Source organism: Chiloscyllium punctatum, chromosome 33 (genome assembly GCF_047496795.1).
Source record: "Chiloscyllium punctatum isolate Juve2018m chromosome 33, sChiPun1.3, whole genome shotgun sequence".
Lineage (NCBI taxonomy): Eukaryota > Metazoa > Chordata > Chondrichthyes > Orectolobiformes > Hemiscylliidae > Chiloscyllium > Chiloscyllium punctatum.
Window position 1 is genome coordinate 20125143 of NC_092771.1, and position 144179 is coordinate 20269321.

The 144179-nt window shown below is 43.5% G+C and overlaps 1 protein-coding gene across 1 annotated transcript; it reads right to left on the minus strand.

Annotated features, from left to right (window-relative positions):
• Positions 1 to 3353: 3353 nt before the first annotated feature.
• On the minus strand, positions 3354 to 116101 carry LOC140458471 (RNA-binding protein with multiple splicing 2). Its single transcript, XM_072553098.1, has 8 exons — positions 115434 to 116101; positions 79067 to 79144; positions 65866 to 65904; positions 49916 to 49978; positions 43449 to 43599; positions 36918 to 37066; positions 7519 to 7588; positions 3354 to 4395 (listed from the first exon to the last, which is right to left on the minus strand). Exons 1-7 carry the CDS (start codon positions 115473 to 115475, stop codon positions 7526 to 7528), a joined length of 585 nt encoding a protein of 194 aa, XP_072409199.1. The 5' UTR covers positions 115476 to 116101; the 3' UTR covers positions 3354 to 4395; positions 7519 to 7525.
• Positions 116102 to 144179: the final 28078 nt, after the last annotated feature.

Genomic DNA, 144179 nt, shown 5'->3' on the forward strand with positions numbered 1-144179 from the left:
AGGGCCTGTTTCCACACTGTGGAGAATCTTAAAAAAAAACCCATCTCATTGGCCTCTTTAAATCACTTGCTGTTCACCTAGATCCCTCTACACCTCCATTCTGTAACTGCATAGTCTGCCTTTTAATTCTACCCAAAAATCTCACATTTACCCACAGCTCAGCCAAGAGTCAGGCAGTGCCACTTTTTAACAAATTAAATTGATGACAAATGTTTTATTTAAAGTGAAAAATGGTGATAATTCTTTGTAGCTTTCTCACTCCTGTGACGGAGACATTAAGCTTAAGGCAACTTGATTATTCCAGCTTTGGGAATGATCACAAGTTTAGTACACTACAAGATCATCAGCCAAAAAAGCTTCATATCCTCCACAGCCTTATAGGACTAAACCTGCTCAATACACTTGGCTTTAAACCTGAAGACTCTACTGTAACCCACATTAATGGGACAGAAGGCAAAAGTTTGCCCAGTGACACCTTTGGCTACTTTAGATCGGTCTTGGCTCTTGCATCCAAACGTCGATGGAGCCAGGTTTGCAATGTGATAGCTTGTCATTGGTAATTTGCAAAAAGTGTCAGAGAAAGAATGATTAAAAGGTGCCCAACTGTTGAAGCAAATCCCACTGCTTACCATCTTGGCATTGGCATGTAGAGATGTCATTCACGGTAATGAATGTCATCAGCCTGATATGTATTCACAACCTGATCTGAGAGACCAAGTCCATCGGAGAGTCTCTTCACAAAGCTCAAAGTGTGATGGAGTAATCTGCAGATACCACTCGCAGAGTCTACAGCTGACAGATTATACTTTGTCACTCATGAAGGTGTTTAAGTACCACAGATGGTCCAAGTTCACTTTCCATCGCATCCCAGAAGCCTATTATGTCAGTGCTGTTAGATACTAACTGCATCAAGCAGATGGACTATACTGCCCAAAAAAAGGGCAAACCAGAATATGATCAGCAGTAAACAAAGAAAAATGCAGATGTTGGAAATCTGAAACAAGAACAAATTGCTGGAGAAACTCAGGTCAGGAAGTTTCAGGAGAAGCTCTCCACACGTTCTGCTAAACTCAGTTTTTCCAGCAATTTCTGTTGTTCTTGGATAAACAGCAAAAGTTAGTTGCACTCATTAGAGATCAACCTTCACCAATAACTCACTAATTATGCAGGGATTGGAGATGTGCTAAAGCTACTGAATAAAAATGGACAACTGCACAACAAAAGGTGTGTTTGGCACATTAGCTGCAGTCCTGATGTATTTTGACCCACATGTGGAAATGCCCATCACAGTATATGTTCAGGAAATACAAATGCATTGAAAGCAAAATACCCAATCGCTTGGATGTCACACTAAGTCTTCTGAACTGGAACACTTGCGGTCCCCATGAGAAGAGACTAGATTACATCAGCACTTATCAGCTGATGAAGCACATGTGCCTGCATCATTGCAAATGGTGCTGAACTTTGTGCATTGAACACCTATGCTTCTGACTTCGTAACTGAAGGTCATTGATGATCAGGCAATGCCATGCAACAGTGGACCGTTCTCCTCAGTGTAAAGGGAGGATTTCATTTCTTCAATGACTTTGCGGTGGTCAGCCCAACTGACCAACAGATACATCCAAACAGGATCAATTTTGAACAAAATCTGCCAAATGGAGACTGGCCATGAGGAACATTGGCAACAGCAGGAATGCATTAACCACATCTGCAAATCACATGGCTCAATATATCCTCCACTCTACTATTACTGTCAGACCAGGAGATCAACCCTGGTTCAAAAGAATGCAACAGAAACTGCTAGTAGCAGCACCCAGCATGCTCAGAACAAGGCATCAGTCTGGTGAGGTACACAGGAATACATGAATGAATAGGCAAAGGCCTAAATAGATCTAATTGGATGCTGCAATGGGATGACACTTGTATAAATAAAGGGGCAACTTTCTCAGTGGATGGCACGTGCCAGAGGAAGTGGCAGAGGCCAGCACAATACAACATTTAAAAGTCATTGGATGGGTACACATAAATAGGAAGGGTTAACAGGGATATGGGCCAAGTGCTGGCAAATGGGACTAGATTAGGTTCAGGTATCTGGTCAGCATGGACGAGTTGGACTGAAGGGTCTGTTTCTGTTCTCTACCTCTCTATGACTAACACTAAATAACAGACTAAATGCTCAACTTTATTAGTGAGAATTAGCTACCTACTAATAATGGATGGAGGCAAAATATAAGTCCAAGTCCATACTCTTCCACCACCACCCAGGTGTAAAACTACAGCCTCTCCACACTTTGAAAGACTACAATATAAATTTGCAAACGTGTAGTTTTCATTTGTCCCAACACAGATTATTGTAAAAATGCTTAATGTCTTTGCATTTATTGGTCTCATCTGGTAGTATTATGCTCCATCTAAAAAGTCAGCAATTTAATTCCCCGAAGTTGTTAACAGGAAATGTACATTTAGCTTCTTGCAATATCGAAATGACAACTTAGCCCAGAAACCAAGAATATAGTGTTTAGACAAATTTAAACAGTTCATATCAACTTCGAAATAATGTCCCAACAGTTGTATTAAATATTGCATTAGAAAGCATCAGCTTTCATCACTGACAGTTGAATTACCGCGCATTTAACAGGTTTTAAAAAGGACAATGCACGGTACACTAAGCATTTCAAATCCTTCACATCAACTCGAAGCCCATCGTCCTGCCCAGAATCGGTCATTACATATCAGCAAGAAAGGGGTTTGTGCATAATGCACAACTGAAGGGGAGTGTGGATGGGTAGCAGAATTCTAGGGTCTGGACACATGTACACACAGTCAGAATCACCTCACAGCAAGTCAGAGCAAGACAGGAATGAATAGGAACCTTTGAAAATGAAAAGCAATGAGGAAAATTAACACTAAACATTACAGGTCCACGTTCTTGCTTTGGAGTATAAATTTATGGCATTTACAAAACCCAAAAGATACAAGTGCATAGTTCTTGCACCATCTTAGACTTGGAATTATAATGAGCAATGAACCCAGTGAATCAATTGCATTCATTCACTTCCTCTGGAGAGAGGAAATGTTACACAGCTGAGTGGATTATCAGAGGATCCCATACAAGTTTAAAATATTGCACAAATGTTTGCAACTGACTCATCCACAGGCATCAATGGACATGGTCCATTCTACCACACCAAAAAGTTACAGTAGCGTCACCAGTCAGTTTCCGTATTTAAAGTAGTTGATGATCACACCACAGGAACAGCATGAGGATCGCAAAAATCAGGCTCTAAAATTTGTACAAGAAATCTGCAGCTTCACGGAACCTTGGAGAATCATACACAACTGCAAAAGCAAGCTATTGAACATTCTGTCTTTTATAATCCAGTTTCACATTCTAGAAGGATCAGCAACTTACATCTCAAATCTTGCAGTCCTTGTACAAGCAAAAACAACCACACTCTTAATACTTTAAGTACTTAACACCAAGCAAAGTAAGCAAAAAAAAAATACAATTGCACCTTTTCTTAAACTACCATATGGGCTTATAATCAGCATTTCCAAAACACAACTGAACTAACATTAAGTTATAATACAGATTACAATTTTAATTGCACAAAAATCCTTGATGCATAAATATTCTTCATTACACCAGTACAAAAATACTTGTACTCAATATCGTTCAAAATACTTTTAACAGGAACAGCTGATATTTGGCAAGACTGGTTTTCTCCAGAAGAGACAAGTTAACAAGCCAAGGGCACTAAACAAAACCAAAAAAAAAGGCTGTGGCAACTTCAAAAGTAAACTGGTGGACATCCTGAAACGGTCAGCTGGAAAATCCCTCCAAATGGCAAGAGGCTCTGGATGATGATAGCTTCCCCTCAAAACAGCACTGCCAGCTGGGAACTGTTAAGTTTACTTTGCCGGACCATCCTCACAAAATAGGCAACCCAGGTCTATAGAGGGGAAAGAAAAGGGGGAACGGGGCAAAACAAAAAGGTCAAATACAAAGACCCGATGTGTGCATTCACAAAATAAGATGTACAAAAAGAAAATACATTAGATGTGGTGTGCCATTGCCAATGTACTTCACAATTCCAATGTCAACCTTTAACCTTGCAGCTTCACAGCAGGGGTGCCATTTTCTTGTTGGTCCTTGCATCAGATGGATCTGACTGCCAGGTTATAGGTCCTCCCATGTGGGGGGAAAAAAAAAGTGTTCACCAGTAAAGTTCTTAAATCCACAGTCCTTAGTGATCACGCCACCCCCTCCAAGTTGAGTGGAAATGAGCCAATTATCCAAAATACCCTTCAGTAAACTCCAACCTGAAAACAAAAATCCAGTCTGTTCTTGCGCATCACTCCATGGAGAAATCTGAATTGTTGGAGAAGGGCAGTCTGGAAAGAGGAAGACAAACCCATTTTAAAAATCACTTGGCAACATGCTCAGCTCTGCAAAACATTTCCAAGCTAAATATTTGCCCCACAGTTGTTGCACATGTTTCTGGGGTCTACAACATCCCCCACAAGAATCAAAGAGTTGCAAATATGTAGTCACTTCCATCTCAGGTCTTTGGTGGGAGGGGGGGGGGGAAAGATGGGGAAAGAGGGGAGAAGCAAATTGTCTTCAGAGGGCATCACAGGTTTTTGCAATCCAAAAGGCTCAGGCTGATGTTCTGGACACCCAAGTTCAAGTCCAACCATGGCTGATGGTGGAACTTACACCAGTAAAACAAAAAACAATCTGGAGTCAAAAGCTAGCCTAAAATGGTGTAAAGACCCATCTGGTTTACTAATGTTCTTTAGCAAATTAAAAGCTGGTTTGGCCTATATGTAACTCCAGACCCATAACAGTGTGTTGACTCCACCCTCTAGGCAATTAGGGGTGGACAGTAGTGTTGGCCTAGCCTGCAACACCCACAACCTGTGAACAGAAAATAAAAAATACTGGGTCAAAATCCTGCAAGAGCCTATCTAACTGAGTGGACACCTTTAATCACTAGAGTCCAAATGGCTCAAAAACAACACAGCTCAACACCACCTTCTCAACTAAACACGGGCAATAAGTGGCAATGCCCACACCTTCACAACACCTCTAGATGGGGACGTGAACAGGGAGGGTTTAAGAGGCCAAATGCTGGCAAACTGGACTGGATTAATTTAGGATATCTGGTTGGCATGGACGAGTTGGGCAGAAGACTCATTCCATGCTGTATGAGTCACAATTAGAGTGATGCTGGAAAAGCACACCTCATTCCTGATGAAGGGCTTTTGCCCGAAATGTTGATTTTCCTGCTCCTCAGATACTGCCTGACCTGCTGTGCTTTTCCAGCACCACTCTAATCTAGACTAATCTCCAGCATCCGCAGTACCCACTTCCACCGCCATGCTGGAGGACTCTAAATAGCAAGAAATAAAATCCTATTAAGCTACTGGCAAGGAGGAGGAGAAAGTGAGGACTGCAGATCAGAATCAAGATCAAAGCACAGCCGAGGTCAGGCAGCATCGGAGAAACAGGAGAATCAGTGCTTCTGGCATAGTCCCTTCACCAGGAAACAGAGGAATGTCAATGCTCCTGCTCCTCTGATGCTGTCCAACCTGCTGTGCTTTTCCATCACCGCACAGCCAACTCTAAATTACCAGCAAGCTAAGTTACTGGCAACAGTATGACGAACTGAGGCACCACACTTTAGGAATTTAAAAAAAAAGTGGTGCAGTGGAGATTTATTGGGATAGCTCAAGAAATAAGAAACTTGGGATTCCTGGAACTATAATGTACCATTCCTCTACTGTCACCACTCAAACACCCTTCTGAACACCACAATGTATCTACACAACAGACTGCTGGGGCTCAAAAAAAGGTAGCTGCTCATCTCTACCTTCCCCAGGGCAAGGATGAACAGCCAGTCAATACTGGGCCTAGCCAGCAACACCCACATCCTGTGGATAGATAAATATTTATGTCGCGAGATCGGAGAAGCTGGGGCATGTCCTCCTCAGAGGAGTGAGATTTTCAGATATGCCAAAGCAATTTGCTAGAGTAGATAAGAAATTTCATGCTAGGAAGGTCAGTAACCATGGATTTAAAGTAACTGGCAGAACAACAGAAGTGAAAGCTGGATTTTTTTTAAAAAAAGTAAAAACAAATGTTGGTGGTTACAATTCATTGCCTGTCAGGGTTCTTGAAGCAGATGCAGTCAACTTTCAAACAATTTGTTGGGGGGGGGGGGGGGGAAAAGAGAAGAAAAGGGAGGAGAGAAAAGAGGGACTGGATAGAGACAAATTTACAGGACAGTTAGGAAAGGGACTAAAAATTGAGCGAGAGCGAGAGCATGTCTAGACGGCCTACTATTAGTACAGCTTGAAATTAATTCCAGAGTACATAACATTACACAAAACATGACTTGGACAAATTTCAGGAGGACTTTGTTGAGAATTATTTCCGGAACCTTTTTGTACACAACTTTTTTGTAATGTTGGAGGAATATTCTAATTCCCAAATCAGAGGCCAAATTTCCTTAGTGTTTTCTTTACAAAAACCTATTGTTCTTCGGAGGTAGGTGTGACTAACAAGGTTAGCATTTATGCCCTTCCTTAATTGCGCTTGAACATTAGGGCTTTCTAGGTCACTCCAGGAGGGTCAGTAAGAGCCAAAGTAACGCAAGCAACACTGAAGTGAAGGGGGGTGCCGGGGGTGGGGTGGTGGGAGGTGGTGGTCAGGACAAAGGATATTGGTTAGGCCACTATTGGAATACTGCATTCAAGTCTGGTCTCCCTGCTTTAGGAAACATGTTGCAAAACTTGAAAAGATGCAGACAAGATTTACAATGATGTTGGCTAGGGTTAGAGGGTTTGTGCTAGGGGGAAAAGAGGCTGAATAGGCTGGGGCTGTTTTCCCTGGATCATCAGAGGCTGAGGGGTGACCTTGCCCATAACATCATGAGGGGCATGGATAGGGTAAATAGCCAAGCTCTCCCCTCCCTCCCTCCCTCCCCCCAGGATAGGGGAATCCAAAACCAGAGGTCATGGGTTGAAGATGAGGGAAAAGATTTAAAAAAGGGACCCAAGGGGCAACTTTTCTAACCCCACAGTGTGGTGTATGGAATGAGCTGCCAGAGGAAGTAGTGGAGGCTGGTACAAATACAACATGTAAAAAGGCATCTGGATGGGTATATGATTAAGGGGGGTGGGGGGGTTTAAAAGGGATATGGGCCAAGTGCTGGCAAAATGGACTAGATTAATACAGGATATCCAGTTGATATGGACGAGGTGGACAGAAGGATCCGTTTGTGCTGTATAACTATCACCCAATAAATGGACTTGATAAATTCAACTACAATTAAGGACCAAGAATGCAATGTGGAGTTTGAACTAGGATTGTCAATACCAAACAGGGAATTAAGACATTTCTACACAAACTTTGAAGTAAATTTTAATAATGAACAGAAAGAGAAAGACAAATAAAAAGGGGAAGGCAATATCAGCCCGAGCAATGCTGATTACCATCCAAAAGGTACTTACTAAATACTTAACAAAACTGACGAGATTTCCATCCTTGTGGAGATGCTTCAGATGGAGGATACCAGCGCATCTGGAGGTGAAGGACAAAAAAAAATTCATTGTAATTACAAAGTCAAATTTGGAGTAGATGACAACTCCAGGAGGAAAGTTCTCCTTTCAATGCACAAATTAAAAGGCATTCTGTATTTCTGATCACAGCAATTCACGGCCATCCGAAGTCACCATTTTAACTTAAGGTTGAATCAAAGCATTGCTCAGATTTGGAATAGCAAGTCAGTTGTGGGTACCATAGGGTTATTCAAAGTCTACTGTATGCTGGTGCTAAAGTCAGCAAGACAGACACTTTATCTGCAGAACGTCAAGAGCCATCCTGGTGTGGGAAAAAAACAAGTTCGCTGGTTTGGCAACCAAGGCTCAGTTTAGTTTGCTTTTTTGACATCGTGGAAAACTTTAAATAACAAAACCACCAAGCCTCCAGTGGTAATGTTAAATAAACGGAGAGAACAAAGTTTGGGGGAAGATTTGTAGCTCGGGTGCTCGTTGTTGTAGTTCTGTTTGCTGAGCTGGGAATGTGTGTTGTAGACGTTTTGTCCCCTGCCTAGGTGACATCCTCAGTGCTTGGGAGCCTCCTGTGAAGCTTGTGATGTTTCCTCCGGCATTTATAGTGGTTTGAATCTGCTGCTTTCGGTTGTCAGTTCCAGCTGTCTGCTGCAGTGGCTGGTATATTGGGTCCAGGTCGATGTGCTTATTGATTGAATTCATGGATGAGTGCCATGCCTCTAGGAATTTCCTGGCTGTTCGGTTTGGCTTGTCCTATAATAGTAGTGTTGTCCTGTAATAGCGAACACTGGCTGCTAACATCGCACACCTTAAAAGCTATTGCTAGATCCAGGTAACTGCTGCTGATTCAGATCTTGGAGGCATTGGAAAATCACTGGTTAACTTTAAAAAAGTCCCACAATACATCAAACTACAAGCATGTAGCTTGCTTTGGAAACAAGCTGATCAACGCATACTAGACCAGTGCCTATATAGCTTCCGCTGAAACTGTTGACATTTTATCCATCCCTATTACATTTGATCCACATTCAAAATTAACCAGCAATCTCTAGATTAGCACATAAATCATTGAACAGAATGGTTTAGATGTTGCAGCCAACTTGGCACTCAAGTTTTTAAACAAAAATGCTAAAAAGGGAGACCGGAGTGGGACTAATGCCTCAATGTGAGGGTGTTCCCACAATTGCTCCTCTTGAATTCAAGTCAACTCAAAAAAACTATAAAGCCACCCGCCTATACTGGAGGGCCAAGATCTGGTTTGCTACAGTCTCTACAATAAATTATGGGTTTTTTTTAAGCTTTTAAAAACCAAAAGGGACAACAAATTCCTGTCCCTGGGACAAGTTGAAAGCAGCATGGGCTCTCAGTACACCAAAGTTGGATAAATATTTGAAACAAGTTGGACTCCAGCTGCCCACAAGTATGCAAGAGTGAGAGAAAACAGTCACATTTAATGTAATCCAAACTCCACAGTTATGTATATTATACCACAAAACCTTCACATTAACAACAAACAGGATGCTCAACACTTAAGACAACCTCAAAAGTTAGAGGGGGACAATCCAAAAGAACCAGGCTTTGGAAATTTGCTTTAGACGCCCAAAGTAACAAGCTGGAGTTCGTGCTGCAGGAGCTTTCTAGTTTGAACTTAGTCAAGAACATTCACTCAGCAGGAGGTTAGGTCTCCTGCTCCATACCAGCCCTCCAATCATGTGACCTGACATGTGATCATGATGCAAACTCCTGACGCCAATCCCGTTACCCTACACCCAATACTGTACACCAGGTTCTATATTGGGCCACATTGGGTCATGTCAGTAACAGTGATAGATTCAGCATTAACTGCTATGGAGTAGCAGGGCTCAAACCATCAGTGATCAATCTAATGCTGCAGTGCTCAAGAACCCTACTGCTTCAAGTTCTGGGGAGAATATGGGATAATTTCTCACTAATTCCCAAATTAAAAAAATTTCAGAAGTACACAGAGGCCTCTGCATTATTATTCATGAATAATAATGCATGACCATTTTGTCTTTAAAAGTTAAAAATTGATTATTTTAACATGAAATCTCAATCTTTCAAAAAAATCTGACTTTAAAATGCATGATATAGACCACTATTTCTAATTGAAATTGTACTTAATTTTTATAACCTTTCCTGGTTTGAGGCATACCAACTGGCAGCCCCGCCAATGGAATTTCCACTGCTTTTGCCCAATTTATGCCCTTGCCATAGGGAAACCACCCACAGGGCAGCATGGTGGCTCAGTGGTTAGCACTGCTGCCTCAGCATCAGGGTCCCAGGTTCAATTCCAGCCTCCAGCGACTGTCTATGTGGAGTTTGCACATTCTCAGTGTCTGCATGGGTTTCCTCTGGGTGCTCTGGTATCCTGCACCAGCTCAGACATGTACAGGTCAGGTGAATTGGCCATGCTAGGCGAATTAATTAGGGGTAAATACAGGTTAGGAGAATGGGTGTGGGTGGGTTACTCTTTAGACAGCTGGTGTGGACTTGTTGGGCCAAAAAGGGCCCGTTTCCATACTGTAGGGAATCTAAATCTAACAACCTTGGCCATCAGAATCGAGACAGGTTAGCCCACAGATCTGCCTGAAGTCAATGATGCTTGCTTTGTCCAGTATACTGTCACATTACAGTATATTAGACAATCAAGGGCAGCAAGCAGAAAACATGGATTTGAAGCTGAAAATCAGCCACAATTTCAATGGAAAGGCAGAGTGGGGTCAAGGGGCCTTATAAATTACGACAGCTTTTTTCTTCCTGATGTTTCATGAAACAACAGGGAAGGTAATCAGACTAAAATCTTTCCCCTCAACTTGGTGGAGCATCAATGTGTTGAAATGCCGCAGGGATGCAAAACTGGACAACACAGACATTGGCAAACCATTGATATGAAAAGTATTGATGTTCATAAGGTTAAAATATTCCAAGCTGATGGAAAAGTTGCCTTAAGGTAAACTAGCTTCAAACAAACATCCATGTTTTTCATTTTGATGTGGTAAAATCAGAACTCAAATGTATGAGGTCAGAGGATAGATGAGACACCACAATACTCTAGGTAATCCCGAAAATCAACTTGTTCAGAGATGTCATTATACATCTGTAGAGCACGTGAGATGTGAATATTGATCTCCTGGCTCAGAGTTAAGGACACTACCACTGCACTGCAGACCAGGATGTGGATACAGTTAACCAGATAGCATGCCCACCTGTGCAGCAGGCAGGCAGTGAACACTGACCACCTAGCTCAAAGAGAAGGACACTACCATTTCATCACAACACCCCTCCATCCACTGAGATAGTGAGCTGCACTTAATGAGGATCATATGAAAAACGATCAAATTCCAGACCAGAAGAGCTCTGATGGCTATGGGAAATACAGGAATGTCACCAATTTGTCCAGACACCAACCCAAAATCCTGAATGTAAAAGGATATGGTGGGGCTGGAGTGGGAGAAATGTTTTGATGAATGGAAAATTCAAAATAAGTCAAATGTGGAAATCACTTCTCCAAAATTCATTGCACCCATTTCAGGCTATTAGTTGCGAAAGGTGTGTTATTCTACAAAGTGACCTTAAGTGATCACATGGGAGGCTTAATTACTTTCCAAAATGACCAATGGGTTTAGCAACACAAATGAAAGAGACAGGTGTTGGGGGGGTGGGGGAGAAGAGGGCGCAGCTTTGATTCAAAGCAATCAAATTTCAATATGTGCGACAGGCATCATCTGCATTTTGGCCATAAAGAAGCAGGGATGTTAAACAAATTTTTAACATGTGTCAAGCTTTGATGACTGAACCTTTACTGGATATTCCTATATTGATTGCAGTGCCGTCACCCAGGCACTCACTCCACAATGTTGGCTGCTCCCAAATTAACATGGTGGGAAGCTGGTGAAGTGATTGCTGGGCCCCTTGCTGAAATATTTCTATCACTGATAGTCACAGGTGAGGTGCCAGAAGACTGGAGGGTGGCAAACGTAGTGCCACTGTTTAAGAAAGGCGGTAGATACAAGCCAGGGAACTATAGACTGGTAAGCCTGATATCAGTGATGGGCAAGTTGTTGGAGAGAGTCCCGAGGGACAGGATGTACACTTATTTGGAAAGGCAAGGACTGATTAGGGATAGTCAGCACAGCTTAGTGAGACATTTCCCATGCACAAACTTGATTGAGTTTTTTTTTTAAAAAGTAACAAAGGAGTGATGAGGGCAGAGCAATGGATGTGATCTATATGGACTTCAGTAAGGCATTCAACAAGGTTCCCCATGGGAGACTGATTAGCAAGGTTTGATCTCATGGAAGACAGAGAAATAGCCATTTGGATACAGAACTGGCTCAAAATGTAGAAGACAGAGGGTGTTGGTGGTGGAGGGTCATTTTTCAGACTGGAGGCCTGTGACCAGCGGTGTGTCACAAGGATCGGTGCTGGGCCCTCTACTTTTCGTCATTTATATAAAACAATTTGGATGTGAACACAGGAGGTATAGATAGCGAGTTTGCTGATGACACCAAAATTGGAGGTGTAGTGGACAGCAAAGGAGGTTACCTCTGATAACAACGGGATCTTCATCAGATGGGCCAATAGGCTGAGTGGTGGCAGATGGAGTTTAATTCAGATAAATGAGAGGTGCTGCATTTTGGGAAAGCAAATCTTAGCAGGACTCGTACACTTAAATGGTAAGGTCCTAGGGAGTGTTGCTGAACAAAGACCTTGGAGTGCAGGTTCATAGTTCCTTGAAAGTAGAGTCACAGGTAGATAGGATAGTGAAGGAGTTTGGTATGCTTTCCTTTATTGGTCAGAATATGGAGTACAGGAGTTGGGAGGTTATGTTGGGCTGTATAGGACACTGATTAGGCCACTGTTGGAATATTGCATGCAATTCTGGTCTCATTCCTATCGGAAGGACGTTGTTAAACTTGAAAAGGTTCAGAAAAGATTTACAAGGATGTTGCCAGGGTTGGAGGATTTGAGCCATAGGGAGAGGTTGAACAGGCTGGGGCTGTTTTCCCTGGAGTGTCGGAGGCTGAGGGGTGACCTTATAGAGATTTATAAAATCATGAGGGGAATGGATAGGCTAAATAGAGGAAGTCTTCTCCCTAGGGTAGGGGAGTCCAGAACTAGAGGTTTAAGGCGAGAGGGAAAAGATGTAAAAAGGGACTTACAGGGCAACTTTTTCACTCGGAGGGTGGTGAGTGTATGGAATGAGCTGCCAGACGAAGTGGTGGAGGCTCGTACAATTATGGCATTCAAAAAAGGCATCTGGATGGGTATATGAATTGGAAGGCTTGAGGGATATGGGTCAAGCACTGGCAAATGGGACTAGATGAGGTTACGACATGTGGTCTGCATGGACGAGTTGGATCAAAGGGTCTGTTTCCGTGCTGTACATCTCTATGATGAAACATTAAACATCTCCAGAGGGGAGATGCAAACTCTATTTAAAAATCTAGATGTCTGAAACTAGAGGGCATAGTTTAAGATGGAGGTAAAGATTCGAAAGGGACCGGAGGGGCAACATTTTCATACAGAGTGGTGCATGTACGGAACAAGCTGCCTGAGAAATAGGAGGCTGATACAGTTACATCATTCAGAAGACATTTAGGTATGTACATGGATAGGAAAGTTTAGAGATATGGCCAAACACAGGAAAATGGGAGTAGTTCACTTTAGGAAACCTGGTCAGCATGGAAATGTTGGGCTGAAGGGCTACAGGACTCCATAACACTGCCTGAAAACGTGGAGGAAAGAATTAATAACTTTCTGAATGGCTCTGGATCTATTAAAAAAAATAGACTATTCATAAAAGGCCAGGGGAACAGCCAGAGTATGGGTCTAATGAGTAGCTTACACGGCAGAGAGTTGATGGGCCAAACTCTCTCATTTCAGTGCTTCATGACTTAAATTTGGGAAGGTTGCATATCTGAAAAAAAACTGAACAAATGAAGGCAGTCACATTCCAAATTGAGAAGTATTGTGGCTTCTGACATCTGAAAACAGTCAAAGAATAAAACTATTTAGCCAAATCATTTTGACAAGTTGTTTCAAGTGACAAGAACTGTATGTTCTGAGGCAGTTTTCCTTGGAAGCAAGGAAAGAGAATGAAAACATGGACGGACGGAGACAATGAAGCGCTGCACTGGAATCTGACTGCAGCTTTGGAAGGGAATTGTATCAGGGAGGAACCACTGATTTCACCCAAAAACCAGAGGAAACACTGCCCCTGGAGGAATTTCAGGAAGTCTGCTACTAGACGCATGTAGATGGAGGCAAAAGACAATTGAGATACTAATTGAACAACTTGGCAAACCTTCAAAATGGTTTCCATCGTAAACAATGAGGGTTCAATAGTTTTGAACGGGGAGAGGATAGATCAGAGTACTTTCTAAATGGTGGAAACAAATTCAGATCCAAAGCAGCTCCATTTGCATACATTAAATAATAATGGACAGGTCCAGAGAAAGGGGGAAGCTAATGCAAAGTTGGCACTCATGTCTAGAGGACTAGAATTCTAGATATAGGAGTCATTCTTCCTCAGGGCAAAGTCCTCATCAGGCCATATTTTGACGAGAGGGTTTAGTTCTGGTTATGGAACAGACCCTGGAGATAGCCTAGACCCTAACGATTACCTTATTTAAAAGACAAGTGTAAAAGGTGCTGTGTTCCCTTAGGTGATTCAATTGGACTAACTACTAGGCTTTAACCAAAACACTACCTAACCCACAGTTTAAAAAATATTGGCACAACTTTAACTCCATTAAAATACCTCATTATTTAACTACTATTCATCAACTGCTCCAATATAGCAGTCCATAAACACCCTTGGCAAATACAGCAAAAATTTAAAAAAAAAGGATTTTCCTCACTTGCTACCTTTTCCACCCCAGGAGAAAGGAAAAGCCAAAAGCATGGATCTCCCAGTGGAGAAAGAACCCCAACTTCAACTGAAAGCCAAACTACCCCCTCCCCTACAGAAGTCAGAGAGACTGACTCCAGCCACTCTTGCTTGTTTTGTCAAAACTTTTAAAACACTCAAAAGCTATTTATTGTGCTTTCACTGGGACAGGCATCTCAGCACCAGATTGAGATCAGTTTTCAAGCAGGACAGAACCAATCCCTCTTCAAAAGGCACACCTCACTCCACCTTGGACACCCCCACATCTGAGAGAGAATGCCCTGGGAGTTGGATAAAGTGCTGCATAGACTTAGCAGAACCAGAGGTGGTTCTCCAGTAAAACAGGGAGGTTTACTTAAACTAGTCTTTGCAGGAAGTTATGGAGTGAGTTGATAAAGATATTTTTTTAAAAAAAGAGAGAATTAATGCAATGCCAAGCAGCAAAATACTTCAGACAATTTTACAGTCTACAACTAGGAGACAACCTTAATATAACCAGCACAACCTTCAGGAATGAATTTTGGAGATACACCATACCATGACTATTACAGAATCGGAGTCAGACCATGGGAAACAGGTCCTTTGACCCAACTCTCCCATGCCAAAACAGATTTCTTGAACTGAATTAATCCCATTTGCCTGCATTTGGCCCATATCCCTTTAAACTTTTCCTATCCATCAGCCTGTCCAAACATCTTCTAAATATTGCAATTGTACCCACCTCTACTACTTTCTCTGGAAGCTTGTTCCGTACATATACCACCCTCTGCGCAAAAAAAAGGTACTCCTTAGGTTCTTTTTCAATCTTTCCCCTCTCACCTTAAACCTATACCCTCTAGTTTTGGGCTCTATCCTGGGGAACAGGAAAAGGGACTTTGGCTATTCACCTTATCTATGCCCCTCACGATTTTATCAAACTCTAAAGGTCACTCCTCAGCCTCTTACTCTCCAGGGGGGAAAAAAAAAGTCCCAGCTTATACAGCTTACAACTCAAACCTTCCTGTTCCAGTTACACCCTCAAATCTTTTTTGCGCCCTCTCCAGTTTAACAACATCCTTCCAATAGCAGAGCAGCCAGAATTGTAAGCAGGGCTCCAAACTGGTTTTACCAGTGTCTTGTACAACTGTAACATGTCGTTCCCAAATCCTGTAACTTTTTAAAATTAGATTCCCTACGGCATGGAACAGACCCACCCACCCTCCAAAGCGCCACCCACTCAGACTCATTCCCCGATCTTATATTTACCGCTGACTAATGCGCCTAACATTATGGGCAAGTTAGCATGGCCAATTCACCTGACCTGCACATCTTTGGATTGTGGGAGGAAACCCACACAGACACTGGGAAAATGTGCAAACTCCACACAGACGGTTGCCAGAGGCAGGAATCAAACCCGGGTCCCTGGCGGTGAGGGAGCAGTGCTAACCATTGAGCCACCGTGCCACCCCAACTTAATGCTTTGACCAATGAAGGCAAGTGTGCCAAATGCATTCCTGCCTACCTGTGACACCACTTTCAAGGAACTATGTACTCTCATCCAGAGGGGTGTCTCTTCTGAGAACACTCCCCATGGCCCTACCATTACTGTGCAAGTCCTGCCTTGTCTTGTTTTAACAAGATGCAACACCTCACATTTATCTGCATTAAACTCCATCTGCCATTCCTCAGCCCACTGGCAAAGTTAATCAAGATCCCATTATACTGTTGGATAACAGTAGTTTATCCACTATACCACCAATTTTGGTGCCATCTGCAAACTTATACACCATGCCTCCTACATTCTCATTCAAATGAGTTTAAAGTGGACCCAGCTTTGTGGCGCACTGCTGGTCACAGGCCTGTAGCCTGAAAAACAACTCTCCACCACAATTGAAGATGTTCATTCTAAACCGAAGGGATGGGTGGCATGTGATTGGAATTTGAGTCGATGGATCAGGCTGTAATGGTACAGGCTTAAACAGACTAAATGACCTGTTCATCTCCAGGTAAAGCAGTCTACTGCATTTCTACATGCATGATATTTCAATGCAACAGAAAATGAAATGGAACGGAAAGGTTGGTGCTGAAAAGATTAAAGATTATAATTAACTGGATAGCTTGAACAAGGATATAATCTCTCGACAGGAACACGAGACACAGTGGAAACGATCAACAGTAGATCATACTGGCAACAGTGTAGAAATCAGATGTTCCATGTCCTTGTACCTTTCATATTTGATTTGTGAATCAAAATGAACAAGAGAAATGTGTTGTGGCATCACATCTGGTTTTGTACCTTGACTCTTCCAACTAGTTTCCACTGGCCACAGAAACTGCCTCATTCCTGTTCCAAAAAGGGGGAGGTTCTTTAGCAGTTTCAGTCATGGGAGGCCCATCGAAGATAGATGTTCTAGATTCAGGTTCCCCCTAGAGCACAGTATAAAAGAAAGCTAACACTGGGTAGGGGGACTGCTGCACTGAGAGGTGCCATCTCACCAATGTGGCATTAAACACATTCACCACCTGCCCCCTCTGAGTATAAAGGATCCCATGGCACCATTTTTATTACTGAGGGACAGGATGTTATCCAGTTATTGCCATATCCTCTAATAAAAGTCTGAGATTGGTTCACTGATGGCTGCAGCATTTACTATTACTTAGTCCAATAATGAAGACCTCCTTCCCATGTATGGCAAGGACAAGACAACATTCAGGCTTGGGCCGATAGTCAGCACCAGCCACTTCTCTCCAAGAAAAGTATTGTTCCCACAGGCAGGGTCCTCACTAGGCCAAATTCTGAATAAAGATCAAACCGTCTCCCTTTAACATTCACCACCCCCTATGAAAATCCTGGGAGTAACCACTGATCAGAAACTGAATTGGACCAGCCATATAAATACTGCGGTGACAAGTGTAGGTCAGAAGCTGGGAAGTCCGAGGAGTGTAACTGGGTCATCAAAACTTGTGCAACACCTACAAGGCTCACGTCAGGCATGTGATAGATTACACCTTACTTATCTGGAAAGTGGCAACGCCAACAGTTCTAAAGAGGCTCAACACCATCCAGGACAAGGACAAGGTACAGAAGCCTGAACACGCACCAGCCAGTTTTGTAACAGTTTCTACCCTACTGTGGTTAGAATACTGAATGCACGCACAAACTCTTAACATTCGCCTGTACATGCATTTTTGATTTTGTTGTTTACCTATTATTTACTAGCTGTGTTATTTAACTCTGATCTGCCTGTATTGCTCGTAAGACAAAGCTTTTCACTGTGCCTTGGTACACATGACAATAAATTCAATTCAGTTGACACCACAAGCACCACTTTTAGCTTTCACTTCCCTTCACCACTACAGGGGCAGCAATGTGTGCACTTACAACAGGATTCACTGCAACAACTTTCTTCAACAGCACCTTCAAAATCTACTGCAACTACCATCCAGACAAGGAGAAAGAGACAGTGGGAAAACAGTACCAGCTGATTGTCGCCCATTCAACAATCCTAAAGTTCTTGCCAACAGCACAGTGAGTCTAACTACACCACATCAGCTGCAGGAGACACAAAACAGCTGACCACCAGCAATTACAGATGCTGGTTTTGCCAGTGACCCTCAGCCAAAGGGCCAAAAGCATTTCTGCTTGAGAGCGCTTGCTACAAAACCAATGGGGCTGCTGCTTTCTACATTACAGGTGACCACGTCAGCAATGGCTGCGCAGTACATTGGACACTGCAGTAGTCACCAAAAGTACTACACAAATACAAATCCTTTCTAGGTTTTACACAGTGACGTGACATCTCTGGCATGACCTCCATGTTTGAGCTGTTAGAACAAAATTCCAATTAGTGATATGCTCAGGCAACCCCAAAAAAAACAAAACCAGGAAGTGCTGGTCTTTAGCAGAGGCATTAGAATTGATTTAAGGAAGTTTAGAGCTGGAGGGGTTCACAATAAGTTGTCTGAAGTAGGTAGAATCGAACAGCTGAGGGGGTAATGCTGCTCGAGACTGCATATACTTTAGAAAGGATCTACTGACCCGCAAGGCAAAGTGCAATACAAGTTCATAAAATTAAAATTGGGATGCCAAACAGAAACTACACAAAACTAGCAGAGCATGCCCTGGAATTTAGGAGGGTGATTTTGTCTTGAAGTTTAGGATGACAAAGAAGAGTTGAAATGCTCTCTCTCCAGGACTAGGATTTCAGTAAGGAAATTGGTTAAGAAAAGTGGAAATTCAGGAGCAGATTAGAAATAGCCCCAGGCCATTTCAGGATTGAAATTATGGGACAGTTTTACACAAACAGACGGGAGAAATTGAGAACCCCTCTGATGGTGGTAAGGACCCACTGCCATTTAGACAATGCAGTTTAAACATCTCATAGCAATAACACCAGTTATCATCTGCAGCTGTAGATGTGCATTTACCAAGGTACATAGAATAATACAGCACAGTACAGGCCCCTCGGCCCTCAATGCTGCACTGACCTGTGAACCAATCTAAGCCCATCCCCCCTACACTGCCCCATCATTATCCAAAGATTGTTTAAATCTCCCTAGTGTGGCTGAGTTAACTATATTGGCAGACACTGCATTCCACATCCTTACCACTATGAGTAAAGAACCTGCCTCTGACATCCGTCTCAAATCTATCACCCCTCAATTTGTAGTTATGCCCCCTTGTACAAGCTGACATCATCCTGGAAAAAAAAGACTCACTATCCACCCTACCTAATCATTGATCATTTTGTATGTCTCTATTAAATCCTCTCAGCTTTCTCTCCAAGGAGAGCTGACCCAAGTTGCTCAGCCGTTCCCGAGACCTATGCTCCATACCAGGCAACACCCTGGTAAATCTCCTTTTCCAATGCTTCCACGTCCTTCTTGTAACAGGGCGACCAGCACTGTACACAATATTCCAAGTGAGGCCGCACTAGCATTTTGTATAGTTGCAGCATGACACTACTGATCCGGAACTCAATCCCTCTACCAATGAAACCTAACACACCGTATGCCTTCTTAATAGCACTATTAACCTGGTGGCAACTTTCAGGGATCTGTGCGCACAGACACACTCTGCACATCCACACTGCCAACAAGTTTTCCATTGACCCAGTATTCTGCCTTCCTGTTAGTCGCCCCAAAGTGAATCACTTCATTTATCTGCATTGAGTTCATTTGCCACCTTTCAGCCCAATTCTGCAGTTTATCCAAGTCTCCCTCCAACATTCTTCCACACTGTCCCCACCACTCCGACTTTAGTATCATCTGCAAACTTACTAACCCATCCACCTGTGCCTGCGTCCAAGTAGTTTATAAAAATGACAAACAATAGTGGTCCCAAAACTGCTCCTTGTGGCACACCACTAGCAAGGTGACTCCAGGCTGAATATTTTCCATCAACCACCACTCGTCGCCTTCTGACAGAAAGCCAGTTCCTAATCCAAACTACCAAATCACCTTCAATCCCATGCCTCTGCCTTTTCTCCAATAACCTACCTTGTGGAACCTTAAAGGCCTTACTGAAGTCCTTGTACACCACATTAACTGCCTTACCCTCATCCACAGGTTTCTTCAAACCAAGCAGCTCATTGCTTAGTTGGCAGGGATAAAGGAACAATTAGCAAGCAGGATGTGGAGATGAGAATAATGGGCCATTTTCAGGTTGGCAACCCATAGACAACCACAAGGACATTTCCTACACCCTCAACTTACCGCTATACTTGAAGGGGCAGGATATATGGTTGCCACGTTAGCCGATGACAGAGGTGGAGGTGGAGGAAAACAATTTAGATCCTGTTGCAGAATCCTTTAAGGGGAGTGGGCAAAAAAACGAGGCAGTTACAGCTTAATGCAGGAAAGCATGAAATAATCCAATTTGGCAAAACTTAAATAAAGGCAGAATGTTAAAGAGATTGCAAAATGCTGCAGAGGGATCTGGGTATCCTAACAAGTGAATCAAAGTCAGAATGCAAATGTGGAAAGTGCTTAAGACCACAAATTGAATTTTGGTATTTGTTAGGGAAAGTATAAAGATTGCAACAGACATTCAGGACCTTCAGTGAGACCACAGCTGAAGTACTGTATACAACACTGTCTCCTTAATTTCATTAGCAGTGCAGGGCCACCTTGACTATTTAAATGACACAGCCAGGGAGTATTACGTCAGGTAACGGAGGTGGCTCTGCATACAAAATGTTCACTCAACTAACCCCTGGATTGAAGGGGTTAGGCCGTGGAAAGAGTTTAGACTACACATCATGCAATGAATACAAGTAGTGATCAAGGTGAAACCAACATTACAAGGACTTGGCAGGGTGCATACGGAGAGAAGGCTACCCTGTGTATTGGTTGGGCAGAGGGATTGAGTTCAGAACATGGGGACAGAATTTAAAAACTGAGTTACCTTTAAAAGATGGAGTGGAGGAGAATTTGGTGGGTCAGTCTGTGGAATTTTCTTTTCCCAGAACAGCAGTGGAGATCAGGTCATTTAATCAATTCAAGGTCACGTGAGACAGATTTTAGATCAACAGGGGGAGTCAAACAAGAGGAGGAAGAGTTGGATTACAGCCAGATCAGCCATGATCAGATCAAATGTCAGAACCCAAAGGGAATAAATTGCTCCCGATTCTAATGTTCTTGAAGTCCTTTACTTCCATCAAAATGCAAAAATCTCACTCTGGCCTTTTGATGTTCGGGGAAATCTGGAACACACACTCTCAGAATAAGGGCACACTTCATTTGGCCCAGTGGAGAATTGCGTCACTTGACAGGTTGTGAATTTTTGAGATTCTCTACTCCTGAGGATTGTGGAGGATTCAGCGTTTATTATGTCTACAGTCTCAGGGAATTGAGGAACATGGGGATCAGATGGGAATTGTGAAGCTGATGGCCAAGATCAGATCAACCATGATCATAGTCAATATCAAAGCAGATTTAACCAGAGTTGGAGACGGAATACAAGCACACAAACCAACCATTCAGCCCATTGAATAGTAGAGCAAGCTCAACATGATCATGGTTGATTCTCCAACTCTGCACCCAAGAACACTATCTCCTTCTGAAAACAAATGTTTTTGTTTCATCTGTGATAGAGAATTTCACAGGCTCACCACACATTGGTTTGGGGGTGGGGGAGGGATATTTTCAGTCCTAAAATGGCCTACCCCTTACCTTAGTTCTGGGTTCAGTCATTGGGAACAGCTTTTCTTGCATTTAGCCTATCTAGCCCTGTTAGAATTGTATAGATTGGAGTTTCCCTCCTCTATTCCACTGAACCTGTGAATATTGTCCAACTCCATCTAGTTTCTCTTCATACATCAGCCCCACCGTTCCAGGATCACCAGAATCATATGCAGGGCTCCACATGTGGCTTTACCAAAGTCTTGTACAGCTGTAATGAGATCCCAACTCCAGCACTCAATCCTCTGACCAAAAAAAGGTAAATGTGCCAAATGCCTTCTTCACCACTCTACCCATGACATCACTTTCAAAGAACTGCATACCAGCGCCCTTAGGTCTCTACAATATTCGCCATGGCCCGAACATTACCTGTGCAAGTCCTGCCCTGGTTTGTCTTAGCAAAATGCAACACCTTACGTTTATCTACATTGAAGTCTATCTGCCATTCCTCGACCCAGTTTTGCTCTTAGATAACCTTAATTATCCACGAGACCACTTATTTTGTTGTCATCTGCCAACTTGCGAACCTTGCCTCCTTTATTCTCATCCAAATTGTTCATATGACAGATAGTTAGCTTCCACTTCTTGTACCTCTGGCAAACCTGGCTATTGTCACATTTGCAATAAAGTTTCTCATTTGCTTCATGAAGAGCAACTCCTGAATTTTAAAATCTCAATTAACCCTTCTCTTCACTACCTTTATTCATAAAAAGGAGACAGCTGCAAACTTCTCTCAGCTTATTCTAGGAAAGTTGCACGCAGCCCTGAAACCCTGATACTCTTTCTCCAAAAAAAAGTGTGGTCCCCTCTAGAGGCCGCTCATGTAAATATCCTCGCTTCTGCGATCTTATGCTTTTTTTTGTAAAGCCAGGGTTCCAGTCTGCATTTTTTTCCCCTCTTAGGAAGGCTTCAACTTTGTCCAATACCTTCAGAGTTTTGTGTAGATACAGAGGTTTCAATTCTTTGGCCCTTGACAATTTGGAACTATATGGAGATGTTTTACCCCAACTTGAGTCATAGATATGCAAAACATGGAAACGGACCCTTCGGTCCAACCCATCCACACCGACCAGATATCCCAACCCAATCTAGTCTCACCTGCCAGCACCCGGCCCATATCCCTCCAAACCCTTCCTATTCCTATACCCATCCAAATGCCTCTTCAATGTTGCAATTGTACCAGCCTCCACCACTTCCTCTGGCAGCTCATTCCATACACTTACCACCCTCTGCATGAAAAAGTTGCCCCTTAGGTCTCTTTTATATCTTTCCCCTCACCCTAAACTTATGCTCTTTAGTTCTGGACTCCCTGACCCCAGGGAAAAGACTTTGCCGATTTATCCTATCCATGCCCCTCAATTTTGTAAAGTTCTATAAGGTCACCCCTCAGCATCTGATGCTCCAGGGAAAACAGCCTCAGCCTGTTCAGCCTCTCCCTATAGCTCAAATACTCCAAACCTGGCAATATCCTTGTAAATCTTTTCTGAACCCTTTCATGTTTCACAACACCCTTCCGATAGGAAGGAGACTAGAATTGCACACAATATTCCAACAATGGCCTAACCAATGCCCTGCACAGCCGCAACATGACCTCCCAACTCCTGTACTCCATATTCTGACCAATAAAGGAAAGCATACCAAATGCCTTCTTCACTATCCGATCTACCTGCGACTCCACTTTCAAGGAGCTATGAACCTGCACCCCAAGGTCTCTTTGTTCAGCAACACTCCCTAGCACCTTACCATTAAGTGTATAAGTCTTGCTAAGATTTGCTTTCCCAAAATGCAGCACCGCGCATTTATTTGAATTAAACTCCATCTGCCATTTCTCAGCCCATTGGCCCATCTGATTAAGATCCTGTTGTAATCGGAGGTAAACCTCTTCACTGTCCACTACACCTCCAATTTTGGTGTCATCTGCAAACTTACTAACTTGTACCTCTTATGCTCACATCCAAATAATTATGTTAATGTCAAAAAGTAGTGGACCTAGCACCAATCCTTGTGGCACTCCTCTGGTCACAGGCCTCCAGTCTGAAAAACAACCCCACCACCAACACCCTCTGTCTTCTAACTTTGAGCCAGTTCTGTATCTAAATGGCTAGTTCTCCGTGTATTCCATGAGATCTAACCTTGCTAATCAGTCTACCATGGGAAACCTTGTCAAACGCATTACTGAAGTCCATATAGATGACATCTACTGCTCTGCCCTCAATCTTCTTTGTTACTACTTCAAAAAAACTCAAGTTTGAGACATGATTTCCCACGCACAAAATCACGTTGACTATCCAAAATCAGTCCTTGCCTTTGCAAACATGTACATCCCTCAGGATTCCCTCCAACAACTTGCCCACCGACATCAGGCTCACTGGTCTATCGTTCCCTGCCTTGTCCTTAGTGCCCTTCTTAAACAGTGGCACCATGTTAGCCAACCTCCAGTCTTCTGGCACCTCACCTGTGACTATCGATGATACAAATATCTCAGCAAGAGGCCCAGCAATCACTTTTGTCCAGTTTCTCAGAGTTCTCTGGTACACCTGATCAGGTCCTGGGGATTTATCCACCTTTATCCGTTTCAAGACATCCAGCACTTACTCCTCATAATCTGGACATTTTGCAAGATGTCACCATCTATTTCCCTACAGCCTATATCTTCCATATCCTTTTCCACAGTAAATACTGATGCAAAATACTTTAGTATCTCCCCCATTTTCTGTAGGTCCACACAAAGGCCACCTTGCTGATCTTTGAGGGGCCCTATTCTCTCCCTAGTTACTCTTTTGTCCTTAATGTATTTATAAAAACCCTTTGGATTCTCCTTAATTGTATTTGCCAAAGCTATCTCATGCCCCTTTTTGCCCTCAAGTATACTCCTACTTTCTTTATACTCTAAGGATTCACTATCTATCCTGTCTGTACCTGACATATGCTTCCTTTTTTTTCTTAACCAAACCCTCAATGTCTTTAGTCATCCAGCATTCCCTGTACCTACCAGCCTTCCCTTTCACACCAAACAGGAATATACTCCGAATTCTCATTATCTCTTTTCTGAAGGCTTCCCATTTTCCAGCCGTCCCTTTACCTGCAAACATCTGCCCCCAATCAGCTTTCAAACGTTCTTGCCGAATACCGTCAAAATTGGTCTTTCTCCAATTTAGAACTTCAACTTTTAGATCTGGTCTATCCTTTTCAGCCACTATTTTAAAACAAATAGAATTATGGTCGCTGGCCCCAAAGTGCTCCCCCACTGACACCTCAGTCACCTGCCCTGCCTTATTTCCCAAGAGGTCGTCATGTTTTGCATCTTCTCTAGCAGGTACATCCACATACTGAATCAGAACATTGTCTTGTACACCCTTAAATTCCTCTCCATCTAAACCCTTAACACTATGGCAGTCCCAGTCGATGTTTAGAAAGTTAAAAATCCCCTACCATAACTACCCTATTATTCTTACAGATAGCGGTGATCTCCTTACAAGTTTCTCAATTTCCCTCTGACTATTAGGGGGTCTATAATACAATCCCAATAAGGTGATCACCCCTTCCTTATTTCTCAGTTCCACCCAAATAACTTCCCTGGATGTATTCCCTCAGCCAGCTGTAATTCCATCCCTTATCAAAAAGGCCACTTCCCCTCCTCTCTCGTCTCCCTTTCTATCCTTCCTGTAGGATTTGTATCCTGGAACATTAAGCTGCCAGTCCTGCCCATCCCTGAGCCATGTTTCCGTAATTGGTATGATATCCCAGTCCATGTTCCTAACCACGCCCTGAATTCATCTGCCTTCCCAGTTAGGCCCCTTGCATTGAAATAACTGCAGTTTAGTTGATTAGTCCTACCTTGTCCCTGCCTGTTTGACTCGTTTCTGTTCTCAACTGTACCAGTCTCAAGATTGATCTCTTTCCTCACTACTTTTGCCAATCGCAGTGAAACCTCCAAAAGCATTAGTTTATCAGCTTTCACAGTCTCTTAATGAAGGGATCAAAAAAAACCAGATCAAAAAAGTGCTGTCATTATTGCCTGAAACCTTGAAACACTATCCTTTGGTCTGCTGCTTTTAATTACCATGACAACTGGTTTCAAATTTGTTTTGGAGTCTTACAGAAGTACACCTTACTTTTTAAAAAAAAGCTTAGGGATCACCTTGAAAGGACTTGGGCCTCTGGAAAGGGTCAAGATTTGAGATTATTTTTAGACCAAAAAAAAAGGTCTGAAGAAAAAAGGATACCACAAATTCATTTTCAGTGATGTCAGTGTGAGGAGGAGCTAGAGAGCTTTACAAATTTTACTCTAGCAAAACGCTCACACAAAATATTCTATTGAATTTGAGGTGTGCACTTTAATCCAGCAGGATTTTGGATCAGGCCATTCCTTCTGCTGGTGTAGGTAAATCTTCAACAGATTTTATTTCATGAGCTTCTGACATCGCTGGAAATTTAGCAGGTAGTGCAATATTGGGTTTCACGTATATTAGAGCCTAACAAAATTTAATAGTTCAAGAGTCACTTTAACCCTGGAGGTTGCTCATGTGTCTAAACAAAGCCGAACCAAATTAGGGAATTGTATCTGGGAACATCGGCTCCAGAATTCACCAGGAGTTTATCCAACCACACTCCCAGCCAAGTAGGTCCTCAGCTAAAAAGACAGAGTCTGGATCATTTCTATAGTGCTTCGAGCCAAACTGTGCCTTGAGCCACACAAGATTTATTCCAGACCATCAGGCATAGGGCAGTTAAATGGAAGTATATTGTGGTTATTTACTAACAGAGTCTGACTTCAGGGTGGAAAGTTGTTGGAAATGATTCTGAAAGATGGATTTGTATGCCTTTCAGATTCCCTGTGTGGGGAAACAGGCCATTTGGCCCAAAAAGCCCACACTGACCCTCAGAGCACCACACCACCCGGACCCATTCCCATCCACATTACCCTACATTTCGCCTGATTAATGCGCCTAACCTACACATCCCTGAACACTATGGGCAACTTAGCATGGCTAATTCACCTAACCTGCACATTTCTGGACTGTGAGAGGAAACCAGAGCATCCGGAAGAAATCCACACAGACACTGAGAATGTCTGTGGTGGAGCTTGCAGTCTCCAGAGGCTGGAATTGAACCTGGGTTCCTGGTGCTGTGAGGAAAGGGATAATTAGAGAGTCAGCAGGATTTTGTGCAAGGGAAACAATGTCTCTCAAATTGGCATTGTATTTTGAGGAAGTAAGCATGATGATTGATGAGGGCAGAGCGATAGACAGTTTACTTGGACTTTACTAAAGCTTTTGACAAGGTTCCACACGGTAGCCTAATTAGTAAAGTTAGATCACATGGGTTTCAGGATGAACCAACCAATTGGATACAAAATTGGCTTAAAAACAAGGAGGCAGCGATAGTAGAGGATTGTTTTTCAGACTGGAGACCAGTGACCAACAGCATTCTGTAGGGATCAGTGCTGGGTCCCCGTTTGTCATTTACATAAATGGTTGAGAGAATATAGAAAACATGGTTAGTAAGTTTGCGAATGACACCAAGCTTGGTGGTATAGTGGACAGTGAAGGTTATTCAAGATTAAAAAGACCTGATCAATTGGGTCAATGGACTGAGAAGTGGCAGATGGAGTTTAATTTGGCTAAACACAAGGTATTACATTTTGTTAAAACAAATGAGGGCAAGACTTGTACAATTAAAAGTAAAGCCTTTGATAGTGTTGTAAAACAGACCTAGGGGTTCAATTATTAATTCTTTAAAAGTTTGCATCACATATAGATCAGATGGTTAAGGTGGTGTTTAGCACACTTGCCTTCATTGCTCAGGTTGGAGTAGAGGAGTTGGGATGCTACACTGAGGTTGCACAGGACTTTGGTGAGGCCTCTGCTGGAACACTGTATCCAGTTCCAGTCATCCTGTTGTAGCAAAGATATTAATCCTCATCTAAATCCCATCCAGCTTTATCAGGATATTGCCAGGAATGGAGGGTTTGCAGCTTGGACTTTTTCACTTCAGCGTAGGTTTAGGGGATGTCCTCAGATTTGTATCCCTCACGTTTTTTTATTAAAATGAGGTGAATGATAGTTGTCTTTTCCCTAGTGTGAGGGATTTCAAGACTAGGGGACATATTTTAAGGTAGAGGAGAGATTTTAAAAAAAAAAAGGAGACACGAGCAATTTTTTAAAAAAAGGTGGTTTGTGTGTGGAATGAACTTCTAGAGGAAATGGTGGATGAGGGTATAATCACAGTTAAAAAGACATCTAGATACATTCATGAATAAAAAGTGTTTGGAGGGATATCGGCCAAGCACGGGCAGGTGAGACCAGTATAAATTCTGGGTCTTATGATTCTGCTCCACAAACACCTGATGAGGGAGCAGCACTTTGAAAGCTGGTGCTTCCAAATAAACCTGTTGGACTATAACTTGGTGTTGAGACTCTTAACTTTGTCCACCCCAGTTCAAATTGAGACTAGTTTAGTTTGGAATAATGGACTGGTTGGACCGACGGGTCTGTTTCCATGCTGTATGACTATTATTAATCCATTAATACAGGAATGGATCACAGCATCAACTCAAAAATTCTCAAGGGGAAAAAGAAAAATCAGCTTCAGATTTGTAATTCAGGCTACACATTTTAATTTCTAAAGTTGGCAAAGTGCTCTGCACCAGCATAAGGAGGTAATTGGTTTTCAAAAGCATACCTTCTTGTTACCCATGGAGAAACACAAAGGCAATTCTTACTTCTATCCAACTCAAAGCACCCTTCTCAAAACAAAAATCTCCAAAACAGCTCATCACAAAAACCATGGTGGTCTGACAATTCTAACCAGCAACTTCAAGCAGATTTCTCCAACTCCACAGAGATTCTCATCGTAAAAAAAATCTCAACAGTGAAAGCTTTCAAATGACAGGGAACATTCCCAACAAACCCTTCAATCGAACAGTTACTCAATCCAAACGTATCTAGGAGTGCAAGCTGAAGTCATTGAGATGAACTTCAGATAGTCACAGAAAACGAGCTATTTAACTCTGATCAGATGCAGATCCAAAACTAATTAGCTTCCAAAAGACAGCACAGATTGAGGCGAAGAAAGAAACAGTTTAAAACAGAGAATATCTTTTTAGGGGTGGGGAGAGGAGAAATGGTCCACTTCTTACTGCTACTGGAACTCTATCCCTCCTGGTTTTCTTTAGAGAACTCAAATGTTCACCAGACTGATTCTCCGGATAGTAGAAAGACAGACTGGTTTGTACAATCTGAGGGGTTGGGGGGGGGGGGGGGGGGCGGGCGGTGCAGCAGGGAGATCTGACAAAATCTGGACTGGAGAGGCTAGATGCAGGAAGTATGTTGGGGAAGTCCAGAACTAAGGGGGGGGCACAGTCTAAGGATAAGGGGTAAGGCAGTAATTTGAGGACTGAGATGAGGAAGAAGATTTTCACTCGAAGTTCTGAACCTATGGAATTCTCTCCCACAGGAAGCTGTCGGGGCCAGTTCATTACATAGGTTCAAGAGGGAGCTGGACATGGTCCTTGGGGCTAAAGGGATCATGGGTATGGAGAGAAAGCAGGAGTGGGATATTGAGATTGCATGATCAGCCATGACATTGAATGATGGTCCAGGCTCAAAGGAGCCTACTCTTGCACTAATTTTCTATGTTTCTATCCCCAATCTGTGTTGTGTTCTTAACTGCAGTAAAATAGACATGCTACCCAAGCATTTCAAAAGTTTGAAAAAACATTTTAAGAAAGTATTTTAAAAAATACAGCAAGGAGATTTAACAGGCAAGGATTATGAAGTGCCTAGAAAGAAAGCGAGGGGTAAAAGGGCAAATTTGAGCCTAGCACTTAGATAGCTGGAGGTAAAGCTGCCAATAGATTAAATTCAGGAACATGTAGGTGGTTAGAATCAGGAGTTTAAAAATGTGTTGCTGGAAAAGCGCAGCAGGTCAGGCAGCAAAGGAACAGGAGAATCGATGTTGCTTATGCCCAAAATGTCGATTCTCTTGTTCCTTTGATGCTGCCTGACCTGCTGCGCTTTTCCAGCAACGCATTTTTAAGCTCTGATCTGCAGTCCTCACTTTCTCCTAGTTAGAATCGGGAGTACAATTCTGGAGTGTTGGAGGGCTGGAGGAAATAATATTGACGGAGATTGGTTACTTGGGAGGGTTTTGGAAAAAAATGTACAGAGGAATCCCCCCGTTTATCTGAACGAGTATTTCATTCGGATAATTGAACGTCAGATAACAGTTTAGCCAAGCATCAGGACTTTGCGATCAAATGCCATTGAGGATCCTCCATATTCAAACTGAGGTGTTGTGAATTGGCAGTTAACAGAGACTCAACAGCAACAAGGTGAAGGCGACCTGGGTGAGCTATTACAGGGACACCAAAATTTAGAAGGTGTTTGAAAGTAAGAGGTGGACTCAGGCAGTGCAGCTTCTGAAGAGCAAAATCCAGGTGTTGCAGACAAAACTTTCATTTCTCATAACAGCTGGATAAAAATCAGTGAAAGAACTAGCGGTTGAAACAGAGTTACCTCAAGCAACCCCGAGCAGAAAATATTTTCCACAAATGAGCTGAGCTCAGGGTTAGTGAACAGGACAGGTAAACATGGCCAGTATGAAGGTGGACTGCAAAAGCTCAAAACAAGCCAGGGAATAATTTACAAGTTGCTCTACTCTACATCCCAATTCGGATATGCAAGTTTCTGAGGAAAGGTTATATTCACAGAAGCATTAGTGCAGAAGGAGTCCACTCAAACCATTGTTCCAGCACCACTTCTAATACATACCATATATACTAGAGTAATTGCTGAATGTTTTTGACTACTTTTTAAAAGGTTAAATTTATGGGGTCGACTATTGTATGGTTGCTATTTAAGGGGTTGACACTCATGCTATCAATTCATACCATACCAACTGATTTCTAAACAAATAAAGAGGGAAAAAATGAATTATGGTAATTCTGAAAACCCAGAGTGGAACGCAACAGCCAGCAGACTGAACGGAGCAGAACAACCGACAGACTGGAAATCTGGAGTGGGATGTGACGGCCAGCACACTGACTCAAATGTTAATCAGTTACCTGTAAAGAACAAGGGTCACCTTTTACATGAGATGTATGGAAAATTCCTGGTTATTTGGCCAAAAATAGGGGGCCGACTTTTCCATAAGATCAATTATTACGGAGTATATACAGTAGTTCCAATCTTTGCCCCACTAGATGCTATCTTTGCACAACATGTCTATTCAAACTGGGAGTTTGAATACTCACTGTTCCTCTCTCCAGTCAAAAATAATTTTAAAATGTTCAAATTTCCAGAATCAAAAACTATTTTGCTTGAATCAAGCATTCAAGTATTGCCATGAGCTACACAGACTCAAATCACTGTCATATTGCCATAGTCTTTGTTTAAAAACTGAGGGATACCTTGGTTAGCATTTATTGCCCAGAGGGCACTTAAGAGTCAACCACATTGCTGAGAGCCTGTAGTCACATGTACGCCAGACCAGATAAGTATGGCAGTTTCCTTCCCCTAAAAAGGGACATTAGTGAACCAGATTTTGTTTTTATTTCCACTGACAATCCACAATGGATGCACAGGCACCTTAGACTCAATTCCAAATTTGATTTCTTTTGAATTGAGTTTCTACCATGGTAAGATTCAAACCCAGGCCCCCAGAACAGCATAGGGCTGCTCTCTCTCATGGTAACCTCAGCCAGTGCAGGAAGTGAACCCATGCTATTGGCATCACACTGCTTTCATAAACCAACTGTCTAGCCAACTGCAATATGCCAAGCATAATGCCAACTCCTAGCATTCTCTGCAGCTGTGCGCAGGTCTATTTTAGATAGACATTCAAGAGGAGCTTCAGTTGGGGCAAGTCAAAACAGCAATAAAACCTACTCATTTGTGAATATTTAGAAATAGATTTTTCTCTATTCTTGGATGAGTAAAAATATCAGCAGCCAGCATGCTCCCACCTCCATCCACCTATTCCCACCCCTCTCCCATTTATCTCTCCACCCCAAAGTTCCCAGCCTCATTCCTGAAGGGCTTGAGCCTGAAACGGCGATTCTCCTGCTCCTCGGATACTGGCTGACCTGCTGTGCTTTTCCAGCACCACACTCTACACTAACCTCCAGCATCTGCAGTCCTCATTACCCTGGAGTGATTTTAGAATCCAAAGTAAATGAGGCTGAATTTGGATTCTAATTTTCCACAAGAGAAAAAGCACTTTCAAAGCAAAATACTGTTGGTCAACCACCAAGTAAACTGAACGTCAATAGCCATCTCACCTCACATCTAGATTAGTCAATAAGGTGCACCTCTCAAAATCAGCACAAAAGACAAGGGGGTAGCAGGCATCTGAAGCACATTTGGAATAACCCAGCAAATGGTAAACCATAAAACAATTTCGCAACTTTAAGTTTCATCAGCATCAACTTTAGTTCATAGTGCAGCCACATTTAACACGTTTCAGCCAAACTGCGATCCATCTGACAACAGCAGCAGTTTGAGAGTGAACAAAGAAACCCATCAAACCTGAAAAGCATTACAGTCCTCACTTTCTCCTAAATGTAGAGAGTGATAGGTTCAGGGAGTGGGCCTGGTTGGGGCACACGGAGGGTCAGTGTGGACTTGATGGGCCAAAGGGCCCATTTCCACATTGTGGGTATTCGATAATAAACAACTGACAGGAAGCTGGACTACAGTCAGGCTCAAAATACACAAATCATAAGAAGCTGCTGTCTCTCCCCTCCACAGTCACCAACTGCATCAAATCAGAAGTACCAAATTGGAACTCAAGTTACACACCGCTTGGCTTTAAAGCCAAAAATCCAAGAAAAATTGTCATGGTTAAAATAGAATGTCAGGTCATGAAGCAAGTTATGGAAGTCGGAAAGTCTAGCTCAATTCTTCCCACTTGCTTACAGCATCGTGGTCAGACATTAATAAAATCTAGTTGCAGCAGCAAATACTTTTATGTTGCTGCCTTTTCAAAGACAAAAGGAAAGAGGCTCAAACATGGAATGAAGGACCATCACAGAATCATAGAACCCCTGCAGTGTGGAAGCAGGCCAATTGACCCTAGTCTCCAAAGAGCAGCCTGGCCAAACTGAACCCCATACTGTATTCCTGCAACCCTACATTTCCCATGGCTAACTCAGCTAGTCTGCACATGCCTGGACAATTTAGCATGGCCAATTCACCTAGCCTGCATACCTTAGGTCTGAGAAAGGAAACCAGAAGACCAGGAGGAAACCCACGCAGACACAGGGAGAACATGCCAACGCCATACAGTCGGAGGGTGCAATTGGATCTCGGTCCAGAGACCAGTGTGGTGCTGGAAAAGCACAGCCGTTCAGGCAGGAGAGTCTACGTTTCGAACATAAAGCTCTTCATCAGGAACGAAGAGCTTTGTGTTCTAAATGTAGATGGCCCTGTTCCTCTGCTGCCTGAACAGCTAAGCTTTCCCAGCTAGCATCATTCGTCTTTCAAATGGAGATTCATACGCTCAGGGATTTGAACCTTTGCTGGGCTAGCCCTAGGCTTGTTTTCAGATTGTTGTGTGCAGACCAAAAATGAATGGCAGTGCAGTGGAATAATTCTCAAGTGGCTGAAATTTAACATTCCATAGGACAGCAAGTGTTTCCTGAAGGGCTCATGCCAGAAACGTCGATTCTCCTGCTCCTTGGATGCTGCCTGACCTGCTGCGCTTTTCCAGCAACACATTTTCAGCTCATTCCATAGGACATGCAGGTCCAGCAGACTTAACAGCAGTTTTGGTGTCTAAGATTGCAGTGAATTCATTCCAATTTGACCAGTCGTCCAAACCATTGCGCTAAACTGCATCAACATTTCTACTTGAGGTATCTCTATCTTGGAGCTAAATCAGAGAAGTTTTACAAAAGTAAAGCTGTAAAATAAGAATGGTTTGTAACAAAACTGAATATAGTTTTGCTTTTCCAAAGCAGGTGGGAAATTAGGGGTGGCACGGTGGCTCAATGGTTAGCACTGCAGCCTTACAGCACCAGGATCCCAGCCTAGGGAGACGATCTGTGTGGAGTTCGCACAGTCTCCCAGTGTCTGTGTGGGTTTCTTCCAGGTGCTCTGGTTTCGTCCCATAGTCAAAGATGTGCAGGTCAGGTGGATTGGCCATGCTAAATTGCCCATAGTGTTAGGTGCATTAGTCAGAGGGAAATAGGTCTGGGTGGGGCACTCTTCGGAGGATTGGTGTGGACTTGTTGGGCTGAAGGGCCTGTTTCCACACTGTAGAGAATCTAATCTAAAAAATGCAACTTGGAAATACTCTTTCCCTCCTCTTATTCCTTAAGAGGAAAGGTATTGAGTTTTAACTGCAGTTCAACAAACCAGGACATTTCATCTGTTAGTTAACAAAACCTACTTCATCTTCCGTGCATCCAAACAGAGCAATTATTTGCCAGCATAAAGTAGAAAATGGGAATAATGTTTCTATTCTTACTGCTCAGAGATAGATGACTATGTCTAGGTACAATATACAATCTGTAGAAAGTTCAAATTGGTGAATTTTTGCCATAAGCGAGCCATTTTTCATTAGGCTTTAATGAATAGGAAAGAAAAAGAGTCTAAAATTAGCTCGCCCCCCTAGCCCATTTAAGAAACACCATCTTCAAGACAGCTCCCATTAAAGCAATGCACCACTGCACATAAAAGCAAACAAACAATTAAATACAATGCATTAGTGTTTAAAGAAAATCTCGGTTTTACTTACTGAATTCGTCTAATAATCCATTCTTGCTTGAAGTTATCCTGCACAACCACAAGCCTTTGACCCCTGAAAACAAGGTGTGTCTAATTCATTCTAGACTAGTTACAGCACCATTTACTGCCCCCTAGATCCAAAATGAAAGTAGTGTGTGATCCATGCAAAAAAATCTGTCTCAAGGCAGTAAGGATTGGCGATGCGGCAGTCGATTGGATGAGGGCCTGTGTATTAGTAAGAAAACTGTGGCTGATCAGGTACAAAAACAAAAAAAGGGAGAAAGGGAGAAAGGGAGAAAGGGAGAAAGGGAGAAAGGGAGAAAGGGAGAAAGGGAGAAAGGGAGAAAGGGAGAAAGGGAGAAAGGGAGAAAGGGAGAAAGGGAGAAAGGGAGAAAGGGAGAAAGGGAGAAAGGGAGAAAGGGAGAAAGGGAGAAAGGGAGAAAGGGAGAAAGGGAGAAAGGGAGAAAGGGAGAAAGGGAGAAAGGGAGAAAGGGAGAAAGGGAGAAAGGGAGAAAGGGAGAAAGGGAGAAAGGGAGAAAGGGAGAAAGGGAGAAAGGGAGAAAGGGAGAAAGGGAGAAAGGGAGAAAGGGAGAAAGGGAGAAAGGGAGAAAGGGAGAAAGGGAGAAAGGGAGAAAGGGAGAAAGGGAGAAAGGGAGAAAGGGAGAAAGGGAGAAAGGGAGAAAGGGAGAAAGGGAGAAAGGGAGAAAGGGAGAAAGGGAGAAAGGGAGAAAGGGAGAAAGGGAGAAAGGGAGAAAGGGAGAAAGGGAGAAAGGGAGAAAGGGAGAAAGGGAGAAAGGGAGAAAGGGAGAAAGGGAGAAAGGGAGAAAGGGAGAAAGGGAGAAAGGGAGAAAGGGAGAAAGGGAGAAAGGGAGAAAGGGAGAAAGGGAGAAAGGGAGAAAGGGAGAAAGGGAGAAAGGGAGAAAGGGAGAAAGGGAGAAAGGGAGAAAGGGAGAAAGGGAGAAAGGGAGAAAGGGAGAAAGGGAGAAAGGGAGAAAGGGAGAAAGGGAGAAAGGGAGAAAGGGAGAAAGGGAGAAAGGGAGAAAGGGAGAAAGGGAGAAAGGGAGAAAGGGAGAAAGGGAGAAAGGGAGAAAGGGAGAAAGGGAGAAAGGGAGAAAGGGAGAAAGGGAGAAAGGGAGAAAGGGAGAAAGGGAGAAAGGGAGAAAGGGAGAAAGGGAGAAAGGGAGAAAGGGAGAAAGGGAGAAAGGGAGAAAGGGAGAAAGGGAGAAAGGGAGAAAGGGAGAAAGGGAGAAAGGGAGAAAGGGAGAAAGGGAGAAAGGGAGAAAGGGAGAAAGGGAGAAAGGGAGAAAGGGAGAAAGGGAGAAAGGAGAAAGGGAGAAAGGGAGAAAGGGAGAAAGGGAGAAAGGGAGAAAGGGAGAAAGGGAGAAAGGGAGAAAGGGAGAAAGGGAGAAAGGGAGAAAGGGAGAAAGGGAGAAAGGGAGAAAGGGAGAAAGGGAGAAAGGGAGAAAGGGAGAAAGGGAGAAAGGGAGAAAGGGAGAAAGGGAGAAAGGGAGAAAGGGAGAAAGGGAGAAAGGGAGAAAGGGAGAAAGGGAGAAAGGGAGAAAGGGAGAAAGGGAGAAAGGGAGAAAGGGAGAAAGGGAGAAAGGGAGAAAGGGAGAAAGGGAGAAAGGGAGAAAGGGAGAAAGGGAGAAAGGGAGAAAGGGAGAAAGGGAGAAAGGGAGAAAGGGAGAAAGGGAGAAAGGGAGAAAGGGAGAAAGGGAGAAAGGGAGAAAGGGAGAAAGGGAGAAAGGGAGAAAGGGAGAAAGGGAGAAAGGGAGAAAGGGAGAAAGGGAGAAAGGGAGAAAGGGAGAAAGGGAGAAAGGGAGAAAGGGAGAAAGGGAGAAAGGGAGAAAGGGAGAAAGGGAGAAAGGGAGAAAGGGAGAAGGAGAGAAGGAGAGAAAGAGAGAAGGAGAGAAGGAGAGAAGGAGAGAAGGAGAGAAGGAGAGAGAAAGAAAGAGAGAAAGAGAGAAAGAGAGAAAGAGAGAAAGAGAAAGAGAGAAAGAGAGAAAGAGAGAAAGAGAGAGAGAGAGAGAGAGAAAGAGAGAAAGAGAGAAAGAGAGAAAGAGAGAAAGAGAGAGAGAGAGAGAGAAAGAGAGAAAGAGAGAAAGAGAGAGAGGGAAAGAAAGAGAGAGAGAAAGAGAAGAGAGAAGAGAGAAGAGAGAGAAAGAGAGAAAGAGAGAGAGAGAAAGAGAGAGAAAGAGAGAGAAAGAAAGAGAGAAAGAGAGGAAGAGAGAAAGAGGGAAGGAGAGAAAGAGGGAAGGAGAGAAAGAGGGAAGGAGAGAAAGAGGGAAGGAGAGAAAGAGGGAAGGAGAGAAAGAGAGAGAGAGAGAGAGAGAAAGAGAGAAAGGGAGAAAGGGAGAAAGAGAGAGAGAGAAAGGGAGAAAGGGAGAAAGAGAGAGAGAGAGAAAGAAAGAAAAAGTGGTCTTGTGAGGCAGAACAGAACAAAATTTAAAAAATCAGACTCCAAGGAAGAAATCAGGACCTGTGCAGAGAGGTGCTGGGAGTGCTCGGTTGCTGACACAGCTACCGTTAGTTACCTGAGCGTGAAGTGCGGCAGCTGCAGCTGCAGCAGCAGGGTAGGTGAACGCAGTATGTGGAATGGCAGGGGTCAGCTCTGTTGTGTACAGTGGATAGGGAGCCCAGGCCTCTGGAGATGCAGGGATCAGTGCTGTTCCTGCAAGGTCGTCTGAAACACAAGAACAGAGTCGCGGGTTTAGTCCAGTCGACCTCGGAAGGGAAGAAGGCCACAAACGTCAGCAGTACATCGAGACTCCAGAGAGATGTAACACAGGGTACAAGTCCAAACAGGTAACTAGACTTGGTCAGAGATTCACACAGAGGGTGGCCCTTGAGTCAGTCACAAAACCACCACCATCTAACTCTTCTAATCCCATTTTGGGCCAGTGGTGGAGCCTTGGCATTAATACATTTTTTTTTAAAAAGTAGTTCATTCATGGGACAAGGGTGTCTCTGGCTGGACTAGCATTTAGTACCCATCCCCAACAGTCCTCTGGGCAATTAGGGATGGGCAATAAACGCATAGAAGAAATCCAAAGAATTCCTCTGTTGAGATTTGAGACCTCTACCATCCTTACAGGCAGCGAGTTCCAGATTTCCACGACCCTCAACATTCGAAAAACATTTTGCTCTTGCATCCCCTCTTAACCTTTGCTTTTTACTTGATAAAGTGTGGATTTATTCATTGACGTGTGAAAGTTCATAGGAAAACACTAAAGAAAGGTGACAAGAGCACAACCTGTGCACACAAGTCAATGGAAACCAGGATTCAGGACATTTGTAGACAAGTCTCTCCTCCCTAGAATATACCAAAAGATATAAACTGTGTTGCGACATGAGGAAAAAACCCCAACTGAAACCAGCAAATGATTTAACCCGTGCTCCAATGTTAAAATTTGAGGACAAGAACTATCCCAAAGGTCACTAAAGTAAAAATATTAGACGTTTTTTAAAAAAAAGTTAATAACCAACCACAATTTACAACTCCTTTCTGTAACCTCTTACTGAGCCTTCTATAATACTTGTCCAATAAAAATGCCCGATTAAAGATTTACTAAAAAATTCAAATTTCAAAACTGGCCAGCTGTCGAATCTTCTTTATACCTTCCTCTGTCGGCTTGTCTTCTTAGGGTTTCTGTTTTACAGGTCGTTGATAGATAAAGGTACCTTTGAGAGCTATTTTGTGGGCAGTCTGCATGTGGTGACGGCTTGGCAGTTCTCCTCCAACTGTTCAATTTGTTTAATTTTATACCCCAAAGCATCAGATCATTCCACTGAATTTGGTATTTGGACCATATTAAAGCCAAACTTGATTGGAGTTTAGTATCTTGGGGCATAATTTAAACTGATTGGCCAGATTTGAATGTGGTCTCATAGCAATCCAAGTACTGCTAGCTGCTCAACCAAATGATACATTGTAAATTCTCCAGAACTATGTTTGCAAAGTCATTCAACTCAAAGGTACAGTACACCTCCATTACTGTCTCAGCCTAAAGCCAACCAATAGTTTGAGTTTCCACCAGATGGGACGGTCTGAACTCAGTGGCTTCCAGTATTTTGATGTCTGATGTTTCGTAACTAAACACGTGGAGACGATTATCTACAAGGGACAGCAAAAGCTTCAATACATCCAGCCATTTTTTTGTTGCTAGATGTTCAAGCTAATGCTCACAAGTGATTGGACCATTGAAAAATGTAGGTTGATTCTGGTTTTCTTCAAAGTTCATCTTACTAATAACCATTCATAGAGATGTACAGCACGGAGACAAACCCTTCAGTCCAACTCGTCCATGCCAACCAGATATCCTAAATTAGTCTACTCCTTTTGCCAGCACTTAGCCCATATCCCTCTAAACCCTTCCTATTCATATACCCATCAGATGTCTATGAAATGCTGCAATTGTACCAGCCTCCACCACTTCCTCTGGCAGCTCATTCCATAACACCACTGTGCGCGAAAAGTTGCAGCTTACGTTCCTTTTTTAATCTTTCCCCCCCTCAATTCTTTAGCTCTGGACTCCCCCCACCCCAGGGCAGAGACCTGTCTATTCACCCTATTCATGCCCCTCATTACTTTATGAACTTCTAAGGTCACCCCTCAATCTCAGATGCTCCAGGGAAAAACAGCCCCAGCCTATTCTGCCTCTCCCTTTTACTCAAATCCTCCAAGCCTGGCAACATCCTATATTCAGAGGCCACTGTAGCCTCAAAAACCAAAAGGCAGCCTGGACAAGAACTTTCTTCCTGTTCAACATTTGGTTCGTAGTTAACCCCACATTCAAAGCAAAAGCATGTGTGTGTCATTGCCAAGCTGATTAAAACAATAGATGAATTTGGAGTTCCATCGGATCACCAGACTCAAAAATATTAACTTTCCCTCTCCACTGCTGCTGTCAAACCTGCTGAGTTTTCACAGCAATCTTTTGTTTTCACAGATCATTCATTTTTCTGTTCATGTTAGAAAAACTTCTGGAAAATTTATGAACATTTCCTATTCCAGATTGGAAACATTTAAAATTACCAGCTCATCTGCGTAACGTTACTCAAAACTGGCTTAATACTGTGGGGATTTTGCAGATTAAAAAGACAGCAGATAAATTTGTGCTCAATAACTAAGTCAGCATCAATTCAGAGTTTAAGCAGCACAATCTTGGTGTCAGTTGCCTTCATTAACTGCAACAGGTGGGGGAGACAGGAATATCAGGTTTGAACATAGTGCTAACCAGCTGTTAGTGTGCCAGTTTAATAAGGAGTTCCTTGGTTTGCAATTTCCTACATGCCCATAGCTCACCTAAAATGTCAGGAATTGTCATCTAGCATGTGCAACCAAAAATACAAGCGGTTTTTGTTCAGGAGTCAGGACCTGGACTGTGTGATGCATGTCGAGATCAGAGTCATCGAATCACAGATGATTCTTACAGTGCAAAAAGAGGCCATTTGACTCAAAGTCTGCACTGACCCCTCAAAGAGCTCCCCAACCCAACACAGCCTGTGACTCAACCCTTGTAACCCTGTATTTTCTCATGGCTAGCCCACCTAACCTGCATATCCCTGGACACTACGGGCAATTTAACATTGAGAATCCACCTAATCTGCATTTATTTGGATTATGGAAAGAAACCAGAGCACCCAAAGGAAACCTATGCACAGGAAGAATGTCTGTGTGGAGTTTGCACAGTCAGCAGAGGGTGGAATTGAACCCAGGTCCCTGGCACCGAGAGGCTGCAGTGCTAGCCACGGTGCTGCCAAAGTCTGGGGCCTGATACAATTTTGATGAACAAGCCAAATTAGGGACTGGTTTCTATGCAGAAAAGCAATAGGCTCCCCATCACAAAACGGTTGAGGGTGCCAGTCTCAGACATGGCTCCTCCAGAAAGAGAGGTTCTCAGTCCTAACGGCCTAAAGGCTCTTCAGAAGGGCAGCTGTGTCAATGGACAGCTATAGCTGGGACTACGATCGGTTTCCTGGCTTGATCAAGTATTACAGACCATCACCGGAAGGATGGCCAACACATCATTCTATAAGTGGCTATGTTGAGACTGCCAGATTGGTCATGATCTAATGGAATGGCAGAATACACTGGAGGGACTGAACAGATTACTCATCCCTTCAGAGGGACTATACACTGGAGGGACTGAACAGATTACTCATCCCTTCAGAGGGACTGCATTTGTTGCCACTGAAACTGCAGGAATGGCCTCAAGTCACCGCCAACAATGTCACAGTCTTGCAAAATGGCTTCACCCTTAAAAAAACTTCAATCACACAGCCCAAAGTGAATCCATTGATCAAGCAGCCCTAGGTGTCTCACTCACTGAGTCACTGACAGTCCAAATGCCACTCTGTCAAGGGTCAGGCCGTGAGGGGGGGGGGGGGGGGGGGGTGGGGGGGGGGGGGGGGGCGGTGGAGAAAGAGGGCACAGCAAGGCGGAGAATCAGCAAAACAAATCACATTAACTGCACTGCCTTGATGTTCAAGTGCATCGGCAAAGATGCTTTGCCTCGGAAATCCAATACAAAAGCAAAACTTGCTGCTTATAAAATCAGGATGAATAACATTGAAGAATCCAAATCAAAAAAAAAGGGTGACAAAGTTGATCTTTGATTTCCTCCAAGCACTTCTAAAAATCAGACTGTTGGCTCAGTCGAGAATGGATTTGACTTCATGATTGGAGTGCCAATCCAACAAACATTCTAAACAAATGCAAAATATAATCCACATTTGAGGGATAATGGGGAGGAATGTGTTTTCCTATCAGGGATGCTGATTACCTCAAATCTAGGAAGTACAAGAGCAATCACACAAGGCCTGGGGAAGGAAAGGGAGCTCTTCCTGTTTGATAGATCAAGAGTCAGGTGACACTGCAGGTCATGAGTGCTGACAATTATGGCCACCACAAAATGCGACTCCATTGGAACACTTCCCTCACAGAGGCTCAGTTCCAGGGTGATTAGCCCTGGTTCTTTAGCAGACAACAGAAACTTATAAAGTTATCCATATAAAGTGCAAAGTTGGATCTTTTTATTGATGGGTTAAAACGCTTCAGTTTTAACATCAGTCTTGCTGCTTTAATCTAAATGAGTAATTAGAGACTTACTCAAAAGGAAGTGCAGAACTGCTGGAAGCACCCAAGATCACCAGTTAGCAATAATCCACATACCAAGAGGCCCTGGGATTGAAGTGCTGTTTGCATGGTTAAAAGCATCCTCTCCATGAGAAGTATTTTTCAGACAAAAATGCAAGCCTTTGGTCCTAATCACTTCAGAAAATCAAGTTGGTCGGGCACTTGGCACCGTGTACAATTCTCCCACGTCATACTGTCAACATTGTCTGGGTTCAGCAACACTTTGGACAAGATACGAGGGAATTGGTGACTAATGGCATGCGTTCTGGCAGAGGCTTGGGAAATAAATCATTATTGCATGTGATGATAGCAGTACAGTTTGCCATTCCTGTAATATGGACCATAAAATTAATACTTCAACTATCCAAGAAACAATCCATCAAGTAGAGATAGAGTTCACATGTTGCTAGTACTGAATGTTTGAAGTATAATAGGTTTGCAAATGATACCAAAACCAGGGAGGTGTAGAGGACAGCAAAGGAGGCTACCTCAAAATGCAACTGAATCTTGATCAGATGAGCCAATGGGCAGAGGAGTGGCAGATGGAGTTTCATTTAGATAAATGCATTTTAGGAAGGCAAAACAGGGTAGGGCTTATACACTTCATGGTAAAGGTCCTGGGGAGTGCTGTCAAATAAAGACTTGGAGTGCAGGTTCATAATTCCTTGAAAGTAGAGTCACAGGCAGACAAGGTAGTAAAGACTGCATTTGGCAAACTTGCCTTTCTTGATCAGTGCATTGAGTATAGGAGATGGGAGATCATGTTGCAGCTGAACAGGACATTAGTTAGGCCACTGTTGGAATACTGTGTTCAATTCTGGCCTCCCTACTATGGGAAAAATGTTGTGAAACTTGAAAGGGGGCAGAAAAGATTTAAGGATGCTGCCAGTGTTGGAGTGTATGAACCATAGAGAGGGGCCAAATAGGCTGGGGCTATATACCTGGAATGTTGGAAGTTGAGGGGTGACCTTTTAGAGGTTTATAAAATCATGAGGGGCACGGATAGGGTGAACAGGCAAGGTCTTTTTGCCCAGGGTAGGGGAGCCCAAAGCTAGAGGGCATAGGTTTAAGGCGAGAGGGGCAAGATTTAAAAAAGGGACCTAAGGGACAATCTTTTCATGCAGAGGGTGGTGCATGTATGGAATGGGCTGCCAGAGGAAGTGGTAGAGGCTGGTACAATTACAGCATTTAAAAGGCATCTGGATGGGTATATGAATAAAAAGAGATGAGGGGAGATATGCTGGCAAATAGGACTAGATCAGTTTAGGATATCTGGTTGGCAAAGAGACATTGGACCAACAGATCCGTTTCCATACTGTACATTTAAGCGACATGGAACGAACAGGAATAATGCCTAAAAACAACATGTACTGTAACAAAGAGGTTTCCATTCAAGGACTGGTTTGAGTTGGTCACTTGACCACTGGGAAGTTTCAACACTTCAAGCTATTCTAGAGGGTATAGAGTGTTCGAGCAAAGTGTGCCACCTTCAGACAGAAGAGAAGTTTTGGCGAGGGTGAGGTGGGTGGGCCACGAGGGAACAGGGGTTGGAGGAGGGAGTTTTAAACTGATAGAGCACCCAGTCCACCACAACAGAAGCCCACCTCTCGGCCACATGTGGGGTGGTACTGACGGGCCTTGGAGAAATCCGTGATCAACATCCCATCCTAGCGGCTGGAGGAAGCGTGGTGGAGGGACACAGCAGTGGGGACCTAAAAAGGGTGGAAACAAAGATGAACGCTCCTTAAAATTTCCCTGCCATGATACAAATATCGATGCAACGCATTACTCCAATTAATGCCACACAAGTTGCTCTCTGTAATGCTGGAAGCAGTCCTCATGGTTTATGTCCTTGTTAAGATCAATGCAAGTATTTCAAACAGCCTGAAGAGTCACCTTGAGGCAAGAATCAAAACAATGTACTTACAGGGGTCCCGTGCGATGAAGTGTGCTCCCAAGGCAGGGTGCATATTTGTGGGGTTAGGTGTAGCCATCAGTTTGCTTTTGGCCATCTTCGTGTTTGCCTTTGCAAATTCCAACCGGAGAGTTTGAGGATTTTCAGGATCAAATCGAATGCCCTACAGGAACGGGAACAAGCACAGCGTCTCAAATCATCATCAACTTCATTAAGCCTCCAAACCCAATAGCAACTTTGAACTTTTGGAGTTTGACAGTTCAAATCTATGATGTGGAGGTGCCAGTGTTGGGACTGGGGTGGATCAAGTCAGAAGTCACAGGGTTATATTATAGTCAGGCAGGTTTATTTGAAATCTCAAGTCTCCAGAGCTGCGCACCTTCACCTGGTGAGGGAACTGCACTCCAAAAGCTTGAGAATTCAAATCCACATCAGGAGTTCTAAAATTAGACACGTACCTGTCAAAAGACAAAAAAGGATTTTTTTCCCTCCAAGATCAAATATTACCATAGAACACTTTCTCAAAAAAAGTTGAAATGTTACCCACAACATTTCAGACAGCACATTCTAAAAAAGGTATTAAAACAGGACGTTAAATAGACAGACTAGATTATGGAGGAGGATTAGGAAGTTACGTACCACATTTGGTTCAGAGCTAAACGGCAAACCAGTGGGATATGCCGACAACTGAAGGCCAGTTTCATCAATGTCAATACAAGGGAGGTCCCACTCCATTTATACCAATGGCAGAGTTACATTAAGCAAAACCAATTTGCAACTGAGCACATTTTTAAAATGCTTCTGAAGGAAGATGTCAATCAAGAGCATCCAAAATGGACTATTTCTACAACTTAGGCAATATTCTCAACATTCTGTAAAAAAAATATCGACAGAGCAAATTCAAATAAAACTTTTAATTCAAGCAAGCAAATTACCACCCTCTTGAAACAACGGTCAAAGAATTGCCTTCTACCACCTAAAATACACTACAGGCTGGGATTGTAGATCCTAATAGGACAGGATGCTGGCTAAATTCCTTGCTTGTCCAGCCTTTCCTGGAGAAATGGTTTCGACACTGATGGTTGCAAGCAGTTTGTTCTTCATCCCCATCGTGCCTGGAGCCATTCAATCAGATGTGAAGATATCAAGATGACCACTTAGAAAGACCTATAATGCTGGTGGCATGAGATCAGAGATCACTTCGGATCTAAGTCAAAATATTGTAGCAATGTGGGCATGCAGCCTTATAACATTGTGGTGTGCAGAGACATACCAAGAAAACAAACTGATTTGAGAGGATGCCCAAAATTACAGCACACTGAAAAATGATTTGCTAGATGCATGTTGCACTAAACCCTTCACAGCTGGCTGACTGCTTTGGGATTAGCGCAGAGAAAAGCAGCTCAAACAACCTACAACACTGAAGTTTCAGGAAAGTTGGCCACAAGAACGATGCACATGATTCCTTTCATTAGCCTTTAGTTCCCATCCAGAGGTCAAAAATCAAAACAAACGTTGCATTCCAGTGAAGCACTCAAGTGAGAGGGGGAGGTTGGAATAGCAACCTGTTATAGGTCAAGAGCCAAGCAAAGTAACAGGTCGATTCTTAGCAAATTGGCAATTGTATTCAGAAAGCCCTTGGCTGACATAATATCCAGATGTGCTCAGTAAACAGACAGGTACTCCTTCCAAAGGAAGTTAGAAAATGATTATATTGATTGTGCGCAGCTTTCAAGCGGCGTTACAAACAGACTTAAAAAGTTTGAGAGTTGTGGTGTTGTGTTAACAATTCCCACTTTGCATCGAATCCAATGGCAGAAGCTATATGTACATCGAACAGTAACAAATAGAACACTGGCACAGTGCTCAGTGGTAACACTGCTGCCAGGGACCTGGGTTCGATTCCAGCCTCAAGCGACTGCTTGTGTAGAGCTTGCATGTTCTCCCTGTGTCTGCATGGGTTTCCTCTCAATCTAAAGATGTACAGGTCAGGTATTGGCCATGTTAAATTGCCTGTAGTGTCCAGGGATGTGTAAGCTAGGTGCATTAGTCAGAGGTAAGCGTGGACAAGTAGGGGATTGGGTCTGATGGGACACTGAGGGTCAGTTGGGACTTGCTGGGTAAATAGCCTATTTCCACACTGTAGGGATTCAATGAACACTGCTTCTCATTTGAATTTCCCACTTAGCCACACTGTTACATTGGTACTCCTTGTTCAGTTGTCAGTCTACATTTGCTTAGGGACTCTTGTGCAACACTTTGCACTATCAATGCCCACTTCTGCAGCAACAAGGGGCCTTGAGAATAGATTACAAGGTTCTGAAAACAACACCGGTAGACCCCAAGCACAATGGAGTTGTCTACCCATGTGGCAAATGAAAGTGATTGCAGGTCATGATCAAATGAGGGGTTCACCTACACTAAAGACTGGACAAAAGATACATTCAAGAAAAATTCTGCATTGCCACAATTTAAAAATCAAGGGAAACAGATTTTTAAATAAAAAAACTCTAGGGCAAGGTAAGAAATCTGTCAATCACTGTGGGGAAAGAAAATGGAGAGGCTAAGACTCTTCTCTGGAAAGGCCCAGCGAAAATTGAAACAGATGGAGGGCTCCCAGAGCAAAAAGACAAAGTGAGTGCTAATGGTGGTAAAAGGACTGAGAGAGATGTAAAATAGGTGCAAATGCTAGGACATGGAAAAGGAGAAAAAAATGTATCTGCTCTGCTGAGAGCAGGGTCAAAAAGACAAACAGGATAGCCAGGGTGAGAGTTCCAATGGAATATCAGAGGTAAATGCCCTGAAGTTAAACTCCACATTGATTTCTGTAAAGTGCCAAGGCAAAAATGGCAAGCATCTCATACCAAGGATAGAGGCTAGATGCCAGTGATATGTTCAGACTCAGCCACAATTTAGCATGCAAGAACCTGAGCATTTTGTGCTTCATATTCCTTTTTTTTAAAAATGGGCCATAGGTTAACAGGTCGGAATCACTGACAATATCTAAAATGTTACTTCCTTCATTCAAAATCTGACCTGGTAGTTATGTAAAACACTTAACAACAAAACATTCCAAGTTATGACAGGAGCAGAGAAGAATGGAACTGGACATGCCTATTATCAGAGTCTCTCCACAATAACAAGATCAAAAGTCAATGTAAAGGGAATTGTGCTTTGTTCATTCCTGAGGGGAGGGGTGGGGAAGTAAGAAATCAGCTTGAAAGTCTAACTAAAGCAATGCCACCCCATTTCTAAAAAGTGACTTGTACAATAATTGGCTTGGAGGAGCACCAAAAGTATCTCTGGACCTGAAAGGAAACTGCGCAGATTTTTGAAGTGGTAACAATGTGGATTGATGAGGTCAGAGCAGTGAAGGTGATCTATATGGACTTCAGTAAGGCATTGGACAAGGTTCCCCATGGGAGACTGGTTAGCAAGGTTAGGTCACATGGAATGGAGGGAGCCACTTGGATACAGAACTGGCTTGAAAGTAGAAGATGGTGGTGATGGTGAAGTGTTGCTTTTCAGATTGGAGGCTTGTGACCAGCAGCATAGTCGACAAAGAAGATTACTTCAGAGTACAACAGGATCTTAATTAGATGGGCCAATGGACTGAGGAGTGGCAGATGGAGTTGAATTTAGGTAAATGGCGAGGTGCTGCATTTTGCAAAGGCAAATCAAGGCAGGACTGATGCACAATAGTAAGGTCCTAGGGAGGGTTGCTGAATAGAGACCTTGGAGTGCAGGCTCATAGCTCCTTGAAAGTGGACTAGCAGATAGACAGGATCGTGAAGGAATTCAGGACGCTTGTCTTTATTGGTCAGTGCATTGAGTACAAGAGTTGGGAGGTCATGTTGCGGCTGTACTGGAAATTGGTTAGACCACTTTTGGAATTATGTGTGCAATTCAGGTCTCCCTCCTATTGAAGAGATACTGTGAAACTTGAAAAGGGTTCAGAAAAGATTTACAAGGGTGTTGCCAGGGTTGGAGGGTCTGAGCTACAGGGAGAGGCTGAACAGCCTGGAATGTCGGAGGCAGAGGGATGGCCTTAGAGAGGTTTATAAAATCACGAGGGGCGTGGAAAGAGTTAACATACAAGGTCTTTGCCCCCAGGCTGTGGGAGTCCCAACCTAGAGGGCATAGGTTTAAGGTGAAAGGGAAGAGACTTAAAAAGAACCCAAAAGGGGCAATCTTTTCACACAGAGGGTGGTGTGCGTATGGAATGAGGTGCCAGAGGATATTTTAAAAAGGCATCTCAATGGGTACATGAACAAAGGAGGGCTTCAAGGGATATGGCCCAAATGCTGGCAAATGGGACTAGGTTAATTTAGGATATCTGGTCACATGGTCGAGTTGGACTAAAGGGTCAGTTTCTACGCTGTACCTCTCTAGGAATCGGTGTGCTGCCTGTCTTGCTGTAGAGGAAGATAAATGAGTCTACCAGGTGATTTCCAGGATCCAGGAGGGCAGAGACGAGAATATGGGACATGGGAGCAAGACCAATAAAATGCTACAATAAGAACCGTCCCAGGTCTTTAAGCCGAAAAGCTCACAGTTAAGAACGTCTGTCAATGTGGAAAAAATGATAGAAGTTGAAACCACTCATTAGAAGGTGGGGGAGGAGGAAGAGGAGGAAGAGGAGGAAGAGGAGGGAGAGGAGGGAGAGGAGGGAGAGGAGGGAGAGGAGGGAGAGGAGGGAGAGGAGGGAGAGGAGGGAGAGGAGGGAGAGGAGGGAGAGGAGGGAGAGGAGGGAGAGGAGGGAGAGGAGGGAGAGGAGGGAGAGGAGGGAGAGGAGGGAGAGGAGGGAGAGGAGGGAGAGGAGGGAGAGGAGGGAGAGGAGGGAGAGGAGGGAGAGGAGGGAGAGGAGGGAGAGGAGGGAGAGGAGGGAGAGGAGGGAGAGGAGGGAGAGGAGGGAGAGGAGGGAGAGGAGGGAGAGGAGGGAGAGGAGGGAGAGGAGGGAGAGGAGGGAGAGGAGGGAGAGGAGGGAGAGGAGGGAGAGGAGGGAGAGGAGGGAGAGGAGGGAGAGGAGGGAGAGGAGGGAGAGGAGGGAGAGGAGGGAGAGGAGGGAGAGGAGGGAGAGGAGGGGGAGAAGGGAGGAGGGAGAAGGGAGAAGGGAGAAGGGAGAAGGGAGAAGGGAGAAGGGAGAAGGGAGAAGGGAGAAGGGAGGAGGGAGGAGGGAGGAGGGAGGAGGGAGGAGGGAGGAGGGAGGAGGGAGAAGGGAGGAGGGAGAAGGAGGAGGAGGAGGAGAAAGAGGGGGGAGAGGGAGAAAGAGAAAAGATCAATGCTGCAAGTCATGGTCGGTACACAAACAGATCACCAAAAGGATCAAAACAGATTCACTAAAAGAAAATTGGATAAATATTTGTTGGGATTTGGGCTTTGTAAAAAAGGATAGGAGGATGACTAATCTGAGAATTTGTCCATTAGCCTCTTGCGCTGTATGATCTTCCCACAAAGATTCTCACATCAACTGGTTATTTTGAGGTGCAAACACAGAAGTTACATTTTCGACAAGTGACACTTACTGGGGAGTGTGTGTTCCAGGGAAGTTACAGGGAAATTCAGCAACAGTCTGCACTGCAATCTATTCACCACACTGATCCTGGCCAGCAGCCAGGAGGGCCTGGAGGAAGTCATCCTTCAACTTCCACTGCCAATACGTCAGCCTCAGTCAAAAGACTAATGTGAGCAGGGGCCGAACACAACAATCTGCTCAATTCAACACCTGCTAGATCCTCAGAGGCTACACCAAGTCCCTGGGCAACAGCAATTGGGTTCGCACTAGCCAGTCCGGATCACAACAAATCTGAACATTTACACTGAAGGAACAAAGACCTATGGGAAGCAGACAGGAGAGTGGAGTTCAGACCAGGATAAGATTAGCGACGATGTTAAATGAGTGAGTGGGCTCGAGACTGAAGTGCCTACTCCCGCTTCCAACTCCTATGTGAACATCCCATCAGTATAGAGTATACTGCAACCTCGATTATCCAGTGAAATTTCAAGATCCGAATGTTTGGCTAAACTACGTTATCCGACATTTGATTATCTGGAATTCGATTAACTGATCGAAATACTCCCCGCCCGTGTCCTTCACATAATAGGGATTCCTCTGTGTGCCAGCCAGGGTTCAAGCCCCACCCCCTCCACGGGCATTAGAACATCAAGACACTGATGGAAACAAAAAAAGAAGTTTACTAAAAGAGGGTAGGAAGAAAGGAGAAATGAGATGGACTGAATGGCCTGCATCTGCACCAACATCTTATAGCAGAAGATTTTAACAAAAACCTCAAGACATTCTAACACCACTGGAGGGAGGTTACCATTTTACTTCTCGTGGGAAGCCAGGCAAATTAATTTGTTTGCCAGCAGTAATCCAAAAAAAATGGAACGCATGAAGAAATACATTAGTCTTTTCTTTCTTGAATTGAGAATGTACCCATTAAAAGGGATGCAGTCACATGCTGTATAGTACTTACATTTAATGCATTCTTCGCTGCTTCTGCTCCCACTCTGCTGTCAAATGTAACAAAGCCAACTGGCTGGAAAAAAAAAGAGGGGAAACAAAGTGCGTCAGGTAACTTAGGCTGGAAATTTAAAATGCAAGTTACATGCAGATTAGTTGAGTGTTAAACTGCTTCTAGTTTTCAGTGAGTTGAAATCAGAAATCAACTGGCCTTTGCGCTCTGCTAGTTATAACCTGGCTTTCACATGGAACTGCAAAACCTGAAGACTAAAGTCAACCCTTTGCCCAGTAGGTGCAATAATAGAGGTTTGAAGTCCCATCTGTCAAAGCTACATTTATTTAAAACCAGAAGTTGCAAATAAAATAGGTTTTTCCATGTAATTTTAGGAAGTGAAATTGGAATTTGTGCAACCTCCCCCTGCTTACATACAATTATTCTTCCCACTCCCTCACCCTCTAGCTCTCTCCAAAGAACAGAAACGCTGAAGGAGGCTGAAGAGAAACACTGTCAGAAATGAGAAAATGAGTCTGCATCTGCAGAGAGGAAGGGATATACTTAACACTGATCCAATTAAAGCATATCCCAGGTCACTCATCCAAAGTATCCTCCACAGATACTATGGGACTAGAGAGAATCTGCAATGTGCCCCATTCACATTCAGTGGAGTACATTAAGCTGTACTGTTTGTGCAGGTCAATGATGATTTTCAAACCATTATATTTTTATAAGCTAGTACCTAAAAAGGGTTAGCTGACATAAATGAAATTATATCAGGGTAGAGGGATCTTTAAGACTATTCCTGGGAGGAGTTAGCTCCCAGTTGCAAGCACCAGTTATCTGCTAAGCTTAATGTCACTACTCTCAAGTCTAAAAAATTCAAGTCATTCATGTAACTAGCTATTAAATACTATGCAATAAACAGTTTGAGAGAGATCAGGTCTCTTCCCTATGTGACATCAATAATGCAGACCAGGAACAATAATTTATGGCAGTGAATTTATCCAAATCATCTATTTGTGGTTGTCCATCAGAAACAGTATAGCAAATTACAGTAACAGGAAACCACAGGTGGACAGCACCCTAATCTAGGTATAGGCAGGCTTCAGCTGGCTTACCCTGAACAATTATACCAGCAAACAGCTAACAAGTCAACTCCAGTTCACATCTTTGTCAGACCAAATGACTTGCATCTTGCTCTCTCCCCAACTGGAGAAGTTAGTCCAGAATCATTACTTAATTTGATGTATTATTGTCACGTACCCAAGTAAAGTGAAAAAGGTGTGCAGTACAAACAGTTCATACCAAAGATCATAGGATGATTGAACAGTGCAAGGAAAAAAGATACGGTTTTACATCCCATCTACAGATTATTTCATTGATCCACATGGGATGGAGAAAAGTGAAAAAAAAAAGAGCTAAGCCAGTTAAAGAGCATTGCACATGGTTAGGATCTCAGGAAGTAATGTCCCAACACCACCCAGAACAGAAGAATCCATAGAGACATAAAACCAAAAGATTACTGAGTTAAGGCAAGTCCTTTTAATATCTCCTGAAGTGAACAAATGTTCTTTAAGACAGGACAAACACCAGTTTGCTCAGTGGCCATTCACTTGTTCCAATTATTTGGCAAAATGAATCAAAACTTGACCAAAGTGAATGCTTCTCAAACTTCCTTTGTACAGCACTAAAGGCATACCACATAATGGACTAAGACAGCAGCTCACAGTGACCTTTACAGAACAAGACTTGAACATCCAGCTGAATTTAAGCAGAAGGGAAGACCATGACTTTACCCCTAGGACCAGTGGACAGTCTCCTGCTGACAGGCTGAAGGCCTTGCTCAAACCATCCAGGAGCTCACATGGGTCAGCTCTTCCATTTTGATCAAACTCCCATTCCTTTTTCCAGGTGTGGGAGTGTGTGTAGGTACCCAAAGCTCAGACATGTGGCTTTAACTTTACTGTCAATAATATTCAGGATTAGGAAAACAGCAAATCAAAATGACATCAATCCCTGCTGCCTGTTCTACTGGCAGTGACTCTTTCCCTATTGACTATATTGGTCGGATGATCGCTCAAAGCCCAGGAGATGCAAACCAAGCAAACACGGTCAGCATTTTAGCTCCGCTCCAATCCAAGAAGCAGACAAGACTACTCAGATCCTTCACTCCGTCAGTTCAGTTGCTATCACAACCCTATTGACTGGTTCTAAGTCCACACCTTGGTATAACGAAAAGATTAGTGCAGGTTGATTTTTTTTTTTAAAAACAAGATGGCTCCAACTAACTTGCAAGAGGTTCATGACCCTCTGAAGAGCAGGGGTTCCCACACCAGCTGGTCAATCTGCCTTCCTCAACTTCCCAAGAACCTTGATTCATGTTGACCAAAACAGCAGCATGTGGCCACAATGTCAATCCATGTCATGGCTTTGGAGGTGGTTCAGGACCTGTACTTGAATGTAATTTATAAGCAGGATCTGTGCCCGTTTCCCCAGTTTCTGTCCACTGTCTACAAGGCACAAGAGGATGACAGAATACTCCCCCTATTTGCCTGAATGAGTGCAGCTCCTACAAAACAATATGCTCAATTCCATCCACAACAAAGCAGCCCAATTGATTGGCACCCCATCTATCAACACATTTGGTATCACGTCAACTCTCCTCCCACTTCGCCAAGGACATGCACATCCTGGGTCACCTCCACCACCAAATCCTAGCCACCTGGAGGAAGAACGCCTCATCTTGGTCTTGGGACCATCCAACTGTACAGCAACATAGATTTCACTAGTTTCCTCATCTCACCGCTTGCCACCTCATCCTAAATCTAACCCTCCAACTCAGTACCACTCTCTTGAACTGTCCTGTATCTTCCTTCCCACCTATCCATTCCACCCTCCGCTTTGACCCATGACATCAACCCCCAGCTGCATCCACCTATCCCCATCCATTTATCTCAAGCCCCTTCCCCATCCACATTCCTGAAGGGCTTACGCCCAGTACGGCGACTCTCCTGCTCCTCGGATGCTGCCTGACCAGCTATGCCTTTCCAGTGCCATACATTCCGACTCCGGCTCTTCAGTGTCTGCAGACCTTACTTTCTCCCACCCCATCTATCACCACCGACAGTGGCAACAGTGTGCACCATTTGCAAGCTGCCCTGTAGCAGCTCAAAGCTCCTTCAACATCACCTTCCAAACCAGTAACCACTACCACCTTGGAGGACAAGGGCAACTGATGGTTAGCTACACCACCTGCAAACTCCCCTCCAAACAACTCACCATTGTAATGTGGAACTATACGATCATTCCACTATCATTGGGGCAAAATCCTGGAACTCCCTTCAGCTTTGGGGATACACATGACATGGACTGCAGTGTTTCAAGGTGGCTCACCATGATCAATGGTAACCAGAGATGGAGAAAAGCAGAAGAACTGCAGGTGCCCAATATCTGAAACCAAAAGCAGAATGCTGGAGGAACTGCAATCTGGCAGCATCTCTGGAAAAGAGAATGTTGAGTCTAGCAACCTCAGAATTCTGATCACTGAACTCTTAATTCTCTCATAGGTGATAAGTGCTCAACCACTCCGTGAACAAAAACATTAATATGAGATCTAGTTTGACTTGTTTAACAAGATTTACATGCTGGGATACAATCTTGGACAGAAGTCCCAATATGAAGTTTATGGTCTTGTTCACAAACCCATTAGGAGGTAAGTGTAGAAAGATAGCAATAGGCTGGATAGAGAACTGAAGGTGAAATTATGAGGCAAGCTAGCACACAGAAGATCAGAACTTCAGTAGATAACAGAAGTTTATAAGTTTGAAAGAGCGGAAACCATTGACAGCCAGGCCAGGCGGTAAACATAGGCTCCCAAAGATAGGGTGATGGTAGAGTCAGACAGTGAGAGACATAGGCAGAACTGTGACTGTACAAGGTTCACATGGTAATCTCTATCCCCCACTATTGCAATAAGTGCTATTAGAAGACTTCCAAAAGACAAGAATAAAGAACCAGTTTATATAGAGTGTTTGTAGGATGTTACTAATTAGCTGTTCCAATACAGTAACAGGTACTGTACTATTCTGTTTAGTTTTCCCAATAGCTAGTTATTCTAAATTCTTTTGTTTTGGTTGCATTTTAACTATAGTGTTGACATAAATTGTGTTCTGCTTAACATTAAGTAGTTTGACCAGTCGCATCACATCAGGAACAGACACTTCACATTTCCCTTTAAAATAAGGTAACATTGGGTCTAGGCTACCATAAAATATATTGGGGGGGGGGGGGGGGGGGGGGGTTGGTCCCGAAGCATCTATGGATCAAATCAGGTTTGTGTTTCTTAGTTCTTCTATTGGCTTTCTATTTAAGCAGAACTTCTCCTACTGCCCAACTTTGCTGTAGAAACACCCACAGGCCATCAAAAGCTTTACAAATAATTAAACACTGCTGCTTCACTCCTCTTAATGATGTCCCTTTCTGCAGACAAGGATTTCTATTAATACCCCCATCCCCTTTAGTATTTTAGCAAGTGCGATGCTTTCAATATCTTCGATAAAGTGGGAATGGAAGGAGGAGGTAGTCAATACAAAGGCTTGTGACATTTGGCAACATTAGCTGGTCAAGACGTGAGAAAATGTTTTCCAAATTCCCAGACTGCTCGAAACAGCCATTACACAATTAACAAATCAGGCAACTGATGACTTCACTGGAGATATTTGTGGACATTAATCATTGAAAGAATACTGCTGGATTGTTATTCTTTGGTGCTAATTGCTTTGCTGTGTGGTTTTTAAAAAAAATGAATATTTGCACCGGGTTTTAGACCATTTTGTTCAATTGTATACTCGCCACTATGAATCAAACCAAGCCCAGTCATGGACTATGTTAACATGCAAATGCTGGACATTGTTTACAAAGTTGCTGAACAGTATAATTTGGAAATTCTCACATTAATTTACTGGCAGTAAGCGTCAATTATTCTGGGCAGGGTACAAGCTAACTGCAGTCATAAGGATATGAAGCCAAAAAGAATCTATTTGTTTAGCAACCAACAAACCCCATAGAAGGAGATCATTATTTCAAATGGTGACGTGCCTTTCAATCTGTACCTCCGAGGTTTTGCACGGAAGATGTTAATTTAACTCACCAGTCTTCAAAAAAAATTAGAGAGTGGTTAGATTTCCAACAAGCACTTCTGATGCCACCCTGAACAGTCGCTTCAAATTCTGTTAACATCCTGTTGAGAAATGCTGCAACTCACCTCTGGTGAGTGTAGAGTTTGATCCCAGCTCACCACTGCACTACAAGAGCCCCCAAACAGCCACTTCAAAGCAAGATCCTTTTGTAGGAATCAGATTTCAAAACAAGATAGCACCAGACCAGCTGAGTTGCTGCAGCTATTTCTATTTGTTTATTGAAAGGATTACCCTGCGCCTCCTACCCAACAGGCAAACCTTCAAGTGTCTGCAGTAAAAAGTCCTTGAAAGAAGTGCCTTATGGGTAGCAATGAAAGGTACATGTGACATTGAGAGCAAATACCCATAATACAAAAGCCACACACTGAAGGCACCAAAAATTGGCAATTCAAACCAGAAAGTACAAGTGTAACTGCATCTGCGGAGAGTGAACAGAGTTAAATATTTCTAGTCAAAGATGCCAAAGAGTGCGTTCTGGCGAAAGATCAGCCAATTTAGAACAGAACAGTTTCTTTCTCCACCATCTCTTCCTTGACTCCAGCATTTCTACCACTTTATGACACTGAAAACTTACCTATAATATTCTGTGGGGTCTAGGTACTAATATTTCCCATGTGAAGAAACGATAGCCCAATCAAATGTTGGCAAATAAAGCAGAGCCCATAAGAAAAATTTCCTAAGAACCAGGAAATGGAGGCCATTCAGCCCCACGATCCCATCCTGCCATGTTGTCAGATCATGGTTGATCTCCCCCAGGCCTCAGCTCCGCTTTTGCAGCAGACAGAGCGATTGCAGATCATAAGAACACAAGACCTAGGAACAGAAATAGGCCATTCAGCCCATTGAGTACACTCCACTATTTGATCATGGCTGATATGCCTGGTCCCCATAACCCTTGATCCCCCTACTAAATCAATAAGCTCAGTCTTAACTACACAATGACTTGGCTCCACAGCTTGCTGCAATGAACTGCACAGACTAACCAGCTCCTCCCTCACTGTTGTTCGTTTTACACAACTGTAATACCGTTACACCTGAATCCAGCTTCTCCGTCAAACTGTGGAGTGAGTTATATCATGTTGTGGTCATTGCCCCCTTGGGGGTTCCTTCACTAAGCTCCATAAGTCTGCCTCATTGTTCTGGATTTGATGTACATTCATTGCCTAGCTGGCTCAACCACAAAAACCCGGCTTGATGACAAGCCAGAAATTGCTCGAGATACACTGGGGGAAAATCCAATGTGTAGTGTATCGAGGTATCAAAGACCCCCAGGATTATTGTAATAGTACCTTTCTTGGCATGCCTTTTCTAGCTGATTTATTTTCCTTCCCACACTGATTACTGCTCGGAGGCCTGTACCGAACACCCATCAGGGAGTTTTCCTCCCCGTCCTGTCCCCAGCCCACCCCCCACACACACAGCTTCTATGCCTTCCAATTCTACATCACTTCCCGTTATGGATTTAATTCCACTACCTATAAATAAGGCAAGCCTGGCCTCTCTAGCCATCAATACGTGTTGATAGGACACGTATTCATGGATACCTAGTTCCCAGCCCTGATCCCTTTGCAGCCATGTCTCTATGATACCCACGACATCATATTTTCCAATTGCAATCTGTGCCACAAGCTCATTTACCTTGTTTCACATACTGCATGCATTTTAGGTACAACACCCTCACTTCTGCTTTGACTGCTCCCTTTCTCAGTTGTCCCTGAACTATGGCGGAAGTTAAGAATCTGTCTTAACACTGACTCAGTTAAGAGCTATCAAACTCAGTAACTTGTTCCATGCACCTGAAGCCCCTCCCTATTCTTTAGTTTAAAGCCCTGCAGTTCACCAGAGCTATTGCCCCAGCATAACTCAGGTGGAGCCCATCCCATCAGAACATCCCCCTCCTCCCCCAGTCCTAGTGGGAACGTCCCATGAACTTGGACCAGTTTCTCCTCCACCAATCTTGGAACCACGATTACCTTTTATCTCATTGATCATGCTCAAGTTGCAATTTAGAGATCATTGTCGCTTTTATCCTCAAAATAATGGACCCTAAGCAAGAGGTGGTTAAGCTGGACAAGGAGAGGAACTTTGCGAACCATAAGTTGGCACAGTACAGTACTCCAAGGAAGCCACCTTAACTTTGGCCCTTCCCAGATCACTACTGTGACAGTGGATCAGCATTGATTATCTGCACTGTTATACCCTACCTGGCATGAACAGGGTAGGGGCCAGACTGGAGAACCACCATTTGAGTTTGATGACAGGTACAGGTCGTTCTGCTATATAATGCACATTTTGTGAATGCAAATCCACTAAAATTTGACAAACTGGGGACGTGGTTCCCAACACGTGAACTTTAAAGCACGTACATATTGGTTATAATGCAATTCTGGCCCCATTAGTTTACATCGTGCTGCTATTGCACGATTTTCTTATAACACAGGATTGCATGAGAACACAACTACTGTGTTAGAGCAGAACAGACAGTTATAATGATATCAAGTCACAGTGGTTGGAGAGATTGACACTTCACAGGCACAACTTCAACATGAATCCAAATTTGCCAGAAAAATACTGCAGGGTGAATAATCAGATCCAGAATCTGAGGGAAAGGATGACAGTACAACTTAAAAAAACCAATCCAACACTAGTTACTGAACATGTGCTAGTCAGTCAACTAAGTAATTAGTTAACAACCTTGCAGTAGAAACAGATTTATGTTTGTGGATTGCTTGCCTTGCTCATTTGGTAACAGCAGTTCAGCTAAATCAATTCAACCTCAGGCATGTTACTATAGTTTAATCAACTACAAGTTGGCTTTTATGCTTCAATTTCAATTCAGTCCACCAATTTAAACAAGTGGTGGCCAGGAGGCACTTGGATCAATTCTAGTTCTAGTATTCCAGAGAGAAAAATACATTGATGCCCTGACAATAGCGAGCAATTTAAATGCATCAAGGCTGCAAGATTAGGTCCAGATTCCGAAGTGAATTGACTTAGCCACAGCGGTCATCTTGCCTGGAGTTGTAAGGTTCAAAGCCTGGAATTTGAAGAACCTACTTTTACACTGAAGCATCACTATAGGGCCAAGAGTAGTGTATAAATATTTTATAAGCAAAAAATAAATCACTAAGAGCAGGAATGTCACAAACATACTGAAAAATGTTGACATTCTTGGCAAAGTGACGGACATCTGGGAGTACTGCGAACAGTTTTGGCCTTTTTTTTTATTTATGATATTATTCAATTGGAGGCAGGTCAGAGGAGGTTCACTAGGTATGGGAGAGATGATGTGTTAAAGCTAACATGTTCGGACTCTTCTGTGGAGTTTAGAATAGGATTCATGAGGCATTGACAAGAGTAAATACTGACAGGGTGTTTTCCTTCATGGGATAGAGTCCAGGACCAGAGGATACAGTTTCAAAATTAAAGAGGAGCCAATTTAAGACAGAGATGGGAAGGAATTTCCTTGGAGAAGCAACTGCCTTTGAAACTTCTCTCTGCAGAAAGTGGTAGGGGCAGAGCCCTCGTGTACGTTTAGGGCTGAGATAGATAGATACTTGATCAGTCAGGGAACCAAGAATTCTAGGAAAAAGCTGGAAAAGAGGGGACATGAGGAATAGTCAGATCAGCCATGATCCTATTGACAGATGGAGCAGACTGGAGGGCCAAGGGCTGCCTCATTTCTAGAACTAAGAAATTCCAATGTCCCTAAACGAGGAATGATTCAATTTTAAACACTTCATTTGGCAGCTAGGTTAAGCTTTTGTGTGCACATTAAAAACCAGAAAAAAATCATCAGCTGATGAGAGATGTTCGCATTCACTTGAAGCCAGGCACGATTTCAAAAATGCAATTAAACAAATCAAAAGAGAGCAAATCATTGACTAAGTTACAGTAGTGCTTGCGGTTTCTTCAAATGAAAAATCTATTCTAGCAAATTATTCTTGATCAATATTTCCAAAAGCCAGATGTACTTTTCCATTGAGAAATATTAAGTGAGATCCCATTTCTAGTACAAAACAATGGATTGTTTTCGTGAATTAGAGATATAGTGTTGTTTGTAGTAAATCACAAAAAAAAGACCTTTTGCTGTTTATGGCCAGGACAAGGTTATTCCAGAAACTGAAGAATCGGGAAAATACCAATGTTTTTAAAAAGTGTTCAATGCAATGGAACTTAATTTAAATCAAACAGCCTGATGTAGCTAGTTTGCAAGGCTAGGATTTTGACATTTCAAACTCAAAAGGAAGAAACAGATGCTCTTACACATCCGATTAGGGAAGGATTCAGATGTAGAAATAGGAGGTCACTCAGACCTTCAAGCCTGCTCTACTTTTTGATATCATATACCAAACATCCAGCTCAGCGCCCTGTTTCCTGCTTTCACCCCATACCCATTAATCCCTTTAGCTCTGGAAAAACTATACCTCTCATTAAATTCTGTTTTGACCTCAACTGTTGGCTGATAATTCCAAAGGCTCTGGATGAAGAAGTTTCTCCACATCTGTTCCAAATTGCCGACATCCTTAGACTGCGATGCCTACCTCCAGGCCCCCCCAGTCAATGAGAACCCCTGTCTAGTCCTGCTAGAATTTCACAGGTTTGAGATCCCCCAACATTGTGAACGCCAGTGAATAGTCTTAACTGACTTAGTCTCTTCATAGCTCAGTCCTGCCATCTTGCAAATCAGTCTCATAAAACATGGCTGCATTCCCTCCAAGATTCAGAATATCCTTCCTCGTAAAAGAAATCAAGACTGCACACCAGGTGTCATCTCAGAGGCCCCTTGAGGCAAGATGTCCCAGCTCTGGTATTTAAATCCTTCATTGTCAGTCATTTGGGTCACACAAGACCTTTATGCAAGTTGGTGCATTTATCAAAATGGAAGGGTTTTGACCCAGTATTTCTACAAGTAAAACCGTAGCTGCTTTACTGGTTCTGTACCTTAAAGGCTGTAAAGCATCAAGATTGTTAGCAATTTGTACCAACTCAATGCTTCCTCCTAATTAAGAGTAGTCCATCATAGGACACAAGAGGGTGAAACAGGAGGCTTGTTTGGTTCAGGAAATGATTGCTCATTTAACAAGTTCCAATTTCTTATACAGCTCCTTCAGTAAATTTTACATCCATTTGACTGATCTTTTTTTGCAACAGAAAAGAATCCAGAAGGAAAGTGGACCACTATTTCAAAATTATAAATAAAGCAGTTGTGTTTTAAGACTTATACAACGAAACAGTGTTTTACAGCAGCGAACAGGTGCTGTCCCAAACTGCAACTCCGTTCTCTGGACAAACCGGAAATTTCTGTTGGACAGAAAAGTTAGCACCGGCCTGTGCAAAAAGAGTTTTTTTTAAAAAATGCTTTGAACTGGAGGAAGTAAGGGACATTTATTTTCTAAGTCATCTGATGGAGTGATGCTCCGAAAGCTAGTGTGCTTCCAATTAAACTTGTTGGACTATAACCTGGTTTTGTGATTTTTAACTTTGTACACCCCAGTCCAACACCGGCATCTCCAAATCAGAAGTAATGTTGGCAGCGAGGTCAGCTACCTCGCTGTTCTAACTTTTCTGTTTAATTTCTGACTTCAAGCTTCTGCATTGTTTTGGTTTGTCTTTTTTTTTTAAACAACCATCTAATGGGACAAATAGTGTGACTAGCTCATTTTATATCATCCTCTGTTGTTCGGAGATTGAGCAGTCTTACTCAGAATAAAGCACCACTTCTAGAAATTTAGAAAGAGCAGATTAGGTTTCAGAACACAATGCTGCAATTTGCTCAGTACATGGTTTTGCCTCACTCACTGGATCCTAGCTACTTTAGCAATCAGTTTGCGGAATTTGATATTGGAGTCAGATACTGGAGCAAGGAAGACTCAATTTAGATTGTCAATGTGAAACTTGCTGCCTTCAATAGAGCTTATCCTGGTCAGAAAATAAAATGAGCTAGTCACACTATTTGTCCCATTAGATGGTTGTTTAAAAAAAAGACAAACCAAAACAATGCAGAAGCTTGAAGTCAGAAATTAAACAGAAAAGTTAGAACAGCGAGGTAGCTGACCTCGCTGCCAACATTACTTCTGATTTGGAGATGCCGGTGTTGGACTGGGGTGTACAAAGTTAAAAATCACAAAACCAGGTTATAGTCCAACAAGTTTAATTGGAAGCACACTAGCTTTCAGAGCATCACTCCATCAGATGACTTAGAAAATAAATGTCCCTTACTTCCTCCAGTTCAAAGCATTTTTAAAAACAAACTTTTCCACTCACATAGGTGAAGGCAAAGTAACCAGCGTTTAAATGTAGATGAATCTCAACTTGCCCCTTCAGGGCAAGTGGTTCCTGATGCTTTTTGTCAGCCTTTGTGCCAAGCAAGTCTAAAGTGCTATAGAGCAGGGGCTGGTGGCACTAAAGGCAAAATAGGGTAAGGTTGGCACCAAAATCATTTGCACACAATCTTTGCCAATATTACAGTGCAAAACTGCCAGTGCGCTACTTGGAAACTTGAGCTCAAAAAGTCAGCCAGTAGATCTCGTTATTCACCCAAGGGGTGTGGATGTCACTGGCTGAACCAGAATTTATTGCTCTCCCTAGTTGCCCTCTAGAAGGGGAGCTGCCTTTCTGTATCACTGCAGTCCATACGAAATGCAATAGTTGTTTTGCATTCAACGTGGAAAAAGAATCAAACTCCTACAATAAAAAAAAGTACTTTCGAACTTCAAGATGGAGTGTATATTCCTTGCCATTGAAAACGACAGCCACAATTTTATAACGTTGCGCAATCCAACATTGCTATTAAAATCTCCAAATGAAAGCCCCTCAAAACAAGGACATATTCCAAATTTTAATACATTATTCAGTCATTCTCTTATAGAAACAGGCCAAAAGAACAGTTTAAAGCATTGACTGTGTTAGCTTACAGATTTCTACTACTCACCTTCAGTGACGAGATGCAACTAGATTAAAACCAGAATACAATTCAAGGGATTTTGAAGCAAAAATATTCCTAGGTATTATTTTTACAAAGTGTTTGCAGTGAAATACAGCTGAACGTGGGATAACCGCGCCCCCCCCCCCCCCCAAAATCACAAGTATTGTTAATTGAAGCTCTGGCCCAAGATGATTAGTTCACAACATGAGACATGAGGCAGCGATGGCCTAGTGGTATTATTGCTGGTTTGTTAATCCAGAGACCCAGATCATATTCTGGAGTCCCAGGTTCAAATCCCACCACAGCAGATGGTGGAACTTGAATTCAACAAAAATCTGGAATTAAGAGTCCAACCATAATCCATTGTCGATTGTTGGGAAAAACCCAACTGGGTTCACTAATGCCCTTTAGGGAAGGAATCTGCCATCCTCACCTGGTCTGGCCTACATGTGACTCCAGACCCACAGCAATGGGGTTGACCCCTAACCACCCTCTGGGCAATTAGGGATGGGCAATAAATGCTGGCCTAGCCAGTGGCTCCCTCATCCAATGAACGAAGAAAGCAAACAATAAGTGATCACCACAGAACTATTTGAAAGTTACCTCTGTATATAGCGACTTTAACAGGTAAAAAGGTGCCTTGTGTATTGAAGTGTTATTAGGTGTGTGTGAAGACATCCCCTTCTGATCTAACAAGTAGTTTTGGTAAGTAAGCAGGATGCAGTTTATTGCATCTCTGCAACGACTTATAGGTTACAAAGGTCAGTCTTTACATTACAAACTGTTTGGAGGATCCAGATTCAGGAATGCATCTCAATCTCACGCTTTTTTTTAAGAAAAAGGAATTAGTTCATTGGACAGGAAAGTCATTGGCCAGGCCAACATTCATTAGCCATCCGTGATTACCCTGAGGATGGTCAAGTCTCAATATTGCAGAGAAACTGGAGTCCCATGTAGACTAGACAGGTAAGGGTGGCAAATTTCCTTCCCTAAAGAGCACTAGTGAATCCAGGGTGAGTTTTCCCCCAGATACTTTGCTGAATTTAAATGCCACCATCTTGGCAAGATGGGATTCGAACTTGGGTGTCTAGATTAATAGTAAAGCGATAACACCACTAGGCCATCACCTTCCCCAAATCCTACCACCACCTCAACACTAGTGAGTGATGCTCACTGCACTCAAAGGATTAACACTTATAAAGCCCTAACAGTAGGCACCCTTGTACATATCAGTACCATCTGAGAAGCCTTGGGCAGATTCAAAGCTACCAATACTGTTTATCAGTATTTATCCAAGTTACTGATATCAAAGGGGGAACGATAGTCACACATACACAGAAGCAGGCCATGACGTTGTTAAAACAAGAAAAGGTTCATAACAAGGTGCTTAACTGCTGCCTGAGATCCCAGGATAGACACTTACATTACAGTTAATCCAGAAAATATAGCTCCTCCCAAGAACTGCTCTTTACACCCTGATGGGTGGAGCTCATGATTCATTTAACCCTTTCAGGGACTAATACGACGTCCTGGCATCAGAAACAGCTTTTGCTTTTGAAGAGACTCCTCAAAGATTCTCAAAACAGATGAAACCTCAAATGGATGGTCGTCTGGGGCTAGATCCCTTCCTCAGAGAGACGCCAGATGGAAGTGGGCGCAAAAATCTTCCATCTTAGTGATTTTGCAGTAAGCTAGTTTACTGCAGGAACAGCAAATAGCTGAACCTGGTCAAAAGTTCTTAGATTTGCAAAGCTGTTCAAACACTGAAGCACACATCTACCGTTCCTTCCCAAAAGTGCCCAATTTGTGGGATATTAACCCCTAAACCACAATGCCCTAATACACCTTTAAGATCTACACTGGTGCCTCAAACTCAATAATCCTTGTCCATAAACCTCTGGGTGAACTTGCCCCCACTTTATGTTACACCTCCTGTTGGCAGTCTGTTTTAAAAACATACCTTTATCCACACAGATGCTACATACAAACTAGATCTACACAAGGTTAATGAACCTCCATGTCTTGTACCAGCTCTCTATTAACGATGCTATCTCACAGGACTACAGACTAATGCTCTGAAACCATTAGCCCTGAAAACCCAGCTGGAGGCATGGGGTGTGAGTGAGAGAGAGAGAGAGAGAGAGAGAGAGAGAGAGAGAGAGAGATTTTAGTTATTTCTAGCAGTTTGAAGGCAGACCCATGCAAATGCCATGGAGAAACTAGACTTGCTCACTAATTCAACACTCACCTGACTTCCTCCCCTCCCCTCTCCGTTCTCCCCTCCCCCCAAACCTTTGGTGCTGAGTTTGGTCAAACTGTGGCAAAAGAATTAGCAGAGTCTAGCAGAAACTCCAGGCCATTAACTCTACCTGCCCAGTTACACAACTGACTGGTTCAGTACACAGCTCTCTGCTGTAAACTAGTCAGTCAATGCCCAACATTCAAGAATGTAAACTCAAGAAATAATTTCCAGGTTCCTAAACGTGTGCAGTTCTGTTGCCTAATTGATCAATTCACCAGGATTGTAAATGAGTGGCAGAGACCCCCTGTGGAATTCTGGGGTCAAAGAAAGGTCACACATTCATTAACTTTTAAGTACCACACTACACCTAAGTGGAATCCCAGTACAGTTAAAACCTAGAGTAATCACAAAAGAAATTACAAAGATATGCTTTTAAAAAAAGCATTTAGCTTTAGATTTAAGATCAAAAGGGTAAACTACATTCAATGAACCATGTTAGATAAAAATAGAATCCACTGGCTTATTGGTGCTGCCAAAAAAGGTACAAACCGTTTATGACTGTTGAGAACAAGTGTAATTTTAGTTCGAATATTGTGAAATTCAACTTTAAGCAAATTTAAGAGATACTTAAATTGCTCTAATTCAGCTTAGTAGTAAAGTTAAGGGCACTTTCAAGCATTTAATTGCCACTTATTGTTTTATTAGGGTATAAGATGTACATTATAGTGAAATATTCAGTGAAACAGCAAATGGCTGAACCTGGTGAAAACTTCTCTTACATTTGTAAGGCTGTTCAAACAATGAACCACACAGCTACAGTTCCTTCCCACAAATTGCCAGCTTGTGCAATATTAACCCACCAAACCATAATGTCCCTAAAAAATATATCTTAAAATCTACACTGGCATCTCCAACTCAACAATGCTGGTCTATAAAACAGATGAGCTTGCCCCACCTTATAATACACCTCCACTCATTTCTGTTGGCAGTCTCTATATTTCTGTTAACCCCTGGATGTGTTTTGGGATTAGTAAGTTTCCTATATAAGCCATCCACTTAACCAAAAAAAATTTAAAGAACAGCAATTGATAGAAATCAGAAATGACTGGAAAGACTCAGCAGGTCTGGCAGCATCTACAGAGAGAAATCAACATTTTGGGTCTAGTGACCAGTTTTGAGGAAGGTTCACCGGACCCAAATATTAACGCTGCTTTCTCTCCACAGATGCTGCCAGACCTGCTGAGCTTGATCAGCTACTTCAGTTTTTGTTGCTTACCAGAAATCTTCCATCCCTTTCCAAAAACTGGAAAGGGAGTGAAAACTTGGACTGGGGACAGTGGTGTAATGTGTTTTCCACAAACAAAATAGCCCCTTAAAATGCAATAAAGATTAACTTGGAATGATACATTACACTACAATAAAGCATTCAGTCTCATGGAGGTTACTTCTCCTAGAGATTTAATACGAGATAGTGACAACTCATTCCAGAATATAATGATTCAATTCTGATTTAAAATGTATATTCAAATCCTAAAAAAAGATATCAGGCATGCAAAACATTCCATATCTCGGTTGTTTATGGTAAAAAAAAGTTTACCTGTTTTGATGTTAGCTTGATCAGTGAACCTTCATATCCCTGGGGGGGGTTAAAAAGACATTAATGGAATTAAACAAGTCACAACAATAAGCGCTAGTACTCCTCAGCAATAGAGTGAGGTAATAACCAGTTGAACACAACTTAAGTCAATGTTACAAAATAAAACAAAGTGCTGCAGATGCTGGAAATCTGAAATAAAAATAGCAATTACTGAAGAAACAACTTCAGGAAGGGGGTCACTGGCCCTGAAACACAAACACTATTTTTTTCTTCACAGGTGCTGCCAGACCCACTGAATTTCTCCAGCAATTAAGTGTCAGGAGGATAAATACAGAAATTCCAAAATCTCGCAATAGCTGATTTCTGATGCCTAAAGAGACTAGGCTAGTTCAGAAAGTAAGGATTTGGAGATGCCAGTGTTGGACTGGGATGGACATAGTTAAAAATCACAACACCAGGTTTATAGCCCAACAGATTTATTTGGGAGCACGAACATTTGGAGCACTGCTCCTTCATCAGGTGGTTGTGGAGAAAGTAAGGGAAGGCAAAGGGAGGACAAACAGGAGTTTTCTTCTCTGGAGCAGCAGAGGCAGAGGGGAGACTTGGTAAGACATCCGTAAAATAATACATAAAAAGGTGCAGAGATACAGTTGATGGTCAGAATCTCTTTCCTCTCCTCCCCCCCCCACCCCGAGTTGAAGCATCTAATACTATGGGGCATGTATTTAAGGTGAGAAGGGGAAGGTCAAAGGAGATGTTCACTTTATCAAGTTGGACAGTACAGCACAGTATAGGCCCTTTGGCCTCTACATTGTGCCAGCCTTTTATCCTAAGATCAGACTAACCATAGGCACTGTTCATAGTACAATCTCCCATGTGCCTATCCAAGAGACATTTAAATGTCCCTAAAATGTATCTGACACTACCACCATTGCTGGTAGTACATTCCACACACCCACCACTCTCCATGTAAAGAACTGATCTCTGACATCTCCCCTAAACCTTCCCCCAATCACCTTAAAATTATGCCCCCTCATGATAGACATTTCCACCCTGGGAAAAGGTCTGAGTATCCACTCGATCTATGCCTCTCATTACACATTGTACACCTCTATCAAATCACCTCTCATCCTTCTTCACTCCAATGAGAAAAGCTCTGGCTCTCAACCTTGAAGGCATGCTCTCCAGTCCAGGCAGCATCCTGGACAATTACCTCTGCACCCTCTCTAAAGCTTCCATATTATTCCTATATGGAGACCAGAACGGAACACAACATTCCAAGTGCGGTCTAGCCAGGGCTTTATAGAGCTGCAGCATAACCTTGCAGCCCTTAAAACTCAATTCCCCGCTAATGAAAGCCAATGTACCAAATGCCTTAACAGCTCTATCAGCTTGAGTGACAACTTTGAGGGATCTATGGACGTGGACCCAAGAGCTCTCTGCTCCTCCACACTGTCAGAATCCTCCCTATAACACTGTAATCTGCATTCAAATTCGATCTTCCAAAATGAATCACTTCACACTTTTCCAGGTTGAACTCTATCTGCCACTTCTCAACGCAGCTCTGCATCCTGTCAATGTCCTGTTGCAACTGAGAACAGCCCTCCACACTATCCATCACTCCACCAACCTTCATGTCATCAGCAAACTTACTAACCCACGCTTCCACTTTAAGTAATTTATCAAAATCACGAAGAGCGGAGGTCCCAGAACTGATCCCTGTTGAACACCACGGGTCACCAAGCTTCAGGCTGGATACTTTCCATCAACTATCGCCCTGTCTATGGGCCAGCCAATTCTGTATCCAATGATGTTACCGCAATGCCACTGTTGCCCCTAAAGCAAGCAGATACAAAAGATCCCAAGTCACTGTTGGAAGAACAAGGGAGAGAGAAAATTCTGTCTGGCATCCTGATCAAACATGTCTCAACAAACCACAAGCAGTATTGGCTGGTTTGCAAGGCAGAGTGACACCTATAGCAGTGGGTTCGATTCCCACACTGAGGTCACCATGGAAACAGTGCCTTCTCAACCTCACTCATTGTCAGAGGTGTGGTGACCCTCATCAATAGCTGTCTCTCTAACGAGAGAAATACCCCAACAATCCACTGGGGCTATATCAACTTTACCTCAAGTATTCACCCATTGACTGCCATATATTGCTGTATGACAACAAACTAGTATTCGAGTGCTTGCAGAACGATGTAAAGTTCTGTGGCTGTGAAAGACAACCAGGATCAGCTTAAAAAAAATTTTTCAGCAGAACACGAGAGATCCATTAGTAATGAAGATTACGCAAGTCAAGTATTAAATGCAATTTGAAGTATAGCAGTTAATTTAACTGGAATGCTGTGTTGGGAGCAGTTATTGCTTTTACCTGCAAAGTTCACTTTCCTTGGAATGTTGCACGGAGCAGCACAAGCTTTCAATAGTGTACAGAAATATATTTGCTAAGCTATCCATTAAAGCTGTACTAAGCCCAATTCTGTACCAACGTACCTGAACATGCATTGCTACTGCAGAAACACAGCAGATTATTGCAAGGGAAAATTACAGGGCTTTGTTTATTGTTTGTGCATTGGTAGCTTTTTAATAAGCTTGGTTGGCCTGGATTGTGCAGTTAGTAGAAAGGGTGTTTACCACACACCAGGACAACAGTTCTAGTGACTCACAGGAAAACCTTCAACTTTCAGTAAACAATTGATTTGAGAATTTTTTTTTAAAAAAAGAGAGATCCTTTTCTGGAGTCCTCAGGGGAAGGAGTTGAAAAGACATGGGTGTGGGGCGGGGGGGGTTGATGGTGGTGAGGGGGAGGAGAGGTGGTGAACAGAGGCAGCAAATGGTTCACCTTACCAAACTACTGGGCAGATAGAAACACATTTGGGCTGGTATTTGCCTCACTTATCTTTGGGCCCAGGAAGTGTATGGAGGGGGGTTGTTGGAGGCAGTCAATGGCGAACTTACATCCCAACCAACACCTAGACTCATCCTCTCTCTTCCCCTCCCCCCCGCACTCCCGAAACAAAGGGCTGCCTCACTCCCCCTCCCACCCTCCAATCATAGAAGCAGGCCATTCAGCCCATTGAGTTCACGCTGACCCACCAAAGACCATCCCACCCAGACCCACTCCCCTTATCCTATCCAATTAACCCTGCATTTCCCACGACTTCTCCACTTAATCTAGACTACCATGGACACAATGGGCAATACAGCATTGTCAATCCTCCTAATCTGCATCTCTTTGGACTGAGGGGGAAGCTGGAGCACCTAGAGACGACACATGGAGAACATGCAAACTTCACACAGAGCAAGCTCAACATGAAATGTAAAACTTGAGGCTCTTTCAGAAGTCTCAGAACAGCAGGGAAGAAAAGGTTCTTGAATGCGTTGGTACTTTTAAGCTTTTGCATCTCTTGCCTGATGGAGGAGGGTGGAAGAGATTATAACTAGGGTGGGAGAGGTCTTGGACAACGTTTGATGCCTTCCCAAGACAGTGAGAAGTCAATTGATGGAAGGCTGGTTTGTGGGGCACACTGCTGCACTGTAACCAATGTGTGTGGTATTGGGTTTGAGGTCTTCACAAAGACCTTGTGCCTCAGATAGTAGAAGGCTGAGCAAGCACTGCACATGTTTGATTATGAAAATTATCCACCCACCGACAGGAGGTTCCCATGACTTTTGACTATCGAGATGCACGGGGAGCCCCTGGGCAGTGACGTACAGCATCTGCAACATGTAGGAGCTTCTGGATTCCAGGCCAAACATGTTTGGCTTTAAATGCAGCTACACCAGCGGTTGGGCTGCAGAGTGAGGAAGTTGGCTGTCACAGCCCTTATAGGTTAGGGGCTTCTCATTTGGAGAGAAAGAGTCAACTGAGTGAGGCAGGTAAGCAGAGCGAACTTCAGCCTTTGACAGTGTCCAGGAAGTTCCAGGCTCTTGCAGTGTTTATAGCTCAAAAAGTGTGGATGATTGAACTGACTAAGGCATCAAGGTACAGGAGACCAATCAAGTTGGGGCTATTAATGGGAATGTGGTGATAGGAGAGAACTGCACAGCGAGGGACAGGGGTACCAATCTCTGCAAAGAGCGAGAACGCAGATGGCTACATTGTATGCCTGCGTTTGGAACACTACCTCTGGGTTGGAGAGGATTCAGTGTGGTCAGTGCAGGTACCATCATAGAACTGGAAGGCAGGAAGTGCTGTGTTCTGAGCAGCTACGGAGTCAATTAAAAACACAGAAGCACAAAGGCACGAACCTCTGGATTATGTCTCACAAGCAAACGTGCATAGGGTACTTCAGAGAGAGATGGGCTTGTGACTCAAACTGGCGAGGGGTGGATATGGGCTTTTATTCCTGGGGCACAGAACACCAGTTACTGGTGTAAGTTATGATTAGATTCCCTACAGTGTGATAACAGGCCATTTGGCCCAACAAGTCCACACTGACCCTCCAAAGGAGTATCCCACCCAGACCCATTCCCATTACATTCCTAACAATGAACTGGTGAATCTCTTCTGAACCCTCTCCAGCTTTATAATGACCTTCCTATAACAGGGTGTGACTAGAACTGACATGCTACTTCAGAAGAAGCCTCACCCATGACCTAATCACCTAAAATTATGGGCAATTTAGCATTGCCAATTCACCTGATCTGCACACCTTTGGATTATGGAAGGAAATCAGAGCACCTGGAGAAAACCCATGCAGACACGGAGAGCATGGGTGGCACAGTGGTTAGCACTGCTGCATCACAGCGCCAGAGACCCGGGTTCAATTCCCACCTCAGGCGACTGTGTGGAGTTTGCACGTTCTCCCCGTGTCTGCGTGGGTTTCCTCCGGGTGCTCCGGTTTCCTCCCACAGTCCAAAGATATGCAGGTCAGGTGAATTGACTATGCTAAATTTCCCGTAGTGTTAGGTAAGGGGTAAATGTAGGGGTATGAGTGGGTTGCGCTTTGTTGGGCTGAAGGGCTTGTTTCCACACCGTAATCTAATCTAAGCGTGCAAACTCCACACAGACAAATCACCCGAGGCTGGAATTGAATTTGGGTGCCTGGTGCTGAGAGATAGCAGTGCTAACCACTGAGCCACAGTGCCATGGATCACAGGAATGGTCCATAGCTGAGCTGTACTGTTCTGGTGAATCCTGTAATTAGGGAATTAGAGAGAGAGAGAGACTTCAAATAAAAGAGCAGTGGGGAAATGAGAGTGTCAAGTGAAGGTAGGTATGATATAGGGAGACAAAGCACAGCAAAGCAACAAGTTGGGGAATGATTAAGAATGTGTGACATGAATATTCAAAAAAGGTCAGAATGCCTCAACAGATAAGGCCAGAGACTTTAATTAAAATGCATACAACATTTGTAACTAAAGGAATGTATTGTTAACAGAGATAAAATACAGCTGACATGTCAGACATGACACAACTGAAGGGGGAGGAAGACTAGGACCTGAATGGAGGTTTTTTTTCAAATCAGAATGGAGCATCGGAGTTGGGACTGTGTGTGGAGGCTGTATAGGTCATGGGTGAGGCTTCTTCTGAAGTAGAATGTCAGTTCTAGTCACACCCTGTTATAGGAAGGTCATTATAAAGCTGGAGAGGGTTCAGAAGAGATTTACCAGTTCATTGTTAGGAATGTAAGGTTTGAGTCATAAGGAGGGGCTTAAAGTATCCATGGGGCGATGCCATGTTGGATTTGGTACTGGGGAAATGAACCCAGCCCGGTGTTAATTTGGAGGTAGGGGAGCACTTTGGCGATAGTGACCACAATTCAGTTATGTTGACAATAGCAGTTGACAGGGATAGGTATATACTGCAGGGAAAGAGGTATAACGGCACTGCAGGTCAATGATGATGCAGCTAGGCAAGACTTAGGATGTATAGGATGGGAAAAGGAAACTGCAGGGGATGGACACTTGAAATGCAGGGAGGGAGGGAGCCATGGTTTACTAAAGAAGTTGTCAAAAGGAAAGAGGATTGTGAGAGGAGGAGACGTGAAGGTTCAGATAGGGGCTTGAGAGTTAAGTTAGCCAAAAAAGTTCTAAAGAGAGGGCCAAGAGCCAGGAGGGGACATGAGAAGTTGTTGGCAGACAGGATCAAAGAAAACCTCAAGGCCTTCTCTAGGTATAAATCAGGAATAAAAGAATGACTAGAGTAGATTAGTGCCAAAGATAGTAGTGGGAAGTTGTGTATGGAATCTGGGAACATTGAAAAGCATTCATTAAGCACTTCTTCTTCGGTATTCACATTGGAAATGGGCAATGTTAGTGACAATACAGAGATACAGGCTACAAGGTTGGATGGGACTGAGGTTGACAAAGAGGTTTCAGAATTTGGAAAATCTGAAAATAGATAAGGCCCCTGGGCTTGAGGGGATTTATCCTGATTCTCTGGGAAGCCAGGGAGGAGATTGCAGTGTCTTTGGCTTCTATCTTTACATCATTGTCTAAAGGAATTAGTGCCAGAAGACTGAAGGATAGCAAATGTTGTTCCTTTAAGGAGGGGAGCCAGGACAACCCTGGTAATTATAGGCCAGTGAGTCTTCAGTTGTGAGTAAGTGCTGGAATAAGGTTTAAAAGATCGGATTTATAATCATCTGGAAATGAATAAATTTGATTAGAATAGTCAACATGGTTTTGAGAAGGGTAGGTCGTGCCTCACTAACCTTACAAAGTTCTTTGAAAAGGTGACAAACTAGGTAAATGAAGATAAAGCGGTTGATGTGATATATGTGGACTTCAGTAAAGCGTTTGATAAGGTTCCACATAGCACAAAATACAGTTTTGTGCTTGAAGGCGATTTAGTGGTTTGGATCAGAAATTGGCGAGCAGTAAGACGACAGAGGTTGGTGGTTGATGGGAAATGTTCATCCTGGTGCTCAGTTACCAGGAGTGCACCACAGGGATCTGTTGTGGGACCACTACCGTTTGTCATTTTTATAAATGATCTGGATGTGGACATAGAAGGATGGGTTAGTAAATTTGTGGATGACATTAAAGGTAGGGAGAGTTGTGGATAGTGCTGAAGGATGTTGTGGGTTACAGAGGGACATAGGTAATATGCAGAGTTGGTCTGAGAAGTGGCAAATGGAGTTTAAATGCGGAAAAGGTAGTTCACTTCGGAAGTAGTAACAGGAATACAGAGTACTGGGCTAATGGTAAAATTCTTGGCAGTGTAGATGAACAGAGATCTGTGTCCGGATGCATAAATCCCTGAAAGTTGCCACCCAGGTTGATAGGATTGTTAAGGCAGCATATGGTGTGATGATGTTTATTGGTAGGGGGACTGAGTTTCAGAACCACGAGGTCAATGTTCAGCTGTACAGGAGACTGGTGCGGCCGCACCTGGAGTATTGCGTGCAGTTTTAGTCACTGCATTATAGGAAGGATGTGGAAGCTTTGGGAAGGGTTGAGGAGATTTACCAGGACATTGCCTGGTATGGAAGGAAGGTTTTATGAGGAAAGGCTGAGGGAACGGAGGCTGTTTTTGTTGGAGAAGTGGTTGAAAGGTGACTTAAAATCAAGACATACAAGATAATCAGAGGGTTAGATAGGGTGGACAGCGAGAGCCTTTTCGCTTGGATGGTGATGGCTAACACAATAGCTTTATATAGAGGGGTAATAGATTTAGGATAGATATCAGGAGTAGGTTGTTCACTCAGTAGTAGGGGCATGGAATGACCTGCCTGCAACAATAGTAGACTCACCAATATGAAGGACATTGGACATAAATATAGATAATAATGGAACGGTAGGTTAGATGGGCAGATTATTTTCACAAGTCAGTGCAACACTGAGGGCCGAAGGGCCTGTACTGTGCTGTGATGTTGTGTTTTAGGAGTCAATAGACTCTTGGTGAAGGGGGCCTCTAGGTGAACAATCGCAACATAAGAATTTCATGTTCAGTTTGAGGGAGAGAAATGTGAGTCCATCACCAGTGCTTTTAAACCATAAGAAAAAGGATGTTGAGTGTGACCAAGGTGAACTGAAACTACATTAAAAAAGGGTCAGATACAGTGGAGTTACAACATGGTCTTTTAAGAACATTCAAAACTACCCCAGAGAAAAACAATTGGGAGTAGTGTGCCATCCTTTGTTAAATAAATGTGATTATGGACCAAACTAAATTGGAAGAAATGCATTTAGTGGGAGGGGAATTGGTTATTCTTTATGGTTCTCAGGAGGCAGAAATAAAAAGGTAGCTGGTCTCCTTCCTATCAGAAAGATGTTATGAAACCTGAAAGGGTTCAGAAACAATTTGCAAAGATGTTGGCAGGGTTGGAGGATTTGAGCTATAGGGAGGCACTGAACAGGCTGGGGCGGTTTTCCCTGGAGCATCAGAGGCTGAGGGGTGACCTTAGAGGCTTACAAAATTATGAGGGGCATGGATAAGATAAATAGGCAAAGTCTTTTCCCTGGGGTGGAGGGGAGTCCAGAACTAGAGGGCATAGATTTAGGGTGAGTGGGAAAAAAAGATATAAAGAGAGACCCAAGGAGCAACTTTTTCCACAGAGAGGGTGGTACAAGTATGGAATGAGCTGCCAGAATAAGTGGCGGAGGCTGGTACAATTGCAACATTTAAGAGGCATTTGGATGGGTATATGAATAGGAAGGGTTTGGACGGATATGGGCCGGGTGCTGGCAGGTGGGACTAGATTGGGTTGGGATATCTGGCCAGCATGGACGGGTTGGACTGAAGGGTCTGTTTCCATGCTGTACATCTCTCACTCTAGTAATCTAAAAATAGCTGGAGAGACTTTCTGCAAGTTCAGGTTGGCAAGCTGTAACTTATGGAAATGACATAGGGATCATTGTTGGAGCCTCAACTATTCACATTCTAGGCATTTTCTAAGCAATTTGCTCAAATGTTTTTTGACCTTGGCCCAAAGTCAGGGACACTACCAGTGCACCAAACGATTTAAATGAGGGAATGACATACTGGTCAGTCACCCCAAAGACAGGCAAAGAACGTTAAGTGGTAAATATAGATTAAAAAAAGGGAACAGGTCAGTTAATTCTGGGGTAAAGATGGAGTTAATGTGAGTTTTGGCATTCTCCCCAACAAAATAAAGACTGTACTATCCATCTAAATTGAGAGATTGAGACTCTAGAACAGATTGATCTGGGGACTCTTACATTAATCAAAAGGGTTAGTATGTGGGTACAGCAAATGATAGGAAGGCAGATGAAATGCTTTTTAAATTGTGGGGGAAAATACCAAAAAAATGAAATTTTACTGCAGCTGTACTTAGTGGTGAAATCACATTTTGATTACTATATACAGCTGTGGCTTACTCAAGACACGCACTTTAAAAAACACTTCAATTCACTTGGATGTACACTAGAAGGGCAGCAACCAGTGGGGCAATGCACTGAGAGCTGGGAAGTGGGATTAGGCTGTGCACAGATTGATGGGCTGAATGGCATAAATCAGTCACCTAAATATACACCACGAACAATCACTAGAAACTTCAACAACTCCGTTAGGTGCAATAAAACTATCCAGGGTCTAGCTCAATTGCTCAGTGATGACCCGTTCCAGTGAGATGAATTTCAAATAGTTATCCCTCAATGAGTAAGGTTCAATTTTCAATGGGATTTCAAACACTGAGCAAAAAAAGAGGGAAGTTGACTAGATCACTCGTGTGAAATGGATTCCAGCTTCAACAGCAAAGCCAGTGTTGCCCCCAGGCCCATCCGACTCTTTCTGCATTAATCTGTGCATCAGCTCAGCAGTCAGATGCGGAGGGATAATGCTAAATACTCTGGCAAAAATCTCCACAATTTCATTTAGGTAATGCATTTCATTACAAGGTGGGGATTTGCTACTGGACAGGCCTATGTTTGTGGTTCAAACCTAGTTGTCCTTGTGGCGCTGTTGTTACTTGAACTGTCGCAGCCCGTGGACAAACAGCCACATGGCTGTAAAGGACTAATCTTCAAAAAGAGATGGTATACTCAAAGCCACTAACCACACACCTTTAAAGCACTGAGCCCACAGGCCAGAGTTAAAATGACTTCAGCACTTGTCAGATACCTAAATTCAAGCAGCACTTAATTAGCACTCCATGTATTAAACATTCTCTTTATTACAAACCATGTCATGTTGTGAAATTGGCAATGCTTACCAAAAGCCATAAGTTCACCAATAGGCTTTTAAAGAAAATGGTTAGCACCTCTGGCTCAAACTTCAAATCTTATTTTAGCCAATCAATCATAACCAATTGAGTGGTGGTCAGCCAGGATATTGAATTCTGAGTATACCTTTCATAGAAGGACAGTCTACAAGAGGCCTTTTGGCCTATCAAGTCTGCAGTGACACAAACACCTGACCTCCAGCCTCATCCCATTAATCAGCACTTGGCCCTCTGCCTTGAAATGTTATGGTGTGCCAAGTATTCATTCAGGGACTTTAATATAAAGTATTGAAGCAACTCTCTACCATGTCCTTGGGCAGCATATTCCCAGAACATCACCACACTCTGGGTAAAAACACATCCTCCTTAAAACCTCCCACCGTGAACCTGTGTCCCTTTGTGATTAACCCTTCAACTATGAAGTTAAAAAAAAGTGTAGTGCTGGAAAAGCACAGGTCAGGCAGCATCTGACGAGCAGGAGAGTTGACGTTTCGAGCATAAGCTCTTCATCAGGATGCCCACCTTGAAGTTCAAAACCTCCTTCAACTGAGGGGGAGCAGCTGTTCCTTACCTAAGCAACACATGAGAAGTGTTTTTTTTTTAAAAAGCAGCAATATTCTGAAGGACAAAGGGCTCAAAAAAAAAGGTTCCTGTTCCTTTGCGGGGAGTGCAGGAAACACCATTTAGCTGCTTTTTTAATGACATCTCATTTCAAACTTTGCTGGAGGAAGTTGCATCACCTGCAGGATTTCCTGCAACATGTAACACTCGAGATTCCGGACAATTTTTAAAAATAAATTCACCTTGGTATTCTGCAGACTTCCCAAGCAGCCATAGAGCAAACAGCCACTGACTAATTGCACAAAATAGGTAGCTGGTTATGGTTTTCAATGCGGTTCTATGACACTACACCTTCAATTACAAGGAATCATAGGATTCCCCCCTCAATTAAAAAAGGATGCCAACTTTGTTGGATTCCGTTCAAAGTTTTGTTCATTAGGAGGTCCTACAGTGGGTGGCAGCTGGCTCGAGTGGGTAACAGCACAGCACACATCTGATCCCAGATAGGTCAGATCAAGCAGTGGCAGACATCCATACAAATTGGCAGCACAGTGGCTAGCAGTGCTGCCTCAACGTCAGGGATCTGGGTTCGACTTCATCCTCAGGTAACAGTGTAGAGTTTCCACGCTCTGTGTCTATGCAGGTTTCCTCTGGATGCTCCAGTTTCCTCCCACAGTCTAAAGATGTGGGGGTTAGGGTGGCTTGGCCATGCTAAACTGCCCCAGTGCCCAGGGATGTGTAGGCTGGGTGAGTTAGCCATGGGGAGCACAGGGTTAACACGGATAGGGTAATGGGAGTGGGATAATCAGAGGAACGGTATGGATTCTATGGGCCAAGTGGCCTGCTACCACACAGTGCAGGGATTTTATGAAGAATTCTTGAACTCAAGATAATAAAAGTAGAACTGCAACTAAAATTAATCAGTCTGCTAAGTGTATTTTCTTCAGTCTGATTTGTGTGTGTTAACGAAGTTTGACTTTAAAAAGAACCTGCATTTATATAGCAACTTTCATAACCACAGTACTTTGCAGCCAATGAAGTACTCTCAAAAAGTAGTCATGATTGTAAGTCATGTATTCATCATTGCAAAAATGTTGTTGCTTTTTGTTTTGCTCTGAACAAGATGTTTAAAAATTGTTTTGTGATTTAGGGATAAACATCAGCCAGGATACCAGAACACCCATTCCTCTTCAAAAAGAGAGATAGCATCCAGCCTTTTACCCGAAGGGCTCAATTTATCAACACATTTGAGAGACAGCATTTTAGTCAATGTAGCACTCCTGCACTGGAATGCTAGCATGAGCCCCAATCTGAAGTCTGGATTGAGAATGAGAACATACAACCCCTAGGGAGGTTAGAGGGCAAGCAATGAGCCGCTGCTGACAAGGTCAGTGAGCAAATGGCTTAAAACAGCTCCGAGAGGGAGGGAAAAAAAGTTGCAAGTTTTATTTTCATTGCACCAGGAACGCTGCCTCTGCTATCTTGTAATTCACTAAACCAAGAAAATGAGGTGGCATTTTAAAAAACATACAATAATTTTATGACCACCCCCCCCTTCAGTAAAACTTCAGCATGAGCTGGAAGATGGGGTTGAATACATAAGCCTTTAGTGTACTGGTGTCTCACAGCAGAGAGAGACCATCGCACAAGATATAAAAAGGGTCAGAAATACAGAATGGCTTAGGCCACCTACACAGACCATCTAGCCCAGTGTTTTATACTGCTAACTGCCCAGGAGTCAGAGAGAAGTGTAGGAAATAAATGAGACATCACCAAGTAGTCTAGGCTATTGGCAAGACTTCGAAAGTAATTATAGATAGTTTGTATTTGTGTATACGTATTCTTTCTGGTCTTCCAGGTGTATAACTGTCTGTTCTGTATTGATTTATCCATTGCACATGATATGCAATCACGTTAGAGGTTAGATTAGATTAGATTCCACACAGCATGGAAACAGGCCCTTCGGTCCAACAAGTCCACACCGACCCTCCGAAGACCAACCCACCCAGACCCATCTCCTCTGACCAATACACCTCACACTATGGGCAATTTAGCACGGCCAATTCACCTAACCTGCACATCTTTGGATTGTGGGAGGAAACCAGAGCACTGAGAGGAAACCCACACAGACACAGGGAAAATGTGCAAACTGCACAAAGACAGTCAGGCGCCCAAGGCTAGAATCAAACCTGGGACCCTGGTGCTGTGAGGCAGCAGTGCTAACCACTGAGCCACTGTGCCACCCACACAAAAAAAAAATGCAGTAGTAAAGGGCATTTGAAAATGGCAATATACACGTGCTACCTTTTCTCATAGGTAGAGTATAAGATTAGTTATGCGTGCAAAGTGCACCATAGTAAGAAGTTATGAGCAATTTTGTCTAACTACTAAAACACCACTAACCTCAAGTCACAGAAACAGTCTGCTCAAATTCAGAGTTAGAGGACGGATCTTGGATATCCCAAGTTAGAAAGCAACTTGCAATTATAATTGTAAGTTCTTACCTTGAATGGTCGAAAGAGAAGGTAAAGCTCACGTGGTTTAATATCCATAGGAAGGCCACTGACAAAAAGTGTACGGACCTAAAGAAAGAAAAAGGGATGAGTAAAAATATGTTACTGCCTTCCTTGTTAGAGCCACCACCCAAGGTGAAGTACAAGTTAAAAAGAGAACTGCAGATGCTGGAAAAGCTCAGCCGGTCTGTGGAGCATCTGTGGAGAGAACTTAGTTAAATGTTTCAGCTCCACTGACCCTTCCTCAGAAGCAGCATAAGTTTATCTGCACAGCAAGCAAGCCATATATTCAAATTTACACATGCAATCAAATTCTGATTGCTTGTGACTTCTAACCAAAAAAAAGAGATTTATTGTTTATGCACAGCTTGACATTGGATGTTAGAATCTGGTTAGAAAGAGGGGTTCAAGGGACAATACCAAATAAGCTAGTAAAGGGCCTCTCTGATTACCCTGAAATTTAACATGCTCAAGATGCACAAAAGGGCACAACTGGCTTATTGAACCCAGCTTGAAGGGCTTTTGCCCAAAACGTCGATTTTCCTGCTCCTTGAATGCTGCCTGACCTGCTGTGCTTTTCCAGCACCACTCAACTCTGGTTTCTGGCATCTGCAGCCCTCACTTTTGCCTTAATGAACCCAGTGCCAACTGGATCAAGTCAACACCATTGTATAAAACGCAAGAACAGAAAACCCTGACCAGTCACAGTTCAAATGGGAAGAGTTAAATCAAGGAACAAAAACCTCCCCTACCGTCTTGTATCCAAATGTGGTTATTAGAGTTCACCTCTGGTTTAGCAATTTAGGTTCTGATTAATAGCTCAACTCGCTGAGGAAAGTGAACAACAGTTAAACAGAGTGGAGCTATAGCATAAAGCAGCAGCTGGAAGTGCACAAGTCCCATATCGGATGTGGAGGCCACATGGTCACTGGTTGCACATAACCAGCTTAGAATGTGGTTTGGATTGAGGCTGCTCCCACCCACTCACCTCCGAGGTGAAATGAACTTTGTACTCACTTAAAACGCCCAGTATAACACATTCACAGTAGTTCCAAACAAAATGTTTAACACCATTCCCAAAAGTTTCCACCAATTTCCAAAATTGGTACAACTTTCATCCTCTTCCTGCTTAAAAGAGTCATTGCAAAGGCAGCCTTATTTTCCCCAGATGCAAACTTAAAACCTCCCAAGATAAGGCTGGATTGAATGTTCCCTAAAAAAAAAAAGGGTCACGTTTTGCATAGAATAGAAATTCGGATTACTTGTCCATCTGTTTAGCTGGATGGATTTTCCATTTTTTCCCTAAAAACACAATCATTTGGACAGCCAAATCATAAAACTCTTTCAGACTTTTACTATAAAAAACTAGTCCAACTGACCTTTACAGGCCAATAAAGAAAGCACAAGCAATAGAGGCCTGAATTTCAACATTGAAAGAAACAGGCCTAATATCATAGGCCAGTGTTCAATTGAGACAGCAGAAAAGCACCAGGTTACACGGTCATATCACAATTATAAAAATTGAAGAACACAATGTGTTCTTGTAAAAACACATAGTTAGGATTCAGGAGATTGACTTTAAACGTAGGATTTGTGGAAGAAAGTGGGGTTTGAAGAGTTTCAGACAGACCTAGAGCTGCAGAAGGGGAAAAAAGGGGTAGATCTCCCACAAGAAAGATTTAGAAGGCCTTTACAAATATCTTGGGAGTTAAAATCTGATGTCCCTGCGACAGGAAAGATCTTATTAAACACAGGGTGCAGAAAAGCTTTACAAGGACATTGCCAGGGTTGGAGGTTCTGAGCTGTAGGTAGAGGCTGAACAGGCTGGGGCTGTTTTCCCTGGAGTGTCAGAGGTTGAGGGGTGACCTTATAAAATCATGAAGGGGCACCCAAAACTAGAGGGCAAAGGTTTAAGGAGAGGGGAAAGATTTTTAAAAAAAAAAGGGACCAGAGGAGTAACTTTTCCCACAGAGGGTGGTGCCTGTATGGAATAAGCTGCCAGAGGAAGTGAAGGTTGGTGCAATTACAACATTTAAAAGGCATCTGGATGGGCACATAAATAGAGAGGGTTTAGAGGGATATGGGTCAAGTGCTGGCAAATGGGACCAGATTAATGTAGGATCTGGTCGGCATGGACAAGTTAGACCGAAGGGTCTTGTTTCCGTGATGTACAACTGAGATGGGATGTTTGTCGACAAAGGTCAAAACTGAGTCCTTGGGCAGGAATGTGCTGCAGAGAGAAAAAAAAAGGGAGTTGAGGGGATGGAAATGATTACCAGCCATACTCAGAGGAGGGTCATGGGCCTTTAATTCCACAAGTAGTTAGTACTGCTGCCTCACAGCACCAGAGACCCGGGTTCAATTCCCGCCTCAGGCGACTGACTGTGTGGAGTTTGCATGTTCTCCCTGCGTCTGCATGGGTTTCCTCCGGGTGCTCCGGTTTCCTCCCACAGTCCAAAGATGTGCAGATCAGGCATGCTAAATTGCCCGTAGTGTTAGGTAAGGGGTAAATGTAGGGGTATGGGTGGGTTGCGCTTCGGCAGGGCGGTGTGGACTTGTTGGGCCGAAGGGCCTGTTTCCACACTAAGTAATCTAATCTAAAGACAGTTTGAGTGGCACATAATGTATGAGGCAAGAAAGCACTCCATCACCTACTATAGCTGGCATGGAAACTGAGCAAATGATCAATATTCGCTGTCACACGCCAGTGAGTTAACCAAACTGCTACAAATTACTCTATTCCAGATCGAAGAAAAAGACAGTTGGAAATTAAGGTTTGAATATATCCAAATGGAAAACCTCAGAAGCAAAAACAATGCTGGAAAAGCACAGCAGGTCTGACAGCATCTATGGAGAGAAATCAAGAGTTAATGTTGCAGGTCCACCAAGCCTTCCTCAGAACGTATCCATACACTTGCACTTTGATAGTGTCCTTTGAGCTGAAGAAATAATTTGCATTTCATGCCATACAACGCAAGTTACATTGCCACTGCGGTGGAAGGGGACACCGGAAGTGTTAGCTTTGTCATATTTCAGCTGTAATAGATGAAAGGCAAGAAAATCTGCCAGGATGAGGAACTGAGGGAATATCAGAAGCCAGAGAGGTTTGATTTGGAGTCACGATACAGGATGGCCGTGAAACGTGTTCGAGGCAGGCTGGAAGATTTACCTAACTAGATGCTGATGGGAGTGTTCCCAAGCAAGCCCAGGATATACAAGGAAAACAAGAGAAGGGGGAAGGAAATCAGTGGATCCCTGGATTTTGTGACAACTCAGTTTATAGTGCAAGGAGAATGGAATGAATCCTTAAGAATCCAATAACAATGGAACTTGCAGTTCAAATTGACAATTTTATAGAGCACTTCCAAGTTTTTTTGAAATAAAAAAAGTTCAATGTTTATGAAAGAGGACATTATTATGGGAGCACTGGATTTTGTCAGTAAAAATATTTTTCCTGAGACTTGACTTTGACACCCAACAAGTCTTTTCATTAGGGATTGGAGATTAATATCTCTTGCTAAGTGAAAAAACAAATCAATTCATTTTTCAGTGTCATTATAAAATGAACAGTGCTGTGCCGATGGTCAACTTTGTAACAGTCAAAAACGTTGGTTTGTGCAATGTATTACGAACACACTGGCAACTTCATTTTATGAAAAAAAGGTTAGCAGTATTTAGAGGTTAAAACATACAATCCTAGTCTATGATTGGTGACTAAAAATTCCAGAATAAAGGCAAGCTTCAACAGATAGATCATAGAATCTCTACAGTGTGGAAACAGGCCCGCCAGCTCAACAGGGCAACAGTGAGGACTGCAGATGCTGGAAATCAGTTTAGATTAGAGCGGTGCTGGAAAAGCACAGGTCAGGTAGCATCTGATGAGCAGGGAAAATAGACAGCCCTTCATCAGGAATGGAGACAGGGAGCCTCCAGGGAGAGGTTGTTGGGGGGGGCGGCACTGGGGAGAAGGTAGCAAAGAGTACAATAGGCGAATGGGGGTAGGGAGAGGTGGGTACAGCGGATAGGTCAGAAGGAAGATTGGCAGGTAGGACCGGTCATGAGGATGGTGCTGAGCTGGAAGGTTGGAACTGAGGTAAGGTTGGGGGGGGGGGGGGGGGGGGAAAGAAAGGAAAGAGGGGAAATGAGGAAACTGGTGAAGTCCACATTGATGCCCTGGGGTCGAAGTGTTCCAAGGTTGAAGATGAGGAGTTCTTCCTCCAGGCATCAGGTGGTGAGGGAGCAGCGAAGGAGACCCAGGACCTGCATGTACTCAGAGTGGGAGGGAGAGTTGAAATGTTCAGTCACGGGGCAGTGGGATTGGTTGGTGTGGACGTCCCAGAGATGTTCCCTAAAGCACTCTGCGAGGTGGTGTCCAATCTCCCCAATGTAGAGGGGACTGCATTAGGAGCAAAAGCAACCCACTCAGACCCATTTCCCTATCCTATTGTCTTATATTTACCCTGACAAATACATCTAACCTACGCATCCATGAACACTATGCGCAATTTTCCATGGTCAATTCACCTCACCTGACCCTTTGGACTGTGGGAGGAAATCAGAGCAACCCCATGCAGACACAAGGAGAATGCGCAAACTCCACACAGACAGCCGCCCAAGGCTGGAATCGAACATAGGTCGTTGGTACCCAAGGCAGCAGTGCTAACCACTAAGCCACCACGCTGCCCCCTGCTGCATTTTGAATTGTTGCATTCATTCATCGGACATTTCAAAAGGACATAAATAGGAGCAGGAGTAGGCCATTCAGCCACTTCGGCCCATCTTCACACCATTACCTTTAATTCTTTTACTGTTCAAAACAAAATGTCTTAAAAACAATGAGGTAGCCTCAACTACTTCACTGGGTGGGGAATTCCACAGATTCACAACCTTTTTGGTGAAGAAGTTTCTCCTCAACTCAGTCCTAAATCTGTTCCCCCTTATTTTGAAGCTTTGTCCCCTTGTTCTAGTTTCACCCACCAATGGGAACAACCTCCCTGCTTCTATCTTATAGAAAGATATAAAATCACGAAGGGAGAAGATAAGATACATCCTTCGTTCTTCAAATTCCAAACAGTCTACTCATAAGCCAACCCTCTGAACTCTGGAAGCAACCTAGTCAACCTCATCTGCATCCCCTCCAGGGCCAGTAGATGCTTCCTCAAGAACAAAAAAACTGCACGGTACTCCAGGTGTGACTTCACCAGCGCCCCGTACACTTGCAGCATCATTCTGTTTTTAAACTCCATCCCTCTAGCAATTTTCATTGCACACTTGCTATGTTTCTCAGAAATCAATTTCTCTTCAGCTTTTCAGTGAAAGCTCCAAAGTTGGTAGCTTAAAAACCGTACTACTCCAGTAAGAAGAAAAAAAAAAATCACTCAACGAAGCCAAACCCAAGTTTGGCACCAACGTTCATCACGCTAATACAGAGAAACTCCAACAAATATACAGGAGAGTATGATACTTTACAATTTGGGCAATTTCCCATGGCCAATTCACTTAACCTGCACATCTCTGGACTATAGGAGGAAACCGGAGCATCAGTGGAAACCCACACAGACACGGGGAGAATATGTAAACTCCACACAGACAGGACAGGCAGCAGGAGGTCACAGCACCCAAAATCAGTTGTTTTTTTAAAAAAAACTAACATAGGCCCATCAAGATAGAAACCCAACTGGTTTGTTCACACAATGTTTCACCCTCTGAACAGACCTGGGTTATGCCACCTGATGCCCACAGGACAGCTAGATTAAGCCTGCCAGCCACCAGTGTGCAAGTCTAAACAGCTCAGCTAAAAATATAGTCTCATCAACTGGGAAGTCAAATGCTCAGAGCTGTTACCAGGGAGCTCAAAAAACTTCACTTCACTCAATCACCACCTTCCAATTATAGATAATTACTCCTAAACCAGATTGCAAATTAATTGCAGAGAGAGTGTATTGAAGGTTATCAGAGTGTATTGCATTGTTGTAAATAAAACAAACATTTTCCAAAAATTGATTTGAATAATCCTTTTTCTATTAGCCATTTAAAAATACCATCTCCACGTGAGTAATAGTTGAGCTGATGTAGTCACCCCCCTGTATTTAGCCAAATAACCTGGAATTTTCCATATATCCCGTAAAAGTTGACCCTAGTCCTTCACAGATAACAGATCAAAGTTTATGAGTCAGTGTGTCAGTTGTCACATCCTGCTCTAGATTTCCAGTCTGGAAGTTGTTCCACTCTGCTCCCGGTCTTCCAGTCCGCTGGCTGTTATGTTCTGCTCGGTGCCTTCAGAATTACCACTCATTTTTCCTCTATTTGTTTAGAGATTAGACTTCTGTTAATGATATGGTATGCATTTTAACAGGTATGAATTTCAGCCCCTCAAACATAACCATCCATGTAATAGTGGACCCCATAAACTTTACTTTAAAAAGTAGTCAAAAAAAGTTAGGCTATTGCTTGAGTATACAAGTATATGGCAGTTAAAAAATGTTTAATGATGGTACAATAGTGCGTCTGAGGCAGGAGACCTTTATTCCCATTCCATCTGCTCCAGAACAGGTTGATTACAACAAAAATCTGGTACTGTTCACTCTGTATCCTGACCAGGATAATATTCTGCATTGTTTGGGTGTCTGATCAATGACGTTAACAACAGTAAACAGATTTGTTTCCAAGTTGGAAACATTAATCTCAAAATCTCAAACACAGAAGCTTTTTTCAGTTCATTCAGCGATGAGGGGAATCGCTGTCTTGGCCAGTATTTACTACCCTTCTCTGGTTACCCAGAGGGCAATTAAGAGTCGACCACGTTGTTGTGGGTCTGGAGTCACATGTAGGCCAGATCAAGTAAGAAAGGCAGATTTGCTTCCCTAAAAAAAAAGGACATTAGTGAACCAAATAGGGTTTTCCTGACAATCTATTCATGCACAGATTCTTTGTTCCTGATTTTTATTGATTCAAATTCCACCAGCTGCCATGACAGGATTCAAACCCAGGTTCATAGGGTATTACCTGAGTCTCTAGATTAACAGTCCAGAGATAATGCCATTAAGCCATCCCTCCCTAATCTTTCCCAAAGAATACCATCACCTAGCTGGTGTGCAGATTGTCAAAGTAGACAAAAGCTACTGAACACACTGCCAAATTCACTTCATAGTGACGCATATACAGAGTATTGTGAACATGATCGGAATCAGACCCCATTGAAATGCAGTATAAACTGCTTTCACTCCCCCAAAACAAACAGTTTGTTCTTTTCCTGGGTCTGTGTGGATACAGTTACAACATTTAAGAGACATTTGGAGAAGTACAACAGGAAGTGTTGAGAGGGAAACAGGCCATGCACAGACAGGTGACACTAGTTTAGTTTAGGATTATGGTCAGCAAGGACTGGTTGGACTAGAGTCTGCTTCTGTGCTGTATAACTATACCATACCGAGGCAGTGCACTAGGACTACAGAATTATATTTAAAACAAAGTAAACCACCAAGCTAAGCTTTAACTGAAGACAAAGGTTATAAACTGCAGCTCATTTGTAGTCTTTCCCTTCAAAATGGTGTGGGAAGGGGAAGGAGGAGAAATATTTCAGATTAATCAAAATTATACTAGAGGCTTTAAAAAAAAGTGTATTCACCAGATATATGCTGGGTTAGGGTAGCCTTGACCAGGAGGGTAAGAAAATGGACAGTGACAATTTACCACCCACCACGTCCTCTCGACAATTTCAGGTGCAAGGAGTAAAGGACAGAATCCAACATTTTCCAGAAAGGACCTGCTTTTGGAGAGGCAAGTGACCAAGCAAGAGCCCAGAGTTAATCACATCAACCTGACTGGCAATGTGAAAGCCAGCACTTAACTGCAGAGACAACATTATAATCTAGAGAGAAACAGAGACAATGTGGTGCACCCAAAAGTGAAGATCTGAAAAGGCTTCTCAAGTGAGGCACTGACATGAATACAGGCTATCCATAATACACGCTGGCTATAATACGATTGACAAATCAGGGACAGTTTCTACAATGCAAATTTTTATAGTATGTATTGATCATAATGCAACTCTGGCCCAGTTAGATTAAATGTTGCTACTGTTACACTATTTTTTCATAACAGGATTACACGAGAACAGAACTACTGCACTACAGCAGAACCACTGCACTGAGGGCAGAGATGATTGCAAAGAGAACTCGAGGTGGCACAAGCAAGGTGAAGGTGGAAACCACAAACTGGAGGAAGAGAATAGAAGGGATTACAGGCAGTGTAAAAACTGGGGGAAACGACGGAGAAGGCTTGGAAAACTGTTGTAGTACGTGAAGGGGTCACGAGCAGCAAGATGATCCTGTTGCCCTTGAAGGGGGAAGGGCAAAGTAACCTATCACTGGAGAAACAAGCACTGTAGAAAGGGAGTAAAACTAACCTCGGCTCAAAAACAAACAAGAACAGAACAAAAAGCAAAAAGGAATACAAAAAAAACAAAATGACTGCTATAGAAATTTTTCAAATAGTGGCCAATAATCTATGGAGGACTGGAAGCAAAAGGAGGACTAAAACAAAAACTTCAGAATTGCAGCTGCTAGGATGATGTTTCCCACATCTGTGTTAACCAATGTACAGTTACTGATGCAGACAGCACAAGAGTAAAATCAGAGGCAGGGCCAGCCTGTTCTCTTATAAAAGAAGCTTGTAACCAAAGTCCAAGATAAAGAACACATAAAAGCGGCTTCAAATTAAGTGAATTGTAGCTGGCGTCAATCTGGATCAAAATTAGAACAGCACTGAAGGGAATTAAAAATAATAGCAAAGCAGTGGGACAGGAGATATTCTATACATTAATATTTCAGTCAATTTCATTTTAGAGACTATAGTTAAGTGGAAATTTGCATCCATAATAGTACAAATCATTCAACATAGAGGACATAAACAAAAGCAGCATGACCCACCACTGCAGGAAGATGGACATTACTTCAATAAAAAAAAACTGATATCTAAACCACGGTGTGGATCAATGTATCGCAAATGCCCTCCAAGCCAACATGCACACATCCAGGGCAGGTTTATTATAATTGGAGAAAAAAGGTTTTGCATTGTAAGTCAACATTCCGATTATCTACCCATTTTGGTATGTGGTATTTCTAACAAAGTTCACTAATATTCCAGCTAAGTCAAGCTTAATACATGATCAAAAACTTAACTTCAACTGATTAAAAGACATTTTTTCTTCAACTGGGAAGATTCACATCAGTCACGCAGCTTCTGGATTAGTGGTGCTGGAAAAGCACAGCAGTTCAGGCAGCATCCAAGGAGCACAGAAACAAGACCCTATGGTCCAAGTGCTCTGTGCTGATCAGATATCCTAAATTAATCTAGTTCCATATCCTTCTAAACCCTTCCATTCATATACCTATCCAGATGCTTTATAAAATACTGTTGTTGTACTAGCCTCCACCATGTCTCAAGTTAGGGTACATTAACATTGCAGTGTAGGCCCTTACAGTCAGTGTTAAAAAAAATCCAGAAGGCAAGCATATGAACAGCACAGTGGCTGTGGTTAGCACTGCTGCCTCTCAGCACCAGGGTCCCAGGTTTGATCCCAGCCTGTCTGGAGTTTGCCCACTGTCTGCATGGGTTTCCTCCGGGTGCTCCGGTTTCCTCCCACAATCACAAAGATGTGCAGATTAGGCGAATTGGCCATTCTAAATTACCCATAGTGTTAGGTGCATTAGTCAGAGGGAAATGGGTCTGGGTGGGATACTCTTCAGAGGGTCGGTGTGGACTTGTTGGGCCGAAGGGCCTGTTTCCACACTGTAGGGAATCTAAATCATACACAGGTCACATTAATTCCTTTTGCAATGCTGAAGAAAAAAAAAGTGTTTCTTTTATTTTAGAGACAGAGTGCAAAACCTTTACTTGACACATTTGCAGTTTTATAGCCAGTTCAAATGCTACAAAGATGATGATCCAAGTCAATTGTGAGCAGATTAATGGCGAGCAATTAACTGCAGCATTACAAATTGCACCCTGAATCTGCTGGGCAGTCCTGGACTCAATAGAGCACAAATTCCATGGAAACTTCACCTCAGATCTACTCAAGCAGAGACTGAACGTATCACTTGCATAAGCAAGCAGCAAGAACACATTGTAAAGCGACTATAGAGAGATGTTCACTCATTGCATTGCACACAGTGCAAAGGAAGATTGCAATGCCAATACTTTGATTAAGCAGCAGGGACTAAATAGACAATTAACCCAATTGAGTGAACACACCAACACATGGCCTAAATGTGTGTTGCAGCACAAGCTTACCACACAAGTGAAGCTGATCAAACTCACATGCATCATGGCCCCCGAGACCAATATAGTGTTGACGGGGGTCCCTCAGGAGTCCCTCTCTGGGTCAGTAAATCTGAGAAACCTTTAGCTCATTTCAGCACACTGAACAGAGAGGTGCCTCCAAAAGCATATGCTGGAGGTCGTAGACTTTTCATCTTTAAAAAGGTCAAGCAAGTATTTTGGAATTCTATTCTCGATCATCTAAGGAAAGAAAGGCAGGCCTCCAGGCTCTAATTCAACTGCACTCTGAAACAGCTACTCTCAGGTGATTCCAGATGAAAATAACTAAAGAATGAAGAAAGGCTGTTTATTTCACTGAAGTGCCGATACTTCTGGGAGTAGGCTAGATTAGTAATCAGGAAGGTGGAGGGGTCTTCTGGTCAATGGAATGCATCAAGGCTGACAGGGCTGCAACCTTTCACTTACAAGGTTTGACTTCAATCGGTTCTTGGCAGTGAAGCTGGAAACCACCTAAAAGGGAAGCGACGGCCCGATGGTATTTCGCTGGACCTTTAATCCAGAGAGCTAGGCAATGTTTCAGGGATCCTTAGTTCAAATCTCACCATAGCAGATGGTAGGAACTGGATTTTGATAAGTATCTGGAATTAAGAGTCTAATGATGACGATGAATCCATTGTCAATTGTGGGAAAAACCCACCTGGTTCACTAATGGCCTTGAGGGAAGGAAACCGCCATCCTTACCTGATCTGGCCGACATGCAACCCCAGACCCACAGCATTGTGGCTAAATCTTAACTGCCCTCTGGGCAATATGTGTTAAACTAGCCAGCAATGCTCACATCCTGGGAGTGTATTTAAAAAATGTCATGTGTAATGGTGAAGGCATTAAAATTTGTAACTGTTGAGAGAAGGGCCTTAATTATTTCCAATGAATGGATGAAAGAATTTGTCCATTTCAACAGAATAGAAAAGTAGGATTTAAAAACAGACTGCAGAATGCGGAGGTAGAGGCAAATGGGTGTCCTTTCACATCAAATCACAAAATTTGACATTCGAGCACAAGTAATTAGAAAACAAAATTAAATGTTGGCAGTCATTAGAAAAAAAGGGAATGGTGAAGTGCAGGGAAGTCTTGTTACAACTGTACAGGCACACAGTTGGACTCTAGGTAGAATAGTGTTCGATTTGGTCTCCTAACAGGATAGAATTGCCTTGGGAGCACAGAAGGTTCATTAAGCTGATTGAGAGTCATGGGATTGTCTGATGGAGGAAAGGTCAAAGGGTTCGGACCAATGCTGAATAGAAGGGGCCCTTACTAAAGCACAAGATCCTGAGTGAACTCAGCAGTTGATGTCGAAGAGATGTTTCCCTTGCTGCAGAACCTATGACCATATCGATATATAAAACAGGCCTTTTTTCTCCTCTTGGTAATTTAGCTCAGAGAATCTTTACTCTTAGGAAACAGCTTCAAAAAAAAAGTGGTCATTGAACATATTCAAGATTGAAGATAGATGATTTTTGATCAAGGGGAGAGAGGGTGGAGCTGCTAGAATAGAAATTGGAGTTCAGATACAATCAGGTAAGTCATTAAATGGCAGAAGAGATTGTATGAGCCAAATGGCCTAATTCGAATCTAATCTAATTATATATTGCAGATCAGAGATCTGGAAGATCTCCAAATGTATCTTAGATATGCAGAATACACAAAAGCTTAAAACCAACATACCAACAGGTTCAAGACCAGCTTTCTCCCTGTTGTTAGACTTCTGAATGGACCTCAATTTCAAACATAATGCTGAACTCTTTGTACACCTCTACAGCTGTAATATTGAACAGAGCGAGGAATGCAATCACCCTATGATCTTTGTGGGACGTGAGCTGTCTGTACTATATGCAAAACAAAACTTTGCACTGTGCCCAGGTACGTAGACCAATATACCAGCTCAGATTAAACTTCAGAGAACACAAATACACCAGACCTGGAGTGTCTAATGCACAAATTAAAATTTCCATTGTTTGGAAAGGCAAGGACTGATTAGCGATAGTCAATGTGGTTCTGTGCATGGGAAGTCATGTCTCACAAACTTGATTTTTTTGATGTAGTAACAAAGAGGATCAATGAGGGCAGAGCAGTAGACGTGATATATCTGGACTTCAGCAAGGCATTTGAGAAGGTTCTGCATGGGAGACTGGTTAGAAAGATTAGAATTCATGGAATACAGGGAGAACTAGCTCAAAAGGAGAAGACAGAGGGTGGTGGAGGGGGGTCGTTTTTCAGATTGGAGGCCTGTGACTAGTGGACTGCCACAAGGATTGGTGCTGGGTCCACTATCTGTCATTTAGACATGAGCATAAGAGGTATAAGTTATTAAGTTTGCAAATTACACCAAAATTGAAGGTGTAGTGGACAGCAAAGGTTATCTCAGATTACAACAGGATCTTGATCCGATGGGCTAATGGGCTGAGGAATGGCAGAGTGGAGTTTAATTTAGATAAATGAGGTGCTGCATTTTGAAAACACAAATCTTACCATTAAGTGTACAAGTCCTGCTAAGGTCCTAGGGAGTGCTGCTAAACAAAGACCTTGGAGTGCGGGTTCATAGCTTCTTGGAAATAGAGTTGTGGGTAGAGAGAATAGTGAAGGCAGTGTTTGGTAAACTTTCCTTTATTGGTCAGAGTATTGAGTACAGGAGTTGGGAGGTTACGTTGCAGCTGTACAGGACATTGGTTAGGCCACTGATGGAATATTGCGTGCAATTCTGGTCTCCTTTCTCACAGAAGGATGTTCTGAAATGTGAAAGGATTCAGAAAAAGATTTACAAGGATGTTTCCAGGGTTGGAGGATTTGAGCTATAGGGAGAGGCTGGATAGGCTGGGGCTGTTTTCCCTGGAGCGTTGAGGGGTTATAAAAGTTTTATTAAAAAATCATGAAGAGCATGGATAGAGTAAATAGACAAAGTCTCTTCCCTGGGGTGCAGGAGGCCAGAACGAAAGGGCATAGGTTTAGGGTGAGAGGGGAAAGATATAAAACAGACCTAAGGGGCAACTTTTTCACAGAGGGTGGTGAGAGTATGGAATGAACTGCCAGAGAAGTGGTGGAAACTGGTACAACTGCAAAAGGCATCTGGATGGGTACATCAATAGGAAGGGTTTGGAGGAATATGGGCCAAGTGCTGGCAAGTGGGACCAGATTAGGTTGGGATATCTGGTCAGCATGGACGAGTTGGACCGTTGGGTCTGTTTCTGTGCTGTACATCTCTATGACTGTGGATAACATTCGTGCAAGTAATTCTGGAAATTATAAAAACAATTGACTTTTTAAAAACACAACCTTCTCCTTTCATGATGGGTTTGCATATCCCCAAAATGCTTGGCAATTTTGTTCTTTCCTTTCACCAGAGGCAGCTATAACTGGAACATCCAGGGCTCCACACAATCCTTCCCTCAGACTAACCCTTCGTCCCCCCCACAAGCTCTCATTAAGAATGGACTTATTAGGGTGAGCAGCATTAAAAATGCACAGCATAAATCAGCCATGCCATTATTTTCCCTTTTATTGAAAAGGCATTCCTGGAATATCTCCTAATCAATTATACCATCCACACAACACCTGGAAAACGAGTAGTATTGACAAAAGGAAAAAAAAAGACTCATTTCTTCATCTTTGCCCATCAGGACAATTCACAAGAATACCAATGCATAGGGAGATTGTTAACACGTGAGGGGACAGTGCTAATCAGCTGGGAAGTTGACTGATTGGTGTACTGTTCAGAGCAAAGCTTTTACTAGTTAATGACTGACAGCAACTGCCAAACCTCAATGACATTTAAAGCCAACCAGGTTGCCTCTGATTGGTTAAGGTACTGCCAGTCAACAATTGGCTAGCGATAATTTTTCCAGGGTTGGAACATCTATTGTCCGCAAAAGGTGAAAACACACTCTAAGAAAGTCTGACTTTCTTAGAGGCAGAATTATTAATTTTTGCTTTTCCCCCAGACAAGCCAACTCCAAAACAAAACTAAAATAGTTCAAAACAAATATGACCAGCATTATTAATGCAATTAAGGTTCCAGGTCACATTTTCACACGCTAAATATTTACCCAAGCGATTCTTTAAATTCAGGAGTTGGATCTTCCCTTCAGTTCTCCTTACCCATGTCAACTCACCGACTATTGAAACATTATACCATCCCATCCAAAGCCAATTCAGACTTTGCACTATAAATTTTATTTTTGTTACACTTCCTTGCACCAATGCTCTTGGCTGTCATCCCCATCTAACAGGATGGCCTGCCTGAGGAGTGCTGCCAGGTCTCTAGCACCACTGGGAAGACAGTGGTCACAGCTGGGACTGCAGACAATCCACCACAGAGAGACAGCATGCACGCCATATTGCAATGTGGGTTCACCTGGCTGTTTTTAAACCTTGTGTCAAGTCAGCCACCTCCAGTTGGCAAAAGGAGGGGCAATGCCATATCGCTTATGTCATGCACCCCTCAATTGCACTCTCTCCCAGTTGATTAAGGCAGGAGAAAGAAAATGAGCACAGCTCTCTGGGTCACAAGGTGACAAAATTCAGAGGGGCTAGCAAGGGACCCCAGTTTCTAAACAGTAATGACTTTGAGCAGGAGATGGTAAGCATGACAAAGTTACAGGGAGTGGAAACAATATGCCAACTTAGTACACAATAAACAAACATCTTCATTTGATAAACATGATACAAATCTAAGGGTGGAAAAAAACGAGACAATCAAGCTTAACACAAGCAAGGTTTAAAAATCTGAGATGACTTCTCTATTTAAAAAATGGATTATGTAACATTTCCATTAGACTAGACATCTTGAATGCCCAATTGGATCACATCAAGTTATGCATACTTAATATTCTCTAGATACATAGCCAGGCTGTGACATTGCTCCAATCATGCCCTTATTTGGGCAAAACAAGCATTGGATGCAGAGTGATGCTTTGACAATTACTTATTTCCACTGTCTGGAGGCAATGCACACAGATTCTAGTATTTAACTCAACCAACCAGCCACCTTCAAGGCAGTAGTAGTATTATGTCACTGAAGGGCATCTGGTTCTTCCCTCGACAAGCTGAGGTGAGCGCAGATGTACAGGCTCCAGTCCTGCTGTCTTCCTCAAGGCAGCAGCAAAAGGAACGGTCACTGTGCTAGCTTCAACATGGAGACAATACACATCTAGAGAAATTGCTGGCCGCCTTCAGGCAAACCAGGGTCTAGTTCATACAAATAAAATATGGTGGATGCTGAAAAATCAGAAACAAAAAAAAAATGCTGGAGTTCCAGAGTGTCACATCAGGTTTGGAACATTGCCTCCCCCCGGCAGATGCAGTCAGACTTGTTCAGTTTCTAACTGTGCTTTCATTCCAGTTTGTGCGAGTCAGTCCTAACTACAGGAGCGCCCCCCCACCCCGACATTCATAAATTGGACACTTACTTGTAAACACTGCCCGTACTTTGTGTTGATTAGATCTGACATTTCCTGTACTCAAGAACAGCTCCTTTATTTTGTCCAGCAAGGTGCCCAGATACATAACAAATCAACTTGCAACTGTCTCCAGTATGGAACCTATTCACAATCCAGGGATTGCCTGTATATACAAAACCAACTCATAAGCCTGAAATATCTTCCTGTTCAAGAGCCTGGTGAGCTAGTTTCAGAGTAATAGGAAAATTATCTACAAAATAAATGTTGATTTACTGTCTCGAGTAGTCTTTATCCAAAAAAGCTTCAGAACATCCATTAGTTTCAGCAAGCCACATGCCAAGTTGCCTATCTACATCTTAATTTTCACTTTGGTTACAAGAATAGTTTAAGTCAGTACTCCAAAGCTCTTAATCTAGTACTTTCACCTTTTGTATAGCTTGAAATCTCTCATAACTAAGGACCAAATTGCAAACAAGACCATCAAGCCAAAATATCTTACCTACAGCTAGGAGTGTTCGAATTAACAGCATTATCGACAAACCAAAATCAAAACCTTGGCCTGTCCGTACATGGAGAGAATTTTAATCCCCGATCAGCAACCTTCAAATGGACATCTTTGCCATTAATTTCTCTTGCCCCCAACTTGTGCACCCTTAAAAAGACTGATAACATTTATTGGCCCATTCTCCCAACTGGTTTTAATAGTTTATGATATTTGAATTTATTAAAGTTTAGTCAAAGTTACTCACGCCCGTTCGCTTCCAGCTCAATAAGCATCACAACATTCAAGCCCTCACTTGTCAGTTGACCACCTTGAAACATGCAGTGTCTTCAAACAAATTCATGAACAGAATGGCATGCACCATTAAAACCAACCTTTCACTACTCAGCAAGGTGAGGAATACCATGAAAATGTGCATCTCCATTTTAATCAAGTACTTAATACAGGTTAAGTTTTACAACTAAATTATTGTTGACGTTTAAACATTGCAAAAAAGGTTGAAGGGATGAAGATGCAAACATACACGATTTGAACCTGCACAGCAAAGAGTGTGCTGATTGGTTGAATCGTCACTGGCACAGTGATGCACCAAAACAGTTAACTGTCAACCGAACTGAGTAGATTCTGATTGATCAGAGTGTTGCCATGGGGATGCACAAAAATATAAACAGCTACTTGCGACAAGTGAGAAAAAGGACCCTAGCAATCTGCTCAGTGTAAGCTTGATACACAAAATGGGGTATTTCAAAACTATCCTGCATGATAAATGGATAGCCTGATCAAATGGTCACTCACTGGATGTATCCTTGACCATTCACAGCAAAACTGATTGGGCTTAAACACCCAGTATCACAAGCCTCAATACATATATCCAACTTTAGCCATGATTCTGCTATTAGAAAGCATTTGCTAATTAATCCAGATTGTGCCAATGGTTACCCTGGAAATCAATTCAACACCACCAGCCAGGCCCACTGTGATGTATTACTATGTGCTAGAAGCTGCATATTCACATAACCCTGCTGAGTAGGCAAAAACTTTGTACATACATAGCCCTTCTGCATGAAAAAGATGCAATGAAGACTGTCAATTTCTGCTGCACCATGACCAATCAGAAGCTACCCACCAGATGAGAATTAAGACTGATAGTTAACGGTTCTTGCTGCAAAGTCAGGCCATTGATGCCCCAGCCAATCAGCACCTTCTTCCCATGTTACAAAAACATTTTCTTCAGGTTTGTTTCTATTGAGTTCAAGAGAAAAGGTTTTATTCTGGCGACAAGTTCTGTACTGCCAAGGAATTATTGATCATGGAACTCAAGGGTTTGATACAGTACTCTCTAATTAGTTTATTGCACATAAAATGCTGGTCTATTCAGTCATGTTTATCATTTAATGTGGCCACGAGCAACCTTCTGAAAATACTGCGGCCTATTGTGGGTAGGTATACCGACTGTGCTTGTAGGGAGGGAGATAAATACTGGGTGGTCCAGGTTCATTCCCTTCACAGCTTTGTAGTGGCTTGATAAGTGATATACCAGCCAGTCCATTGTAAGAAGTCAGTTAAGAGTCGACTACACCGTGCATCTAAAGTCACATGTAGGCCAGGCCAAGTAAAGATTGCAGGATTTCTCCTTTAGGAAAAACAGAGACAGTAACCAAATGGGTTTTTAATGACAAGTTGACAATTGTTTCATGATAATCAGTAGACAATGCGGTGCTGGAAAAGCACAAGTCAGGTAGCATCCGAGCAGGAAAGTCAACATTTCCGGCAAAAGCCCTTCAGAATTTCCTGATGAAAGGCTTTTGCCCAAATGTCGATTTTCCTGCTCCTCTGCTGCCTGACCTGCCGTGCTTTTCCAGCACCACACTATCCACTAATCTCCAGCATCTGCAGTCCTCACTTTTACCTAATTGTTTCACGGTCAGCAGTCTAGTGGTTAAACTTCCAGATTCATTGAAATTGAACCAGTGTCTCTGGAATTACTAGTAGAGTGACATTACCACCATAACACTGTGCCTCTAATATTGAATGGAATACTACCAAAAGACCTCCTTAAAATATACATTTTAACAAGCAAATCTGAGGTCCATTTTGTATTAAACGTCACATGAGGCAATTAACAGGTTTGTTTAAACTACCATTGCACCACACCAACTAAGATCACATTAGTCCGGCCATTAATCCCAGTTTACTGTTCCAAAATCAGGCAATTTCAGGTTGGTTGGCAGTTAGAATATGCATCATCTCACTCACAGCAAATAGGAAAGGCGATTGATGCTAAACATCCTCAGGGGATCACGAACATTACTAAACTGGTCCCGCTGGAAAGTTATTCAAAGCTAGCTTAAAATGGGAAAGAAAGAGTTATTTACATGAGAGGGAGACCAACTTAGAATTGGATCAGCAAGAAATCACTTGAGGAGGGGCAGGGGGTGGCGGGGAGAAAGAGAGAAGGAAAATTGCTATATCAGCCTGTCCACTTACAAGAAAAGTCAAATTCTCAAGTAGACCAACTCAGGCTGTTACAATAATGGTATGAACTATCAAAAACTCCCACAAATTGACTTTAATACTGAAGACCCTCGTGGACCAAGTGATTTTGTATTTTTAAAAAAAAAGACAAAAAAAAAGTGTTAAAAAACTGAGCTCACCTAGCCATATAACAAGACTAGTGCAGGGAACTCAGAACATCCCAAACCAGCAGCACTGAAGTTATCATTTCACCCAAAGACAATGAGACAAACTGTCACCATCATGAAGTGTACATCTCCTATTTAGGAATCACACTTGCACGATAAAGTTGCATTTTGAGGGTGAAAGAATCTTTCCAAAATGGCTATTCTGCAAGCAATGGAGCTGAAGTCAGGAATGCAGAAACTGAGCATATTTCAATAGCTTGCTTGACAGCAAAAAAGAGAAAGAGGGATTAACAAATATGAATAAAATCTCTGAAAGACTCGCACCTTCTTTCTACGTTTCACCTCTTGAAAGAAGCACATGAACAATTACAAAAAGGACGTTTCCTTAGATTTCTAACGGCCACAGTATTTTGCTTTCACATGAAAAAGCAAATTGGGAAAGCAAACATTCAACAACTCTCAAGATTTAGCAAGTTAAAAATTGCAACACCAGGTTATAGTCCAACAGGTTTATTCAGAAGCACTAGTTTTCAGAGTTGTTCCTTCAACCACCTGAAGGTGCTCCGAAAGCTGTTGCTTCCAAATACACCTGTCTGACTATAACCTGGTGTTGCAATTTTTAAAACTTTGTTCATCCCAGTCCAACATTGGCACCTCCAAATCAAGATTCAGGAAGCAAGACAACAGCTTAAACAGTGGCAGACACGTTTCATTCTCGCAAGGACTCCAAGACTTTCTGCTTTTACCTTCCTGTTTGTGCTAGACACCTTCCCCCTTCCTCTACCCCGCAAGCACTTTGTAAACTTATTACCCATTTTTAAAGTCACAATTTATTCTTTTCTCTGGTTTGACACAAAAAGATTCCTTTGTTTCATTCATCAAAACGTTGAAATAGCTTCCTTCCCTTCAAGTCAACTTAGTTCTAATTGAAGAACTGTAGCAGAGTGTTAAAAGATTTGTTGCCACAGGGGGTTACAGCGAGGAGAGCCAATGCTCCTTCCTCACCTGCTGGTAACAAGAATAACCTGATAAAAGAATCGTAGTCAAATGTTGATGTTATCAGAATCATTCCATCCAGTAATTTGAATGATCAGTCTAAAGTAGCTGCATCAGAGCCAAGATTAGAGTGGTGCTGGAAACACACAGGTCAGGCAGGAGAGGAGCAGGAAAATAGATGTTTCGGACAAAAACCCTTCGTCAGGAATCATTCCAAACATTGATTTTCCTGCTGCTCAGATGCTGCCTGACCTGCTGCGCTTTTCCAGCACCACTGATCTCCAGCATCTGCAGTACCCACTTTCGCCAAAATAGCTGCATCAGTGACAATGGAATTAATGACTACTTAAAATCCAGATGATTCTCATTCCTTTTGAATTTGTTTATTCCTGCTGTTTCTTTTTTATTCTGGTTTTGTAATCAAGAGGTCACCAGAGTCAGAGCCATAGAGATGTACAGCAACTTCATCCACTTTTCATTGCACTCCTATACTGGAGTATAGGTGACAGTAAAAACCTAATTCCTAAGTGCAGGCATTAAAGCTCATCCTAGATTTTCATAACATTAAAGATTCACCATTCAAATAAAGTCATGATTTGGTACAAATTGTAGAGGTCTACTTAAATAAGCTTCAGGACAGATAATGAGGTTGGGTGGCAGGGGGAGGCGCGGTGGTTTGTGGCTCAGGCATTTCAGGTATAACCATATTAGATGTGATTTAACTTAGTCTCTCATTTCTGTAGAAAACCATATGTTGTTATTTCTAGGCCAATTATATAGTGCACAAAATCAGACATTAGAAGCTTCAGACTCCTTTAATCTCCATGACAAGAATGTCTACAGCTGTTGACTGATAAGATTAGAAAAATTAGCTTTTGAGGCACGGGGTTGAATGCTTTTTTCCCCACAAGCTAATTGCCATTTGAATTCAGCTCCACAAAATATTTTATGTACAGATTAAAATATTGCCTTAATGACCAAATTTAGACAGATTCACATGAAAGACTCCTTATTCTGGGAAAGGATCAAGTCAACCGAATTAGCTGAACAACTAAAGCACTTCTGCTTGAAACTCCCATCAGTTTTAGTCAGCACTTGGTCCACCAACAGCACAACAGAATAGTCTCTGTCCAGAACAGTGCCAGATGTTGCAGTATGGAAGTCATAGCAAAGGGAAGCATGTGAGCAACCAACTCATACCCATAAAGGCATGACTTTTGGCATACATACCAAGTTCCTTCAAATTATTACATAGGATTCACTGACTATCTAAATAGGCCTAGGAATTAATAACTGTGGAACAGAAGAATAAATATAGGGGCTGTTGTGGCACAGTAGTAGTGCCCCTACTCTAAGCCAGGAGGCCTGGGTTCAAGTCCCAACTGCTCCGGAGATGATTAGATTAGATTCGATTCCCTAGTGTGGAAACAGGCTCTTTGACCCAACCAATCCACATCAACCCTCCGAAGAGTAACCCACCCAGACCCATTTCACTCTGAATGATGCACCTAACACTATGGGCAATTTAGCATGGCCTATTCACCTGACCTGCACATCTTTGGGAGGAAACCAGAGCACCCAGAGGAAACCCACGCAGACACTGGGAGAATGTGCAAACTTCACAGACAGTCGATAGAGGCTGGAATCAAACCTGGGACCCTGGTGCTGAGGCAGCAGTGCCAACCACTTGAACCACTGTGCCACCAACCTGTATCTCAACTCATCTGAACAGGTGGATTAAAAGAACTGCTTGAAAAATGATAACAGGGATGTATTTTCTTGACCTCCACAATCACAACACATGATCAAACGAAGCAGAATATTCTAGGGATTCTTGCGGTCTTGGCAGTGACTGAACTAGCTGGTTCATGCTTTACACGACAAGCAGAGAAACTCAAGACTTTAAGGATCCTACAATTCCTGTTTTTGATAGAAATATTTATGTACAGTACAGGCAGTTCTTCTATAACTGAATGGTTGTGTTCTTACGCAACCCCACATTGTAGAAACATCACGCTTTAGAAACACCACTTAAAAATATTGGCGATGTAATCGCGTTACATCCAACATGTGCTTTAAAAGTACTTGGTTTAGAAACCAGGTCCTCAATTGGTGAGTCACATTACAGCAAATTCTGCATTTCATTAATGCAAATTAGTTGGAAAATAATCGTTATGGTTTGTCAAACACATCATCCCGTTTTCCCTTTTATGGCCATTCTTTGAAGTGGTTTACTGAGGAATTTTTCTCCCCAGCTCCCCCCCACCCAGATGTTGTTGGGAATCACTGCCTGCAAGGATGGCACAGGCAGAAGCAGTCAGTCATTGTGATGGTATTTAGGTATACACCCGAGATGCCAAGGCTATATATTTCTCTATAGGCAAGAAATGGGATTAGAATATAACTTGGTGCAGATTCAAAAAGTTGAATGGCCTTTCTCAGTGCTCTGGACCTGTATGTTAGAAACATGATGATTCAAGGTGGGGGGGGGGAAGCAAAATTGGAATAGTTAGCCAACTAGTGGATACAGCACAGGGGTCTCAAGTGTTTGCAATCTGCCCTTAAACCTTATGTAAAGGAACCAATTTTACTGGGGACTCATTTGCTGATGATACAAAAGTCTAGTTGGAAAATAGTTTGCAAGTTCAGAGCAAACAGTCTGCAAAAGGGACAGATTTGGTTTAAGAAAGTAGGGGAAGAAAAACAGCTTTGTAAATGATGTACCATGTGGAAGAAAGACATTGCTGACTTTGGTTTAAAAAAAAAGAGAAAAGCAGATTCATTAAATGGAGAGGGGCGACAGATATAATGATAGAGTGCATCTAGATGCCATCAAGACTTGAATTACAGGAGGTTAGCAGTGCAGCCACAGCAACTAATTGGGAATGCAAACAGAATGCTGGAATTTATTGCAGGGAGTTGGGAGTATTAAAGTCAGGCAAGTCTTGGTATGACTAAGGTGCATTCCCGAGTCCCAACCTGGTGTACTGACAGTTGGTCTCCAAAGTACATTTATTCATTGTGAACCTTCTCTGAAAGGCCTCTTGGCTGATGCCAGAAGAAGAGGTTGCCCTCTGAGGAACGTATAATTAGATTTCCTAAGGATGAGGGTGACCTTATGGAAGCGTTCAGGTTTCTGATGAGGGACCTCACATGCTGACAGAACGTTTCCCTGTGGAAGGGCCAGGAGCGACAAGGCACTGTTTCAAGATCTTAAAAAATAGAGCATCCCGATTAAGAGAGAGGAGGGGAATTGCTTCTCGGAAGATATCTGGCCAGCATGGACAAGTTAGGCTGAAGGGTCTGTTTCCATGCTGTGCATCTCGGACTCAAAGAGCTAGCTTTCTGCCTTCGCTATCCCAAAGGGCAGAGGAGGCTGGGTCACAGTATACAAGGATAGAGGTTGTGGGGGGACAAACAGGACCATCAAGAAATCAACTATCATCTTACTGAATGCCATAGCAGAATTGATGAACAGCACAGTGCCACAGTGGTTAGCACTGCTGCCTCACAGCACCAGAGACCCGGGTTCAATTCCTGCCTCAGACGACTGACTGTGTGGAGTTTGCATGTTCTCCCCGCGTCTGCGTGGGTTTCCTTCGGGTGCTCCGATTTCCTCCCACAGTCCAAAAAAAGAGAAGTGTGCAGGTCAGGTGAATTGGCCATGCTAAATTGCCCGTAGTGTTAGGTGAAGGGGTAAATGTAGGGATCTGGATGGGTTGCGCTTCGGCGGGTCGGTGTGGACTTGTTGGGCCGAAGGACCTGTTTCCACACTAAGTAATCTAATCTATAACTGAGCCTGAATCTATTTCTTTAGGATCCCTGTATAGATTTATCATTGGAGCACGGTTTCCATTGAAGTTATAGCACTGAACTATTTGCTGCAACCACACTTCCTTGTCTCTTAACACATCTTTCTTCAACTAGCCACCCTTAAAAACACTTTAAAATCAGTTAACCACATTCACCTTTAAAATTCACAATATGCTTGCTACACTTTAAAACCAAGACTGTAAAAAGGTACCACAGAAATAAATAGTTTCCTTTCAAAACACCTCAACAAAGCTCAGTCGTACGCTCTGCACATCCACCACAACCCCAACGCAAATCAGCCAGCCACTGGGAGACCAGTCCACAGTGGATTTCACCCAAAACAGAAATGTTATTTCATTGAGTGTACGAGTGTTTAGATTAACTCAACAGTCCAAAAAGCTGCTAAGACTTGTATGTCAATTTATGGAAGTTCTGATCCAAAAATAGTACTTTTGGCAGTGTAGCTTAAATCTCCTGTGAATCATCTGTACCAGCCTTGCGCTGCTCGATAAGCAGACAGCCCCATTCCAGCCAAGTTTACATGCACATAAGATGTAGCCATGTATGGATATTTCAGTTATACAAGGAGGTTTGGTAGATAAGACTTTAAAAAAAGATCCAAAACATTACCCATTATGGTAACACTAGCATCAAAATCAAGATCTTAAGTGTCAGTTTTATTTTAAAAACAAAGACAGACCAGTCTTCCGTCTGTAATCTTCAATGGTTTATTGCATTTCTGGGCAACAGAAAAAGGGATAATCATTGGAATTCCGTTGTAGCAGATTAGCAATACAGGATGAGGCCATTTGGCCCGTTGCGAGCACAAGCTGCATGAATCCAGAACCTCCACCACCCTTTTGATGGTTAACCACTTGGTACACAAAACAAGAACTTAGCTTCCACTCTGGAGAGTGGCTGCCACACGAACAGATGAAGGCTTTTGCCCAAAACATCGATTTCCCTGCTCAAATGCTGCCTGGCCTGCTGTACTTTTCCAGCACAACTCTAATCTTGACTCCATCTCCAGCATCTGCAGTACCCACTTCTGCATAGTTGCGTTAGGTTAAAGTGTCAGCTGGCTCTATAGCAACAGAACTCTCCTTCAGAAATTACCCTCCAGTCCCCTGAATGTCTCCGCTGCTCTTTTCTGTAGCGCAATCTAGCTATTAAAGTGGAAAAACTTACTGTAGTCAAGTGAATCAAGGACATAGTTCAATTCTGAATCAGTAAATTGCACATCGGCGATTTAGACAAAGACTGATTGTTAGAAAGTCTAATCAGGGAAAACAAATTAATGTATTAACCGGAATCTGGCTACGATGGAGGAAGTTAACCAGCTAGCTGCTTATTAACAAAGCTTCAGGAGGCACATTTTGAAAATGCAATATGTAGAAAAGGCACCAAACAGTGGAAGATTGATACTGACAGGAAAGAGTAAGAAGTAATAAACTGACTTGAGCAAGAAGCACAGGAGAGCTGACCACAAGTTCGATTCATAAAGCAACAGAATACAGAAGCTCAGGGACAGAACAATACAGCTTGGGTTCCAGGTAGCTAAAGCTACAACTACTGAGAACAGACTAATAAATATGCAGAATGTTTAAAACAAATGGGGAGTGTAGAGAGACAGAAGAGGAGAAAAAAGGGGGGACAAAAAAAAAGATAAGAACAGGTGAGGCGATGAGGGATTTGGAAACCGTAAACTTTTCTAGAATGGAGGTGTCATCACACCAGGTCCCAGCACACAGGAGCAAGGGGAGTTGGCACAGAATGGAATGAGGAATGCAAAGTTTGGATGAGTTTGAGGGGAATACAGAGGCGAAGCGAGATTACAACTTCTCAATTGGTATTTTGAAGAAGAGAATGAAACGCTGATGTGAATACTTCAAAAGACATTCAAGTGAACTGCTGGTGAAGCTTGCACAAAGTGATGGAGAGGTTTCAAGAATAAGCCAAATTGTTGATTAATGAAGTGTTTTTCTTCACCAGAACTGACACTTCAGATGACAAAGCCGATACAAATGAAGGCACAAAAACAAGTTACGTTCTCGAACTTGATATTAAATGCCAAATCAGTCAAAGGGGAGAGCTTTAACCCAACAGTTTTATTTATAAAAAACAGCAGGGGTGACAGGAGAGAGAAAGATGTGAAACCCACAACTGAGTGGAAAACCTTTTTGGACCAGCTGTTAAAAATTTACCACATACCCAAATCGGGTTAGTCAAAAAACTATTTTTGGGGTTCTCATGCTACAGTGGTAGTGTCCCTGTATCTGAGCCGGGAGACCCAGATTTGCATTCTAATTTACTCCAGAGTTGCGTAATCACATCTCAAGTCAGTTAAAAATCAATTAAAAGCACCGCACACTGGCTGGTCAGTCAGACTGGATTTAAAATTGTCCGGAGGATTAACTTTCAATATGAGGGGACTCGGGCGGGAGGGTAGTTTTAAGCTAGAAAAACAATGTGCAAGTTATATGAAGGCAGGATCACGGGCAACATTCAGCTCAACCTCCCTGCGATGGTATCCATCCTCCCTTTCACTCTCCTCTTGAAAGAGGAAACTCCCTGACAGTAAAACTCCAACCATTGCTAAATTCCTGGCCAGACAGAGATTCTGCTGTTAACCGTTGGGTTTCCACAGTTACTCAGTGTCCTGCTAATAAACATATACAGGTCTAACATAACAACGGCGAGCGTATTTGGCATCCATTCTAGGATTTAAGGGCCTTGCTGACCCAGGTTATATTTCAGTGGTTTAAACAAGAATGTTGTATTGTTAACTCGAACAATAGTTTCCGCCAGTGAACAGCTGAAAGCGTAATAAGACACTGCTAAGTTGCTGTAACAACGCAGCACAATTTTGCCATTTTCTCTGGCTAGGAGGGAGCTGGACAGTTGTAAATTGAAAAAAAAAAGGCAAGTCTCTAAATGCTGTAACCCAAAAGTAAATTCCAAAGGAATCGCTGGACTTCAAGCTGCATGACTACTAAGGGACAACTGTCCCATTAGTCCCTGGCTAAGAATAAAATGTTATCAACATCTGGACATCAGTAATGATCTTTGCACGTACACACACCCACCCTAAGTCAGGCTCCGACAGGTAAACTACAGTGCACTCTAATCTGTCACCATTGATAGATGCCTTAAAATTTAAAATAAAATGTGATCCATTAAAAAGGGACATGGAAAAGTTTCATGAATGCTCTATGAAACGAGCTATTCCAAAAAGTCCTAGCAGACTGAAAACATCAACTCTGTTCCTCTCCTCAGACATTGCCAGTCCTTGCCGAGTTTCTGCAGCACTGATGTTTATTTCAGGTTTCCAGCAGCTGCAGTACTTGAATGCACTGGAGCTGACTGGAAATGCAAGCTATAGTTACTTTGGTATGAATACCCTAAAACGCCAAGAACAAAGTATGCCAAAAAGCAAGGTAGGGAAAAAAAAACTTGTTATTTAGCCTCATTTGACTAGATGGGCAAAATAATTAGTGGACTCACTCCATTACAGCACAGCATTTCATTAACTTTCAATTATGCTACAGAGAGTGGGTTAGTAGCATATAGTTTGGTCACAGGTGTGGACACTGGAACACTTGCAGATATTTCCAGTAACCAAGTGCAGAGAGACTGCAGGGAAAGACACCGGAGAAACCGGAAGCAGAATAAACTTTCCCCACACGAACACCACCATCCTCCCAATCCTGATTAGCTCCTACAGAGAACAAGCAACTGGCGTTAAATAGTTGATGTTGCAATGAAGTTTGGCACTCTATAATCTTGTCACATCATCTCGGAAGCGTGCCTGATGTTAGACTTGCATTTGTGCGTGTGCATGTATAGGAGAGCAAGAGCCCACGTTAATCCTCTAGCTAACGATATAGAATCCCTACAGTGTGGAAAGAGACCCTTTGGCCCAACAAGGCCACACTGACCCTCCAAACAGGGATCCACACAGACCTATCCCTTACTGCTCTACATTCAGACCAGACTGATACACCTAGCCTACACATGCCTGAACACTATGGGCAGTTTTAGCATGACCAATTCACCTAACTGGCACATCTCTGGACTATGGAGGAAACTGGGGCACCTGGAGGCCACCCAAACAGACACCAGGAGAATATGCAAACTTCAAAGACAGTCGCCTGAGGCAGGAATCAAACCTGGGTCCCTGGCGCTGTGAGGCAGCAGTGCTAACCACGAGCCACTGTGCTGCCTACAATAATGCTTTGAACAAGTGGAAATAAAATAGGAAAAAGTTCAAGAAAAGTGCGTGTGTTGGGGTTTAAGGTGGTAGTATTTAAGAAAAGTAGCTACCAGTCAGGTCTGGTGAACTTCGTTATAGGCTAGCTTACTCTCGCAAACTCCCATCACCCAGATGTTAACATTAGGAACCATTGACACTTGTACAGTTTACCATTTCTGATGCAGACTACTCTTGGGCAATCACTGTTTGCAACAGGAAGCAGCAACTCTGAATAAAATTAGGTGCGTGGGGTAAGGGGGTGCTGAGAATACAGTTACAAGGGGGAAACCTTCCCCTTGAGCCCCCAACCTTCAACTGTTGGTTTGGATTCCATTGCAGGAAGTGGAATCAAGGTACCGATGATAGGAAAAGGAGGGTTTTACCCCCCTGTGGCTGAATTCAAAAGCTCTTCCCTGCTCAGACAGGGAGAATTGAACCCTCGAGGCTCTGCAACACCCCAAAAGGAATTCAGACTGCTGCAAAACTCTCTCAATCCCATGTCAGAGGGCTGATCCCCGCTGCCTCTTTTGACCGGCATCCGGGAGGACAAAGAATCATTGGAAAATAAAACATCTCTCCTTTCACATCCCGCCGCTATCAACTTCGATCATCTTGCCAAGTCTTAAAAAGAAGATACAGAACAGGTCACTTCAACCCTGAGTCACTGGGAAATTATGTTGCTAGTGAAGGTTTCCAACATTGCCAAAGCTCACTGACACTGCAAATAATTCCGCTCTCCAAAATGACTGGATCTCTTACCCTATTGGAAGATGTTATGGCACCACTGAGACAGGTGGGACTTGAACTCAGGACCACCTGGCCCATAGCTGGAGACCATATCTCTCACGATCCTCATTGCGTGCATGTGGAAATGCTCACCGAATCCCATGAGGGAATTACCATCGGGGACACCAAGTATCACTATTCCAAGAGCTGTTGTCGCACAGTTGGCCGTTTGGCCCTCAGGTCTGTGCCAATAGCACATCGCCCCACTGTTGATACCAACCTCTCTCTATCTCTTCCAACCACCTTGTACATTGATCCTCATAACTGCCCAATCCCATCCTCAACACATCAATTGAATCTGCCCCCTCAGAACATTCCAGAGCCTACCCACTTGTAGCATGAACCAGTTGTATCACCATTGCTTCTTTTGCTAAAAGCCATCCCAATGTGCTCCCCTGCGATCCTTCTATCAAACAGCTCTTCCCCTTCTACCCACCAGTGCCCCTCACGATTTTGAACCTCTCCTGTCAATCTTCTCCAAAGGAAATCGCTCCAACTTAAGACTCAGTCAGTCACACATCACGGAAACAGACTCTTCGGTCTAACTAGCCCATGCCAACCTCCATTCCAAACTAAACTAACCAACTGCCTGCTACTGGCTGATATTCCTCCCCACTTTTCCGACTCATCTTATCCAAAATACATTTTAAACATTGGATGTGCACACATTAACACCATTTCCTCAGGAAGTTCATTCCATGTGAACTACCATGTATAAAATGTTGTCCTTTTTAAAATCTCTCATCTCACCTTAAAAATGTGCCCCCTCACCTTGAATCCCCCATCCTAAGGAATAAACAACTACTATTAACTCTATGCATATGTCTCATTTTATAAACCTCTATAAAGTCTCTCCACAAAACTAAATGGAATCATTCTCTTGAATCTTTTCCAAACCCTCTCCTATAGTTTCACACTTTTCCTAAAGTGTGGCATTCTGCACTGTACACAATTCTTCAATTCAGGTTGAAACACAGTCTTCAATATAGGTTTAACATAAATTTGGTTTTCATTATTAGATTATATTCCATATAGAGTGTGGAAATCAGTCCACACTGACCCTCCAAAGAGTAACCCACCCAGACCAGTTTCCCTCTGACTAATGCACCTAACACTATGGGCAATTTAGCATGGCCAATTCATCCGACCTGCACATCTTTGGACTGTGGGAGAAAACCGGAGCACCCAGAGGAAATCCCATGCAGACACGGGGAGAATGTGCAAACTCCACACACAGTCACCTGAGGCTGGAATCAAACCTGGGACCCAGGTGCTGAGAGGCAACACTGCTAACCACTGAGCTACCACGCCACCCAATAAAAGGCTACAAGTATGTTTCATTAACAAGTCTCAGTCTGTCTTCAATGATTTATGTACATGGACCCAGGCACCCCTCCTCCTACACTTCCTTCATAATTGCCTCCTTTATTAATATTATCTCCCCTCATTCTTCCTTTCAAGAAAAATCATGTTGCACCAAACATTGCTTTAAACTTAAATCCGTCACTTGGCTGCTCAACCTACTGAAGTTCTGCAGCTTTGTACCACACTTACATTTTGAAACTGTTTTGTTCGGCACAATCTACATCTAAATATGTACGTCCAGAGCAGGTGTCCAAACACTGAACACTAGGAGCCTATTTTTATACCATTCATCCAAAACATTTGCCATTCCCCAGTCCGCTGACACCACCTCAGTGGTGAGGGATACAGCAAAGTTATGGTCAGCACCTCTTCAAGATCCACCCTCACTTGCCTTAGCATCCTCAGATCAATCCAACCCTGTTCAATTCTAAAGAAAACTATTCAAAAATCAAATTTTAAACTCTTCAAAGAGCCCAAAATCTATTCACAATCGACATGACCCTGACTGCATCAGTCTTTACCCAGGATTGAGATGGTAGTTGTTCATTTAATACTCACTATGCCAAAACCTCCATGAATAAATCCCATTTTGGTTCCTTAAATCAGCCAACTCTCTCTTTTACCATCCTTTTGCTGTGCATATAGAATTCACTCGAATGCACCTTGCATGTTTGCTGCTAATCTCTTTGCATCCTCTGCCTTTTGCTTCTCGTTTAGTTTCTCCATTCTGTTTGGAACCTTCCGAAATTCAGCCCAGTTCAGGGTTGCATTGGCCACCTGGCATTGGTCAAAAACTCCTCAGCACCGGTGACCTGGGTTCAATTCCCACCTCCGGTGACTGTGCAAACTCCACACAATTCTCCCAGTGTCCGCGTGGGTTTCCTCCGGGTGCTCCAGTTTCCTCCCACAATGTGGGACACAGGTCAGGTGGATTGGCCATGTGAAATTGCCCAGTGTTAGGTGAGTTAATCAGGGGTAAATATGGGGAAATAGGTCTGGGTAGGTTGCTCTTAGAGAGTCAGTTTGGACTTGTTGGGCCAGAGGGCCTGTTTCCATACTGTTCGGAATCTAGTCTAAATCTTAATCTCTTCCATCATTCACAGCATTCCAAATTTATCCACCCTACCTTCCCACCTGAGGAAGGTGCCTTTTCTGTATCTAACCACTTTATTTAAAGCAAGTCAGTTGCAGTCAATTTTTGCTTCAATTTTAGATCAAATCACTTATTCAGCCATTGACAAAGCTAGTTAATCACTTTTACTCAAGATTCCTCCTTGGTCTTTTCCATTGACAACAAAAACAAGCTTACAATAATTACTGTCCCTCAATAATGGGCAGCACAGTGACAGTGGTTAGCACTGCTGCCTCTCAGTGCCAGGGACCCAGGTTTGATTTCACCCTCAGGTGACTGTTCGTGTAGAGTTTGCACTTTCTTCCCGTGCCTGCGTGTGTTTCCTTCCACAGTCCAAAAGATGTGCACGTTAGGTGGACTGGTCATGCAAAATTGCCCCATAGTGTCCAGGGACTTGCCGGTTTGGTGGATTAGCTAAGGGAAATGCAGGGTTGTAGTACAAGGGGGTGGGGGGGGGGGGGGGGGGGAAATCAGGTGGGATGTGCTTTGGAGAGTCAGTGTGGACTCGATGGGCTGAAGGGTTTGCTTTCACACTGTGGGGATTCTATGATTCTGTGAAGTGTTTCCCTATAGACATTATCCACTTGCGCAACTCATTCACCAAGTTTAGTAGGGAAGTCATTCTGGTTAGGTTGAAACGCGTAGAAAAGTTTCCTGAAAACACTTACCCAGCCCTGTACGTGCAACCCACTATTAGACAATTAAAATCCTCTATTACGTTCACCCCTCATTTCCTTGCAAGTCCCTCTACATCTTTTCCCACTAACAGGTGGTCTATTGGCAGCACGCAATTGGTTCCTTAGTTCTCAAAGATTCGGTTCTTGACCTCTTAGCATTGCAATGTTATCCTTAATCATTATGGCCACCTCGCTTCATTATTGAACACCTCATTCATGATTACTTGACTATTTCTGAGTCACATTTCCACAAAGCCATAACAGTGATATACGGCTGCAAATTTTGCAACTGTGCCCCTACACCGAGATCTAAATTCTTGAACCTCTAGCATTAAAAAAATGCTTGTATTACTCTCCTTCCCCATATACCTGTGCAGTAATTTCTTTTTTACTTCCTTCTGCATATTTAACCCACCTTAATTGCTCTTACTAACAGGAAACTATTCCCTTCCGAATTGTCTAACGTAATGAATTTAATTCCTACTTGTTGGTCCCTCACCCCCAGAGAAAGGGAGGACTGCAGATGCTAGAGGTCAGAGCTGAGAACATGGCATTGGAAAAGCACAGCGGGTTAGGCAACATCCGAGGAACAGGAGAGTCGACGTTTCAGGCATAAGCTCTTCCATGAAGAGCAGATAGTGGGTTGATGGGGCTATTAGGAGAAAGTGAGGACCGCAGATGCTGGAGAGGCGAGGTGAGGCGAGAGCATGCTGACTCCTGATTAAGGGATTATGCAAAAAACTTCAACTCTCCTGCTCCTCGGATGCTGCCTGACCTGCTGTGCTTTCTCAGCACCATACTCTCGACTGGTAACCCCCCCGGAGAAGCTTTCTACAAGGGCACTGGTCCTAGTTGAGGGACGACTCATCCATCCCGCTACAGGGACATCCCCAATGCTGCAAACAGCTGAAGCCCAGAGCCATGTTTCAAGTCACACGACACCAAATTACAGTCCAACAGGTTTATTTGAAATCACAAGCTTTTGGAGCGCTGCTCCTTGGTCAGGCTCCAAGAGCTTGTGATTTCAAGTAAACCTGTTGGGATCGTAACCCAATACCATGCGGCTCCTGACTTTGTCCACCCCAGTACATCCACATCATTCTATTTCTACTCTCATCGGTGTGAATAATTCAGAGTTCTGAAGAGAAGACTACTCAAAAAGTCTAACTGCGGCCATCTCGCCACAAATGTTGGTCGAGTTTCTCCAGTATTTTTCCTTTAAACTCAATTTTTCATTAGAAGTTCCACTTTTTAAAAACATATGTTGATGCTTGCTAACAACATACAGCAGTGCACGTATTGCAGATTAGGATCATTAAACTTCATTCTAGTGAGGCCTTCAGAGAAGGGGGGGTGGGGGTGGAGGAATAAGTGCACACGTTAGAGGGCCCATCTGTACGAGTCACCAATAGAGGCCCTCGAGGGACTGCAAGTCTGGCAAACTCAAACAAAATTCCATCAGTTGTCAGTCCAATATCACTGTTACAATGCAGCTGCAGTTACACGAGTTTATAAATTCCTGTGGAATCTTCTCAGATGCACAAGGTCCCAGGAGGATTTGTCCACAGGCAATTCTATTCCCAGATCTATTGAAGAACCAGCCAAGTTAGAGCATTTTTTTTGACCATCAAGTAACTCCAAATTTTTGGTGAGGGAGAGGTTTGCAGACAGGAAAGTGGCAACCACAAACAGAGTCAGAGACGGAAACAGACCCTTCAGCCCACGCAGAACAGATATCCTAAATATATCTAGTCCTTTCTGCCAGCATTTGGCCCATATCCCTCTAGACCCTTCCTATTCATAGGATCATAGAATCCCTACAGTGTGGAAACAGGCCATTTGACCCAACAAGTCCATATCGATCCTCTGAAGAGTAACCCACCCAGACACCATCCTATTACTCTACATTTATCCCTAACCTACACACACCCCTGAACACTGAGCAATTTAGCAAGACCGATTCACCTAACCTGCACATCTGTGCAATGTTGGAAGAAACCATGCAGACGGTCACCTAAGGCTGGAATCGAACCCAGGTGCTGTGAGGTAGCAGCGCTAACCAGAGTCACCATACCACCCTCCGATTTTATTTGAATAGCAGAGAGTGGGTTTGAGGGGCCGAATGGCCCAGTTACTCCTGCTCATTCCATACATTCTGGAAACCAAGGTTTGCTTGTGAACAGCTGCAGTTAAAATTTGCCTTAGCTATTGTAAAAGTCAGGATTAAGATATGGTCGAGTAAAGTTAGGAGATCTAGGTTTGCTCAATGCCTACAGTCAGGTGATTCTTAGCCAGACACACTTGCACAAGATTACCAGAGTCATTAAGTTGTGGCAATAGAGTTCGAACCAGTGTTCCTCTAGGAGGATACAGCAAGCACAGCCTTTAAAGCAGCCACATGATTGCTAAGGACTGGATTTAAACCTTCCCTAACCCAACCCTTGACGTGAACCAGAACTCTGAACTGTGCTGCTTGCTCACAATCCTGAAAGGCTCTCACCCCTCCACCCTCCCCTCGAAGCAAGGGAAGAGGAAGTTGTTTAAAAGATTTCAATCTACATTTAATTCCAACAGACATTAGCAGCTTGTCACTGTTCTGGCAAGCTGTGATCAGCCTCAAACTAATTGGGCTAGTTTAGTTAGTTAACTGATGCAAGTTAGACTCAGGCCAGTGTCAACTGGAGAACAAAGGAATTTTGATCAAGCAAGTGAGGAATAATGGTTTCCTCAATGGCAGGGGGAAACTTAACCACAGGGCACATGAAGATAATCCAAAGACAGTCAACGGATATAGGGGTATTTTAGCATTGCAAGTTACCTTGTGGTGGGAGAAAATTAATTAACAGGGAGTTAATCGCACAAGGGAGACAAAGTAAATGGCACATTCCAGGAGAGAGTAGGAATAATTGCATCACTCTTTCCTAATGTGGACATAATGGGCAGACTGATCTTCATCAGTCGATAAATTGGAACATTTTGAGGATTTAACACTCCAACCTGTAACCATTTCTCTTTCCCACTCCATACACACAGGCAAGACATTAGTTGGGAATTTAAGTGAGATGAGGTCTTGAAGTGGTTACCCTACCTCTGGGCTAGGTGGTCATGGTACAAATCTCACTGACCCCACAAGTGTCCCCGAATTTTTATTTAAAAAAAAACACATTAAACCAGTTCTTGTGGCGTGACGGTAGCGTCCCTACTTCTAGGCTCAAAGCTCCCTGGGTTCAAATCTCACCAGCCCCAGAGGTGTGGCATTACATCTTTGAATCAATGACTTTTTAAAAAATAGACATTTATTATAAATTAAGGGATGGCAGACTCGGAGTTAAAATGAGAACCAACTGCAGTCTGATTACACCAGAAACTGCAAGAATAAACTGGGCGAGTGGTTGCAGAACACTTTAGGAGGAGTGAACTGATCCTAGTGGAGGTTCTTTTTTTTAATATATAAAACAGAGTTGCTTCCAAGTTCAAACCAGATGACCTACTGAACTCTCAACCCTTCTCCCACACTGAAGTATTCTTCCCCAGTTCTCAGAACTAAAAAAAAGTCATTAAAAATGGAATGACTGTTAGGTTTTGGCCCGGTTTCTGTGACTCCGCAATCTATTTCGGAAGTCCCCCAAAATTAAAGGCAGGAATTCTAAGCGTCTTTAAAGCTCACAACTTGGCGTGTTTAAGATGCCGAGCTCCTCTGAGTCTCATCCGTTGTTTTTCAGACAAATCTCCGAGGAAACAAAAAAAAACTGCAGAAGGAGAGAAAGAGAGAAAGAAAGAAAAAGACCAGCGAGGTCTTGCTCTCTATAAAAGAGGCGCTGTCTATTAACCAGGCTTACGGTCTGAACTTCCCCTGGACAGTCCCGCTTTAAGACCTTATTAAACTAAACGGCAGAGGGAGAGAGAGGCAAGTCTAAGTCTGGAGAGAGGGTGACACCAACAGTCTTAAAACTGAGAAGACTTAACAAAAAGCTTATTTTTAAAAAAAACAAACAATGCGAGATTTAGTGAAACCCTCGCTTCTAAAAGAGCAAACCTGCAAGAACACAACACAACTGTTCCATTCCTGAATGGGCCCTTTAAACAGGCCACATCCCTCCACAACCAGTAAATACTATTAAAACAGGAAACCAAACATTACTTTAAAAAAAAATAGATTTCCGACTGACCAACTAAAAAAGAGATGAACAGGTGATTTTTTTTTAAGTTGCACAGCAAAAACTCCTTAAAAGTCAGGATGAGAATATGAGCAAGCACCCCCATATATATAAAAAACTTTTGTTTAAAAAGTGTTACTTTTTTTAAAAAAAAGCAGGGAAAGGGGGGGGGGGGGGTAAGGAAAAAGCAGGATGAATGTGGCAGGTGAAAGCCTGGGAAAGGAGGGGGGGGGGGGGGGAGAAGAGAACGAGTGTAGTGTAGTGTCCCTTTCCCTCCCCTCTTGGACAAGCCCAAACCTTACCTCCTCTTCACCGTTGTTCGCTTCATCACTTTTTGTGCTCATGGCTGGGGAGCCGATTGAATCCGTTGTGTTCCCCCTATTCCGGGCAGGCGGTGCTGGTGCTGGTGCTGGGAAAGCAGGAGGGGGGGGGGGGAAGGGACGGGGGGGAAAGGGGGTGGACAGTGCTGATAATTTCTACACTACCTATAGAAACACAAGAATTCAGCTCCTTGATGCCAAGGCAAAAGAAAAGGGGGGGGGGGGGTGGCAGCTTTGAAATAAAAAGGGAAGGGGGGGGGAAAAAGTGGAGGCTAAGGAAAGAAAGTGGATTGTTGTCCTTCCTTCTATTTTTTTTTAAAAAGAGGGGGGGGGAAAAAGTAAAGTAAAGGTGCTGGGAGTGAATGGAGAGGGTGCACAGTGAAGGTGAGACAAGCTGAAAGTGCTGCCTTTATTTTCTCGCTGCTCAATCGCGTTCACGTGTTTTTCGCTGAAGGAGGGAGGGGGGGGGGAGAAAAAGCTGGAAAAGCCCCCCACCCCCCAGAGGAGGGAGGGCAGGAAGGGGTGGGGAGTGAGGGATGGAAGGAGGGAGGGGGCAGATAGTGAGACAGAGCGAGCTGCCCTCTCTCTCTCTCTCTCTGTGTCCAATCTGCTTAACAATGAGAGCGAGAGCTATCTCTCAATGCACTGTCCCAAGGCATTCCAGCTGAGAGGTAATCCAAAACCGCCTGCGTCATCGTCTCCCATGGAAACCCGGCGCCAATCAGACCAAGGCCGACCCCTTTTCTGAGAGAGAAACAGAGAAAAGTTTACTTTGATGTGTTTTCGGCCTGAACTTCCATTTCTCACTCCCCTGTGGTCAATTCTCCCCAATTCCCACACCCCCAACTCCCAGACTCACCCCCCCCCACCATCTCCCAAACTGTCCCCATCTCCCAGACTTACCTCCCATCTCCCAAACTGTCCCCATCTCCCAGACTCACCACCCCATCTCCCAGACTCACTCCCAATTCCCAGACTCACCCCCAACTCCTAGACTCACCCCCAACTCCTAGACTCAGTCCCCATCTCCCAGACTCACCCCCATCTCCCAGACTCACCCCAACTTCCAGACTTACCCCCCCATCTCCCAAACTGTCCCCATCTCCCAGACTCACCCCCAACTCCCAGACTCACCTCAACTCCCAGACACCCCCATCTCCCAGACTCACCCCCAACTCCTAGACTCAGTCCCCAACTCCTAGACTCAGTCCCCAACTCCTAGACTCAGTCCCCATCTCCCAGACTCACCCCCCATCTCCCAGACTCACCCCCAACTCCTAGACTCACCCCCAACTCCTAGACTCAGTCCCCATCTCCCAGACTCACCCCCAACTTCCAGACTTACCCCCCCATCTCCCAAACTGTCCCCATCTCCCAGACTCACCCCCAACTCCCAGAGGGACAGTGAGCTCTGCAGATGCTGGAGATCAGAGTTGAGAGTGTGTTGCTAAAAAGGCACAACAGGTCAGGCAGCATCTGAGGAGCGGGAAAATCGATTTGTAATGAAGGGCTCCAGCCTGAAATGTCAATTCTCCTGCTCCTTGGATGCTGCCTGACCTGCTGTGCTTTTCCAGCAACACACTCTCAACCCAACTCCCAGACTCATCCCCAACTCCCAGATTCATTCCCTAACTCCCAGACTCAATGCTAATTCCCAGACTGTCCCCCAATTCCCAGGCTCAACCCCAACTCCTAGACTTAACCCCACCTCCAAGATTCATCCCCAATTTCCAGACTCAACCCCAACTCTCAGACTCATACCCAACTCCCAAACTCAATCCCTATTCCCAGACTGTCCCCCAATTCCCAGACCCAACCTCAACTCTGAGACTTAACCCACCTCCCAGACTAATCCACAACTTCCCCAGATTCAATCCCATCTCCCAAACCTCCCCACCACAACCAGGCTCATCCCCTAACTCCCAGACCTAATCCCAATTCCCGGACTGTCTCCCAATTCCCAGACTCAACCCCAACTCCCAAACTCACCCCCAATTCCCAGACGAATTCTCAATTTCCAGACTCAATCCCATCTCCCAGACTGTCTCCCAATCCCAGACTCAATTCCCAACTCCCAGACTCAACCCCAACTTACTAATTGTCTCCCAATTCCCAGGCTTGCCCCCAATTCCCAGACTCTTCCCCAACTCCCAGAATCATCTCCAACTCCCGAAGTCACACCGAACTCCCAGACTCAATCCCAACTGCTGGCATCAACAACAGAGCAATGGGGTAACTACTCACTGTGAGCAGTGAGATTGGAGCTACACGCACACAAATATACCCCTCAAACTGGGGGCAGTGGGGGTGATAGAGTGTACCCCTGACTACAGGAGATTTCAGGGTGTCCTACTGCCTCTAAACACCCCCACATCCTCCATATCAAACCACATGAACACACCATCACTTTCCCTAGACGGTAAGCTTAGGGTTAGGAGGAGGAAGGGGAGGGTGGGGGAAGGAAGGTTAGGAGGAGGAAGGGGAGGATGGGGGAAGGGAGGTTAGGGGGAGGTTAGGAGGAGTAAAGGGAGTAGGGGGAAGGGAGGTTAGGAGGAGAAAGGGGTGTGGCGGAAGGGAGGTTGGGAGGAGAAAGGGGTGTGGCGGAAGGGAGGTTGAGAGGAGAAAGGGGTGTGGGGGAAGGGAGGTTAGGAGGAGGAGAGGGCGGGAGAATAGAGGATGGGGAGAAAAGGGAGAGGGAGGTGTTTGGGAGGGAAGAGAAGGGGGGAGGGAGTGGAGGATGGAGCGGAGGTGATAATGGAGAGGAGAGGATTGGGGAAAGGGAAAGAGACATTTGGGGGAGGGGATGATGGGGAGAAGCAGAAGAGGAGAGGATGGGGATGGGGAAGGGAGAAGAAAGGATTGGGAGAGGGGAGGATGGGGCAAGGGGTGAAGAGGATGGGAGGGAGGGGAGGACAGGGCAACCCGAAGGGGAGAATGGGGAGGACAGGGTGGAGGGGGGGGAGAGAATAGGGGAGGATAGGGAGTAGGGAGGATAGGGAGAGGAGGATGGGGAGGGGAGGGCACGATAGGGAAATGAGGGGTATACAGGAGGGGGAGGATGGGGAGAGGAGGAGGGAAGGATGGGGAGGAGAGGGGCAGGGGAGGATAGGATGGGGGAGGCTGGAGGGGAGTGGAGGGCTGGTGAGAGTGGACAGGGCAAGGAAGGTGAAAGGGAGAGGTGAGTGGGTGGGAGGGGAGTCTGGAAGAGGGGAGGGAGACAAAAGGGAAGGGGAAAGAGTGGAGAAGACCAGGTAAAAGGGGGAAAGGTGGAAAAGGAGTAAAAGAGAAGTAGGGCAGGGTGCATAAAGAGTTGGAGGAAGGGGAGAGGAGAGGGAGCAGACATTTGAGGGTGGAGGAAAAAGGCAGTGGGGGAAGAAGAAGGAGGAGTTTAAAGATAGAGGGGGAAATGGCGGAGAGGTTGAGGGAGGATGGAGAATGGGGGAGGGGGAGGGAGGGAAAGGCAAATGGGGAGGGGGAAGGGAGAATGGGAAGGGGCTGAAAGAGCGAATGGGGGAGACGGAGCACAGGCGGAAGGTGAGGATGGGGGTAAGGAGGAGGTGGTTGAAAGCAGGGAAGGGGGAAAGGGAGGTGGTGGTGAGGGGGAGGGAGGATACTGGTGGGATTGAGGGAAAATGGAGAAGTGTTGGGGGGGAATACATTAGAGATGGGGGGCAAGGGAAATCAAAGATAAAGAGGAGGTAAAAAGGGAGGGGTGTTTTGGAAAAGTGGGTGGGAAAGGAAAAAAGGGAGAGAAAGATGGGAAAAGGGGGTAAAGGTAAGCAGGAGAAAGGGGAGGGGGGAAGAAAGGGTGTGGGGAGAGGTAGGTGGGTGGCATGAGGGGTGGTGGTGTTGGGAAATGGAGGGGTTGCAGAGCGGAGAGGGGGGCAAATAAAAAGGTGAATGATTTGGAGGAACAAAGAGTGGGGAGAGAGATAGAGAAGGAGTCAGGGAAAGGGGAAAACAGCGTGCTAGTAGAGAGGAAATGAGAGGAAGGGGATGAAGGGAAGGGATAAAAACCTGGAGAGGAAGGGAGAAAGGGGAGGAGAAAGGAAAAGGGCAGTGGGAAAGGAAAGGGTTTAAAAGCAGAGCAGGAGTTGGGGAAGGGAGGTGAAGAGAGTAGGGGAATGGGAAGCAAAAGAGTGAGGGGAAAATGGGGTGAGGGAAAAGGAACAGGAGAGGTGGAGCAGAGAAGGAGAGAGGAGGAGAGGTGGGTGGCTAAAGGAAGGTGGGTAACAAGAGGGAGATAGGAGGGAAAGGTGAAGTTGGTAAAAGTGGAGGAGGGGAAAGGACAAGGAGAAAGAAAACATGGAAAGAGGAACATAACTTCAGAAATACAAGCAATAGACCATTCAGCCCCTCAATAACCACCATTCAACAGGATCATAGCTGATCTTCCCCAAGCCTTGACTTCCACCCCCCCATCGTGCCAGCTCATCAAAGCTCTCCCCAATATTTCACAAATCTGTCTAAATCATTTTTACATACATTCTAGCCTCCACAGGTCTCTGGAGTAAAGAATTCCAGGTATTCACTAACCTCTGAGAGAACTAATTGCTTTGCGTCTCAGTGTTAAATGAGTGTGTCTTCTTATTCTGGAATAATACTAGTGATTGCTCCTCTCTTGAAAACATCTTCTCAGCATTGACCCTGTCAAGTTCCCTCACATTTTTTCCTCATTTCAAATGTTGTATACCTAGAGAACCAACGGGACTTGAACGGGAGCCTCCTAGCTCAGAGTTTGGGATACCCCTAAGAATTGTCCACCTTGTACGTTTCGCTAAGATCAGTCCATACTTATCAAAACTCTAATGAATAAAGGTTTACCCTGTTTAGCCATTCCTGATGAGTTAACTCCATCATCCCAGGAATCTGCTTCGTGAACCTCTTTTGAATCACCTCCAATGCCAAGGTTAGAGTGGTGTTGGAAAAGCACAGCAGGTCAGGCAGCATCCGAGGAGCAGGAGTATCGACGTTTTGGGCAGGAGCCCTTCATCAGGAATCAATGCCTCCAATGCCAGTTCAGCTTTTCCTAAATACAGGGACCAAAACTGTCGGCAGCACTCCAAGTGCAGCATCACCAACACCCTGCACAGTTGTAACGAGACTTCCCTGTTTTAAAACTCCAACCCTCCAATAATTAAAAAAAAATTCTATTTGCCTTCTTAATGACTTGCTGCACCTGAATGCTAGCATTTTGCATTTCATTCACCCATGTCTCCTTACTTCTGCCAAGTTTCTCCCACTTATTCAACCTATCTACAACCCATTCCAGATTTTTTATATCCTCATCACAGTATGGTCTCCCACCAATTTTGTCTTGTCAGCAGATCTTTACTTGCTTCCAGTGGGTGGCACAGTGACTCACTGGTTAGCAGTGCTGCCTCACAATAGCGGGGAAGACAGGCAGGAGTGCAGCAAGCCAGGCAGCATCACGGAATGGCGAAGTCGACATTCCTGGTACCAGGGACCCAGGTTTGACTCCACTGACTGTGTGCTCTTTGCACGTTCTTCCTGCATCTGTGTGGGTTTCCTCCCCCTCAAGACGTGCAAGTTAGATGGATTAACCATGCTAAATTGCCCATAATGTTCAGAGATGTGTAGATTAGGTGCATTAGCTATTGGAATTGCAGGGTTACAGAGATGGGGGAATGGGTCTGGGTGGGACGCTCTCTGGAGTGCTGGTGTCGACCCATTGAGCTGAATAGCCTATTTCCATGTTGCGGGGATTCGATGGTTTATACACTTTCCCCACTTCCAAGTCATTAATGTAGACCATAGATAATTGAGGCCACCGAATCTTGTGCTACTCCACTAGTTATAAATTTCCAACCTGAAAAAGACCAATCAATCTTGATTCACAGTCTTCTGTGTGTTAGCCAATCCTCAGTCCATGCTGAAACATTACCCTCAGTATCATGAGTTCCTACGTTATGCAAAAAAAAAACCCTTTATTTGGCACCTTATCAAATGCCTTCTGGAAACCCAACTACATTCCATTCACTAGTTCTTCCTTATCAACCCTGCTTATTAAGAACACTGGCAAATTTGTCATACATAATTTCACTTGCACAAAACCATCCTGACTCTTTTGGATTGTGTTAAACTTTTCTGAATGTCTTTCTACTTGTAGAGTCATAGAGCTATAAAGCACAGAAACAGACCCTTCAGTCCAAATCATCCATGCCAACCAAATATTCAAAATTAACCTAATCCCGTTTGCCAGCATTTTCCCATATTCCACTAAACCCTTCCTATTCAGATACCCATCCAGATGTCTTTTAAATGCTGTAATTGTACCAGCCTCCATCATTTCCTCTGGTAGCCCCTTCCATACACACACCATCCTCTGTGTGAAAAAGTTACCCCTTAGGTCCCTTTTAAATCTTTCCCCCCTCACCTTACACCTATGCCCTCTAGTGCTGGACTCCTCCAACCTGGGGAAAATACCTTAGCTATTTACACTATCCATGCCCTTCATGATTGTAAAAACCTCTATAAGGTCACCCCTCAGCCTCTGATGTTCCAGGGAAAACACCCCCAGCCTATTCAGCCTCTCCCTATAGCTCAAACCCTCCAGCATGCTTGGCAACATCCTTGTAAATCTTTTCTGTGCCCTGTCGAGTTTCACATCTTTCCTATAGCAGGGAGACCAGAACTGAATGCAGTATTCCAAAAGTGGCCGAACCAATGTCTTGTACAGCTCCTCCCGACTCTTATACTAATGCACTGACCAATAAAGGCATGCACAACATTTTGTTATTAATTTCAATGACAGAAGTTAAGCTAACTGGCCTGTTGTTTGCTGCTTCTGTCTTCCTTCCTTCTTGATTAGGGATGTCACTTTGGCTGTTTTCCTATTTGATGGGAACTTTCCATAGTCTAGTGAGTTCTAGAATATTTCGACCAATGCCTCTACTATTTCTACAAGCATTTTCTTTCAAATCCTTGGACACAGGCCACTGGACCCTAATGCCTGGTCAGCTTTTAGTCCCATTAGTTTGTCAGGTAAAGATAGACACTGTCGCAAAATCTTTCATCCCATTAGCGCTTTGTTTTTCTGGTATCTTCATTGTGTTTTCCGTGGTGTAGGCTGATGTAAAATATTGGTTTCAATTATCTGCAATTTCTCTGCTCCTCATTAGCAATCCCACAGTTGGAACCTCCAAGGTCCCATACCTGCTTTAACTTCTCTCTTTTTATATCATAGAATAAAATTATCGAATCCTTCTGGTGTGGAAGCAGGCTAGTCAGCCCACACTGGCTCTCTGAAGAACATCTCATCGCAAACCCTCCCCCCTCGCTGCCCCCACCCTATCCCTGTAACCCTGCATTTACTATGGATATTATGGGACAATTTAGCCTGGCCAATCCACCTGACCTGCACATCTTTGGACTATGGGAGGAAACCATAGCACCCAGAAGAAACCCACTCAGACACTGGGAGAATGTGCAAACTCCACACAGACAGTCGCCCGAGGGTGGAATATGTCCGTAGAGGCCCGTGCTGTTTGTTTTTATATATCTTGCCAATCTACTTTCAGAATCAACTTTGTCCCCCTTTGTTAGATTTTGTTTAGTTGTGTACTGCTGGTCCCTAAAATGCCTAAGAATTTCAGATGATGGGGGGGGGGGGAGGGAAAAATGAAGGAGTTGGGGAGGGGAAAATGGGAGTAGAAGCGAAGGGTAAATGTGGAGAAGGATGGGGGGGAATTGGGGAGAAGGGGAGGGGAAATAGGGAGAAACAGGAGGGGGAAGTAGGGGAGAAGGATGCAAAGGGGTTAGAGGGAGTTGGGAAAGGAAGGGGCTAAAGAGAAGAGATAGTAGGGAAAAGGGAAGGGGGAGAAAGACAGTGAGAAGGAAGGGGGAAAGGGGAGTGGAGAATGAGAGAGAAAAGGGGAAAGGGAAGGGTAGAAACAAGGAGAATGAGGTGAAGAACTGGAGAGGGGGGATGGGAAGAGGGGACAAGAAGGAGAGGAAAAGTAAAGGGGAGAGAAGATGGACAGGAGTGAGAGGAGGAGAGAATGGAGAGACCAGAATAACTGCTGGTGTTGGAAGCGCATCATTGTTGGAGATAGTGAGGACTGTGGATGCTGGAGGGTCAGAGTGGATAAAGAGTGGAGCTGGAAAAAGCACAGCAGGTCAGGCAGCATCCAAGGGGAAGGGGAAACGACATTTCCGGAAGGCACATTATTACTGCCATGGAATTAATTTGGGTGAAAATGATCACCCGTGTCTGGGTGTGCAGCTCCTACCCTTCATCCCTGTCCATGTTGGCTGTACACAGACAGAGAGTGCCTTCCTCTCCTGAGATAGGCTGTCATATTGTTTTTAAATCAATTCATTCATAGTTACTATCATACACCTCTGGAGAAGGTGGGACTTGAACCCAGGCCTTTTGGTTCAGAAGTTGGGACACTACCACCACAGTCAAGCTGATGTTATATTGCAGTTTCACAAAGAATGTCCTTTGACCCTTATATTTACCAATCTGTCAATCAATGGCTGAACCAGTGCAAGATAAGTATTGTAATAAGAACTCTCGATACAGCCAAACTACCAGCTCTAAAGATGCAGTGTCCCCTGCATAAAGTACATGAAGCAAGGCACTGAGTGGCTTTGTATTTAAGTAACTGGCACCCTTTTTAAAAAAAAGTACCCCAAGTAAATATGGGCACTTTTTCTTTCTGAGAAGTGATGGAAAATGAGAACTCACTGCCAAACTAAAAGTCAAAAAACAAGATGAAGGTGTCATCTTTTACTGAAAGCCAGTTTTAAATCTGTCCCGTGGAGGTCAGAGGAGTTAAACAAGAAATTAGCTGTCACCTTTCAACCCTGGGCAATCTCTTCACTTTAACCCGAAGTGGCTAATGATTCACTGACAATGTCATTATTCCGCTCTGACCTACAGAAAGAAAAGGACTTTAGATGTTGCCAAAATCCTCCTGAATTTCTGTTTTAAATTGTCATCCCTTAGCAGAAAAGAAAGTTCATTTAGAAGCTTTTGAAGAAAGTAATTTTGTTTTTTTTGGGAAAAGTTTGTTTGGGTAAAGCCCTTGTTTGGGTAAAGGGTAATTGATTAATCTTTAAAATCCAGTCTGCAACTCCAAATATAGGTGCAATTAATCCCCTAATTCTGAAAACTCATTGCTCTGGACTGGATTACTCCCAGAAGAGTAAATGTAACAACATTGCAAGACAAATAAAGGCATTGAGAGGGAGCAGCAGAGAGACAGAGGGTGGAAAATTGAGAGATGTGCATTGTAGTGATACACCAACAAGATATTTATGAGGCAAATTGGCGAAAGGAATTTTTTTTTACAATTGGAATCATTTAGAAATCTGAAATTTTTAAAAAAAGCGCTGATGGCATTTCATATTAAAAACAATTTTCAGGTCGTTTCTCTTTTTAGTCAGGCTCTGAGAAATACGTGTTGTACACTTCATGGGAACTTTTGAAAGATTTCTTTTATCCCTTATGTAGCTCTCTGGCCAAACATATAGGGGGAATGCTTACAGTAACGCCAGTCTCAAGAAGTTCTCGTGTTGGAGTCTCTCACAAGCAAGAACCGAAAATAACGCTGAGACTGTAAATCAATATCAATAAGGAGTCGAGCACCACTCTAATCTAGACTCAGCAATTTATATACATACTGGTCGGTTAGTTCAATTGGCTGGACAGCTGGCTTACAATACAGAGCGATGCCAACAGAATGGGTTCAGTTTCCACACTGGCTAAAGTTACCATGAAGTACACCTTTTCTCAACCTGTTGTAGTTATCTTCAGGTTAAACTTCCACCAGTTACCTCTCTCTCTCTCTCTCTCTCTATACTGAGAGAGCAGCCTGGTTAAAACTGAGGAAAACGTCGCTGAAACATTAACTCCGATTTCTCTCCAGAGCTTTTCCAGCAATTTCTGGTCAAAACTGTGGCGTCTTTCCTGTACACGGGTAGTCATGGCAAAGGTAATTTTGTTCTTAATTTGTTCCTGCACTTTAATCGAACCAGGGGGCGATAAGGATCAACGAGCCGCTGGAAAATACAAACCAGAGATGTCACATTCTCCTAAACAGCGCGGTTAAAATGGACTAACTATCAAGGATTGGAACAAAGCGTTTAAAGCTTTCGATTTCTTTCTAACCAAATATACCATCAGCACAGAGTGGGAGCCAGATAGGAACTGGACAGGGAACAGACAATGAAGCATCCATTAGGGCTGAGTGTGAGGGAACAGTGCACACTTTTGTTACACTTTATCAAGAGCTGTCCTTTTTAAAATTGTCAATCGACAAATGACAAAGTTCTTGTGAACTGAAGCACATGGTCCAATTGTAACACACTTACCTTCCTGTGCAAATGCAACTACAGAGGACTAAGAAGGAGAGAAGTCATTATTAGGACTTTTGTTTTAGAAAAAGCATTCTCTGAACTCTTTCGATCTGTTGTTAACTAGACTTGAGTAAATTCTTAACTATGTAAAGCTCCCGAACGAAATAATTATTTTTACATTAATAATTGACAAGTATCGAAAGTCGTCGGTGGTATCTCCTTCCCTTTTGCAATGATGCAGCAATAATGTCAGTCTTGTTTCTCTGACATCCAGCCCACTGCACACAAATGAAAGACAAAATGTAAGTCCCCCTTTTAACGTTTAAATATTTCATTGCGAGTAAAAACAGAGAGAGAGAGAGAGAGACAGAGTGAATATCAACATCTTTTCCTCCTCCACCCCTTTCCCCCCAAGGAATTGTTCTCTATGGAATAAAAGCAGAAAGTGCTGGAGAAACTCAGCAGGTCTGGCAGTGAAGATGGAGAGATAAACCGAGTTAACAATTCCAGTCCAATGGCTCTACTTCAGGAGGCAACCAATCCCAGCTGAGTTGTGGAGGGGAGCCAGTCAGAGACAGTGTACTCCTGCTCTTCCAACTCCACTCTGAGCTTGGATCACTGCGCCTGAAACACTAACTCTGTTTGTCTCTCTCTCTCTCTCTCTCTCTCCACAGGTGCTGCCAGACCTACTGAGTTTCCTCCAGCACTTTCCATTTTGGTTTCAGACCGCCAGCGGTTCGTAGAATCCCTGAGAGTGTGGAAGCAGGCCATTTGGCCCATCAGGCACCCTCCACACGGGATAGTACAGTGTTTAACCCTGCTGTCTCACAGCGCCAGGGACCTGGATTCCGGCCTCAGGTGACTGTCTGTGTGGAGTTGGCACATTCCCTCCATGGTTTCCCTCCCGCAATCACAAAGATGTACAGGTTAGGGTGGATAGGTCGTGCTAACCTGCCCTATGGTGTTCAGGGATGTGTTGGTTAGGTTCATTAGTTAGTGGTAAATGTAGAGTAACAGGTTACTCTTCAGAGGGTCAGTGCAGGCTTGTTGGGCCGAATGGCCTGTTTCCACACTGTCAGGATTCTATGAAAAAGCATCCCACCACAATCCTGCAACCCCCAATGGCCAATCCATTTAACCTTCACATCTTTTGACTGTGGGAGGAAGCCCACACAGACACAGGGGGAACATACAAACTCAACACAGACTGTCACCTGAGAGTGGAATCAAACCCAGATCCCTGGTGCTGTAAGGTAGCAGTGCAAACCAATGAGCCACCGAGCCCCCTCCAGTTCTTTGCTTTATTTTATGTGTTCTTTTCAATGAAAACCTGTTTTCATTGACTTTTTTCCAGATATCTCCTCTGGCAGGAATCATTAACCACCCCAGATTCTACATGGGATCCTGATTAAGTATTCCTTTCTGCAATCACAAGGTTTTCAATCCAATTATAGAAGTTCTGATCATTTCCTTTCATTATAAAGAGGTATAGTGGTAGTGTTGAGGCCAGCAGGCCATAAGAAGTAGGACCAGGAGTAGGCCATTCGGCCCTTCAAGCCTGCTCCACCATCCAATAGGATCATGGCTGATCCAACATTCCTCAATGTCCACTTTCCTGCTTTTTCCCTGTACCTCTTGATTCCCCGACTGATCAAAAATCTATCTACATGAGTCTTAAATATACACAAGGACTCTGCCCCCAGAGCTCTCTGTGGCAAGGAGTTCCAAAGACCCACAACCCTCTGAGAGTGGTTAAGAAGGCATTTGGCACGCTTGCCTTTATTGCTCAGGCCTTTGAGTATAGGAGTTGGGACGTTAGTGTTGAGGTTGTACAGGATGTTAAGTGAGGCCTCTTCTGGAGCACTTTGTGCAATTCCGATTTATTGGGAAGGATTTTATTAAATTGGAGAGGGTTCGGAAAAGAATTGCCAGGATGTTGCAAGGTTTGAGTTAAAAGAAGAGGCTGAATCGGCTGGGACTTCAGCTTTTGCTGGAGGGTAGGAGGTTGGGAGGGTGACCTTATAGAGGTTTATAAAATGATGAGTGGTGTAGATTGGGTGGATGGCAGGTGTCTTTTCCCTAGGTTGGGGGGATTTCAAGACGAAGGGGCATATTTTTAAGGTGAGAGGAGAAAGATCTTAAAAAGGACACGAGAGGCAATATTTTTACACAGAGGGTGATTCATGTGTGGAATTGGTAGGTGTGGGTACAGTTACAATGTTTAAAAGACATTTGGATAAGTACATGAATAGGAAAGGTTTGGAGGGATATTGGCCAGGAGCAGGCAGGTGGGACTAGTTTGATTTGATTTGATTTATTTATCATCACTTGTACCTAAGTATAGTGGAAAAGCTTTGTTTACTAGCATTACAGGCTGATCATAGTAAGCAAGGATATATAGATCAAAGGGTGAAAAAAGAACTTAGAGGCACACAGGGCATGGGCTAGGCAAAATCAACATTCATAAGATCAGCGTTATTTGAGGCTAGATAGCCCATCCATCAGTCTCATAACAGCTGAGAAGAAGATGTTCCTGAACCTGCCGGTCTGTGTGTTTAGGTTTCTGTATCTTCTGTCTGACAGAAGAGGTTGTAAGCAATCATTATCGGGGTGGGAGAGGCCTTTGTTGATGTCGGCAGCCTTTCCGCGGTAGCGAGCTGTGTAAATGGAGCCAGTGGATGGGAGGTTGGCTTCCTGATGGTCTGGGCTGTGCACATAACCTTCTGTAGTTTTTTAAGGTCCTGGGCAGAGCAGTTGTCAGGCCATTATACACCCAGACAGTATGCTGTCACTGGTGCATCTGTAAACATTGGCGAGGGTCCTTAGAGAGGTGCCGAATTTCCTGAGCTGCCTAAGGAACAAGAGGCATTGCTGTGTCTTCTTGACTGTCACATCTACATTGGAAAGTCCAGGATAGGTCGTCTGTTATCATCACTCTGAAGAACTTGACATTCTCAACCTCTGCTCCATTGCTGTAGGTAGGGGGTATTCTCCTCTTTTCCTACTGAAGTCAATGATCAGTTTAGTTTGGGATTAAGTTGGGATGGACTGGTTGGACCAAAGGGTCTGTTTCTGTACTCTATGATCCCGAGCGAAGAAATTTCTTCCTATCTCGCTCTTAAATTGATGTCTCTCCTCTCTAACTGTTGACTGTCCAGAATCACACTGGAGGTGTGCCAAGCACGGTTGGCTAAAGAAACTTATGAACAGGGTAGTGGTGGGCAAAAGGGAAGGGTCTTATGATGCAATGGTACTGTCCCAAACATCTCCTGTCGATTGTTATGTGATCACCCTGTGAAGCCTCTCAAGATATGTCACAATGCTATAGGTGCTACATAAATGCACATCATCATTAGCTTTATGGACCAATGCTGTACTGGGAGTGCTAGCATTCACTTCTGACCTTGCCCAACCCAGTCCAATACCAACCAACCCCTCCATATCTTTGTTAAAGGAACACAGCATTATCCTAAAGAAGGAATTTGAGACTGAATTAAAAATGTTGATGTTCCTAAATCACTTCACAAGAATAAAATTACTTCTAGGCAAACATGGCAGATGGGTTGGACACAGGCTGTAAGCAGATCATTTAAGGACAGGATGTATTTGCATATTAACTTCATCTGTCTGGGATGAATTCAAAACATGATCTCAGTTTATCCCAAAGCGCTCGGCAGTTAATAAAATCCTCCATAAATATAAATATCATTGTAATGAAACGTGACGTTAATTTGAGCACAGCAAGCTCTTACGCAACAATTTAAGTAACCTTTTAGGCGGGATTGTTTTTTTCATATTCATTCACAGCATGTGTTCTTTTCTGATTGGGAACTTATTGCCCATCCCCAGTTGCACTTGTGAAAGTGATTGTGAGCTAAGGTCTTGAATGACTGAAGACCATCTGATGCTGCTGGGAGAGTGTTCTGGGACTTTGACCCAACTACACTGAAGGGATGGCGATATCATTTCAAGTCAGGATGGTGAGTGACTTGGAGGGGAACATGCAGGTGGTGGTTTACCTGCCCATGTCCTTCTAGACGGAAGGTGAACCTCTGCAGAGCATTTTGTGATGGTACGCACTGCTGCTATTGAACATCAGTAGTGGAGGGAGTGGATGCTTTGGATGTGGTGCCACGTGTCCTGGATGGTGTCAAGCTTCTTGAGTGTTCTTGGAGCTGCATTATTAAGCAAGTGAGTAATATTCCAACACATGCTCGCAGCTCGTTGGATGCTGCCTGAACTGCTGTGCTCTTCCAGCACCACTAATCCAGTATTTGGTTTTCAGCATCTGCAGTCATTGTTTTTACCATATTCCAACACATGCCTAGTTTGTGCCTTATAGATGGTGGACAGGCTTTGGAAAGTCAGGTGCTACGTTACATTCTGCAGATTTCAGGTTTCTCGCTGCCACCCTCAGTGGGATGTGGCTTTGATGTCAAAGGCAGTTAGTCAGACCTCACATCTGGAATTCAGCTCTTTTATCAAAGCTTGACCTAAGGCTGTAGTAAGGACAGGAACTAAACATCAGTGAACAGGTTTCAACAAATTGCTAAACAAGTGCTGTCTTTGATGACCACTTCCGTCACTTTATCGATGACTGAGAGCAGACTGTTGGGGTGGTAACTGCGGGTTGTCTTGACTTTTCGTGTACAGGATATACTTTGTCAAATGTCAAGTGGATGCTAGGGTCTCAGTTATACTGGGATAGCTTGGCTTGGGCTGTGGCAAACTCTGGAACACAAGTCTTCAATGCTATTCACAGAATATTGTCAGGGCCCATTGATTTTACAGTATCTATTGCCTTCAGTTATGTCTAAATATCACATGGAGTGAATCAGATGGTTTATGACTGACATCTGTGATACTGGATATCTGTAGAGGGGCAGAGATGGTCATTCACTTGGTAGTTTTGGCTGAAGATTATTGCGAATGCTTCAACCTGATGCTTTGCCTGATATACTGGGCTCTCCCATCATTCAGGATGGTGATTCTTGGGGAGCCTCCTCCTCCAGTGAGTTGTTTAATTGATGGCAAACATTGCTGACTGGTGTGATGGTGCTGTAGCTGTAAGAGGATATTTTGTCCTGATGTACTGAGCTGGCTACTGAAGAGCACTTGAGTAAACAGCTTGGGAAGCCTCAGGGTTGTTTTTATTTTAAACAGCCTGACTGAGAGTGACCAGCTCTCACAGATCAGGAATACTGGGCTTTGGTTTTCACAGTAGCATCAGAAGCTGTTGGGGTCTCCGCAGAGTTGGGCTCTTTAGTGAATGTCTCCTGGCTGCTACGTTCCCTGAATTTTCTCTTGATGGTTATTCCTCCTGGACTGGAGAACTGCATGTGAGAATCTGTGTCTGAATTTGCCTTTTTCGCCAAGGGCTGTGTTTATGGGATGCTACTATATTGGAACAGTTCATTAGTAATAGTTACTCTATTATTCTGTTAAGTTTTCCAGTAGAGTTAAGATGTTCTAATAACTACTTTCTTTGGTTGCATTTTAACTACAGTGTTTCAATAAACTCTGTTTTGCTTAACATGGAATAGTTGGACCTGTCGCCAGAGACCTGGGTTCAATTCCCGCCTCAGGCGACTCTCTATGTGGAGTTTGCACATTCTCCCCGTGTCTGCGTGGGTTTCCTCCGGGTGCTCCGGTTTCCTCCCACACTCCAAAGATGTGCAGGTCAGGTGGATTGGCCATGCTAAATTGCCCGTAGTGTTAGGTAAGGGATAGATGTAGGGGTATGGGTGGGTTGCGCTTCGGCGGGGCGGTGTGGACTTGTTGGGCCGAAGGGCCTGTTTCCACACTGTAAGTAATCTAATCTAATCTAATCTAATGTCTGGAACATGTTTGCTTTTAAATTAATAAAAAGTTCAGGTGTAGGCTACTTTCTGAAACTATTTTGAGGGGGTCTGGTCTGGTTCATAACAAATTAGGTGGCATGACTGCAGAGCTTAGATTTCGTCTGTTGCCAGTGGAATCACTTAATCTCGTCACTTTTGCTGCTGATGTTGTTTTGCACACAAATAGTTTCAGGTTGAATCTCTGCCAAATGACACTTCACTTTTAGAAATGCCCGGTGCTTCTCCTGGCATGCCTCCCTGCGCCAACAGAATCTGAGCTCAGGAACCATCCTGTGCTGAGCCAGATGCCTTCTGGTACATATTTGATATGTGTTTACACTTAGTCCAACACTGAAAAGCAATTCGTTTTCACACAAAGTAACTTTCACACCCCCCTCCCCAATCTTCAGTGAAAATCATTGACGCCATGCTTCACCAACTGGAGTCACATATAGGATGGAGGAAGAAAGACTTTCATTTATATAGTGCCCTTCACACCGTAGAAGGTCCCAAAGTGCTTTACATCGTAGTGTTGCAACGTAGGGAGTATAGTAGTCAATGTGTGGACAGTAAGGTCTGACAAACTGCAATGGAATCATGGCCAGCTACAGTTTTCAGAGATGATTCAGTTTTCAGAGATAAATATTTTGTTTGAAATAGTTATTTATTTTGTGGGATGTGGGTGTCACTGGCTGGGCCCAGCATTTATTGCCCATCCCTCATTGCCCATGGACGATGGGTATGAGCTGCCTTCTTGAACCGTTGCAGTCCATCTGCTGTGGGTTGACCCACAATGCCCTTAGGGAGGGAATTCCAGGATTCTGACCCAACAACAGTGAAGGAATGGCGATATATTTCCAAGTCAGGGCGGTGAGTGATTTGGAGGGGAACTTGAAGGTGGTGTCCCCATATATCTGCCATCCTTGTCCCTGTCATTCTAGATGTAAGTGGTCATGGATTTGGAAGGCGCTGTTTAAGGATCTTTGGTGAATTTCTGCATTGCATCTTGTAGAAAGTACGCACTGCTGCTCCTGAGCGTTGGTGGTTCAAGGAGTGTAGTGCCATTCAAGTGGGCTGCTTTGTCCTGGGTGGTGTCAAGCTTCTTGAGTGTTGTTGGGACTGCACTCACCCAGGGGAGGGGAGTATTCCATCACAATACTGACTTGTGCCTTGTAGCAGTGCTTTGGGGAGTCAGGAGATGAATTAGTCACTGGAGTATTCCTTGCTTCTGACCTGCTCTTGTAGCCACTGCATTTATGTGGTGAGTCCAAATGAGTTTCTGGTCAATGGTAACCCCAAGGATGTTGATAGTAGGGGATTCAGTGATGGTAACACTGTTGGATGTCAAGGGGGTGCTGGTTAGATTGTCTCTTATTGGTCACAGCCTGGCATTTGTGTGGTACGAATGTTACTTGCCACTTGCCAGCCCAAGCCTGGATATTGCCCAGATCTTGTTGCATTTGGACACGGACTGCTTCAGTATCTGAGGAGTCATGAATGGTGCTGAACATTGTCTAATCATTGGCAAACATCCCACCTCTGACCTTAAGATGGAGGGAAGGTCATTGATGAAGCAGCTGAAGATGGTTGGGCTGTGGACACTACCCTGAGGAACTCCTGCAGAGATGTCCTGGAGCTGAGATGACTGACATCCAACACCCACAACCATCTTCCTGTTGAATATTGACCTGATCTCTAAGAAAATCCCCCTGCTGTTCCCTGGATCATTTAATGAGGATTTCTATGACTGCCTGAGAATGTCTGAGTCTGACCTGAAAGGAGGAATCTCTGGCACTGCAGCACTCCCACTGACTACACTGAAGTTTCAGCCTGGATCATGTACCCAGTGCCTTACAGTATAGCTTCAGTCCCCAGCTTTGTCACTCTGATGCAGAATGCTGACACTGAGCTAACACCTTATGGCAAAAGTGAGGACTGCAGATGCTGGAGGTCAGAGTCAAGATTAGAGTGGTGCTGGAAAAGCACAGCAGGTCAGGCAGCATCCGAGGAGCAGGAAAATCAACGTTTCGGGCAAAAGCCCTTCTTCAGATTCCTGATGAAGGGCTTTTGCCCGAAACGTCGATTTTCCTGCTCCTCGGATGCTGCCTGACCTGCTGTACTTTTCCAGCACCACTCTAATCTTGACACTAACACCTTATGGCATCAGTGTAACGTTCTCCCATTTCCTCACTTGTTGCCTTTCCTGTCAGGATTTTAATTTGATGGCACTTAGTACCAACTCTGCTCCTGCGGTCGTACGCCTTCTGAACTCTTTTGACTTTGAAATGAGTTTCATTTCAGAAGATCCAGCTTCTGCTGGACCGAAACCAACTATTCCTTGGTCAGCAAAGCATCCAAATTCGCATTACCCTGCTGAAGAACATCCAGACTGAGTGGCTTGGAATTCATGGTTATTATTTAACTATAATGAGACAGTAATTCACCTAAAACTGGAGAGAAAGTAAAGCCTTAGGGATCATTAAGTGTGGTCAGGAAGTATAATTATTGAGCATTGTACAGCTTAGTACATAAAATATTAGTCTTTTCCATTAGTTGAAAGCCAAAACCCAGACATCAACCACATGTATAATAGGATTACAGGATACTGATAGGAGCAAGTTGCTGTAGATGCTGGAATCTGTACTGAAAACAACAAATGCTGGAGATCACAGTGGGGAAGAGAGCATCTATAGAGCGAGAGCAAGCTAACATTTTAAGTGTAGATGACAGGGTACTTATAAGGCACAAGTCAGTGTTCAGTCTGAAAGAGGATTACAATTGATCGTTGATCTTTTTACCAAAGTTTATGACGGTAAAAGATTTCCCCTGATCACCCTATCGGAAAGAAGTTGTGAAACTTGAAAGAGTTCAGAAAAGATTTACAAGGATGTTGCCAGGGTTGGAGGATTTGAGCTTTGGGAAAGGCTGAACAGGCTGGGGCTGTTTTCCCTGGAGCGTCGGAGGCTGTGGGGTGACCTCATGGAGGTTTACAAATTATGAGGGGCATGGATAGGATGAATAGACAAAATCTTTTCCCTGGGGTTGGGGAGTCCAGAACTAGAGGGCATAGGTTTAGGGTGAGAGGGGAAAGATATAAAAGAGACCTCAGGGACAACTTTTTCACGCAGAGGGTGGTACGTGTATGGAATGAACTGCCAGAGGATGTGGTGGGGGCTGGTATAATTGCAACATTTAAGAGGCATTTGGATGGGTATATGAATAGGAAGGGTTTGGAGGGATCTGGGCCGGGTGCTGGCAGATGGGACTAGATTGGGTTGGGATATCTGGTCGGCATGGACGGGTTGGACCGAAGGGTCTGTTTCCATACTGTACATCTCTATGACTCTATGACCAGGAAACCAAAGTCCTCTACCAGTCCCCCACCAAATAACATCTGCAGTTGAAATTCATTAAATAATGGGAAATCCCATATTTCAAAAACTATTCGAAAAGGCTGTTGATGTTGAAGAGATGCATCACTGCTTCAGTGTGTAGGGAGGTGGTGGTAATCAGACTGGACTAGCAATCCAGAACTCTAGGTTAGTGATCTCAGTTCATAGTCACATTGTGGCAGATGGTGAAAATCATCTTAGGTACAAGGTCCCTACGTATCGTTCTTAGAAAAATAAAGAAATAAGAAGTCTGGCATTGCATATGTTAGGAATAATTTATATCATGGAGAGAAGAAAGTTCAGTACATGGTGTTCCAACCCAGTCCATGCAGGTATCTAACCTCCTGTCTGTGCTGGGCCTTGACTTTAGACTGCACTGGGCTTCATCTGGGGGTTCATGAGGCCAGGAAATCACCTCGAGACTGGGCATCCATGCTGAGGCCATACCAGGCCGAGAGGTCGCCATGTCGATCTGAGAAGTCTCCATGCCAGGCCGCTTCGCAAGGCCGAGAGAATGCCTCGTCACGTCTGTGCAGAGACCAGGAGTACAAAGGTCCTCTGGGTGTTCCGGTTTCCTCCCTGGGGTGAGCCTGGGTGGGATGCTCTTTGGGCATTCGGTGTGGACTTGTTGGGCTGATGGTAGGGATTCTATGTTTCTATGTACATTGTTGTCAAGATCAGAGGCCGCGAGAAAAGCTGACCTAATGGCATCCAGAGTAGAGGAGTTGAAATGAGAGCTCTCCACCAGGAACTTTGTCAACACACTTGAGGAATTCTGCTAGTGTTAGGGCATGAGTTCAATTAGCCACTGGACTAGTAACCCAGAACCCAGGCCATTGTTCGGAGGGGCATGGGTTCAAATCCCACTATGGCAGCCGGCAAAATCTAAATTCACTCAGTCTCCGGTATAAGGTGGTAGGCCAGTGGTGACCATCACTGATTGTTATGAAGATCCATCTGGTTCCCTAATGTCCTTTCGGGAAGGAAACTGCCATCCCTCCATGGGCTGGCCTACATCTGACCCCTGTACCAATAACAATGCGGTTGACTCTTAACTGCCTTCTGGATAATTAGGAATGGACAATAACTGCTGGCCCAGCCAGTGATGCCCACATCCTGTGAATGAATAAGAAAAAAAAAAATGGCTCATTAAAAGAGCATGAGCTATTTGTTCATCAGATTTATCTGGTCCAGTTTATTGCACCACATTTTCCATTCACTTGGATCCGGCTTCCAATGAGTAATCATGGTCTTCTGTGATTTCATGAGCCTTTGACCATGAGGCTGCAAAATATCTTTCTCATGTCCAGAAGTAAGCAACATTTTTCAGATCTCTGGTCATTCACATTCCTAAGCTTGATGAATAATTACTATGCCATTGAACAAAGCACTTGGTATGAATCCAGTTGAGTCTCTCTGACAACAGCCTAAACCACGGCAATTAATTCCCAGTGAGCTTTACCGGCATTGATACAGCCTGAAGTTTGAATGGCTGTCTGGATCCATTTTTTTCCGGTGAACTCAATCGGTCCTATCCCTGAACCACAACCTCTCTACATGCAAGTCTGGCTCTCAGAATTGAGCGTCAAGTGTCTCTCCTGCCTAGTGTGAGGAGCACATCACCTTATCTGTCTCTTTTTCTCTGCTGTTTGATTAAATATCAATCCTTACTATTGGTCATGACTCAGTGCCGGTTCAAGACCAAAACGTTTCAGCAGATTTAAATCTTCAGAAATAAACAATAACGATTAAGGAAAGAAGCTAAACTATAGGGTGAGCAGACTCGATGGGCCAAATGGTCTAATTCTGCGCCTGTGTCTCACAGTGATATGGAATTGTTTTTTTCCCTGGAAAGAAGTTTGAGATTATATAAATGTCACGGCATGGTGGTTCAGTGGTTAGCACTGCTACTGCGTAACACCAGGGACCTGGGTTTTATTCCAGCCTCAGTTGACTGTCTGTGTGGAGTTTGCACATTCTCCCTGTGTCCGCGTGGGTTTCTTGTAGGAGCTCTGGTTTCCTCCCACAGTCCAAAGATGTGCAGGTCAGGTGAATTGGCCATGCTAAATTGCCCAGTCAGGGTAAATATAGGGTAGGAGAATGGGGCTGGGTAGGTTACTCTTTGGAGGGTCGGTGTGGACTTGTTGGGCCAAAGGGCCTGTTTCCATACTGTAGGGAATCTAATTTTTAAAAAAATGTCACTTTGCTTTTTCAGAGCTGGTGAGGGTTTTCAAGAGTACTTGTGAAATTATGAATACAAATTAGGAGCAGGAGTAGACATTCTGGCCACTGCTGTGCCTTTTGGTAAGAGAACTGAGATAAACTGTGAGACAGGAATTTCTCAACAATCCTCTGAATCTTACCTCAGGTTGAAAGGCAGTTAAGAAACAGGCACCATGTAGGGAACAATTGTTTGTTGCAATTTTCCTAATGTGAACACCAGAGGGCGGCCTCATTCTCTAAGTAATGGCTGTGGATAGGCTCTCGCAACAATCAGAGACCTCCACCCAGATGGAACTGTAACTGATGGAACAGTAACTGATGGAACAGTAACTGATGGAACTGTAACTGATGGAACTGTAGCTAATGGAACAGTAACTGATGGAACTGTAACTGATGGAACAGTAACTGATGGAACTGTAACTGATGAAACTGTAGCTAATGGAACAGTAACTGATGGAACTGTAACTGATGGAACAGTAACTGATGGAACTGTAACTGATGAAACTGTAACTGATGAAACTGTAACTGATGAAACTGCAACTGATGAAACTGTAACTGATGGAACTGTAACTGATGAAACTGTAGCTAATGGAACAGTAACTGATGAAACTGTAACTGATGGAACTATAACTGATGGAACTATAACTGATGGAACTGTAACTGATGGAACTGTAACTGATGGAACTGTAACTGATGAAACTGTAACTGATGAAACTGCAACTGATGAAACTGTAACTGATGGAACAGTAACTGATGAAACTGTAGCTAATGGAACAGTAACTGATGGAATGTAACTGATGGAACTATAACTGATGGAACTGTAACTGATGAAACTGTAACTGATGAAACTGTAACTGATGAAACTGCAACTGATGAAACTGCAACTGATGAAACTGTAACTGATGAAACTGTAGCTAATGGAACAGTAACTGATGGAACTGTAACTGATGGAACTATAACTGATGGAACTGTAACTGATGGAACTGTAACTGATGGAACAGCAACTGATGAAACTGTAACTGATGAAACTGCAACTGATGAAACTGTAACTGATGAAACTGTAACTGATGAAACTGCAACTGATGAAACTGCAACTGATGGAACTGTAACTGATGAAACTGCAACTGATGGAACTGTAACTGATGGAACTGTAACTGATGGAACTGTAACTGATGGAACTGCAACTGATGAAACTGTAACTGATGGAACTGTAACTGATGAAACTGCAACTGATGAAACTGTAGCTAATGGAACAGTAACTGATGGAACTATAACTGATGGAACTGTAACTGATGGAACAGTAACTGATGGAACTGTAACTGATGAAACTGTAACTGATGGAACTGTAACTGATGGAACAGTAACTGATGAAACTGCAACTGATGAAACTGTAACTGATGGAACTGTAACTGATGGAACAGTAACTGATGGAACTGTAACTGATGGAACTGTAACTGATGAAACTGCAACTGATGAAACTGCAACTGATGGAACTGTAACTGATGAAACTGCAACTGATGAAACTGCAACTGATGAAACTGTAGCTAATGGAACAGTAACTGATGGAACTATAACTGATGGAACTGTAACTGATGGAACAGTAACTGATGGAACTGTAACTGATGGAACTGTAACTGATGGAACAGTAACTGATGAAACTGCAACTGATGAAACTGTAACTGATGGAACTGTAACTGATGGAACAGTAACTGATGGAACTGTAACTGATGAAACTGCAACTGATGAAACTGTAACTGATGGAACTGTAACTGATGAAACTGCAACTGATGAAACTGTAACTGATGGAACTGTAACTGATGGAACAGCAACTGATGAAACTGTAACTGATGAAACTGCAACTGATGAAACTGTAACTGATGAAACTGTAACTGATGAAACTGCAACTGATGAAACTGCAACTGATGGAACTGTAACTGATGAAACTGCAACTGATGGAACTGTAACTGATGGAACTGTAACTGATGGAACTGTAACTGATGGAACTGCAACTGATGAAACTGTAACTGATGGAACTGTAACTGATGAAACTGCAACTGATGAAACTGCAACTGATGAAACTGTAGCTAATGGAACAGTAACTGATGGAACTATGACTGATGGAACTGTAACTGATGGAACAGTAACTGATGGAACTGTAACTGATGAAACTGTAACTGATGGAACTGTAACTGATGGAACAGTAACTGATGAAACTGCAACTGATGAAACTGTAACTGATGGAACTGTAACTGATGGAACAGTAACTGATGGAACTGTAACTGATGGAACTGTAACTGATGAAACTGCAACTGATGAAACTGTAACTGATGGAACTGTAACTGATGAAACTGCAACTGATGAAACTGCAACTGATGAAACTGTAGCTAATGGAACAGTAACTGATGGAACTATAACTGATGGAACTGTAACTGATGGAACAGTAACTGATGGAACTGTAACTGATGAAACTGTAACTGATGGAACTGTAACTGATGGAACTGTAACTGATGGAACAGTAACTGATGAAACTGCAACTGATGAAACTGTAACTGATGGAACTGTAACTGATGGAACAGTAACTGATGGAACTGTAACTGATGAAACTGCAACTGATGAAACTGTAACTGATGGAACTGTAACTGATGAAACTGCAACTGATGAAACTGCAACTGATGAAACTGTAGCTAATGGAACAGTAACTGATGGAACTATAACTGATGGAACTGTAACTGATGGAACTGTAACTGATGAAACTGTAACTGATGAAACTGCAACTGATGAAACTGTAACTGATGGAACTGTAACTAATGGAGAACCAATGCTTCAAAATGGACACGCCTTCCCCCTCCAATTTTCTAAAATTTAAGCTCAAAGGAAACAGCACTGTAGGGTGGGTTAAGAGGAAGATCCTTTCTATAAGGTGAAATGTGGGTGCAGTATTACCTCACCTTCTGGTGTGCTTCTGCTAACAATGCACTGCAGGAATTCACCAAGGCTAATTTAACAGCACCTTCCAAACCTGTGACCTCTACCAGGTAGACAGACAAGGGCTGCAAATATATGGGAACACCACCCTTTGCAAGTTCTCCTCCAAACCAATCAACATCCTGATGGAGAAATATATCACCGTTCCTTCAGTGGTGCGAGGTCAATATCCTGGAATTCCCTCCTAATGACACCATTGGTCTACCGATAACACACAAATAGAATAGAATCCCTACAGTGTGGAAACAGCCTAATAAATCCTCACCAACTCACTGATGAGCATCCCCATCCCCCATCTCTCTAACCTTGTATTTCCCATGGCTAACACACCTAACCTACGTATCCCTGAACACCATGGGGCAATTTAGCATGGCCAATTCACCTAACTTGCACAACTTTGGATGGTGGGAGGAAGCCAGAGCACCCAGAGGAATCCCACACAGACACGGGGAGAATGTGCAAACACCACACAGTCAGTCACAGTGTAATCGAACCCAGGACCCCAGCATTGTGAGGTAGCAGTGCTAACCACTGAGCCCCTGTGCCACCCATGGACTGCAGTGGTTCAAACCACCTCCACCTCAAGGGCAATAACAGATGGGCAATAGATGCTGTCTCAGCCTACAACACCCAGATCCCATGAATGAATAAAATGACATTGAAAATGTTCGAATGTGTTGAGTATAATTTGACTTTTAGCGGTGGCTTAAACTTATAACAACTGTTGAAAATCTTCACTGAACCCGAAAAAGCCAAATTTCAGTTGTGCAATTTCAAACTTGCCACAAAGAAGAAACAGTTCGCTTCCTTACACAATTATAATGGTTAACTTCATTGTCAGAAAATTTCAATTACCAGTGAAAGATATTAAGTGCTTTAAATTTCCACGTTCAATGTGTGTGAATACTCCAATGTTATTGGGTGCCTCGTGTACAGTGGGGAGACAAACGTAGACTGGGTGACTGCTTTGTGGAGTACCCACGTTCTACCTGCAAAATCAAAACAACCCCAGGCTTCCATTTGCCTGCAATGTAAACACATTGCCATGTTCCCTGGCTGACCCCCCACCCACCACCCCCAGCCCCGTCTCAGGCTTGCTGCAATGCTCCAGCCAAGTGCAGCACCTCATTTTCCGCTTGGGAACCCTGTAGCCTTTGAGACTCCCAAGTCCTTACCCCAAACCCCTACACACCAGGCCTTGTCATCACATGGGCTGCTACCATAACCATCCCATTATCAGTCACTAATGGTCCCCATTAGTAGCTATTGGATTCCCCCAGGCTGAATTTTACCCATCCCTTTGTCTGCCCAATTGTTTTTCTCTACCTCTGGGCTCCATCTGCCCCTATAGTTTACTTCCTGCTCCCCCTCCCCCCACCCCTTCTTCAGCATGTACACCAACCTTCACTGAGCTACAGTCTGTTCTGAGGAGGGTCAGTGGAACCAGGGGCTTTCTCTCCATAGTAGCTGCCAGACCTGTTGAGTTTCCCAGCAATTTCTGTGTTTTGACTCTGATTTCCAGCATCGGTAGTTTTTTTTGCTTTGGTTGCCTGACTGGCTGCTGGCATTCTGCTGGCACGTTCTAATATCGTCCCTTGGCCAGGCTGAGAAAGGGGACAATCCAAGTCACAGAGATTGCTCGATCTTTGTGGAATAGCTTTCTGTGGGGACAGGCAGGAAGGCACTGCTTCTCCACTGATGACAAGTTCCGAGCTGTAACGTATTTATGGGCCAAAAGTGTATTTCAGAGCGATTTCCTCACTAGGACTAATTCCCCAATGTTTATTTTTAAGAATTCTAGTTTGAGGAGTTTCTTTATAGACTGAGGATTATCTCCTGCCTTGTTTGAAACTTGTTACAACATAGAGTCGCAATCGAACATCTCAGCCCCACATTAGCCACATGAACAGTCAACCCAAGTGGTGACGTGAAGCTTCTATTTATTTTGAAAATGTCTTGCAATTAACACATCTGAGATGTTTGGCAAGGTGTTGGAATTTACCTTCACAAATGCCTTTTGAAATTTCAATCAAATCCCTTTTGAGGAAGATCAAATAGCTCTACCTGTCAGCGTCGGAATTAATTCAAGAACTTTGCATAAGTAATGATTTGCTCAGCATTTGGAATCAAGAAATCATCAGACGGTTCAGCACAGACCATTTTAGGTATTTTTCCTATAGGAGCTTTAAAAGGACTCTCCAATTAGTCCTATCCCTCCAACAATCTCAGCAAATTTCACCTCATCAGGTATTTATCTAAATTCTCTTTGAAGATTATTATGGACTATGTTCCCAACACTCTTCCAAGCAGCTCATTCATGTCATTACAGCTCACCACGCAATGCCACTTCAACACCCCACCATGTTCCCTGGCCAACACCTCTGTCTGCTGCAGTGCTCCAGTGAAGCTCAGCACAAGCTGGAAGAACAGCACCTCATTTTCCAATTGGGAATTCTATAGCCTTCTGGACTCAATGTTGAGTTCGATACTATTAGGGCTTAAGGCACCTTCTCCCATGTCCTCACCCTAACCCCCACACACCAGGCCTTGTTATCACATGGTCTGCTATTACACGCCGCCCATTGTTCGTCGTTAAATGTCCAAGGACAGAAATCACACGACATGAGGTTAATGTCCAACAGGTTTACACGCTTTCAGAGCACTGCTGCTTTGTCAGGTGAAGTGAAGGGAAGAGCACAGGCACAGAATTTATAGGCAGAGAGATCAAAAGATTATACAACTGGTATTTACAGAGTGTCAGCAGGTGGAGTAATAAGTCTCTGTAGGTGATCAAGAGTGTCAGATGGTGTGAGTAAAGTGTCAACAGCTGAATCACAAATCAACACACCTGGATGTCCCAAATATCAGGCAATGGGACCCTGCATGAGAAACTCTCTGGCTATGTCGAGGGCATCTTGAAACCCATTGTAGAAGGAACCCCCAGCTTCTGTCGTGACACCACAGGTTTCTTAGAGAAACTCACCACCCACAGACCAGTTGAGTCAAGAACATTCCTCTTCACAATGGACGTTTCAGCACTCCACACCTGTATCCCCCACAACAGCCTCAATACTCATAAGATCACATGACACAGGAGCAAAATTAGGCCATTCAGCTCATCGAGTCTGCTCCACCATTCAATCAACCCTATTCTCCCACTTTCTCCCCATAACCCTCGATCTCCTTTACAATCAAGAACCTTTCTATCTCCGTCTTAAATATACTCAACCACCCGGCCTCCACAGCCTTCTGTGGCAATGAATTCCATAGATTCACCAGTCTCTGGCTGAAGAAGTTTCTCCTTCTCGCCATTCTAAAAGACTGTGCCCTCGGGACCCAGTCTCTCCGACCAATGGAAACATCTTCCCAACATCCACATTGTCCAGGCTATTCAGTGTTCTGTAAGTTTCAATTAGATCCCCCCTCATCCTTCTAAACTCCATTGAGTATAGGCCCAGAGTCGTCAAACATTCCTCATATGTTAAGCTTTTCACTCCTGGGACCATTCTCATGAACCTTCTCTGAACATGCCCCAGGGCCAGTACATCCTGTCTGAGATATGGGGCCCAAAACTGCTCACAAAACTCCAAATATGGTCTGACCAGAGCCTTATGGAGCCTCAGAAGTACATCCCTGTTTTATATTCAAGTCCTCTCAAAATAAATGCCACCATTGAGTTTGCCTTCCTAACTACTGACTTAATCTGCAAATTTACCTTGAAAGAATCCTGGACTAGAACTCCCAAATCTCTTTGCACTGCAGACTTCTGAATTTTCTCCCCATTTAGAAAATAGTCCATGCCTCTATTTTTCCTACCAAAGTACATGATCTCACACTTTCCCACATTGTACTCCCTTTGCCACTTCTTCGCCCACTCTCCTAACCTGTCCAAATCCTTCTGCAGCCTTCTCAATACTACCTGTCCCTCTACCTATCTTTGTATCATCTGCAAACTTAGCCAG

Bases quoted from the DNA above. Each gene is read 5' to 3' on its own strand.
- LOC140458471 (XM_072553098.1), bottom strand. From the start codon at position 115,475: ATGAGCACAAAAAGTGATGAAGCGAACAACGGTGAAGAGGAG. The intron at 49,979-65,865 runs GTAAACTTTTTT...TTTTTTTTCCAG, and splicing joins TCAAGCTAACATCAAAACAG to CCAGTTGGCTTTGTTACATT. The intron at 7,589-36,917 runs GTAACTAACGGT...CTTCACCTCCAG, and splicing joins CTGCCGCACTTCACGCTCAG to ATGCGCTGGTATCCTCCATC.